The sequence below is a fragment of the Larus michahellis genome, chromosome Z (assembly GCF_964199755.1).
Source record: "Larus michahellis chromosome Z, bLarMic1.1, whole genome shotgun sequence".
NCBI classification, from domain to species: Eukaryota; Metazoa; Chordata; class Aves; order Charadriiformes; family Laridae; genus Larus; species Larus michahellis.
Window position 1 is genome coordinate 35,000,040 of NC_133930.1, and position 136,814 is coordinate 35,136,853.

The 136,814-nt window shown below is 40.4% G+C and overlaps 3 protein-coding genes across 4 annotated transcripts; all 3 read right to left on the reverse strand.

Moving 5' to 3' along the window:
• Positions 1-2,753: 2,753 nt before the first annotated feature.
• Positions 2,754-41,701, reverse strand: ZDHHC21 (zDHHC palmitoyltransferase 21). Of its 2 annotated transcripts, none has more exons than XM_074570277.1 (9): positions 41,549-41,701; positions 38,250-38,346; positions 34,344-34,547; positions 33,433-33,531; positions 30,575-30,686; positions 28,854-28,992; positions 19,279-19,395; positions 5,279-5,322; positions 2,754-4,726 (listed from the first exon to the last, which is right to left on the reverse strand). In XM_074570277.1, exons 3-9 carry the CDS (start codon positions 34,495-34,497, stop codon positions 4,594-4,596), a joined length of 798 nt encoding a protein of 265 aa, XP_074426378.1. In that variant the 5' UTR covers positions 34,498-34,547; positions 38,250-38,346; positions 41,549-41,701; the 3' UTR covers positions 2,754-4,593. The 2 variants fall into 2 exon arrangements, with proteins under 2 accessions (XP_074426378.1, XP_074426377.1); XM_074570276.1 differs by lacking the exon at positions 41,549-41,701 and adding an exon at positions 39,583-39,705 and having other exon boundaries at positions 3,605-4,726.
• A 6,771-nt stretch (positions 41,702-48,472) lies between these two features.
• Positions 48,473-51,325, reverse strand: CER1 (cerberus 1, DAN family BMP antagonist). Its single transcript, XM_074570564.1, has 2 exons — positions 50,798-51,325; positions 48,473-49,386 (listed from the first exon to the last, which is right to left on the reverse strand). The coding sequence occupies exons 1-2, from the start codon at positions 51,323-51,325 to the stop codon at positions 49,093-49,095; spliced, it is 822 nt and encodes a 273-aa protein (XP_074426665.1). The 3' UTR covers positions 48,473-49,092.
• Positions 51,326-56,972: 5,647 nt separating this feature from the next.
• FREM1 (FRAS1 related extracellular matrix 1) lies at positions 56,973-121,396 on the reverse strand. The gene is given in 36 exon segments (XM_074570551.1): positions 56,973-60,734; positions 62,114-62,199; positions 69,139-69,254; positions 69,965-70,090; positions 70,363-70,545; positions 70,823-70,870; positions 71,590-71,828; positions 73,031-73,180; positions 74,937-75,009; positions 76,384-76,513; positions 78,701-78,845; positions 79,321-79,522; positions 80,737-81,199; positions 85,898-86,162; positions 86,918-87,113; positions 88,507-88,648; positions 91,943-92,087; positions 93,663-93,891; positions 94,701-94,897; positions 95,830-96,015; positions 97,235-97,432; positions 99,263-99,515; positions 99,988-100,081; positions 100,923-101,131; positions 101,648-101,815; positions 102,854-102,944; positions 104,146-104,342; positions 104,910-105,052; positions 105,729-106,073; positions 108,956-109,087; positions 111,391-111,499; positions 113,271-113,594; positions 114,236-114,432; positions 114,941-115,242; positions 115,788-115,882; positions 120,671-121,396. Coding segments are annotated over 36 exon segments (6,609 nt in total). The 5' UTR covers positions 120,902-121,396; the 3' UTR covers positions 56,973-60,534.
• Between the last annotated feature and the right edge of the window lie 15,418 nt (positions 121,397-136,814).

The window sequence follows — 136,814 nt, forward strand, 5'->3', positions numbered from 1 at the left end:
TGTCCACAAAGATCAAGACACCACCATACAAAGAAAACACTTTTAAGGAACGCAATGATATTTCCAGTTGGGATATTGAGATGAGCCAGTCAACATTATTTGTCTTAGTGATATGGTCGTTCCAACAAAGCTACATTGGCTTCTTTTTTATGAGCTGCAGCAAAATTGAGTGTGTGGTGAAGACAAAGGGTGGAGATAGCCAAGTTAAATAATACATCTAAGTGACAGCATCCTCAAGTACGTGACAGGAACACTCTGCTATAAGTGAGGTATTGCTGGCAGGAAGGCTGGCCAAATATAGTAAATAATGCACTACAAAAAAAGTGTTTCACATTAACTATTTCAGGTTACCAGAAAACTCATCTTATTATCATGTTTCATCTGAATGCAAAGTTGACTTCAGAAAGATTCTCTTTCACAATACTGTAGAAATGCTGTCTTTGCCACCTACATTCCTGACATTGGCATACAATGGCCAAAAAAACAAAGCATGAATTCATAATTTCTGAAAAGTATCATTTACTGACTAAAACTGGACGACTGTAAAATGAACATTGAAAAACATCATAAAATGATGGCATGTGTATTTAACTGTGTAACTCCTGCTCTTTGCAATCTCACTTCATTTGGTAAACTTTGGTAACGAATCAAAACAATTCTTCTGGCCCCATCTCCATTTTCTCGGTGGTTTTATGAATCTTCCCTTCACATTAGCCCACTATAGATTCAAAACAAGGAGGAAGCTGCCTCGTTCAAAATCCATCCTACCCCTTGGTTCTTAGACAGTTTCTTACTTGTGAATCCTCCTCAAGACTGAAAATGATCTCAGCTACTCTACCAGCTGTTCGATGGAACCTGTCCTTCAAACCAAAAGATCAGAGGATCAGTTGGTAAACATTATTTAACGTAGAATCTTTTATTTTAGACATCAGGATTCTTCAAATGAAATCTCAAATCTCTGATATTACAAGAAGACAGCAAGGTAGCATTCTTTGGCCTGGTAGAGGAGGTACCCCGTAGTGCAAATAAACCAATTATTTTCAAATGTTTTCAGGATGTTTTTCATTAGTGCTTTGACTTCTCTTTGTATCCCTCAGGAAATCAAATATTGTTAACTTCATAGCCAATATCCACCATGCTTAATAAAGCATTTGTAGTTCTGATGTGATATTAAGATGAAATTCGTTAATACTGTCTATGAAATTTTTTAAACTAGTAACAATGACAAGCACAAATTAGTCTTGGGAATGCAGTTTCTTCTAAAACCAAAAATCATGAAGGAGAGCTAGAGGGAAGGAAGTGGGATTTCAAAGTAAAGGTTTGAAGGATTTCAAGGATCACAAGGTTTAAAAGATTTCAAATTAGATCATAAAAGTCTACCTGATCTTTCCCTGCTGGAACAACTCTGAGAATCAGTTTCAGAAACATTACTCTAATAAACTAATATCATTGGCTAAAAGTTTAAAAAATATTTTGATTAGTTTTACACTTTTGGAGGCCTGTTGTTCAAAGAATAAAGCTCAGTGCCTCCTAAACAAATTCTCCCTTCTCTCCTCCACGTTCTCGGAAATGGGACAAAAGATAAAGTAGCTGCCTTAATCAGATTACATATTGATTCCTAATGTTAAGGATGAATGGGAGACTGAGAAAAAATATATCTACAAAAAAAATTCAACAGTAAGAATACATTTGAGAAATTGTGAATCTGCGAAATTACCATGTTCCCTTGAGAGGATCTTCGTGTGCATCATTTACTTAAACGTATACTTGACACTTCAGCCTCAAGGTTTGTCTTCTGGCCATTTAAGTAAGCGCCTTAGAATTTACAGATTTGTAATTTATAATGGGTTGTTTGAGAGCTGAATGGTTCTGAAGATTTTCTAGACAAACCCGTCGCGCTGCGCTTCCACCTGCGGCAGCCCTGGGTCTGGCTCCGCTCACCCAAGACGCTCCCCATCTCCGAGACCCCAACCCCACGGCCAGCCCAAACCCACCCAATTCTTGCTTCCGTCACCCACCGCGTCATCACTGACGTAGGCAGGCGGCCACGCGCGCGCGCGCTACCGCTGCGCACCGTTGGCCGACAGAGGGCGCTGTGAGAGCGGGGGAGCACGCGCTGCAGCCTGCCGTGCGCCCCCACGGGGGGCACAGTCCCCGCACCCCATCCCACCCCGTCCCAGGCGGGGAGGTTTGCGCCCACGGCCCGCGGTGCGTTGAGATGAGCGTTCGATCCCAACTGGCTTCTCTGTGGGGCTGGTACCGCCTTCCGCTGGAGAATAGCGGAACGTAGCGCCGCGGGTTGACATCATCTTGGGCTGCTTGGAGGTTTTTATCCCCACAAAGCAAGTAAAAATTAACGGCCCCATGATTTCACCGGATGTCATGTACAAAAATTAATTACATGGCTTATAACTGAGGTTCCTGCCGTCAAGCAGATTCTGTATTACAGATTTGGTTCTGCATTCACAGTTAAATTAACTGAAACAATGATATCAGAAAACAGAAAGAATAATCATATGCCCCCACAGGGAATGTATCAAGAATAGTTAAGTTCTTGATCCTCTTTCTTAATAAGCTTCAGAAAAGTACGATCTGCTAACTATGATAATTGATTAAAACAGATAGTATGTTTTGCTCATGAAACAGACTTAAATATTGGCACGTAAAACGAAACTGCTGCTATTCTCCTAGGTGTTTCACAGGGATTATAGTAGTGGAATTCCTTAAAAAAAGAATACTGCCATTACTTTATAATGTATATGCACATTTTTTTTAATTTCAAGCACTGCTTCAGCCTTTCCATCCACTTTCCTCAATATTCCTTTTGTTTAAATATTGCTGCCAATACCATCCTAAAGACAGTCTAAACTCATGTCCAAAACTGCTGTGAAAAAAAATGGTTGAATATTAGGCCTGAAATTTAAATGATGAGAATATTGCATCTATTTTTATAAGGACTGGAAAAGTAAAGTCGGTTCAAATGTTAGAGGTTTACAAAAGCTGAAAATTTAAGTGATTTTTAAGATGTATCTTTTGGAAGTTTCAATGAATCACCAAAACCTTCTAATTCAATGCAGGGACACCAACATTGGCAGTGACCATGTTAAGATTTTAAGACAGCTGATTTAAAAATCCACTATGAATACCACTCATGACAACTCTAGCCCTTCTTTTTGAATGAACCGTTCACAAACGAACTATTACTCTCTCCAAACGCAACCTACATAAATTACATCCTGCTTTTGTGCCTTTCATTGTCCTGTTGCATGGCTGTCATTTAAGGTGGATCCTGGTCCTGTTAGACCGGACAACAAACACAGAAAACAGCATAAGTGAAAACGCTGAAGTTGTGAATTTCTCATAAAAATTCACAGAACTTTCAAAAATTATCTCATGCCCGTATTTGCATAGATACAGAGGGCTATAATAAATTACATAGTTTTTCCAGATACAGCAAAGCTGAGCCAGTACTTTGGGAATCGTCATTTTACCAGCTGTAATCTTAAGGATGCTTTCTTTGGTTAACTACTTCCACACATAAAGGGCCCAAAACAAGCTATCGTACATCAGTGTAGTACCCTATTAAAACAGTTCACATTCTTTACATGTTAGTAGCAAATATCTGTATTTAAGTATAAATATTTTTAAATATTCTCACATATATTTCCAACATACTAACAGACCAATTCCAGCTAATCATGAATGCCCAAAAATTTATAACTTTATTGACAATATACTCTTCTTTATGGTACATTATACTAATTAATTGAATCTACTTTTTTTTAAAATTAAATCATTCTAATATTTGCACCATAAAACTTCTTTGTTGAATTATTGCAAAGAAATCCTTGGAATATAGGGAAAACATGCTTTCTACCTGCATATTTTACCCTGGAACATTTCATCGCTTTTGTTGACATAAAGACATGAATACTTTCCACTAAGATCACATCTATGCAGAAAGGTAGCTGTAAGATGTAAGATTTCTCTATATAAACACATACATTTATGTTTATTCATAAAAACCTTTCTGAGGAAGGCTTAGGAAGAAGTCTGCCTCAGTTTTAAATGTTACCTTTTACAGTGCAGTTGCTGCAGGATAAATAAATGGCAGTATCAGTGAATTTTAAATGCATGTAGCTGAAAAAAGACATGAACATTATCTAGACAGACCTACTGATAAAAAACCCTTAAAAAAATTCAAGGCAGAATAAGACACTTAGTGGGAAAGCTAACAATCAATGTAAACTTCAGTGTTTCCTACCAAAAAAAAAAAATCAAAATAGGCAGTATCAAACAAATAGTATAAGAGTGCATTCCAGTCATTTGGTTTTGGTATTAAGCTCAAAGACAAAAGAAATCCCTTTGGAAAGCTAATGTGAAAGCAGATATGCCTAAAGTTAAACATACAACTTGTATTAATCTCAGAACAGAATCAAGACCACTATTAAAATAAAGCCTGGGGCACATTGTGATACCTACGATTGGTGGGAGGATTTTAATTGACTTGAAGACTGTCACAGTCCCCATTATCATAAAACCTGTAACGCGCTTCCAGCATGGAGGACCCATCTGTGCCCACCATCCATCTGTTCAGACGTGATTGGCAAAGTGGTAGGGAACTCGTAGTGGTTGCCTCTGCCTGAAAGGAATAAACCACAGGATCTTCCAGTGGGTGCCAAAAACTTCTGAGAAGGTCTGCTGCCATGGCTTTCGGGGCCTTGATCTACAGAAGACAGCATTATTAGTGAAAGACAGCACGCCCACGGTGCACTTCAGTCAGCTAGAACAATGCAGGTTGGCTGGGGATCCATTACTGGACTCTGATGAATTGTGTCCCAGCATCACAAATACAGCTTTTCTCTCATTACGGCACGCAGCTGAGACTTAACTTTGGAGAACAGAAACTATCTGTGTCATCAATCAACTGAAGGCAACTTTTGAAGCAGAGGAGAACCTCAGAATCAATGAAATGTATGTCAAGACACAGCAGAAAGTGTCTTTTGATCTGTACTTTTGAAAGAAAATACAGTCCCACTGGCTTTGGGTAGGGAAGGAATGGGAATAACATGAGGCTACTTTATGCACAACCAATATTAAAAGATTAGTGAGCTGCTGCTAGGGATAAAAAGTACAGGGCACAGTACCATGCAAAATAATCTTAACAAAGTGCCTTCAGTTCCTTTTCTTTCTCACACAGTTAAAAAAAAAACCAAAAAACAACCAGCTACTCCTTTAGCTTGTCAGCAAATAAATGTAGAAATTTTACAGCACTTACATGTCTTCACAACAGTTTGACATTTTTTCTATACTTGTAGTGTCCTGTTGAAGAAAACAAAACACAATGAAAAAGTATTTACATTCCTAACTGTTAAAACGTCATTATGAAAGCAACTAAATAAAGCAGGGAATCAATTCTTAGCTTACACTGCTTTGGCATTAGTCCAGTGGGTTACATATTACTCATATACTGTATTAGTTGTAAACAGCTGTGAGATTATATGCACAAATTTACTCAGTCTGTTAAATGACTTTTACAAACATGATATGAAACTATACTGTGTAGTTTTACTATGACAGCACATGACACAGAAGGTCAACAAAAACTTACAGCATTATTACAGCTAAAATTAATTCAGATATTACAATTAATTCATGCGACGTTTAGGAGTAATGTAAGGTAGATTCTTGCTATACTTTTCACAAGCACCCATTCCAGACTTGGAGTAGTCCGCTGAGATAACCACAGGAAAGTTTAGTAAAATGCAACTATTAACAGATGTAGTATTTTGAAAAGCAGGAGATACTAAGAAGTTTTAGAATAGTTATTATCGAGTATTATAATGCAAACAGTGCCACTAGGAATATACCATCAGTTTCCATAGTCTCTACAGGTAAATACCAAATATAGAAATTATTCTCTTAAAATGTAACAAAAACTAAATACTATGCAGAGTGAAGGTACCCCTGCAGCTTACGGTAAATTAAATTCGTACTTTTCTGAACATGATTAATCTAATTAATCACAAGGTTTTATAATTAACAAATCAATTTAAGCTTAGCTTGTCCCCAAATAAAACTTTTAAAACTACCAGTAATAGTACTTTTTTCTCACTTTCGCACTATATATTAAAAAAAAAGTTTGCTTTGCAACCATCACTTCAACTCCACAGTTTTTGGCATTTTCAATGCACATTCACAGGTCATTATATCCCAAAATCACTCATGAGGTCCAAAATACAGTAATTGAAATATTTCTCATGGTTCCATCTCCTTTTCATGGCAGCTTGATATTTCCCATTGCTGTTCATCAATTTAGGCATGCACATAATGCACCTGTCAGATTAGACTAGCATTTGAATGAAACCAAGAGCTAGTCTCTATTGTCCCAGCCATACAGAGACACAAGGGCTGTGGTTTAATTAGGCTGTGACTTCATTGTCATCTGGAAGCACTACCTAGCGATAAAACCATACTGTGTTCCCTGATTGTTCCTGCCATCAGTGCATCCAATTCAGTGCAGGCACTGCTGGGATTCTGCCACCATCTTTCAGAAAGTTTTGAAGGGGAAGGGTGAAACGTGAGTGGGAAATAATGCACAGGAAGCTGCTTCCCTGCTTCGCCAGACATGGGTGGCCTCAACTCCCCTCCCAAATTTGGTCCTTCTGTATCCACTTCCTGGCTCTGATGAGTTTTGGAACAGGATCCCTTACCACATGCTAAACAGCAAAAATCTCAATTCTGTCCGCGACCTACCCAGCTGAATTCCAGACGCACTATGGCAAAGGAGAGGCATCCCCTCTTCTCACGACAACCCACCAGGAGGCACAAATTCTTCCCTCTTTGTGCAGAGCAGGCATGCCCACCACAGACCACATAAATCATTCTGGCCCCATCATTAGGTGGATTTGAACAACCCCTCAATAGTGAGAGAGGACAGGACTGGAGGCAGCAGACTGTAAACACTCTCTGTTGCTTCGATTCCCATAGATAAGCTGCTTCTCCTCTGCACCTTATGGGCCTGTCTAGTGCGTTGCCCCTCACCTGCCACAGGTGGCAGGGAAGCAACACAAGGCACAAGCCATTCTCCTTGTTGGGGCAGGACCTGACTCCACAGCCCAGGGACACTCCGCTTCCTTGGGCCCACTTTTTGTCCAACTCCGGTCAGGGAAAACACCACCTTTGCTGACAACAGAAAATCACACACAGCTTTCTGAATAAAAAAGGACTAAGTAAGCACAGATACTACTTCCATGACAGTTCCGTGAGGTTGTGACAGCATTTTCATGAAATGCCATAGCTCCTTCCGTAACCGCAAAAATATCTCAGCTCTCGGAATTATCCTCCGGTCAACTTAAAGCCGTCTACCTGATAGTACAAAACAATATTGGTATGTCTGAAAGCAATGATTGCTAATGATTTTTCGTACATTGGTAGCATGCTAGTCCAGACTATAATTGATTTCTATCTATCAAAGATTTATGCCATCGTTTCACAAAAGCAGCCTTAAAACAACTTTCAGTGCAGAAGTAACATAGCAAAACAGTACCTTAAATATGGCTTTTTGCCTTGTTTCTCCATTGTTGATTCATTAAAACGTTTGTACTCCTCCCTAAAATACTGAATTTGAGATTTTTGGAGGAATTCCCAGGTTGGGAACTGGGGGTTGTATTTCATTTAATTGTTATCATGGCATGTTATCAAGACCTGAAAGATGCTCATCAGGGTCTGCTGCCCTCAGAAATGTAACCCATTACATTAATGAACAAAGCAAAAGCGCCAAAACAGGAACTGCAGAAAATGACTGTAAGAAAAGACTGTGAAGCTTCCACGCCTTTAAAACATACTAAGGATTTTAGTTAGTTAGGAAGTCAAAGGAAATCCTCCCTTCTTTCCTTCTTCCTTCTTCCATTAAAATGCCAACATCTACTCTAGAATACTTCTGCTTTACAGTAAAGGAATTGGGACCAAGCAGTGAATCCTTCACTTCTGGGATACTTTTTCAGAATTAAAAAAACTTTACAGCCACATTTTAAAAGCTGTGAACTAGGGCTGGAGGGAATGGGAGGAAACATCTCTCTGAAGTTGAGCTGCTTAACAAGTCCTGGCGACTGAATTTAAGAAACCAAATTCCCCTCACAGCTTCCCTCCCCCAACACTGCTGCCAAACAGCTGGGCTCATTCAAAATGTACTTTCATTTCAGAGCGAAACAATTTACCTTTTTGCATGAGAGTGAAACTTCACAGCACCTCAGGAAAACTTGGTAGCCCCTCTGGAGACAGGAGAGGAAGAAAAGGGAGAGGGCCACAGCTGAACTTTTGGCCTATTATTTAAGGCGTTCTTCTCAGGAAAATGATTTTTTCTTCTTTTTGAGACAGGAGGACCAGAATAACCACTACTCTTCCGAATGACAAGGTGTTCTGTTGATTAACACATCTCACAAATGGCTTTCAACCAGAATATCATCTCTCTTAATTATGCATTTGATGTATACCAAGGTTTTGCTACAACATCAGTATTACTGTGTTGAGCCTAAGAGGCTTTGGCTGTCTGCATCTACTATCAGCTTGGATTACTATTAATACAAATAGAACTCTGCTAAGATTTTTTTTTCCCCCCAGACTCACAGCTAATGCTGATGTGAAAATCTTTTGGAGAATTGGCAGTCATTCAAAAGTTGAAAATAACTTGGTATGAGCAAACATGGCATATCTATTGAGTCCTAGTAATCTCTATCTCCAAAAATCCCGTATAATTCACAATTGCATAGAAGACAAATTTGACTAACCCACAATTGATTAATTTCACGTGATAGGTCTTCTGGACCCCCAAAGTCATCATCCAGATGGAAAACAACTATTGTTCGTCCACCTGGTTATTCGGAGATACATACCCACTGATAAACATCTTAAAGCAATGAGGGGAAAAAAAATCATACCTTAGTAAGAAAGGCAAAAGAAATTAGAGGAAATAAACACAGCAATCACTAAAAACATATCACCTTAAAACAAGAAGAAAAGGGCAACGGGTTCAGATTCTGCTGAGGGGATGAGGAATGTTCTTTTGCTTTGAGGACTTACTACAAGTCTGTAAGAGCAGCTTGTCCACGTTAAGTAAAGTAAGCTACTGCCACAGCTAAGACTGTTACGAGAGACATGGAGAGACATAGCTAAGAGCACGGACTGAACTCTACGTACCAACTTCAGATTCATTTGCAGATGAATGCACCTGTGTTAGCTACTAAGAGGAATATATCTTTCACATCTATATTTTTACCTAGCATAACCAAGTGCCTGAAAAAACAGGCTTTTTAAAAAGATCGCATGCACTGTTTGACAAAATGTGCTATAGGATGGCATTCATCATGAACTAATTTATCATGGAAGGAGCACATGGAAAGAATATTTTCCTGTTACTGCTTCATGTTTTCCAAAGGAGAAGCTGTAATTTGTAACTCACAGGACTAACTCCAGAGCATGCAGACACAATCTCTGGTTCATTTTTTCTTCTGTATTTGCTTAATGTGACATGTAATCGATACAGCTCTATTTAATACTTGCAACAGAAGAATGTAAGCATTATGCCACGCTTCCTAGCATTTGAAAATACTCAGTATATAAGAATCAGCAGGAAAGTATTATAAAGCAGAAAGAGAAAAATCTAACAAAACTTGCAAGCCTTCCTGGATTTGCAGCCATTGCTTTTATCTGAAACTGCAAGACAACATATCCTCTACCTGCACAATTTGTTTTTTCATTCCTTTCATTGTGTGTATGTAAATGGCAGGTGAGCAGTAACACTGAACATCTCATAGAAAGAATACTACGTATTTCAGAAATTCTCCTTTTTGGCATTAATTACATTTTCAGTTTATATTTGGCCACTTTTAACATTGTTTTCTTAATCTAGACTTCTCACATAAGATCACACGTTTAACTTTATCAATTACAGTTAGGTTCAGCCTGAAAATTACTAGTTCAGTTTTAACTTTAAATGCCTAAATCAGAGAATTGTGTGCAAAATGAAAAATGAAGCTACCCTATGTTACATCTAGGGAATACTCCTACACTCCTCTACGCTCTGATGAACTTAGTTTAAAAGATTTCCAATGTATTTGTCAGATATTAGAAAATGATTCAATGAAAAGAAAACCTCTGATAACAAATGAGGAACACATCTACAAAGAAGATGATATAAACGGATCTTGTTTCTTCAGTCTGTTTCAAATCCGTGGTGTCTTAGGTGCAGATAGCTGCAGGACACCAAGACACGTGACAAAACATATCATTTTTCTTCATACTTACAAATACCTTCTTAAGAAAAAAATATTAAGAAAAAAATGTTCAGGAAGGCTGGCTGTTGACCTCCCTCACACAAGCCATTTTAGTGGTCTGACGTATAAATTTGACGAGAAACATTTAAATAAAGTGTACTCAGTCCCCAGAACACTCAAATGTGATTATTATAGTTACTTATTTCCAATTGGCTAAAGGTACTTCCTTTACTGTTTAGAAAAATAAATGAGCTGTAAAAGGACTTCCTCCTTGAGTGAACAGGGGATATTTTTGGCATGATTATTTTTGACTCTCTGCACAGGATAAAATATCTTTGATTAAGTTTTCTAACTTATGCATTTCCTTAATAATATTGTAAATCATTAATTTCAATAAAAGTACCCCCACTTTACCTGAAACCTTGTAGTGACCTAAATAAAACAGATGAGATCTTTTGCCACTTAGTGTGTCTTACACTTAAATTTATTCTCACATTTTAAATAGCTCATGAAAGAGTTTTTTTAAATAAACCAAAATTTTATTTTGATGGTAAGTAGGTTTTTGAGACTGTCAGGATACATTCATTAAAAATGTTAAATAAACTGCTAGTCTATTCTAAAAAAAACAAGGTAAAGTTACAAAAGACTTTTACACAGTTAACAAAATCCCACTCAAAGACCAGGACATCACTAATTCCTGACAATTTAATTTATAGGACTTTATGCAGTCTTCTAGTAGGAGATTTACCTATAGATAGACTAAAGGTGGAGATGGGAAAAGACAACGGGATAAGAATAACGGGGAAGATACAGATAGACAACGTTAACATGAACTTATTTTCTGTTGCATCTCTAATTTTGAATTACTATTTGGGTTTATAGTTTGTAGACTTTTGCTCTTCCTCACAATTATTTTATATCTTAAACTTTAGTATAGCCAGGTAAAAAATACGTTTGCCTGGGAACTCTAATTTCCCCTTCCAATCCTAATTTCTTCTCTGCTAAACTTAATTATGAGGATTAATAGTTCCTTGATTACATTTCTGCCATGTTTGAAAAAACAGGAAAAGCCCTTAGTATTTCACTAATTAAAACCGTATTTAATAGATTATCTGATTAAAGATATGATTACAAATATTTTTAATTATAAGATACTTATTTTTAAAGACAAAAAGCATTTTAGCACAGCTAGATCACTTGTGCACTCTCTATATTAAAACAGCAATGGATCAACACTACACAATATGCAAAGAATTAAAAAGCCTTTGGTTTTATTAGTAGAATAACTACAGTTACATTTTCATTATTTAGATTTTCAACCTCTGTAAAACTTTGCCTGCCTGATTAAAGAAAGAATTTTAAATATTTCACTGGCATTTTTATTGTTTAAATTCATTTTTGCATTATACTATTAAATGAAATGATACTCCTAAAGAAAATTAACTGCTTGAAAATATTCCTTTGGGACAAATATACTAGAAAATTAATTTGTCCGATTTCCTTAAAAGGAAGTTTTTGTCCTTCTGAGAAGAAGTGAAGCCCTGAGCAAAATGAATGATGTTCCTTACTACGTGCTCACTGTAAGTATCAGATGCACTAAGTAAAATAGTTAAAATATATGGATCAGTAAGTTCACGACGTTCCTGTGGAGATGGATCTGTTTGCCAGAACAACAATAAAAGCTAGTGAAATGAAGGCGAAAAGGAGAAACACTGCGACAATAATAAAACATAGCACTTAACAAAGATCAACATTTTAAAATGCTTCTAAGGGGAAAAATTTCTGTGGTAGGTATCACATTGTGCACTGGACAGACCGCTGAACACCACCTGGTAAACTGTTTTCCCTTCCATCCTCCCCAAAGCAAGTAAAGGGAAGCTTCTCTCTACCACATCCACACAGTACTGATACACCAGGATATTGGCATATCACTGTACACCATTCAAACAGTTAATTAACAGGAAACCCCGGCAGCATTAATTAAATTAATAAAGTCACTGTCCACTTAGTTTATGATAATACATCCACTACCTTGCACAAAGACCACATGGTATCTGTTAAATTTATAAAAGCCCATCCATTACATAGGTCTGCCCCAGAGAAACAAGATAATTGCTAAATGATTTTAATGAAAAGTTTTTCTCTGCAACACTAACGCACAAAAATCACACAAAATCATATCTGATAGACTATAGTGGAAAAATGAAGAAAATGTCTTTAATTCCATGTAAATACTTTGTTTGAACATATGGAAAAATGAAAACACAAACTGTTTAGTGTTTGAAATAAAAAACAATCAAAGGTAATCCTTTAAAATTAGGGTTCAGATTAGTCTCTGCAAAGGATGCTGTTTAACAGAAACATCTGGTAGTGTTACGTTGAGAGACAAGCCTTTTTCAACTTTGGAAATGAGATTAGTAGATCAGTTATTTGTAAGTGTCCAAGTAATTTCTAATTATTTTATCTGGGTCACAGATAATCCGCTTTTACAGGGCTCCCACAATGACATCAGAGGATCACTGCTGAACTGATTATCCTGTTACCTTCCACCATCCATGGGAAGACGGGATTTTCCTTTTGTACAGAGGAAGAGAAAGAAGTGTCTGATTGCTTCAGACAGGTGGCAGCCAACAAAATAAAGAACAACACAGATCTTGAGAGCAAGAAAACCTCACATATGCAAAAAGTACTAACCTTAAAAAAGGTCAGCAAACTGAATACTTCTTAGTAGTGTCTGGTGCAATTTAAAACCTCACTAGATAGGAACAAATCTCAAAATAATCAGACAAGCCATTGTTTAAAAAAACATGCCATATTATTTATTACTTATTCTACAGTAATGCCTTGCAGATCAAACATAACCAATGTCAGAATCTTACTGTATGAATAGAAAAAGTTGGTTTTAAAACATCATAAGTGACGTGAAAGACATACAGAAGTCCTTTCTTAAAGCAAAAATGGAACATGATCGAGAGAAATGCAATTGCCAGGGCTAGTCTTGCACTAATATACACTCAAGCATTCTGACAGTTCTACCTTTTTAAAAGAGCCTGAATTGCAGCTCTTCACCTCCTACAATTATAAATCAGAAGCAATCTGTAGTTGATAAAAGAGATTTTATTTTTCTAGGTGAATTTATGCCTTTTCCTATGAATAAATTAATAGACTAGTCATGCATTTTTTAGGAAAACAAACATCTGTTACATATTAAAATACCAAATGAGACAGGACTTCTTAAAAAACACATGTCAAGAAAATATGTCTTGAGAAAACAAGCAAGTTTCTGGATACCACTTGTTTTAATTCAAATTAAATTTTATTATTTGATATAAGGATAACTACAGAAAAAAAAGTAATTGGAAATAAAATTGAGTAACACGGATATGTCCTCAAGATTTTCTTCTAGGTTAAGTGCAAAATATTATTTTCTAGATAAACTTTGCATTTGCCATTGCAATACAATGTCATTAGTAGGTATAGGCAGTAGTGGCACAAGAGAGTGGATGTTTTGGATTTTTTTTTTGAAAGTTTAAAAACTTTCTGAAATGGAACTGTCCACCCCAAGCAAAATTATAATTTATCTATGAATAGTATTTTTAGTATTTATGACAAACCACCAAATAAAAAACCACCTCTCTATCTTCATGGAGTTTGAAAGTGCCTATATGAGAGCTATCTTGTTATCCTGTAGTCGTTAAGGCAAAAGAGGAATAATTGCTTGCAGGAGTACAAGCAGCTACAAATAGTCTGATGCAAGGGGTACCAATAATATTTAAAAAAAAAAAAAGTGTTACTCTCAGTAGAACATTTAGTTTTTCTAGGGTGCACCTGATAAAAATATTTTTTGTTGTGTTTTTTTTTTCCTTATTGTTTTATGCTAAGCTTGCTTTTACTTCTCAAGCAGTGTCATTAAAAAACATTCTGCTTACTGGGAATATAAGAATAGAGGCTCATTTCCAGTTAAAGAACATAAAATTCAAATTTGCACTACAAGCAATGTCAGGGAATAGAGGACTAGAAAAGCAAGCACCAGGCATAGAAGATAAGCAGGCCTTCAATATAAATATATGATCATTTTGGAAATTACATCAGACAGTGCTTTCTCCATGGGTGAAACTGATTTCCTTCACCCATTCTCTAGAAACATGAAAATTCTAAGTAAGAAGAATAATTGTGATACTGAGATTTTAAGAAGAGTACCTTCTTAGGATCCTAAGCTTCCTAAATTTAGGATTTTAAATTTCAGAGACTTCTGAATTAGAGATAACTTAGATACCTCTATTTCCAACGTTTCCAAATAAAAGTTCCCCAAGAGCGATCTCAGGTACATGCTGCAAGAAGTGTTAAAATTCAGGATGATGATGAGAGTAAAGGCAAACAGAGCTTGGGGAAAGCAACTGGAGAAGGAGGATGAAAGGAACCACGTGCCCCTTCTGCTAGAAGTGTGTTTCACATATGCTAGTTTCTAGGGAGAAAGCACTAATCTCATATACAGAGGCCACCTCAGCTGCTCCCCTCTTCATCAGAACAATTCATGTCAAAAGTTCCTCTAAGGACAGTTTTTGCTAACCAGCTGTTCTCTCATTGTAGGAAGTCACCTCCCTTGCTCTTTGGCTTCCTGGACCTCCAGATGAGATAGGAGTAGCCTTGTGCTACTGATGCCCTAACAGTGATACCACCATAAGAGAGGTGGTAAACATACTCGGAGGAATTACTGCGCATTAGGGAACTTGGTCTATTAATCTATTAATCACCTTCTCAAGCAGTACAGCCTTAAGAACATTCTCTCTGCAAGAGACAAATTTGAGTACAGAAGTTACAAAGTTTTCATTTTTACCAGAGAGCACATTTTTTTCCAGGCATTTTAGTATCTGTTGAACACCCAATGAAACAGGGTAACAGCGGATTACAAGCCTTTTTTTCTTAAAGAACTTTTACATAACTAGTGTACCGTTATAACCAATGAGAGTTATGCAATGATAGGCACAGAAGATCAGTCAACTGTACACCACCACTGAATTCTGGAAAGTGCCAGCCCACATGGCAAAATATTCACCTGCACTGTTCATAATGTGCTGCTTTGCTTGCCTGTTTCAGCTACTACCCTGTTCCAGAAACATGCTGGAGTACATCAGATACATCATTTCCATCACATGTTCAGTTGGATAACATTTTTTGACTTTGGAAAAAATTCATCAAAGAGGAGAAAATGCCAGTATTTCTCCTTTAAGTCCTATTAAAAAACTTCTGCTCAATTCTTATGGCTTGTCGAGCTATCACTTAACTCAACTCTAGTAAAGAGCAACTCTGCTTACAAAAATGCTGTATACGAAGGTCAATTTATATATCTTGCTGCAGTGGCAAAAGGATAAACTTCTGTAAATATGAAGAATCAGCACGAGTGCTCTGAACAAGGGTACGTATCATGCTTCATAATGCACGCTACATTCCAATCATTTACATCTAAGCAGAGCTATCAGACTGTGGAAATCAACCATAAACAACAGCCATTTCAGCGCCTAGTCCCTTATTATTGATAATGCTAAAAAAGACAAACAACTTTGCCGTTTCTTTATCCCATGTTGCTTCTGTGAGGCTGACAGTAAGCAGAGCACATTCTGTGTATGCAGAAGATACTGAAAGATGGAGAACTGGGGATTTTTTTAATATGCACATAAAATATTCCTGGGAAAAATTAGTCTTGGCTTTAGATTACTTAGACAACATGGAAACTATTGGCTTGACTTCTGGAAAATTATATAACGATGGTCAAGCACATTTACATTATGGAAAATCAGGAAGTTTTGCTACAAAAGGGTCAAAGTTTGATAAATCTTGAGTTTATTTTTCTTTACAAAAATACAATTTTGGCAGCATTTGAAATACAGGTAAATAGTAACTTTAAACCCCAAGAAACCTGAACTTGCTGGAATAATTTTGTAACAGTACGCATCAGTAAAAGCTTAGATCTCAGCGCTGCAATGCTGATTGTCTCTATTATTTAAAAATACATTTTATCTAGGAGCTGTGGAACTAATCTCAACTTGACGTTAAACTGTAAACACAGGCATGGAGCATGAACTAGGGAAATGTTTATTATCTGTTTTCCTGTACAAGCACAAGAAAGAACTGCTCTGCTTCACCTTTTTCAGAAGGTCCATGCTCTTGTACACTTCTCTTGGACACATCTCTGGGTGACTTCAGCAATCACTGAAATTAATGGTCTCAAAAATAGCTATGGAGCAATTAATACAAAATTAATGCTTTAACTGTGTGTATCTATGCCTTCAAGTGTTTTTCTTTTAAATTAACCTCAGGTCTGCACTATCACATTTCAATGATTGTGTTCTGCTGTTAAATAAATTTTGATCCATACCTTATACTAAGTTAAGATATGCATAATAGGCTGACTTTGGGGTGCCTGCGGAGAAACTGGTCACTCACCTGCTGCCCTCTGCTCTGCCTTTTCCATTTGCTAGCCAAAGCTGTCAGTAAGTGCCACACTACAATGCTGACAATCAAAACCCATTTGTACAGAAATATTTTCTGATACAATTTGCAAACTAAGCACAAAGCACAACCTCCCTGAACAGATCTGGCTTTGTTCATTTGAAGCCTGACTAGTTGCTCCCAAGCAGATTTCCTCAAAATGACTGTATTGTTCATTCTTGCCAATTCTACACTCATGAAGAAAGGAAGAAGACAATTGTACTGCTGGTATGCAAATACTAGGAGTGGGGGATGGACTAGGTGACATACGTTCTTCCATGAGTCAATGCAACAGCATCCACATGGTGTGAATGAATTAAAGATCCCAGTGATGGGTTTCTATTTCCCCAGAAATCCTAACCCAACAATCCCAAACCTAAAAACTTGTCCATATGAGGCAAGAACAATAGCCCCTTTGCTATAGGTAGCGTCTAGTGAAAGGCCCTAATGCAGATCTGAACTTTCCAGCATCTGCCTCTCATAGTCCATCCATATCCACTATTACTGTGGTGTGTGTGTTTCACAAAGTTTGGCAAAGAGGACAAAAGAGAGTATCCAGGCATACTGCAGCTCAGCCATCCACAGAATTATGATTTGAGCACATAAAAGGAGGTTGGACTTGAAAATGCTATTAGCCCACATCTGTTCCAGGGTAGCGGCCAGCCCAGTAAGTGCAATGGGATGTACTTCACAGTACATTATACAACTGACATAGAATAAACAGTCTTTAGAACACTTTATAAGAGTTTGCAGTGGTGGTGGCAGTCTGACAGTGTTAAGGCTCAGAACAGTGAAGGAACATACTGGGAATTCATGCCTGTCGCAGAGGAAGCACAGTTGGTATCCTATGTCAGAAAAGAGATGTCCCAAGATTCACATGTATCTGACAGAATCAAGTTCACTCTGAGAGTTTTTACTTCATGTATACTCATAGTATCTGAATGGACGCTGACAGCCACTGCCAAAATCTAGTCCAACTTCAGCAGCACAGAGAACAGAATGGTAGACTTAGGTTTTGCCCCTTGTTTTCTTCTGTATCATTTCTGTGTTTTAGTGTAGTACCAATCACAAGGCTTTTTGTTTCTTCTCCATTTAAGAGAGACTAAAAAGACGTCCATATTTCAGCACCTGAACTCTAAGGCTCCCTGAGTTTCTGTCCCTCCCACTACTGGGAGCGAGGGTGAGCAGAATTCAGATGTCTGCACTACTTCAGCTGGACACCCAGCAAGGCACAGTATCAGATTAGAAAAAAAGTCCAAACTCTACAGGACACGGACACAAATGTTGTGTGCCAGCATTTAAACAGAGAGCTGAGAACCTGTCAGCAAGACCCTGGAACAGAAATTAGGCACACAGTAAAGGGGCACAAAGATACATTGGTAGACCTGGGGGCTGACAGCGCAGAATGCAGTCTGGCAGAGCAGCTGGAGGATGACAAAAATAACACACAGCATAGCTACAGTCATACAAAGCGCAGAAGGCAGTAAACTTATGTAAAGGTAATACAGTAAAAATAATAAGCAATATTATTGTTTTATCTAGCATAAGGAAAAAACTATACAATAATTTTTGTCCTTTATTCCATACAAAGGCATTAAGAATACATAGTACAGTTAGGGGGTTTTCCATTATGCACCTACAAAGATTAAAACTGCGTAAACCCTCATAATCCCAAACTGAAATCTCAGGCAGATCTCCATCAGTTGTAGTCACAAAGACGCTGTCATTTTGTACATTATTGTCTTTAAAAAGAAGTTTTGCAGACCAGGTCATACAGCCTTTCAGACATGTACAGATCCAACTAATGTACTCTCTCTGTTCAACGCTGCAGTACTTCAAACACTTCTATGGATTCTTAAGATAACTTTAAAGAATTCACTGGCAGTGATTAACTCCTAATGTCCAGAACAGCATGTTACAGCAACAAAAGCTTGGTTTTTGTAGATACTTATTACATTACCAAATTCATTTAACTGGAGAATTTTTCCACACAGAGGATTTTTTTCCCGTACCTTTAAATACAGAATATGCATTTGGACTGTAAATTGTACATGATCCCATTCCACAGCTTAGTAACTGAAGAGATATAAATGTAAGCATATTTATTAAAATACTTAACAAAAAGTCTGTGTTCTCGGAATGTATGATTTATCAGTGGGCCCCACTGTCACAAAGTATAATTGAGACCAGGGCACATAAGAGTTTAAAATAAAAACAAAAATCAGAAACCACAAATATGTACCTTGTACACTGCACAATTCCAGGACAATGTATGGTTTTATTTTACTAATACAAATCAGGAAATTTCCTTGATAGGTGAATTATTAGACACTTGTTTGTTAGAAGATTTCATAAGACCTCCCTGGGGACGAGAGTCTTAACAAAGCACATACCAAATAGGTGCCTCATACTGCAAGTGTTTCTCTGTTCTTCCCTTAAATACAATGCTCTTTTTTGCTTTTATTAATTTTATTGAAAATAAAACTAATATATACTTCTAAAATTAGATACTTACAGTGAAAATACCCATTAGCTGAGTGTAAAAGAGTCCACTTATTCCACCTAATATTATGAGACCCATGAAGGCAGATATTCTTAGGAGAGCAAGTTCATGTTTAAATATAAAAACATCCTAGAACAAGACAGAAAGAAGAGAGAGACTTTAGCACTTAGAAATTAATTTAAGTCTTTGAATCAAGTGGGAACACTAGATTAAGAGCTGTTCACGAAGACTTACAGCTAAAGGCAAATACTGGATTTTTGAGCTACGTTCCAAATCACTGATACATTTATGTACTAAAATTATAAACCAATAATCTTTTTTTTTTTTTTTTATACATGTTAGCAGTCGTGTTTCTTTGCCAGACTGTTAAAAAAACTCATTCAGATATTTGGGTTTGGGAATAGATAAAGCTCAAATGGGTTATTCCTGAATCTTCCATCTCAAACTGTGCCAAATTGCTACACACCAGCTCCAAAGCGTAAGAAACTCATTCTGTTCAACAGTCTGATTTGTAAGACTCCTGCACCTCAACTCCTAGCCGTAGCAATTTCATTTTAACATCACCTCTTTTGTAATAAACATAACAGCATTCCTAGCTTGACTCTTGAAGACGGTATGTACAAAATCCAAATCTCAGTATTGGATTGGTCTCACTGTAATTCTGTCTATTATCCAACATAAATTTGGGCCTAAAGTAGATTATATGGATATGGGGACAAAACCAAGTTGCCTCAGGGTACAGCAGCATATGAATTTACTGTATCAGCTGCTCTGGAAACCCTGCTTTCACCCAGTAAAAAATATGAAAAGTGTAAGAGAGTTTTATAGATCTTTTTCAAAGGATAAAACACCTTATTTTTATCACAGGAGAACATTTGTACATGGCAGTTACTGTAGATGTACTGCAAGTTCACACCCCATCTTACCCTTTGATAATGAGTTAACACACCCATTCTCTTATTTATAAGTTACGACTATGTTCTCAAGGCTGTCTTTTGAATGTACACATCTGTTTTTCTACTTAGAAAAGCCAGATCACAGCAGGAAACTATTAAAACCTTTCAAGTAAACTTTAAATTACAACCAGAACATAAAAGTGAACCAAATGAAAAAAAACAAAACAAAACAAAACACCAAAAAAAACAAAACACCAAAAAAGCAACCACTGCTTTTGATCTTTCCTTCTTTACATTCAACCAGTAGGACTTAAGGTAGATGAATTCTCAGATTCAGGAATAGTGGGTTTTAATTAAACAAATAATAGTTAAAGCAAATTGTATTTAGTAGAGAAGTCTGATTTTAGATTTAAATTATCTCCATGAAGGTTCAAAATATAAACTCAGGAAAAAAGTTTATACTGGCTACTAAACATGTGAAGAAAGTCAGTATTTAATGAACAAGAAGAAATCACTAGTTAGCCAGCTAAAACAAAAAGCAAGCCCCACCAGTCTTTTCTGAACTGGTAAGAAAGCTCTTGTTTGTATTGGCCTTTCTTGCTGCTGTAGAAAATACATGCTTCATTTTAATTTTTTTTTAAACTCTTCTTACTCAGTTAATGAGTTAATTCAAAGTTAAATCAACTCAAAATAAAGGCATTCATATTAATCTTTATTCCCCTTTCCACCAGCCCATCAAAGCTTTAAAGAAAAGCAAGGTAAGACACAAGTTCTACTAGCTGTAAAATAGTTTCTCTTCATATCTTCATAGGTATGTTGTTTTATTATATCATAAATGTTTTAACATATTCAAACTCCACTTGACAGAAAACAGTGAAATGTAAGAATGCCAACAGTGAAGTCACATTCTGGATCTAGCATCACACTCCTCCGTTAGAAAAAAAGTTTATAATACAGCTCTTAGCATCCCACACACACTCTAATTAGAAGAGTTCCTTCTCTTGAGCATCATCTTCAGCAGGAAAAAGAGACATCGCCCAACACAAAACATCAGAAAATCCTATCGTAAAGAAGGCAGGCTGCATTTTGCATTTGGCCCTTCTAACCAATGTTAAAACTAGAGGTACAGAAAGGGAAGGACCTTTCATACTGAAGTGAAGACCCAGGAATACTATTCTGTCTTTCCTTCCTTCCTTCCTTAAGGATGTAAGCATCTACTGCAAAAGGCTGGGGGTTGCTGAATAACTAGTGAGAAGAGGTGACATTACCAATGTTTTTTCCAGCCATTACGCAGCCCTAGGGGAATCAAAGTCTCTGAGGCAATGATGACCTGGAAATCAATACTGGGCCTTCACCTAGCAAAGGTGTCCAGAAAGAACAGCATTTTTCTACAGAAAACCAAAGTATATGCAGGCATAGTGTGTTTTGGTCATCAGACCTTAATAACAGAGCTACTTTCACAATTCTACATTGAAACAGAAACATGTGACTCCATAAAAATTTAAGAAAAGACCATTTAAAAAAATCCATTTAAATCACAGTAATAATAATAATCATCATAAATAATTTAGGATGTTGCTGCTTTGTGTAAAACCTCAATGCAATTTGTTTTTATTATTCTTTCTCAGAACTGACAAAAACAATTTTTCCCAGCTAAGAAAACCAATCAAAACTGTAACAAATCAACCCCCAAGACTAGTCAATAATTAATCAATCCCTCTTTCAATGTATTTTGAACAGATCCTCTTCTTCAAACACCATTTAGGACTCACCAATCCCAGCGCAGTGTGAGTACTGAGACAGCCTGCTCCCCCACAACCTCCAAAATCACACTATCTGTGCTAAGACAAAGAACCAGACAGCCTGAGCCACAAAGCATAAGCACACGTAAGATAACATCACCAACAGATGAACTCTTTCTCATGGCACAATAGGGATTTGTCCCATAGCAGCTTTTTTCCACTTTGGGACAGGCTGACATACATGGCCTTAGCACAGATGTTAAATGCAGAGTTTTAACAATGCCAGAGCTGCCCTTCAGGTAGCCCCTTTCTCCTCTGTCAACATCACAGCCTAACTGCTCTGTCAAAACTTCAGTTCACATGTGTTGCTGCCATCACCTTTCTACTTAGCATTTCTTACACAGCTCAGATGTGCCCGCCCCCTGGGCTGTTGCCTGTTCTAAAGGTTTTTAAGTTCCCTTCAGCCACTATTTCTACCCACCCAGTCAAAATGCAAGGATTCTTGGCAACTTATAAAAATGCATAGAAATGTATAAAATAGAAATTGTCACAGAATAAGAAAAAAAGTGCAGGCCCGTAGGATTACCTTGAGGAATGGATTACAAACCATGAGCTCTGGCATCTTTACCTAAATAGGCAATACTAAAACATTCCATAGAAAGCCAGTATCCATGACAGATTCACATGACACTTCCCCAAGCCCACTGCAGAACACATGCCATGTTTTTCATTTGTGAGCATCGACTGTTAGGGATGATCCCTATGATGAATGCTACCACTAACTAGGAAAACAGCTATTATAGCTTTATGCTATCACACAGGAGAGAGGTTAAAAATAATGATGGGTCCAGCTCAAAATCATATTCAATGATACGACCACTGCTTCCAAATTCAACTTTCTGAAAAAAAAAATAAAAATATGAAAACATTTAATGGGTCCCTGCCATTTGCAGTATTGGGTTATTATTTTCAAGGGTTTACAGTATTCCTTTAAAAACAGCACACTCTGTACAGAGGACAGAGCTTTCAAGAGGACCAGCACAGGACTATTGTATGTTACAGAAGAGACAAAGTGAAAAACAATCTTCATAAATCTTCATTTACAATGTAAGATTCGTTTATTCAATCTTGATTCTTTATTGAAATATGATATACACAGAAATTAATATACTAAAAAAATATATTAAGATACTTCATCTTTCTCTTGGGGAAGGGACACCTCATGTAACATATGCTAACCTGCTTGTCTATTCTCAGTTGCAAATGCCCAGGATGTCTGTCCCAGTCTGGTGATGAAGTCAGTCTATCAACTTGGCTATCATAAAAACAGTGCAGAATACAGAACAAAGCCAGGCTGTCGGATTCAAAGAAGCAAAACAAAAAATACAGACTGCAGGTTTTGCAGGATGAAAGAGGAAGGAGAAGTACAAGAGAGAAAATTCACTCATGTTAAAAAAAAAAAAAAGGAAATTAATTCACAGAACACAAGCTGCATTCTAATAAGCCCTTTAGTAGAGATATTTATTATTAATAACAACTGATGTTTATGTAAAGAACTTTTTGATTCAGGACTATTTCAGGTCTACTAAATGAGTAATACGGGAGGAGAGCAGGGTTAGGTCAGTTTTGCAGAACACTGAGAAGGAAAATTTTGATGTATTTTCATTTTTCTAAAAACTCTCACATCCTGTAGGTCATTTCATGACCTTAAGAGAAAAGGTTCCCTTTAAATTCTCTTTACAGTATAAATGGACTTTGGATGATATGTATTTCCAGATTTTAATTAATATTAGTTAATACATAATATTGAAATAAGTATCACTGTAAAGAATCTTCTCAAAAAATCTAATGAATATTTCCCAACACCTTTAATTTGGAACTGGGAAGGCTGAGTCCCAGACAGCGCAGACTGATATTCCCACAACACTTCCTCCATGATGTTCCTCCACTTCAACCAATAGAGCTCAGAACACTTCAAAAATTAGATAAGTAACAATATTTTCATAATATACAATAGATAACTGGAGAACAAGGAAAAAAATAAAACTAAACCAGACCAAAGGGGTTTAGCTTTTTATATGTCAGTGTTTTTTGCTATGACAATCATGCTAGCAACATTTTTAGCAAATAGAACGTATCAGCAAAATTTCTTTTGCAGGAAAGATAAAAAGCCGCCTATGAATCAGGTAAAATATACTGCCAAAGCATTTATTTTTGCTTCTATTTGAACAGCTGTGTTTAGAATCTGTGCCAGCACAGCCATACAGAGAGCAACTAGGTAGTTATTAGAAGACTAGTATTCTTCTCATTTCACTATCCACAAGATCGAATACTTCCTAAAAGATACAGCAGTCCTGACCTTGATGTTTTTTAATAAAGATGCAAAATTAAGGACTTAGCCTTTAAAAATTACCAAAGCTAGCAGAGGAACCCATATGCTGTTTTATTTAAAATACCCGTTTTTCTTCTGCTAGGTTCTCACATAGACAATTTAATCACCATTTCCTTCATTTCTAGCAGTAATCGTACTCCTCCTGCTGGACAAACAGTAGCAATAACCAATTTCTGACTGTATCAATTACAAGAGCCAAGAATACTATGAAGCAATATTCTGTTTTAAGACCTGAAGCTGAAAGATTGCATCTCTATTGAAATGGCTTCCTCCATTAGCTTTATGGCTATCACCCTTACCTTAGTATACTTAATTAAAAATGTTTGGGTTTTTCTTACTTAACCCTTTAAAAGATAAGAGCTTTAAAAAAAACAAGTAAATTTTTCAATCAAAAGGAAATACTAACATGCATACAATGATCATATTTTCATAGTGCTTTTAACAGCGTGATAAAATGATTATTTCACAACAGCATGAAAAGAAATTTTAATTCTACAGCTTCTGTGTCATGTACTATTTTATATCCAAAGAATAAAAATTAAGATGAAGGCACACTGCCAAAAAATTCACAAGTATTTTTAATGAGCAAGAAGTAAGCTAATTCCAGATGGCTGTTTAGAAAAAATTATCCAGTTTTCTGAATCTGTGCTAAACACTAGCCCCTGTCAATTCAGAAAACGTAAGCTCTTGGTTACAGACAAAATTTCAACAAAGAATAGCGCTTCTGTGAAAGGTAAAAGGTACTGCAGCCTCTGGAATGCTGTGGTACTTCAGCTTTAATCAATAGACAAAAACGAAAAGAATCTTGCACGATGCTTTCCTAAAAAACTAATAGTAAGCAAATCTTCTCACTGGTCCTGTCAAAATTACATAATTCTGACAAATTATTCTACAGTACAAAGTTATATGGCATCATTTTTAAAAAATCCGCTGAACGGGGCTCTGATGTCATCTTCCAGGCAGATACATTCCAGGTGGATGAAAAGCTGGACACGAGCTGACAATGGGCACTCACACAAAGCCAAACACATCCTGGGCTACATCAAAAGAAGCATGGCCAGCAGGTCAAGGGAGGCAATTCTGCCCCTCTACTGCTGTCTAGAGAAACCCCACCTGAAGTACTGTGTCCAGCTCTGGAGTCCTCAGCACAGGAAAGACATGGACCTGTTGGAGCAGGCCCAGAGGAGGGCCACAAAAATGAGCAGCAGGCTGCAGCACCTCTCCTGTTGAGGGCAGGTTGAGAGAGTTGGCTCCAGGGAGAAGGCTCCAGGGAGGCCTTTTTGCAGCCTTTCAGTACTTAAAACAGGTGTTGTAAGAAGGATGGGGAAAGAGGGTAGATTTAGACTGATATAAGGAAGAAATTTTTTGCAATGAGGATGGTGAAACACTGGCACAGGTTGCCCAGAGAGGTGGTAGATGCACCATCCAAGGAAACATTCAAGATCAGGTTGGACTGGGCTCTGAGCAACCTGATCTAGTGGAAGATGTCCCTGCTCACTGCAGGGCGGTTGGACTAGATGACCTTTTCAAGTCCCTTCCAACCCAAACTGTTCTATGATTCTATGATATACTGACTAGACACCCAAACAAATTATTCTTAATTTTCTGTACTTCATTGTGTGCCCCCCAGTCCTGCAGGTGAAAAACTGAGAAAGCTAAATACTATTCAGTGTAACACAAGACTTAACAAAGGTCTGAGCAGACCAGACCTGCTGTGTCTACTAAGTTTTTCTATATGGTGTAAACGTATTTATCTCTCCGGGGCACAGAATGTTATATACTGTAACACAGATCCACTTTTTCAAAAGGAAGTGTCATTTGAAGTGTCCATATCTGCAAGTCGATAAAGCCAAAAAACCCACAGCTGAAACAAACCAGAACCGAACAGAAAAAAGTATTCCATTTTTTCTATGACTCTCTCTAAATTTTGGCAGCCAAACATGTGAACCTGATCCACTCTTCAGGCAATTACATTAAACTGGGTTAAAATAATTATTGCCTATGTATTTGGCCTCCTAATCTGTCACATCTTCTAAAGGGTTGATATTAAAAGTAGGCCTCTCTCCAGAAGATTTGAAATTAACTCAGTTAAATCATCAAGAACAAAGTTTTATATATATTCATTTTTTGAACTATTATTATTAATAACTATTTATTATCACCTCTTTAGATGTTGTAAACCATCCAAAGTAAACATGATTTCCCTTTTCCTCTCTTGCTCAAACCAACCAAACAATTTCGTTCCCTTTCATCATGTTTTTAAAAAGCAACGCTAACAAACTGAACTTGGGTTCGTTATCTCAACACAGTATAATTACTTAAAGTAAGCTACAGCATTCAGGGGACTCTCACAATAAAAAGGAAATATCCTACCATGAAATTATACTATTAGAGAAGCAGCGCCAGTTCAGACAAAGATTTTATCTTTGAAAAATAACACTCCTCCTAAAAGCACTGCAATACCCAATCCAGTATTCAGATCAGTATCACTGAGAAGCCACTGCGCTTGAAACCTGCAAACCCTGTGCACAGGAAGCCTACAGAATACAGAAAGCATAGAAGACTACTCTGTCCAGAAATGCAGTAGGTTAACTTAGTTTATAAATTAAAAAGAAGTTTACAAAGCCACTGAAACTAGAAGCAAAGGCATTTACAGTTAGTTACCTTTCAAAAACATTAAATTTCAAAAAAATCCAAAATGCAACGTATCCATAAGAAATTTTACTTAGACAACAGATTTCTTGACTAATACAGAAAGACTGCAATTTCATATCCCTTTTAACTTGAATGCAGTTACAAATCAAAGCAACTCCCTTAAATCTCACAATGCCTGTAAAACAGGGTGAATATCAAAAGCCCACCCGCAAAAAACTGGAAAGAAGGTGAAAAATGTACATACTCCATTTTAAGAGACACATTTTACAGGTCTGTCTCAGTTTACAGGACAGTGTCTATGGAAAGATGCTCCAAGCAGACAGCAAAGTTGTCTCTTTTCCATATTCTAGAGTTCCTTAAACCATTTAAATGGAAATATTCATATGGATGAACAAATTAAAAAATGAAACTCCTTTAGAATAGAAGCTATTTTAAGAGAGATTTGCAAAACTCCTCAACTCCGGTACATTCCATATAATAAGAAGCTGCTATCTATCAACTTGAATATAGCACTTTTTTCAGTTCTGGATGATCCAGGTCTTCCTACATTATCAGCTCTCCTTTGACACAACATCTTCACATACACTACAGACTGATATGGGAGCAAATAAGCTTGGAAGGCTACGTCCCATTCTTTTCCAGAGGTAATATTTTTCAGGAAGTTTATTATTTTTGGTTTATACCATTTAGGATAAAAAAATAACATAACAAACTTAAGTTGTTCACCAAAATGGAAAACAGGACTTGCCTTACCCATAACCAAGGCCAGTCTCCAACAGCCTTGACAGATGGGTGTGATGTCACCAGTAGAGAGTGTGCTGGAGTGTCACATCAACATGAAATAAAAAAAATCTGTGGCACTTCAGTACTTGGAAAAAATCTCAACAAAATTTACAGTAAACTACCAATTTCTGGCATGGTCTTATTCTCTTCACTTAGGACATCTGGAATGTTATCTGATTTTGAGTATATTTTAAACTTGTTTTTTAGGTTTTTCTCTTTAATGCGCTTGTATTTGTTATAGTCCAGTACAAATACAATGTCCATTTCAGATTTTGGGCAGAAGTTTTTGTCTTTCTTTATGAGCAAGACTTCATAACTTTTTCTTCCAAAGAAAGAGTATCAGCTTTGCTATTCTAGCACTTTCAAGCATTCAGCAATTTTCAAGCAAACATCTTGAATATTCTGAACATTACAGATAATAGACATAAATGAGCACACAGACTTTACAATTTCGGTTCCATAATGGAAGAAATTCCATATTTTTTTACTCTATTCCAATCCGTAAGTCCATTTTATCTGTTTGTGTATTCAACTGCATTTTGCTCATGACAAGATGTTGAAATATGATAATGGCATAGAGTCCAAGTAAAACAAATCAAACTTAATTCTCCCTTAACCCACATCACCTTTTCAAAGCAACATGAGATATTGCTTCAAAACCAATGTACAATTTTCTCCTTTCAGAATGATTGTATGTTTTTTTCTCATTTTTCTGGCAATATCATCATTTTTAAATAGGGACTTAGGATAGATATATACTTTGCATAGATTTACTTTGGAGAAAGTAAAAAGAAATTTGAATACGCCTAAAGTAGTCGCCTTGCTTCTTCCCAGTATTCACTAGTCACTTCTAAAGGAACCTAACTGGTTCTGTCCTCCTTTCCTAGATTTCTAAGAAAACTAACGTTGTGTTTTTAACATATAGAAATCATATACCCTTTAAGAATGATATTTTGTTACTTACCATAAATCAGTTTGCTCACTTGATAACATACATCTAGATAAACTCTCCACTGTCAATCAACTGAGCCAGCAGAAATGTGTAGTAACTAGGTACCACAATAAATTACATTGCAGTACTAGCTATTTATTCACTTTGTAGAGAAAACAGATTCTTACCCAGTTTTCTTTTTTCAGAGGGAAAAAGTAGTAGTAATGGCAGAAATCAAGTATCAGCGTATAGGAACTAAGGATCTGAGTGTAGAAACACAGCTGTAAAAACAGCCAGTGATTGTCTTCACCAACGCAATTATTAATCCTGCAGAGAAACAAAGTGTACATATAAAGACAGAAACATAATGACCTTAACACTGCAGTTATGATACTGTGAATAAGAGCAGTTACGATTATTTATGGAAAAACATACGAATTACTGATTAATCACTCTATTTTTAATCAAAGTGATGGTCTGTATGTCGGAGATGGCAGTTACTGTAAAGGGTGGTTTCCTTTCACTGCCACTTAAAGTGAAGATTGCATTACTGAGGTTACTGCTTAGAACACGACACTTATTTCTCCATATCTTCATGTGGCAAAGATACATTTATAATGTTAAGTAAAACTCAACAAAATTATTTCTTAAAACTCTCTGAAATTTCATAGTAATATTTATCATGTTCTGCTACTCAACATAATTCACTAGTTGTGAACTGCGTAGAGTCCAAAAACTGGAAACGCAAAAAAATGTTTGAAATAAATGTGATCACAGGGTACCCCGATGACAACTAAGCATGACTTTAGGAAGGAGCCTAAGAAACAGAAGACAGAACAGGCATCTCTATTCAGAAACTCCTTCTGCACACTCCAACATAAAGGAGTAAAAGAATCACATGGGTTCTGGAAACATTGAGTATGAGATTCGAAACCCTTGAAATCTAGGTCTATTCTGCTACACAGAAGTTACACTGATGCAAAAAATGTGGTCAGGTTGCAATTTCATGCAAGCATTGGCACAGACATCAATACAAAGCTAAGCCATAATGACAAATGTACTATACTGGCACTATTTTCTGAAGCAATGATTAACAAAAAGGGTACTTTGAAAAACGGATAAATCAACATAGGAGGATCCTGATGTCAATTCTGTCCTCTGCAGTTCATCATTGCTGTATTCCTGGAAGTGATACCACACAACTACTGACAGAAATTTTTATTTTCCTTTTAAGCTACAAACAATTAGTTTAAATAGAGATTTTTAGCCAGATTAGTTCATTTTGACTGAAACTAGTTAGAGAACACCAAAATAAGTAATTTCACTACAAAACCAGAGAGGCTATGGCAAGTGTGGTATGGTATGATTCAATAACATTTTCTACTCAGCACAGCCATTTGGTAAACTAAAAACCAAAAACTGCCTGAAACCATAATCTAATATTATTATTAAGAGCATCCGCCCCCTTATGCTGAAATTGTAATCTTTTCTTCCAATCCAAGAAACATAAATATTGTTTAATTTCCTACAAAAAATATTTTTGTCCAGCATCAGAAAATAAGTTGCAACAAATGAAATAAATCTGCAATGTACAAATTAATTTTGTTGAGATCAGTTTTAGGAATAAATATTTCAGTCATCTTTAAACAAAATATATGAATTTTCCAAAACTATATGGCATGTAACAATTTGACAATGATAAAATGTTACATTGCAACAGTGCTAACTTGGCAATTTTACTTGCAGACATAAGAATGTCTCAAAGCTGTTCTTTCCCTGCTCTAAATGCCTAAATGATTAAGCACTACTGGGAAAGCAATACGACAAATGAGCAATAGTCAAGCCCATGAGATTTGAGATGATTCACTAAAATAACAGTAGATTGTTAGAACGAATGTCCTGGTCTTACCATGGGCAGTGGTGATCCATTCTCCTCACACAATGTCCACAACGACTGCAATGATGCGAACGCTTTGGTCTCATCATATTGCACTTGTTACATAATTCCCAATATTCTCGTTCTAGGTGAAAATGTAAAGACACCTTAGAGAGATTTAAACTCAGTACAGCACGCTCATGATAAATCTATATGGTAGTGATTCAAAGAGAAAAAAATCTTACTATGATCTGAGAAAGGCAAGCAGCCATATAAAAAACTTTTTTTTCCATTGTCACCTTAACTAAACTGGAAAATATTACTGACACTCTGTGCCAGTTTTCTTCTCCAAGATCCTCTCTCCTCCTATATATTTCTAGGGAGTAATTATTACAGTACAAAAAGTGTCACTCAAACAAGGAAGGCTGTAATTCAATTCTTTTCTTACATGTCTACATGATAAAACATATCTGCTAGACAGAACCATCGTACAATCACCCTGCCATTCCAAAACCTCCCAAGGAAATATTGCTACTTGAATTTGTCACAGATAGCTAACTAAAATAAAACACACAATGAACGCCTCAGTAGCACCTCCCATCTCAAAGAATTCTAAGGCATCCATCTCACAACATTCACTTTCACACATAAGATGACCAAAGAACAGACAGAGGATAGGCTTGTATTTAAAAATATACACTGTTTTTGGATGCCCAACATGAAATTCTTTAAGCTGATCTCCAGAGACACTGAGTAGCTGAAACTATCAGGAGCTACTATTGCTCAGCTTAGCTATTATTTATGTCAAATTGCACCACCCAAACTAGAGGAAAACTTTGAAAATGAGAATTCAAGTTACATATTCAGAAAGTTCACCTTCACATAGGAAACAAACCACACCAATACTGTAACGCTTCCCTTCATAAAACCATTTATTTTCTGTCTCTAAGGAAAATAGGTGCATGACACAGTCTTAAATACTCTGACCAGTTGTTTTAACCTAAATAGAACTCTTTTGATGCAAAGCAATTTCTTTAATCCCATGGGGAAAATAAATAAGCTTAGTTTTTAGAGTAGGACATTCTGAAGTTTTACATGGTAAAGCATTATCCCTGTGTAAACAAAATAAAGTTAAATTTAGCACTTCTGAGGCACCTGCAGGCAACTCTAGCCTTGTCTTTCTTGCTGCAAAATAACATTTGGACACCGGACATAAAGAAACCCAATATCTGAGATCATTAAACTAGTAATAATGACAGATGGGAAGTGATTTACAATCTGTTGCCATAAATCCCATGTCACAAAGGTGTCACTCCGTAACAGGGTAGCTACCAGCAGAGTTCAGAAACACCCCAACTTCATTTTTGAATACAATTTATACCGTGCAAAAACATATCTTCCTGTCAACCTAGAGAATAACAGAGAACTGTAGTGCTACTTAAGAAAGTACAATATCTCTGATATAGCACACACCAAATCATAGTATCGATGTCACAGTGAAGCCTAAGTGTTCCATCTTCAGAAGTATCTATAAAGTATCATTGACGTACGAAATGAATGGAGCATGGAGAGGTTGGACGGGCATTCAAAGGTATCCCTTAAAAGAGAAAGAAACATTTGCGCACAAAGGGAATTTGTACTGGTCCTGGCACTTTGCAGGTAGATGAATGTTCAGTCATAAATGTAATTTTCCGTAACTGTACTGAGCGTCTTCATTCTCCAGCTCAGGTTGCAGAAACCATGTTATTCTTCCTGCAGCAAGAACTCTGCAGGACTCAAGTCTGAGCCACCTTTGTTTTTACTGGATCAAAGGCTCAGTTACCAGGAGCAGAAAGAACACTGACAGGAGATTTTCCGCAATCAGTGTTTCACATCTGAATCCCAGAGAGATACATCCTTTCCTACTATCTGCTGTCTATTTTGTGCACAGCTTAACATCAGTGCTGAGGCTAAACAGATCATGTTTCCAAACACACCACCTTGAATTCTCACTAACATTAGGAAGACAGAGCAAAATGCTACCCCTGGCACCCACCACATTGCAAGAGAAGACTGAAATATTCACCCTTCACTGCATTTGATACATTTTCTACATTCAGAAAGTATTTTCTGTTAATGTGACAAAGCTCATGCTGTTTAATAGCCCTAGTACATTTTAAACCACTATGTAAAAGCTCTATGCATTAGACAAGCACTTTAATAGCATCAAGTAGTTCACAAAAGTACTGGCTTTCTCTGTGCAGAATTATTGAGGTTTCAAATTCCCCCTAATGTTTGCAGCATCAAATACCATACAAGAATTTTGTGACAAATTCACAAGGACAGAAGGGAATTCTCATGTTAAGTTGCTACTCTATAGCAACGCAATGTGATCAACATCACATTTGTTTAGCTAACAGCCCATACAAACATAAGTCACTGAAAAAAACGTGTAAAAAAAGCACAGGTAAATCCAGCGTAAGAGTACCTTCTACAACCACCTTCAATATGTTATAAATTTACTTGGACAAAAGCTGTAGATTTAAAATGACTAATCATCTCTAAACATTTTTTATTAAATATTATCAAGTTAGAAGTATATGCAATATGTTTGAAGCCTACAATGCAAAAAGACTCTTCCCATGGAAAAATTTCCTAGCAGAAGTTCCTACATAACTAAACTTCTGATGGAATACAAGTTTTGAAAAAGAAGTCTGGAGTCTACACAAAGGAAAGTGCTAGAACTTTACAAGTTAAAAACAGTGACATACCGATTTTAATTTCATTAACAATACAGGCTTCAGAAACAGCTCATGGTTTCCATCAAATCTTACAAAATCAAATAAATTCCTAAATATTTTGAGGACATTAAAATAACTTTTATTCAATTATACAGAAACAACTTAATGTACCTGTAATTGGTATCTTTGGGTTTTCAGGTAGCTTTCCTGGATCAGCTACTGAGGCTCTTAGTAATGAAGCTATACAGAACAATGAGCAGAAGTAATAACCTGGAAAAATAAATAACCATTTGTTAGTCTTTTTCAAGTGTACAAAATATCTACTGCACGCTGCATCAAAAATATAGATGCTCCAGCACTGAGCTGGAAATTACTCAGCCTTCTCATTCAGCTCCAGATATATTTTTGGTACTATACAGTCTACAATATTAAGTGCTCCCCAGTCTTAAAAAGGGAAAGGAAAAGGTAGCAGTGAACACTGTTTTGATAGCACCAGCAGGATGCCACTATGGCCTTACTACTGTATTTAAAAAGTTCCTCCACTGTCTTATCAAATAAGCACCAATCATTCTACACTTCAAAGCCTCTATGTGAAAGGACATTCCCAATAGTCCTTCTTCACTTTCAAGTTGGTTCCAGTTATAATTCAAGCCTTTTCCACAGCAAAACCTATTAGCATAACTCATATTAGCTGACCCATCCAGGGATTTATGACAAAACTAACAAAACTCAGTTCATCAACCATCAGTTCTACCGCCCCAAATTCTGACACGCAGTAAGAGTTGTGGGCCTGAAATTCTGTCAACAAGGTCTAGCTACAGGATCTGAAAGCCATATTAATGCTTTTCCCCAGTTTCCACACAAACAAGTTTTACTCTAACACCTCTGAAATTAATTAAGTGCCTCAACTTCTTAGAACAGAAAAATGTAGACTGCATCCCAGTACTCTTATGCTTTATCTTACTGTTTATCTTTATCCTTCACCTTATTCTATATTTTCTGACCTTTCTCATATATGTTAACTACTGCCCAAAGACGCTATTTTTACGAGTAGAAAAAAAGGCTAAGTTAAATTGACTTACACAAAATTGCCACAACTGAAATGTGTCCCTCTTCATAGTGAGGAAAAAGGATGACTTTTGGAATGAATATTGTATTGTATAGCCAGACAAAGATAATAAGGCCCATGCAGCACCAACCCTGGGGGTCAACCACAAAGTGAATTCGTCGTCCCATTGAACACAAACAGTTAACAATCTGTCACGACCCAGGAAGAAAGGATGATCCTAGAGAGACAAATAAATAATAATAATAAAAGAGTAAATTAACTGTCCTACTGGGTTCCACATACATTAAAACACCAAAAAAAAGCAGTCAGCTATTGACTTACGGAATTACATGAAAATTTACAGACATTTCACATACACTGCTCAAGTACCAGGAAGGGAACTATTTTATGATTTCATTAGTAAGTTATATCTCACTAAAAAGTATCATTTATCATCAAGATGCAAGTAAAACTTCTAAGGGAAAACTTTTGAGTAATAGGTAAAGCAAGCACTGCAAGCCAGCTGGTGGCCACAAAGGATATAAACACTGAAGAAAAGTCTTCCATCAAAATAAAACGGTTGCAAAGCAAACAGGAAATACAGAGAATGATTTACTTTATACAAGGATTCATCCCACCTACCTATTGTAGTCTCCCAATTATGTGTCAAGATTTTTTAAAAGCTTGTATGCTAAAATAGTCACAAGCTCCCCTAGGAATCTGTCATTTTTCCCTGCTTAAAAAAATCTCCTTTGTGGCATTTATAGCAAAGCAATAGAGAAAGGAACCACAGTTCCCTAACATCTTTCATGTAGATCATTAAGGGGTATCATACAACAGTAAGCTTTCTCACTATTACTCACACTTAAAACATCAAGGTTTCCATTCTGACAGTTCAGCGTGCTGGGTTCTTCTTTGTTTTAGATTGAAAAGACCCTACCAAGTCCTACAGTATGAACTTCAGAGCTTCACAAACCAATCTTCACAAAAACACATCGCTAAATCATAAGCACTATTCAGCAGAACCTTTAAGGGAAGGATTACTACTGTTACATTTTTTGTCGGGTTGCCTCCATACACATGTCTTAATATTGCAACACACACACAGATCCCAAGCTACTCTCCTATCCATTAGTTTCCTTGATTTCTGGGCTTCAGGGAACTTGTCCATTTCAGATGGATTTCTTTCCGTTCCTTTCAGCTTCTAGTTGTTCCATTGAAATTTCATCTTGTTTATCAGTCAGACTTCGCTGTTTCCAGGGGTTTTGCCTACTTGTTTCAATTTTATCTATCCTCACTTGCATTCACAATTTCTCTGCTTATTATCATTCACAGATTTCATTAACGTATCTTTCTTTTTCTGGATCTCTAATCGGAATCAGACTCAAATGAACTATCTGACATTTTCCACACTTATCCTATTTATCATAACCCTTTGTTTGCTGCCTTCTAGTATAATAGTGTTCCCGTTCAAGTATAGCAGAGTACTGTGCTTACTTTTATCTGAAAAATTCATCAAACTTGCTAATACTTGTTTTATAAGCCCACGTTGCATACTGAATACAGCTACTGCAACCTTAAAACTGTTTTTAAGTTCATAATCATAAAAACTACTTAGGCCAATATTTACTAGTCTTTTTAAATTTTACTGTATGTAGCATGCATGCACTGAAGTCTGTTGTTTACATGGTATTAATATACTACACACATATGTTCAGTCTCTAGACATATAAACGATGTAATATTATACTCCTGAATCTGCCCCTTCTTAATGTGCCTCTGTTGAAAGTTAGCTTTGGCCACCAGCAGGTTTAGAACTGCTGTTATATATATATATACACTAAACAGTATATATCATGCTAAGCGTGCACTGATGGAGGCTCTGCCTCAACAAGCAGAGAAGCTGAGGGAGAAGGTGAGCACACTGTACAACATCAGGGATGCTGAAAAGGAGATGGACCACATCCCCTCCAAGACCCTGCAGCCACAGGAACCTGAAGCCCCACTGCACCAAGGAGAAGGGGGCAGAGCCTTAGCTTGTCAGGCTGGGCATGGAGGTGTGGAATCTAGCGACGCCTGGGAGCTTGTGAGCTCTGGCACCAGGAGGACAGTTCCTGCTCCACTTGCAGTTCCAATCTACAGAGCAGGTTCTGAGCCTTGGCAGCACGCAAAGACAGGGAGCTCTGTCCAGTGAAGCCTCTGAGGTGGCTGTGCCGGAGTCCTGTGGCAGTGCAGGCAGGACAGGGTGGGAAACTCCCTGCTGCTGGGACAGAGACACCTCTGCCAGCCCAACCTGGCATCTGGCAAGGTTTGATGCTTGCCAGGGGCTTGGGTCCTGGATACTATGGACAGGCTATTGCTGAGGCTGGTAGTAGTCTGGCCCTCAGGCTATTACCCTCAAATGCTCTTCCATATGGGCACCACAGACATAGCTAGGGTAGACTGAAAGCATATCAAGCATGACTACATGGAGTGTGAGGGCCAGGGCCTGGGGACCAGGTGGTGTGTCCTTCATCCTACTGCTAAAGGGGAAGGACTTGAGGAGGAGGAGATGCATCCTGCAGACCAACAAGTAGTTGGCCAGCTTGTGTCAAAAGCTGGGACTCAGCTTTTACATCCAAAGGACCTTCTCTGAGGGTCAAGAACTACGGGAAAAGAGGGACAGGGTCCACCTGACACTATGTGGGGTACAAATATCATTGGCAACAGGCTAGTTAATCTGCTAAGGGAAGTCTTAGACTAGGAATGATGAGAGAGGGAGGTGATGACCTACGATCCAGTCAGGAAGCAGTGGTCAGGGTTTCCAAGCAAAGGATGCACAAGATGCGGAAAATAGAGATCTTATAATCAATATAACAGAGATGAAGTGGAGCCACATCCAGTGTGTGCACACACTTGATCCAGAAACACCGCCTGGGTGTACTAGGATGTGGTTAGGAAAGTGGAAGCTCACCTACAGTTGAATCTAGCGAGGGATACAACGGTCAAAAGGAAAAGCTTGTACAGGTACACAAGCAGCGTAAGGAAGACTAGGGGAAATGTGGACCTGCTGCTGAATGGGGTGGTGAAAGGATACAAAAAGGTCAAAGTGCTTTCTTCACCTTGCTCTTTACGGGTAAAAACTGCTTTCTGGAATCCCAGGCCACTGAGACCAGTGGAAAAGTGTGGGGCAAGGAAGACCTCCTTTGAGTGAGGGAGGATCAGATTAAGAAACCTTTAAACAACTGGACATAACACTTCCATGGGACCTGAGGAGATGCCACCATGAGTGCTGAGAGAGCTGGTCCTGTCATTGTGAGGCCACTCTCAATTATGTTTCAAAGTTTTAAGCTTATGGGTGAAGTTACAAAGGACTGAAGAAATCAAGCGTCAACCCTGTTTTTAAGGGCAGGAAGGAGGACCCAGGCAACTAAAGGCCTGTTAGCCTCACCCTGATCCCTAGGAAGGTGGAGCAAATAATCCTGGAAACCTGTTTCCAAACACATGAAGCACAAGAAGATGACTGGAAGTAGTTAGCGTGGGTTTACATAGGGGAAATCATGCAGACTGACAGAAATAGAGAGGCCAAAAAAACTAGAGACAGCTAGAAACAATGCTGACTGCTAAGGAATCCATCTGTTTTCCATCTTACCAAAGCAGCCGAGATTCTATGACTTCACAGCATTTCCTCAGAAGAGGAAATAACAGCTCAACAAACAAAAAAAAGAGAGGTGTAAGTAGTGAAATACTTGTTTCCGAGTGACCTACCAAGTATAACGTGTGAGCAACAAGCAGTGAGAGAGATCTGGAGAAAACAGTAAGAATGCCTATAATGGAAATATATCCCAAATTTTTATAACTCAATGACTAACTTTTGCCTGCATGACATTATTCACTTTCATAATCACAAAACCAAACCAAACCAAAACCAAACACACATACACCTGCCTCAAACCCATACCTTTGATGGCAAGTTTCACAATTAAGTTAGAACTCTGCAAAACAAGGACCCATTCTCAAGAAAGGGAGACTTTTCATCATCATCTTCTGTAACGTTTCTGAAAGAGACAGAAAACAGTGTGATACTCAAACAATCACCATCACTGGTTTGAAAGGCAGCATATAATAGATTACCTTCTATTCTGTTCTTAACACCTCACCTCACTAAGCAGAGTTTCCTTTCAAGCTATTCAGAGAGACGCACAGATCCTTTGCCAACCCAGCCCAAATCACAACACCATGTCTGAAATGACATGCTGATTCTAAATAGTGTTCCTCAAATTTCAGTTCTAGGAACTGGATTTTAATACAGATTTAACAATTTTAAAATTTTTTGTAGATGTTACAATTTTACAGTTTTAATATAGATTTAAAAGGATCGGAGCGGTCAGAGAAAGGTCTAAAAACTGCACTACTGCTACTATACTTTAGTTACTTTAAATTGTGACACATTTGCTTCCTGCATGCCTATTATAATGAGCAATTAAGTTTTATATTTTTCATTATACTTTTGTGAGCAGTACTGCATAAACAATGTCAATACATTGACTTCCTCCAGCAAAGTGAGCTTTCTCCCCTCTCCCTTTTGGTTTGTGTACCATACATAAATATGTAAGGGGTGGGGGGTGAGGAAATAATGAAAACCTAACCTGCACATTGTGATGATTAAGTAGGAAGTACCAGATTCCAATTTAACTCACAGACAACGTGAATTTATAGTCTTCTCTTTTTAAACATGCCTTAAAACCCCTCTATATTTACTCTTTCAAATACAAGGAAGAATGATCTCAAATAATTCTGTTCTTTAGGATACATCATTTCTGACAAGAATAACTACAATACGTAGATGAAAAAAGTCTATGAGCAGGTTTACAACAAATCAGTTGAAAAAAACACTTTAGTGATTTATATCCATATACACTCAGTATTCATACACGCAATGGCTAAAATTTTCCAATGAAATAACTTAGGATAAACTATCCTAATGTTGGAGGTTTAGTGGGTTTCTTCCCTCTTACCCTAACTTATAGCCATTTTTTCTAAATAAACATCTCAAACACAAAGCATTTGAGAGCAAGCAGTAGCTGTGGCTGTGAAAAGCTTCAGATTTACCAAAACACGACTGACTCTTTCCTATATGATCAAGAATTGCTCTTGCCTTTCCAAAAGATACTTTTACTACGGGATGAGTGGACAGCATTTTTTCCTAACCCTTTTCAATTCAATTGATGGTATCCCCAATTGATTGAACCCCCCAATTCAATTAATGGTATCATAAGCTCAGTATTTGTCACCTCCAATATGACTTCTGATGTGACATCCACTGAATAACGAGACCACAGAATGAGTTAGGCAGGAAGAAAGTCAATTCCGAGAAATGAGAAAGCTGTGCAATAACCAGAAATGTTAGCATGAAATAAAGATTGGATTAATAGGCTCATTTGAATGCAAACTTCAAAAAAAGTATACAATTTTGCACCAAGACTGTCCCATCTGTTTCATAAAGAAACCCAATACAAGCACTACTCAGTTTCTCATCCTAAGAAGCATGACAACCAGCTCTGGTGACATCCTGCTCCTTGCACTTTTACAGCTGTTGCATTGATACGTAACTAGAAACCAAGATCCTATACATTCTGCCTCAATTTAGCCCTGGACTTCTACTTTAGTAAAAAAAGTTAAGACTGTGAAATCTGACTTCCAGAACTTTTTTCACAAACACTTAAATGAATCCAGAATGACAGAGATCAATAATTCACAATATTGTTCACTGTGAAACACAGTTTTAAGACCCCACACAAACTGAACAATTCTATGCTCCATAAAATACACTTCTAGAATCAGGAAAACACCACTTTCTAAAAAGGCTGTATTCTAAGCAATTCAAGCAGAAAAAGGAACAGGGAGTAGAAACACGAGAGATACACTTGCTGTAATTTTTGTGCCAGCTAGGGCAAGGCCATAACAATCAACAGCCCCCACCAATTTGTGGATCCAGCTCTGGTTTTAGATCTATGACTTTCTGAAATCTTAAGAATTACTGCCAAAAATTACTGATATAAAACTAAAACAACACTTGGCCTGAAAAAAAAAAAGTGGACTTGAATCAATCAACTACATTTTAAAGAAGTCACTTACGTGATGTTATCAAGTGTCAGAACAGAATCACCATTTTGCCTTTTGCAACTCTTCCATTTAACAAAACTAGTATCTGAATAAACAGTTAATACAAGCAGCAACATATTTTTGCCATGACAAAACCCCATGTACCCAGCATTGCACAAAAGACAGCTGTCAGTAGAGACCTTGGCACTACACAGTTGTTAGGTGGCTGTTGACAGGTTGGTTAAGGTAGGCAAGGCATTCCCACCCATTTCTTTTTTATAGATAGGATGTCGCAAGGCATACCTGTAAACATGTACTGCATTCATGAAAGATGCCATATGGGCTTGGACTGGGAGGTGGCTTTACATTAACGTATACACACAATATCCTCATTGATCACAAATCCATGAAAACTATCTTCACCTCCCGCTGACCAAACAGCCACTTGCAGACAGATAATGTTAACTTAAGCACATCACTGGATCCTCAGAGCGAAGGGCACAAAGAGCTACAATTTCACTTTACTAACTGCTGGAGGTGGAAAATGAAAGCGTGAAGCGAAGAAAGCTCAGGGGACATTGTACTTCCTTGTGCTGCGCTGCTGGAGCACGCAGCCAGCAAAACCCACGCACGCCTTCCACGACCACCTCCCGGCAGCAAGCGCCCTCCTCACCCCGCAGCGAGAAAGGCAGCCTTGCGGGGCTTCGTGAAAATCACAACAGCATTTCTTTATTTTGCAGATAAGGACATACTCACGAAATCAGAATTCTAAGGATTCCACCCCACCCCCCAACTCTCTACACAGCAAGTAGCATTCCTGAAGTTAAAGTTAAGAGGAAAGCGGTACACCCAAGACTGGTAACGCCGTATAACACGGGCACAGCTGACGTCCGAGACGGGCGATGCGGAGGCCCCTAGCGCACCGCCCTGCCCCGGGCCATGCCCGAGCGCGCCCGGCGGGGCAGCCGGCGCTCCCCACCCTGCCGCCGCACCAAGACCGGCAGCGGCCTCCCCTCTCCTATGGACCCCCCCACCCCCCCCCGCCTCAAGAGCGGGTCTGAGCCCTGGGGTCCCGGGGCGGCCTGCCTGACGCTGCTCCCCTCACGCCGGCGGCCTCCATCCCCCCCCCAACCCGGGGCACGAGGCGGAACCAACCGTTGGGCGAGGCCGGGAGGAGAAGGGGAGGGGGGGGAGGAAAGAGGAGGGGGACCACGGTCACGCGCCCCGCGCTCCCCCGTTCTCCATAGCAACCGCGCGGGCCGCCCCGGCCGCACGCGCGCAACCCCTGCCGCTGCCGCCGCCGGAGGCGCGCACGCGCGCTGGCCGCGGGGCGGGGCCGGCGGCTGTGAGGGAGGGCGGTGGCGCACGGTCCCATCGCCGCCGCCCCTCCCGGGAACCGGTGTCGCCTCGCCCTCACCTCGCCTCGCCTCGCCTCGCCTTGCCTTGCCTCGCCTCCTACTGATAGACTCACCCGCCTGTGGGGTGTCTGCGCCTTGCCCTCCCCGCGGAGGCGGGAGGAGCCGCGTGGGAGCGGCGGCCTACCCTCCCCGGCGGTCGGGAAACCTTTTTGCCCAACCCGCCTCTGAGCTTGCAGGCGTTTTTGTTTCGGTGCTGGAGCCCACTGGCGCGGGCCCGTTCCCGTTCTCAAGATGAGTCTTTCTTTGTCCTCCATCTCTGTGGTGTCCCTCTGCTATTCCCGACAAAACATAAGCGCAGCAGGCAAGGCCTCTGCCCTGGTCTCCAGGTTCCCAGTAGGAGAATCCCATTTCCACACTATTGTGCTAGTTGGTCTTCATGGTATGAAATTGTATGAACTTTCATAATGTGAAATCGTATTGGCCTTCTTAAGATATATATATATTCTAGCTTGTTTACTGCATAATCATGGTTAAGTCAGCTTAACTGAAGGGCAGCAGCTCACTGGAAGGAGAACCGATCATGCACACTGGGTAAATGATCCCACTTCTGGGACAATAGTGGGACAGCCCCTACCTTCAAGATAAGGATCTTTTGTTTCTTGGAAGATTAAAGCCACCCACGAGCAAGAAAGGATACCCCTGGACTGCCAAGATAATGCCAGCATCCCAGCCCTTCCAACACCTCTGTGAAACCCTCTCGTTATCTGGCATCTTAGATAAGTAGTTAGCAAGACCAACTCCAGGGATGCGTAGATCAAGAAAGACGCAGATGGAGCCACAGAATTATAGTTGCTTTTCAAAATAGTAGTACGTGTGTGTTAAGTAGTGCGTAGTCAAATCATGTTGTATCTGAATGCTTGAAAGGTGTAAGAACCATGTATAAAACCACGTTCGGTGTGACCCAGTTTGAATGGGGCGCCTCACGTGCATGAATGAATAATTACTCTTGTAATTCTATACTTTTCATCCTAGCCTCTCTTCTCAGTCAGCCCAGGCCAGTTGTGAAATTTTTGTGACGCTTGGGTCCCCTGCTGTGCTGTGCCCCTTGGTCACAGAATGGTACATGGACACGGAAGCCAGTCTTTGTTTTTAAAAAATAATTCTGACCCGCAAGGGATTAGCAGTGGCTAAAAGCCACAGACAGCTTGTAACAGACAGCATTTTCAGTGTTCCAGCCGAGAATCATGCCTTGAGCACCCATTGTTGATGCACATACATGATCTTTCAGCCACCTAAAGGTATCCCCATCTGTCTGAGTGGCATGGTTCCCGCCGTAAATGGATTGGCTCTTGCCCTGGAGCACTTTTCCTACAGAATGATGGATGAAATGGTGATCCTCACCCGTACAGAAAACCGTTCTTTATTACTGATAATATTATTCCCTAAAACTTAAATCATAGTATGATTGTTCTGAAAAGAGAGTACCCAAAAAGTTAAGTTAGTGTTTAGGTGGATTTCAAGCTTTTGTTCAAGACTTTTGGACCTTGTCCTCATTTATTTTTTAGTGTGCAGACTCTTCTGTTATACAGGGCAATTGTTAACATTTCAAGCTAAAGTTGCTCTGACCTGAAAATGCATATTTGTAGCAGGAACTGAAGGTTGTGTGGAAGGAGAATGAAGCATGTTCCAGGTGAACCAGAAGATACCATTTCCTCAGGAACAACCTACATACCTCCTGAGGAACAGGTAACAGTGAAAATAACAGACATCTTAATTGGACAATTAAAAAACATGGACCACTGGAAGGTTGTTGTAATATAAAACAGTCTCTGCCTCTGTTCCATGACGAATTTCACATATCAGTTTATGCTTTTATGTGAAGACATAGTAAGCCGTGAAAACTTTTTACTGATTTGAAGAATATATGTAGATGAAAAATAAAACAAAAAAACCCAACAGCCAAGGAGCGGAAAGGAAACCAAGGATTTGCGAAATAAAATAGAAAGATAAACAAAGAGGGATAGTATGATCAATGAAGGTTTCTTGTAGAATGAAAAGGAATCAGTCAAATGTCATCTTCTAGTCAAATACCAGGTAGTTGTGTTTCTGTAGCGGTAGCACTGATAATGGCCAGTCGTTAGATCTCGAGTCTTGTCAAACAGATTGTATTTTACTCTTTTCTGCTCGTGGGTGTGCAGAGTAAACACAGTTTATGGAACAAGGGCAGCAATCTATTCTGGCTCGGTCATCAGTGCAGCAGCTCCCATTTGCTAATATTTCTTTTTGGGAAGCACAGTGCAGGAGGAAAAGCAGGCACTCATGTGCTGGCCTTCCCAGTTGAATGTGCAAAGGCTCAGACTGTAGAAATTACCTGACACTTTCCAGAATATCAAATCCAGATAGATCATGAGTCTTTGTGGTGACCTCCATTCTGAAGGAAAAAACATACCTGGGGGAAATACTAACTTTGCATAATACTTTACATAAAGTCCAATATGGATGTATTACACAAAGATTATTAAAAGTCTGCAAAATTAGAAAAATACCCACATTCTTCTCTGCTGAATCTTGCACAATAGTGTAGAATTCCTCTTGGAGTTTCTGATGTCTGTGCTGTGTTGTTGTTGCTGTTTATAAATTACCACAGGAGCCACCAGCTGTCATCATATAAATTTTATTGGCACTCTGTAAATATTAAATCAGCATGCTAAAATCAAGCCATGTGCAGTAACAGCTGATGCTCTGTTATGGAGAGCACATGCAAGAGAGAGGTGATGCACTTCAACTCCCATGGTTCTTGCTGCTCACAAGCCCCTTGCTTCATGAGACTTTTCCCGGATTCATTTTGAGCCCAGTTGTGCCCCTTGATCGATGTGCACAGGTGTTTCCTGGGTTGAGAAATCAGCCGGTTCAACAGTACTCATCTTCCTGGGTCCTGCGCAGTTGTGCGTGTTTGTTACTGCTTCTTCTTTTCTGCAGCACTGTTGGCATTGTTCACTTCCTTGTAAACCTTGCTGGTGTGCACAGGACACACTTGTTAACTGTAGAATGGAAGCAAAATTCTTCATGTCTTGAAGACGGAGGTCTGTGTTAATGACATGCTGTGCTGCAACAAAACCTGTCCTGGCCTAGAAGTCTTGTCAGTCACAATGTCACATGCTGAGGATGAGGCAATAGATGTTAAAGTAAAGGAAAATGTCTCTTGGGCTCCATTTTCTCTCAGACCTAATCAACAGAAAAATCGAAGGCAAGATATGTTTTCCGATCTGTCTGCCTCGGTAGCAAGCACCGTGAAATCTACTGGTCCCCAGCCCAGATAGGTTACATGGGGGCTGAGCCAGACAAGGCAGTAGTCTAATTTGGGGAGTTAATTTTCACCCAAGGCACTTCAGTGGTGTGAGGAGCTCTGCTCAGATAATGTCCAGCTCCAGATACCCTAGCATTGGCTCTTCCAACGCCTCTCTCCCTCCAGGCGCTGCTGTCTGATCTCCCTCCAGGCACTGCTGTCTGAAATCCAGGCAAGGCAGCAGACTGCTTGAATGCTTCCCTATCTATTGCAGCGCGAGGTGAGTTTGAACCAGCTTCAGCAGAGGGTTAAGCTGAGATCCTTGCTTAGGAAGGCAGCTGAGGAGCATGCCTGCTCTGTTTGAACACCCTGACTGCAGGCTGCAGCCACCAGCAGAACGTCAGACTAAATGGCTGGTAACAAGCCGCCTGGTGGAGGACCTAAAGAAGCCTCAACCCCAGGCCTTTTCACATGCACCAACCTGCACAGCACATGCTCCCAGATGCGATGTGATTATGCAGCTGTGCAGACTGGCAGGGAGCATCTCTCCGTGTAGGGAATCTTGTCATCTTGCTATTGCAGCGAGGAGCTGGTACGTTTATGAGAAGGTACTGTAAGTACCTGCCAGTAAATCATGCTAAAGCTTGTTAGCTGACAGCTGTGAGGTTAGCTGTGAATATTTCATAAATGGTGTTCAAAGCACCAAGCACAGCATGAAGTACTGAGTGCAAATTCAGAGGCTTTTCCCTGGAATATATGGTTGCATGGAATTTGATAAGAGTCTGATGTAATTCTAGTGTTTGATGTAATTACAGGCATTAAAACTGGTTGCATAAAATCCTTCTTTAGGAGAATAGCCTATACTAAAGATTTATTTTGCTTAAGGGATTCGAATAAACAGCACTTTTCTCCGATTTTTTCAAGGTAAAGCACACCCACTTGGAAAAGATGCAGTAGGTGAAATAAAATAGCCAAAGTGTGCAAACTCCATTTGAGATTGAGCTGAATTTTCAGAGAGCTCTGCAACTATGGCTTAGTCTTGTTCTGTAAGATAGGTTTGCACAAGGAGTGCTCTGAAATAGAAGAGGTCACGTTAACAGCCCTTCCGTTGTAAGCATAGTTACATTGGAAAAGGTTTCATTACAGAAAGCATGCAACCTCTGAATGGACACAACTAAATTAAAGCCATGCAGGTTTGCTGCTGTAATGGCATTACTCCTGGGAGCGTCCGTATATCGATATGGATCACACCCCTCACCTCTCTGACCCACATCATTATACTAGTACAGGCCATCACAGTTGTGCTGAGAGAGCAAAAATCCTGTTAGCCCCTGGGCACAACTTATTCCTAATACGGAATTTTTAAAGGCTGAGAAATCTGATCCAATTAACACATTCTTGATTTTGTAGAATACGGTGCTAATTACATGCAACCAGTCATTGCTGGGTTAATTAAACATTCATCCAGAAAACCTACAGCACTAATCTAATTAGCAATTACTACAGCTGTCATTACCTCTTTTCACCTACTTTTAAGCTGTGCAAATTCACACTAAGAATCTGGTCCCGCAGACTCTTTAAATGAATAGCTTTCTTTGACTGCAATAATGCTTCAGCACACAGAAGGAACTTTAAAAATTAGGCTGAATACTTTACAGACCACAATATAGCTTCAGTTCTGCCATCCTTACGTGCAAAGGTCACAGTTTAGCAGTCAGTCATCTCAAAATTACAAGACTGGAAGATTTTTCTTCTTAATTGACTTGTGAACTTAGTGTATGGAGGTCCTACCTTCAAATGGTTCTCTGCAAGCTTGCATTTCAGAAAAAAAAAAAAAGGAAATGCAAACATTCACACAGCTTTAAAACATTAGTGGTTAGAAGCTCAGAAGATTTAGCTTTTTCAGATTAAAAAATAAAGTTGCAAATAAAGAGAAAAAAGTTGGGAACTTTGATGTTTTGTGTGCCTTTCTTTCTTAGGCCTGATAAAAAAGTAACAATAATATTTACAATAACTCACAAAGGTTTGAACCTCATGGTAAGGCAGGGAGTTGTTTTTTAGCTTTTCCACTTGCATAAAGCCTGCTTTAACAAAGCACTAGTCGTTAGGGCTGACTTTGCAATTGGACATGCTCAGTGAGGAGGAATCCCTACTGAAAAAAGCATGAGTCGTAAAGAATTACTTTGTTGTCTGAAACTGTACGGTTGCTAGCTGGTGCTACTTTGCTTGTTAGAAAAGCTTTTCTTTCTTTGTTCATAGCCTGAGCCCATGCTCAATGCAGCCTAACACATGAAGGTGAATTTCTGAATCTGGGTGCTAGTTCATTGCACTAGCATCCTGAGAATACTGATGAACGTTATAAAACTAGAATAAATATTAAGTTAAAATAAGTATTATCTTTATTGCATTCAATACAGGGATGATAAGACCTTGACAGCTTGTTACTTGGAATGACTTCATATATCATGCCACAACATACAAACAGCTGTACACAAGTTTGCATATCAGTCCTTAGTGTTAAAGGACAGAAAGAAGCCTTTGTTTAGTATACAATTTTTATTATTTAAAATCAGGTTTATATATAACAAAAGATAACTATACATTACTCTTTAGTTGGCTTACTGCAAGTGACCTGCAGGAGCAATGAGCAATAGCAGCAGTGCAGAGCCAATATCAGAATATCATTCAGATGCAATTTTCATTAAACACACCTTGCACTCCAGAATCATATTTTTTGACAGGATATTAGAGACTTCTCATCACAGTGCAGTTCAAGTACAAGGAATCATTTACCCAACCCTTGAATCGACCAGCTATATCAATAGTGATTTCCAATACCCCAAAAAAAGAGCCGTGGCTAGTTCAACAACAGGGCCCCAGATCTGAGGGTTTGGCAATAGCAGTGGAGCAGATTCCCAGAGGACTGAAGGAGCTGGGTTATAAACAGGCTGAGGTCTAGTTGCTGGAAGCTGATCACTGTCTGGTGTGCCAGGTCTGCAAGACAAATCCAGGGAGAAGCAGCTGGAGAGAGCAGAGAAGCCCACAGTTTGTCTGACAGCTGCTGGTGTTGTGTTGGACTCACACCTTTCCTAACAGAGTTTTCTCGTATGTTTCTGTAAAGCTGTGCAGGTATTGCCATGCTAATAAAATCCTTCTGCAGATTTTCTATCACAAGAATGCCTTTTCTGCTGTAGTTTAGGTGTTGAGAACGCTATTTAAACTTTATCTTGGTGTCATTGACAATGTTAAAATTCATCAGACTGGAAAATGTGCATTGTCTTTCTGTAATGAACTTTAATAATAATAACAGCAATCAATTAATTTATGATGTTTTCTGTGAGTGTATCCAATTTTATCTTTTTTTTCTACTTTCAATTAAAAAAAACCTGCAGAGCAAATGCAGGCATGTAGTAGGAGAGTAATTGGTTTCCATGGCAAAATATCCTTTGCAACCACTATGTAAATGTGTAAATTATGAGGTATAGTAGTTTTCACGGGGAACTGAACTCCAGCTGGGAGCAATCAGAATGACCTTAAGTAGTCACAGCTCTCTATCTGCCTAATGTCCATTTATATTTTACACTCTCCAGCCACTATCTTGATGTAAAAGTAGACATGTTTTTCCAAGGAAGAGACTAAAGCCTCATCTGTGTTGCCAGTAGATCTATATTGGCAGTCCCTGCAAGCAAAGGCAACGTAAACCAGCCAATACATTAGGGTTTTGCACAGATAAATCACGCTAGTTCTTCAGCTGTTGTTTACTAGCATTCTATAGACAGTGATAGGAAGGGTGGAAAAAAATTTAAAGGTTTCCCTTGTTAAAGTAGGAAGTCTACACTTAAGTCCAGTAATTTCATCTCCATTTCTTTAACAGCTGCAGAGAAACATCTGTTACATCCTAGGTAAAGTTATCGTTGAAGCAGAGAAGCATTTCAAGTAGAAAGTCTACATCTTTAATATTTTTGTACACCAGTGTGATGAAAGCTTTAGTTCTTTGGGTTTTTTTCCTTGGCAAATTCTTATGATGAAGGAGCTAAGAAGTACTTTGCACTGGATTAGTTGTGCTCATGTACATTTGCATGCAAATCTGACAGTAGAGATCCAGTCGCAGCATCTTTGATCTTCTGAGTCTCACATTTACACTCTTCTACAATCATGACTTCTTTGACCACTGGGACAGAACTGGTGCAGTTGAGATCCAGGCGCTTCATGGAGAACTTGCTGGGCAAGCAATGAGAACAAAAGGTATAAAGACGATCTTCTGGACCAGGAACATGAAAGGAACTACATTTTCCAAAACACAGATTATTCTGTACCACCACCTTCTCACAGCTCTCATGAGTAACAGCCTGAAACAGAAAGCAGTTTGAAGTTCCTGGTAGATGAAAAGCCCATGGACTTTGCTACAAGGCATGAAAGCGAAAAAAAAAAAAAAAAAACCACTCCAAAACCAAAGTACTATATTTTTTCTTATCAGAACATTTATATTGAACATTTTTTATGTCAAGCAAATGGTAAAACATAAGAGCTTGTAAAAACAAACTTTAGCACTCCTATTGGCAATTCTTGGACTGAACAACGAAAGCAAAATCTGCTTCATTCAGAGCCTTTGCAAGCTGATAGGGGAAAATCCGACAGGTGGGTTTGTCATATTTACCTTTTAATTGCTCTTTGAGTCCTACACTTCTGACATGGTTAAGCAGTCTTACCCACTTAGCAGGACTTAAAACGTTATTTTGGCCCAATCTTCTTATATATAAACCACAAGCTAGACTCCACTGTAATCTTTAAGATTAGTCTCCTTTTGGAAGAGGCATAATATTCTTTGGCAGGTTTTTTTAAATGAAAATCTTAAAAGTGCAGTGGAAGTTCTGCAATTTCTTGGTTTGTAAGAATAACAGTTCCTTGTATCAGCAGAGCCTGTGTCAACTCCCAAGCCATAAAAAGCTAGACTGAAGTTAGCACTTTCATATTGGCCTAACTGCAGCCATCCTGGAGAAAGCTTGCCATAGTGCATGGCACAAAATACAAAGTGGTACAAGTTTCTAGGTCCGATGTGTCTGCCAGTGAGATAAATTTAGTGAGGGACGTGAAAAAAATATGGTCCTTGACAGGCTGTGATTACAGAAACGCTGAGCAGAGGTGTTGCTTTATGAAGAATACTGCACCTTTATCTATACTATTTGCTTGTCTTGACGTTACAATATGACAGAATGGCTTCATCTGTGCATGGGACAATTTACCAGTTCTCCAGCATTCTTAGCACAGAATTAGATGTATGCATCAATCCCCCAATTAATACAGCAAAAAGGAATCCTTGCTTAGCTCTAAGAAAACAACCAGCTTCTCCTGCAAATACTTGCCCTGGAACTCTTTTTGTATATATGCATATGTGTATATATATATAGGTAATTCATGTATACAAACTCTTTAGATGTATATTCATTGAATAGATAATTACTCACCACTGCCTTGCTCACTTAGGCTAGGTCAGAACATCTTTGCATTAAAAAAAACAACAAACCAATAACTCTCTGAAATTGCACATGTGGCTTTCCGGTGCTGCAATTTAGCAGCTTGCCTCATCAGACTAAAGCTTTTTCAGCCTTTTTCAGCAGGGGTTTTCAGCCGCTTATCATGTGTGGGCGTTCTGAAGTGGCACTGTGGCTTAGCAAATGAACTAACCCTTATGTCTTTAGGTACTAATTACAAGGGGCAGGGGAAAGGACACATTTATTGATCTTGGACACCTGTTCTTACCTGGGAAAAAGGCAGGGTTCTGCAGTTTTCTTGGTGCATTTCATTGGTCTTGATTGGCAGGACAACTTCTTCAGATGCTGAATTTTTCTTTAACATGAAGTGGTCCCAAAATTTCTTGGCATCTTTTCTATAGGGAGGTTCAGCCTCCCTCTTGGTGGAATAGTGGGATGGAGAGAGGTTTTCCACAGGAGAGAGCTCTCTGGGTGCTGCCCAGGTTCTCAGGTCTTGCTCTGCCTGGAGTTCTGCATTGGGAAGGATGAATCTGGACATTTTTTTCTTCTCTTGCTTCTGACTTTCAGATGCCGTTTGTGGAATTGCTACAAAAAAGCTTGGTTCTCCCAGGGTTTCCTCAACACCTACTGGGTTTTCCCCTACCAGCTCACGAAAACTTTGACTTTCAAGCAGATTTTTGTCCAGATAGAAAAGATGCTGAAACGGCCTTCTGCTTTTCCTTTGCAATGAATCAGCCTGTGGCTCTGTGGCTCCAAGACATGAGAGCACTAACAGCTCAAGGAGAAGTGGTGACATGATCTTATAAAGTGCAACCCTGTAAGACCTGCTGCTATTGCAGTGACCGTAGCGTGCTAGCTTTATACGAGAGCCTGGTGTCAGGTTATGGCTGCTGCCTGTGTGCAGAGGAGGGGAGGGCTCAGGGGAGACCCTGGTGTGGCTAATTGCATTCATTTACTGTAGATTACAATTATGATAGGGGAGTTTGTGCTAATGAAACTCTGCTTTCAATCTGCAATATGTGTATTAGAACTTGCTATCTAAAATCTGTAACCCAGGATGGTGTGGGGGACAGGAGGAGTCAGCAGGAGGAAATGTTTGGATAAGCTGTCTAGTTTAGGCCTAGGAATTAAGGAAGCATTTGAGGTTGTGTATTAGCATGTTCAATGTGGGCTTCATTGTTTATTTTATTTTGATTCTCCATTCCACAAAGCCTGAGACTGTCAAAACAGGGAGTGTTATTTCATCACAACAGGAAAAGGCAAGCTGATTAAAATTTGCTAAAACATGAAGCTGTATCTGTTGACACCAAATCAGCCCATGTTTTCAAAAGATGAGTCTAATTTTGGTCTTTCAGATTTGGGATATGACCCAAGGCCTGCAGCAGCACCGCTGCAAACGGGCAGACTGGTGCTCGCATGCCCAGAGGAATCTGGCAGATTTGCCCAAGACTAGCCCTTGCTTCACCTCCTTCACAGCAGGTTACCAGCTGCTGGAACGCAGACATGTCACTAGCTCAGAATAAAAGGTCCCAGGGTGAAGAAACTCTGCGCCCCAGTTTCTCAAAGTTTAACTAACACTGCTACAACCTCTTCAGACATCAAAGTTGGCAAACTATGGCATCCTATAAAGTCGGTAAACAAAATGAGGATTTAAGCAAAACATGTTAGAACTGACATATTTTAGATTTAAACATCAATATCTAAAGACTACTAGACCCTAAACAAGAGGTCTCTTTTGCAAAATTATCATGCTATGCGACATGTAAGAAAAAATATCTGATAGAACAACATAAGAGGAAAGTTTTGGCAGAAGGAAAATATATTTTCAATAAACATCACAAACATTGATCCTAATCTGAAAATACTAAAAGGAAATTCTGCTTCAGATAATTTTCCATTTAGGTATTCTAACCTCTACATACTTCTGTTTCTACCAGAAAGAGTCTATCAATAGACTTTTAAGTTTGTAGCTAATCTGTTCAACAAACTTAGGTTGTCTGTACTGGATGTATGGAGTTATTTGACTTTCATTTCTAGGGAATTAGTTTATTGCCTGATAAACGAAGTAAACTAATTGACTAGCAACATCCGCATGAGGCACTGACTTATAACTTTAGCACAAAGTTGGTGGAGATCTAGACCTTTTCCTTACTGCATAATTCACTGGAGTTTAAATTTGTTCTAATGCTGAGGTCCATCCTGAGACAGAAGTGTGTGGAGCTCTATCAAGAATGGGGTTCACACACCAACATCAGAGTGTATTTGTGCCATGACCTCAGTGGGATGATCTCGTTAAGGGAAGCACAGCTGTCACGCACAAGCTTTGTTGCTCTGTAATTTCAGCTGAGAGCAGTTTAATTCTGCCACTGGTTTGGTGCCTTCCTGAAGTGTCAAGCGTGCCCGGGGAGGGCAGATTCTCCCACAGTCATCAGGAGTGAAATCACAGAAAATACCAGCATCAGCAACAAGATTGACACTGCGGTGTGCCCGCAAACAGTCCTTGCATCATACTTATACAAGCTTTTGCAGCATTATAGTGGAGCAACACTGAGTCAAGAGGATTAATTTGATTAAGTGATTAATTAGGTAGCCTAAAAGTGCAATTTGAATCCTCTTTATTGGCCAAAAAGTTAAACTCAAGCAGTTGACCTTTGGAACTAAAGTTCCTTGTATCAGGTTCATGTTGGTAGTAGTCATTCAAAATTATTCAGCAAAGTTAAGGACATTACATTTTGAGTTTTCCTTCTTTTTTTCCTCTTTATTGTAGTTGCTCAGAGAGCTACAAGGCTGGGCTGATACTCAGACTTATGTATTGTATTGTATTATAATGACACAGAATAATGTCTGACGCATTTGGCAATGTCTTTCAAACACAAGATTTGACTGTTTGAAGCAACATATACTTTTGCAGCTCTTTGCTTCAGAATTTAAAAATACAATGCTAATTTAAACAATTTAAAAATTATTCCTTTTGGATTATAGCAACACAATGAGGTGTTCTTTCTGTGTTTTTATCTGTTTCAGCTATTTTTCACTTCCTTTGCCAGCAAGTGCCTCTTCTCAAAGTCTAGACCAGTGTTCTACCACCTCTTTCTGTTTAAAAGTTCCAGCTGTGGTCTTGGTCCTGTCATGTCTGTATTTAACTTTATCCATATGAGCAAAATTGCATTAAATTACTCACATGTATGTTTACAGAATTGAAAATTAAGTGCCTGAAAGGCCCAATTTACCTCCCTTCAAAGCCTCCTTTAAAAAAGCCTCCTTTCTTTTACCACCTTCAAGGTAAAAGAAAAAAGGCTTTTAAGTCTCAGTTAAAATTTACCCGAGTCTGCCCTGAAAGAAAGAAACGTGCGTATGTATGAAGGGGTGTTCTGCCCTTCTCATCTGATGTGGCTGAAGCATGCTTTGGTGCCCAGATAGCATCTTAGTTTCTGCCAAAGGGTTCTCTTCTTTGTAGCAAGAATATAAGCAAAATAATTTTATTACTGCTGTTTACAGAGGGTCCTTTCTGCAGCTCTCCACGAAGAATAAATGGTGTTGCAAGCAGCGAATATGGGGCAAATTATTTAAGGATGTCTGTGTCAATGCACAGATAAAAATTAGGTAAATTATGGTACTGGAATGACTGGTCTGTGCAGAAACTTCTATCTGACCTAAACTGGTCTGGGTTATTGGTGTCATGCAAATATTAGCACGGAACATATAAAAACCGTTGTTTTGGCATATATGTATATGTGCTCAGATACTTGCAGTGCAATGGAACTGAAAAAAACCTGTTCAAGTTCAGCATCCATTCATGGTATGTACAGTTTTATCCTCTAACGTACAGCAAGAAAAAAGGCCTGCCCTACAGGGCTTGAGATGTAAAAGCATGTAATATAATTTACAGAAGGAGGAAAGGAGGCTAAAGCAAAGCGGTGTCAGCAACTCACTCCACAAGTCACTCTGCCACCCAAAGGCGGAAACCAGAGCTCTCTTCTCTTCCAAGAGACAAAGTTGGTAAGAAACGGGACCTGTTACATCTGGGCACAGTTTGTTCTGTATTTACACGCAGTCTAAATCTTTTTTGGAGCCTGCTGCCTGTATCACCGTGCACAGGTAGCAGATCTATCCTCAGCCTCTCAGCTCAGCCAGGAGCCTGCCTGCATCACAGGAAGGCATCCCAGCTCAGAGAGCGAGTTTGGAGAATCATTCGGATGTTAAAAATAGTAAGTATTCGTGAGTCTCTTTGTGGTGACATCAACTGCATAGACTAATAATTGACAACAGAGATTGGACTGGGCACATCATCATTATGTCCCAAATACAGCTAATCTCAGATTTCTACAAAAAGCAATGCTTTATCTTTTATAAAAACTTGTTTTCCTGCCTGATTACCCTTTCATATAAGCATAGCACATGTTTTCACTGTATTTTGGTTGTTAAATCTTGTGGCTAAATGCAGCGGTGTCTTTCATGCAGGCTTTGATTTGCCTTCATAGTAGCAATTTATTTGGGACATTCTGTTTTCACTAGAAATAGTCACCGTGAATGTTTGCCCATCCTTTTAAAACTGTCAGGTCTACAGATGACAAGTGCTATGCAAATGCAAAGTGGTATTATTCATTTGTTTCAGAGCCATAGTTTATTCAGTCATTATGGACATAAACTGAGTAATTAGTTACACTGCCAGTTGATGCCTAAAAATAATTCTTAGGCAGTGCTTGAATTACTTGCCTTCTGTTGAGCTAAATAGTCTCATCATAGCATGATTGATGATTAAATCATTAAAATGGATTTTATATATTACAGCCCAATTCAATATCCTATCATTTTCAACACACATCCTATGTAGACAAACTTGTATCCAGATATATCTTTTACAGAACCCATGTGAAGACCTCAGAACTAATGAATTAGCACTATGCAGTTTATTCTCCAATTATTGTACTTATCAAAGAAAGCCATCTGTGGTCTTTGTTTTACTGAGTTTTGGGGAAACAGATCACATACAGGCCTCGTGGGAAAGTTATAATTATGAACCAAAAGGCTTTTTACAAGGTATGATATGAAAGAACAGACAATAAATCTGTTTAGTTTTGTACTTTCAACATTAGATACTGTACATCATTAATCCCCCCCTTCACTATTCACTTTCAAGACTTCTCTTGCATTGTTTCTTTCTTCACTCATTTATACCTTCCTGTTCACATTTCTCTGTTTCTTTTCTCTGTGCTGTAGCAGCAGAACTGGAGTCTTAAGTTTCAAATTGCTGCCAAAATGTAGATGCTCACACTCGAAAATATTTGGGAGTGCGTGTCCAGCAGGGTAGAGTTAAGTGTCCCTTCATGTGTATTGGCCCATGTTCTCGTGGATGTAGGTATGAACACACGACGCAGTGGATGGTTTTCTCTCTATTATAATTCTCAGGCTGGTAGATTTTGGACGGGTGTCCACCTCCTGATACATCTCCTGAATGGTACTGGCACATATGTACTGCCTAATTGAGAGTGTACCCAATTCCAAACCCAGCCTGAGGAGCTGTGTTGGTTATGTGCTTGACTGCTTCAGCTTGTTAAACTGTGGGACAGTGAGCCAGGGGAGACAGTCTGGGCAAAGAGGCATTTCAATCTTCATAAAGACACCTGTTTCTTAGATTGCCCTGAATAATTTGAGAGAGCAGTGGTGATTCACTGAAGAGTTTGACAACACTAAGGAAATGTTGTAGTGTAATCCAAGAAAGAAGATGCAGATAAAGCTTCTTTTATTAAAGTAAAAAATACATTTAGACTTACCTGAAAATTTCATCTATGTGAATAAAATTATATATTTTTGCTTCCTGTGCCTATATCCAGTACTTCAGATTCCTATTCATTAGGACTACTTCTGACCAAAAAAAAAATACATTATCTCAACACTATAAAAATAAACTAATCCTACTGAGTTCTTGTTTTTTAACTTTATACTGCTAATGTAGAGGATGGTAGTTAAGCAATGGAATTAGAGTAGCAGAGGTCTCCATATTACAATCAGCACAGCTTCTTAAAGGTAATAAGAAAGGAGAACTGACCTGCATCTCTTCCACGACTATGACTGAGGTTACTGAGGGACAATGACTGTTTTCTCACATTCTGCTTTAAATCAAGAGTCATATTAAAATTCGGTTTTATGGACTGACAGTCTTTCTTGAATTCATTCTTCTTCTTGTATATCTGTTTTGCAGATCTGTAACTTTTCTTAAATTTACTTCTCAAAATAAAATGTTTTCTCTTTTAAAAATGGTTTGCTAACAATGCAAATGTCCTTATAGTATTAATTCAGGAACAGGCTCATGCAGAAGAAGAAACAGAATTCAGAAACTGCATACAGTAAACAGCAGGTATATTATGCTTCACTATAAGTACATTTCTACTATACCCAACATTATGGTTTTTATCACTAGAAAAAAAGCTTTTGTGAGATTATGAAACTGAAGAAATATGTATTTACCAAAATACATTTCAGTTTTGTATTAACACATATTACAAAGCTAGGAATAACAATATACATAGTGTTCTGAATACAAGCATTACAATAGCACCAGTCTTGTGATGTAAATAATGTAGAATCACAGTATTCACTGAATTATATATATAATTCTCTCAAAGCTATTATTATAATTTTAGAATGAGTGAATAAAGACTTCAAGGCATTCAGTGAGTTTCAGTGAGTACAAAAGAGATGTGGAAAACTTTTCTGATTTTTTTCAGATTAAACACTTGACGTCCATGAAGTTAATAACAACACAAATGTTCTTGAGTATCTTGGTTTGGAAGAAGTGCTCCTGTGGCCAGTTGCCTATCATTTTTTTCATAACTTTTGCCTTTCAGGCAATTATTTCTCTGTCAAATTTGTTTCAAATAGGTCAAAAGGTACTTTGCAGGGAAAGACGGTGGTTAAAAGTGACAGGCACACAAAGAAGTTATGTTGCCCACGCTTTTATAGAAATCTAGGCTAACCACTGGGTTCTTTTTACTGAGTTATTGCATCTTGGTTCTGTTGCTTTTAAAAGGCATATGGATAGTTCAGGTGGAATAAATTGTCTGTTTATCCAGAAAGTGTAACATCCATAGGTGAACACCAGAATTTACATGCTCCTTGTTCTTACTTTCAGCCTCTTCAAATTCCCCTGCTGATGCTGATCCTCTGAATACTGATTTTCCCCTGGCTTTACTCAGAGTCTAATTCAAAAGTATTGAAGACTGGAGAAATTCCCTATGACTTCTCAGGATTTTAGGCCTCTTCTTTACTAAACCTCTTAAAGACAACAACTTCCTATGACAACAGAAATAGTGATTTATATGTGCTTTCCCTGATTGGAGTATGTCGCATTCTTTGAACTCCAGTATTCTAATAAAAGCTGTAAAAATCTGTAAAAAAATACTTCATTTTTAATGACAGACACATTAAAAATTATGAATATATGTTTGGAACAGTTCATTGTATTAAAAAAAAATTCAGCAGCCTTTCAGGGCAGAAATATCCTCGCACTGCAATGTAAGAATTTTAGCTTCATTAACGTATAGTATTAGATTCAATGAAAAGAGTAAACACACACAGTTCGCACAACTAACAGTCTATTGTGTGCTGAAATCTCCATACTCTTCAATCACTTTAAAGTAGTTCAAGTGAGATACAGAAAAGGGAATTTCTCCCCTCTTCTCACGAAAGCAAGCTTCTGAGATCACTGTTGTCTCAGACGAGGCATGAATCATTTATTAGTTACTGGTCAAGTAACAAGCACCTTGGTCAAAATTCCCTCTCTGTTGATGTCATTCATTTATTAAATAATTAAGAGAGGTATTTAAATAATCTCAACAGGTTTTATCAAGATAGCACCAATAAATTCTGCATTTTTTATAAAAAGAAGGCCCTAAAGAAATAAAAGTTTATGTTTATGTCTAAACAAGCTCTCTTAGTCAATTTTCCCTGGAATTCCAGAAGACAACAGCAAGAGATCCCAAGAGAGCTTTTATAGATCCATTTTCTTTCTTTTTTTTTTTTCCAGTGAAAACCATCAGAAGTAAGAACAGGGCTAGATGAGTACTCAGAGGTACTTAGTTTGGGGAATTCTTGAAACAATTAGCCTATCTAGCTAGATGTTGATCTAGAAAACTTCTTAAGCAAAGGAAGTGTTAGTGTCTAGCAAAAATGTCTAGAAGCTTGGCATAAAGAGTACCATGACAAAAAAAAAAAAAAAGAAATCCTGGAGATATTTTTGTCTCTATCTGTTAATACCAATAATAAGGGTGATGAAGTACTGTCCACAGTATTTTTCCTCTAATTTTGCAGTGCACTCGTTCTTATCTGCAACAGTCCTTTCCTATACATAAAGACTGTCCAGCTACTCACATGCATATTCATTTAACATGTCACAGGCAAGGAGGAAGGATAAATAACCCACGCATGCCAAAGGCAGGGAGGAGAGATGAATAATCCCTGGAACAGCATCTCTCAGCCCGGAGAGGAGAGGTGATTCTGCTGCATCTGTCCCTCACAGGACTGAGGAATTGCTGCGAGGAACCCCAGAAGGAGGGTTTTTTTCCATCCAGAAGGGTGGAATAGTGTACAGATGCAATTGATCCAGAGGACAGGGGACAAGGGGAGAATCAGCCGCTGACAGCAGGCAGGCAGATGGGGTGGGGGTGAGGGCTCGTAAGGTACAGGGCACATTCACCCTACGCAGTGCCACACCAACTGTCACACACTCATCATGGGCAGAGGGAGGATTTGAGAGGAGCTTTAATTTTATTTTTTTTTGGTGGGGGAAGCTTATGGCTTGTTTCTTTTTTTAGTTTTAAGGCCATCAGTAAGAAGGTCCTAAAGAAAGATTTTTGACAGGTCAAATATAAATTTACTGTAATATTACAAAATGGTAACACCACAACTGCATATGTTTAAAGCAAGTCCAAATTAAGTTATGGGCAGCTGGTTTTTCCTACTAAATGCTGATTTTTAAGCTTTTCTCAGAACTAAATCTGGATTTTTTATTATTATTTTTAAAAACCGCAAATCCCTAATAAGGACTTAGATTAATACTTTTCAAAAGCCATAGCTGCTTTAGTACAAAATATGTCTCACGATTACATTGGTTTATACACACATATAAATCCTATTGATGTTCATGTATCACTGAATATCCCAAGATAATATTCTAGGATTAACTTTCAGTATTAATTTTTTTTTGTGGAAATCATCCTTTGATATAGCATTAGATTTACAGAGGTCCCGTTATTTAATTACACTAAAAAATTACAGCACCATCCTGCAACTCCAAAAAAACATTGAACAATTTTGGGTAGGAATGCGAAACAACATGCAGCTCTGTGTGAGCAGACCCACTAGGATCTGGAGCTGGCCTTGGGAGGTAGAAAAAGAAATACAAGGCTTTGCTCCTCTTGGTACTCTGTCACTAAATCCTGCCGTTCTTATTTTTGTACTAGGGCATCCCCCAGAGAAGCCCCAGTCTCCTGATGTAATGTCCCTCCCCTCCTCACCCAAGAGGACCTGTTTTCAGTCAGCAGAGTTTGCCCTCATTTCCACCCCAAGCAGTCTTCCTCTTTTTGTGACTGCAGGGTAAAACTGCAGTTTTTATTGCAAACGAATTAAAGCAACAGCCAACTCACAACCCCTCTGAAGAGCAAAGAGAATCAACTGATATGCTACCTAATTATTATTTTTTTAAAAGGTACTTTTACACAGAAATGTGATGAAAGCCTTTAGGCCTCGCTCTTTGGTGTAAAAATACATAGGAGCATGTGACAGATCTAAGTCTTTGGGAAGAGTTCACAACCTTAACCTGGACTTAATCTTTGCAACTGACCTCTGTTCCTTGGTTGGAGTCCAGTGCTTTTGCACCTCTGGCATCATATAGAATAAACCTTCCTGATAATTAGGAGCGTTTTCTAACTGTGTACCCTCACACGTCTGCAGATAAATAAAACTGAAACATGAATGTCCACTGCTTTCACAGAGATCCTCCATTCTTTACAGCTTTCTTGAACATATATAGCTGTTCCGTTTGACCTTCCTGCAGTCAGTTGCTTGCCATTTTCCTCGCTTCTGCACCAATACGCAATTTCTGCCTCTCTTTGGGAAGTGGTAGGAGCCTCTTCTCCAGTTTATGTAGGTTACAGGTTCTCCTCCATTCCACTCCCAATGTCCCGGATTGACTTGGTCATTCAAGCCTGTGTGAAATCGGTAAGACCAAATCAGTAATGTTTATCGTCTCTGGAGCCTGATGCCAAAAGAAGCATGTTACATATCCCTGTGTTAAAAAATGCATACAATATTGTGCTGAGAGAAAAAACCCATCTGTAAGAATACAAGTGAAATACAAATTAATATTTCATAAGGCAATTAATGCCATCTGAATAAGGGAAAATATACTTTTCCTCATTATTGCTGATCTAAAATGTTTTCTCTCTTTCCATCTAATGCATGTCTATCACCTCCCAGGTTTCCCTTTTGATACCTAAGATGCCAAGCAGAATGTTGTATTCAAGTCTGGGCAGCCTCAGATGCCTTCAGATTTCTTCAAAAATAAATTCCTGCAGATCTTTGTATACCTTGTTTACACTGTTGGAATTAACAGTTGTAAGATTAGGTTGTGTTAACTAATACAAACTAAATCATGTCTTTTCACTTAGCCTCTGAGTTACTAAGACCAACATGGGTGGCGTATTTCCAGACATGACCTGTCTTTTTAGTTAGAAGAGACCAAGATCAGAAAATAGGCACAATGGTCTTGTAGTCTTTATTCTTATCAGAGGAGTTTATTTCTCTCAGGTTAACACAATCGTGATACCATTAAATATGATCTCAAACTAACTGTAGTTTTTAAAGTTAATTTAGTATAGCTAGTAAATCCATCACAGAAAATTACTAAGAGTTGAAAATGGCAGCTCACAATTGGGAAGAAGAACCTAAAACGTGGACAGGATATCAGAAACAAGATGAGTTAGAAGAAAGCAATAGCACTGGTCCATGAGCTAAGGCAGTCATTCCCAGAAAGGGATCAGGAGGCACAGAGAAGGCCTGTCTGAGTTCTTTCCATTTCTTATGAAGTAAAAAGTGCATAATAAGAAATAGCTGAATCTAAAATAATGTGATGAAATCTTCTTTACCTAATCATCTAGTTAATACACAAGATTTCTGATACAACACCATTAAATTAGCAGTAAACATAAATAATTATTTTAAGTTAAAAAAAAGGGTAAATTAGAGATAAATAAAGTAACAGTCAAAAGAAAGATGAGGTAAACAAAAGAGTAGGAGCTCCACCAGAAATTATTCTCCCAGCTAGTATTAAAATGGGAAAGGTTGCAAGGCAGAAACAACCCACCAATAAACATGATAAACTCCTCTTTTTGATAAAAACTTATAAAATTAGCCATCTAAATTACAGCTTTCAGCTTTGTGCCTTGCTCTGAAATAATAAAAGCAGCAGAAACTTGAGGACAATGCAACATTTGAAAACTGGGCTGGAACTGCTGCAGCAGTTTCTGCTTTCCAGGGTCCACAGGAACTCTAATCCTCGGAGGGCACAGGCAGCTGATGTACTTACCTATCCAAAAGGGCTTCCTCCCACTGAAGTCCCACAGCCACTGCATGTGTTGTTCATTAGCCACACTTGCTAGACTCCCCAGGTATCTAGGCTCAAGGAGAGAGAACACAGTAATTAGCATTTCACAGAGTGACAGACATCTCCCATCAACTTATCAACAAGGGGCACTGATTCTAGTATAAAGCATGTAACTACCGTTCTACTGGAAAACCACTACTTACTGGCATGCAAGAATAACTACAGGAAGATAAAGTCTTAAAATTCTGGATTACTTGGAGAAGAACCAAAGTCCTAGTCTGATTCTTCTAACAGAAAAATTAAATCAGCTGGGCAAAGAAGAGTATACAGGAAACGTGTATCTCATACTCGCAAACTGTGTTGTAAACCATTGACACAATCATTGATACATTCCTTTCCTTGAAATAATAATCTGCCCACACTAAAATCCGGGCTACGGAAAGATACAGCTTCGCTCATTTGGTAGTAGAGCAGACTGTATCTTTTTAAAATCATGTTTTCACAAAACTAAAGCTTTGAATAATACAGTTAAAATCTTGGCCATGTTTCAAAACAGTACTAAGTGCATGTAATTTAGGTGGTCTGGCTTAGAGTGGTAATGTAGTTCTGAGAGGTAAGGTCTGCAATGACTACGCTTTAGTTCTGATCAGAGAGCAGCTGTGGTCTGTATTAACCAGAGTATTTCAGGATGAAGCCAGTGTATAAGCTCTGCTCTGTGTCTGTACTCCACAGTACAAACTGTGGAGTCTTCCAACTAGTACCACGCATGCAAGCACCACCAGCCTGCTCTTAAGGCATTTAGAGATCAGGCTAAATCCTGAAGCATTGAGAGACAAACGGAGTCCTTCACATTTGCCAGGAAGTATCAGACATCAGTGGCTTCACTTTCTTATTTATCCATCTTTTTGCCTGCCTTGATACCATGTCACACACCTGCTGTTGCCTTCCCTGCGATGCTGAGCCTCTGTCATTTCTGTTGTCCCATATTTCTGCCACTCAGTCTAACAGTGATCCCAACCCCTACAGCCTGCCCCAACATCCTGGGCGATGGCGCCCAAGCAAACAACACTGCTCATCAAAATGTGTTTTAAGGGAGCAAAAACTTTTCTAGCAGCAAAATAATCATAGAATCATAGAATGTGTTGGGTTGGAAGGGACCTTTAAAGGTCATCTAGTCCAACCCCCCTGCAGTAAGCAGGGACATCTTCAACTAGATCAGGTTGCTCAGAGCCTCATCAAGCCTGGCCTTGAATGTCTCCAGGGATGGGGCCTCCACCACCTCTCTGGGCAACCTGTGCCAGTGTCTCACCACCCTCAGTGTAAAGAACTTCTTCCTAATGTCTAATCTAAACCTACCCTGCTCTAGTTTAAAACCATTGCCCCTCGTCCTATCGCTACATGCCCTTGCAAACAGCGCTTCTCCAGGCTGAACAACCCCAACTCTCTCAGCCCTTCTTCATAGCATAGGTGCTCCAGCCCTCTGATCATCTTCGTGGCCCTCCCCTGGACCTGCTCCAACAGGTCCATATCCTTCTTGTGCTGAGGGCTCCACAGCTGGAGACAGCACTCCAGATGGGGTGTCACGAGAGCAGAGTAGAGGGGGAGAATCACCTCTCTGGATCTGCTGGCCACGGTTCTTTTGATGCAGGCCAGTATGCGATTGGCCTTCTGGGCTGCTAGTGCACAATCAATGGCATTATGATGATTTTGCTGATTTCATGACTGTTGCCAGATAACAGAGACAGAAGACTGGTATTGCTCCAAAGGAGATAAAGACTGTCTTCTTTAAGAGCTGGGACAACAACCAGATATCAAGGGTGGCATGGCAGACTTGAATCCACTACAGAGACCATGACCAGATCTTGGGGTGCAAGCCCACCACCAGCCCTACTGCCCAGTTAGAGACCCATGCCTGGAGCTCCTTGCCTGTTTCCTGCCTTGTATCTCTTCTAACAGTACTGATCCCATGGAATCCATATCATAACACCACACAAGATAGGGAAGCAGGCAAATTTTACATCAGGAGGAATTCAGAGTAGTAGCCCACAATAGCCCACAGTCCCTACTGCACAAAATCTGGACAATTCCTTAATCCAGGCAAACAGGGGCATGGCATGGAACAGATTCACTGTAATGCTGATGGGAGGCTCCTGATGGAAAGGCCTCCTCCATTACCCCTGAAGTCAACAAAAGCAGCAGTGGCTTCACCCTCTGCTCCGCTTTGCACGCCAGGCCCGCAGGACAGCTGGGTGCTAGCCCTCACAGTCGGTGTGATCATGGCTGCCCTAGACCAACCACTGCACAGCAACGTAGGTCCCACCAAGGACCCCCGAAGTTCAGGGGCTGCCAAAGTGTAGAGGGTGCCATTGACATCTGTGTACACTCCCCTCAGGCAGAGGTGTGTCAGGATGCCCTCAGAAACACCAATCATGGCTCTACAAATGGCAGAGTGTCCCAGCGCAAAGTGGTTAGCAGGTGTCTGGTCAGGGTCAGGATTGTGTGCCTGCTTATGGTACAGGCTCCCAAAACTTCACCAGGGAAGCTCCCAGCAGAGGCTCTGACTGTGCTTCTCATCAGGGTGAAGTTTCATGCATGGTGTTGGTGCCTGTATGTCCCCAGGGTGACATGCTTCCACACCTCTGGGCCCACCTACCGAATCTGCAGTGAACAAGGAACAAAGCTGTTACACTGACAAAAGCTCTCAGAAAGTTTTGTACTCCATCTTCTTCGTCAGACAAAAGGCCCAGGAAAGCAGGCTCAGTTAATTCAGAGTGTCCTCCCAGGGCAACTGATTCCGCGGCAGGATGCCACTCCCCCTCACTGGCCACTGTGGTTGGCCAGTGACCAAACCTGGAGCTCAGAAGAGATTTGGGCAGCAGTCTCTGTGGTATCACTACTAGATGAGCAACAACAAAAATACGGCATTTTTTCTGGCTTCTGCTTAAGGACAATCAAAGCCCTGGAACTAAGTCGTTTACTTTAAGTAAGCACAGCTTACTCCTGTTGTTTCAATTGTTTTAGAAAATGTGAAAACAAAAAACATCAATGTGTATCAGTAACTGCTATATCATTTATGACAATCAGTAACTGCTATATCATTTATGACATAGAGGGGTGGTCTGAGCAATAACAGTTCCAGGCTTTTGCTTCAATCCAAGTACCAGGGAGAGACCTCAGCGCTGTGAAAGGAAAGCACTGCAATAATTATAACATTATCTAATCTTTTCTCCGTAGGAGTGCTTTCTAAATACAGTCTGAGAAACACACATGACTGAAGAGAGAGCAACCGTTCTAATTGTTACACCTAGTCAGGGATTTTAATGTATTGTAAGGAAATGAGAACAGTCCTGAAGGAACATACCACTTACAATAATATTGCTAACTGTACCTCTAGGCAGAACACCAGACACAGGAAATGACGAGATAATGTTATTTACCGAGTTATGTAAATCCAACACTTCCTAATTTAAATAAGTCTAGAGAAGGAGTCATAATGCCTTATTGAAAAAGAAAAAAAAAAAAACCAAAACCAAAACCAAACAAATCAAACCACACATCACGGACTTCTGTGCTAAATAAGTCCATTCAAAATTATTCCTGTGTGCTTTAAAATTTTTGCTATCACGTCAAGACCATCTATCATCTTAGAGCAGTTGCCCAGCTAAGGAAACATTTTGGGTAGCCATTGACCTTGAAGTATTATATGCCACACACTTAGCACAAAGACTTTCCTGATTTCACATGAAATTATCAAATACATTTAAAGGAGCTTTGTACCATTCTGATAGATTTAACTTCAGCAAAAGCACACTTGACTAGCTATTAAGGTCTCTGCAGCACAGGAGGACATTTGATTTGAACCACTGTAGGAAATCCATGTCCCATACTGACAGTGAAGGGGGAGGTCAGTGAGAGGCTCTGCTTATCCCAGGCTTTTGTTTGATCACCTAGGGAGTAATCCTGGTGCCTTGAAATAGGTGTCTGGTGTTGCTTACAACGCCTCGTGGTATTCACAACATTCAGATGAGGCTGGCAGACATGATGCAGAGCTTACAGGAGCCCTGCGCTTCCAGAGTGGCCGTTGAAAGTCAGACAAGATACTCTGGGCCTTTGAAGTGACTCTAGGTACCTGAATCTCTATGCTGGAGTCATTAGCAGTAATATAAGTTAATGCAGTCACTTACAAAACTAGCGCAGCATTAGGAGAGGAGGGCAGCAGGGTCCATCCTGCTTTGTGCTAGGCAACACTGAGCCATCACGCAGGATCTAACCTATTATTTTGGATGTGGTTCTGCCTGCGACTCCCAAGGACTGAAGCCACATGCTGCTAATACACAAAAACTGAACAAAATAAGAGCCCCTGCCTTACAAAGCTGGAAGCTGGCAGTAAAGGATCTGAAATCTGACCATGTTCAGGCTCTAATTAAATATTCAGCTTCAAGAAGATGAAGGTATAATCTGACAAACAGAGCAAAAGATTGAACTGTGGGTTCTGTCCATCCAGTGGAGAGTCACTTCAGTGGCAGCAGTGAAACCATCTCATACGCAAGTAAGCCTGGCTGCACTTACCCTTGGGGGAGACGTGTTCCTATGGGATAAACAGGAACCGTAACATAAATCACCAAAATTGCTGCTAAATCAGGCTGCTGTGGGATCACTCAGCCGTAATATCCCCCAGATGCTTCTCTTCATGTTGCCAAGGGCCTCTTCATGCGTACAAAACAAAGCTAGAGAAATGAGTTCTTAAACCACCTTTCTCTCCAGTGTATTGCAGAAGGGTTAGAAATGGTGCAAGATTTTCACACCAATTAGCTGAGATGTTTTCCACGCACGTTATCACCGTGGCATACAGCAACTTGTGTCAAGACAAGCACATTTTTGTGTCTGCTTTTATCCCTGCACATGGAAACTGAAGAAAAGGTCGATATGCCAGCTGCAACAAATGGGTGCGATGTATGTTGAAACTCATTAGAAGCCCAAACAGGTTTGCATAAGCCCATGTACATATAGTTATGTCCAGATAGCAGTTGCTTCCGCAATAAACTGATAGCACTGTTTTGATGGAATAGCTTGGTCTCAAGTCCATCATCTCAGGATAACAGTGTTTTTCTCTAAGAGGTTAGGAGGTTGGTTAGTTAGAGACTGTTAATGAATCAACTTTAACAATGCTTGTGCTTTTTTCCTGTTCTATAAAAAAGTGTAGCAAGAAAATTGAATAAAAGTTTAAAATAATGACACTTTTTTAGTAATAAAATGGATTCTTATTTTTCAGTGAAATTGTCTGATTTACTGAAAGTCAATTCTCATATTTTCATTTAATATCTAAGGTTTATTTGATCTATTAAAAAAATGAGGATGGACCCCTGTGCTGGTTTTATTTGCTTGTTGGAAATATAGGCTATTTAAATGTCAACAGTGACAATACTAATAACAGAAATACCACAATTGGCGGTGATGGTGATTGCCGGTGGGGAACTGGGCAAAAGCACAAAATAAAAATTATTAAGTTATCTTCTTGTACCACTTTTAAGTGTGTGCCTGGGGTCGTGCTTTTGTAAATCAGTTCCAGATGGAGGCCAGGAGTACTCCAGTTGCCAGGATAAAGCTTCCTTACTCTATGGTAGTCTGACATTAATTGAATCATCATTGCCCTAGCATTCATTTACTTGTGGATTCAGTGATATGCCGTGACTTTTTGTGTAGGCGTTTAACACTGTCATTAATTTACTGCTATTCAGTTTAACTACTACATTGCACAGCGTAGCCTTCTGCAAGAAGTTACTGCCTACAAATAATATGGGTCACCAGGAGCACACCGTTTTATGAAACGGGGAACACCTCCCAGCAGTGACAAACCTTCCCAAGGGATCAATTGAATGTTGAAGCCTTCAGAAAAAAAATATTAGAATATTCACAACTTAACATCTTTGTTTGGATAAGTAACAAAATAAAAGCCGGTGTAGGAAACCATTTCAGGACCTGAAATTTTAAGTCAACCTAGTAACAATGTGAAATTTGTGGTGAGCTCACAAGAGCAGGTAACATTTATGTTTTAGGAAAGAGTAACTTCCATCACCTGGGAGGTACTAAGACTTCCCTTTTGTGTGTTACCAAGACAACATAATCTGGCATATATGAGTGGAATGAATCAAGGTTTGTTATGCATGCTCGTCCATGTTTCATGTTTCCTGCATGTCCTTCAACCACTTCTTGAATATATTCTGTTTATTTAATCTCTTCCGTGTTTCAATTTGCATTTCATGGAGTAATGGAGGTGTCTGTTAAACCCCCTCCTATTGTTTAACTTAGTCTTCAACCTGGTGGTCAGAATTCAACACCAGGTACAGAACATACACAATTCCAGGGCAAACTCCATGTTACCATGGCTAGCTTTTCCTCCAGTCCTAAGCTACCACTACCTAAAACCAAAATCACAAACAAGGCCCCCAAAGAGCAAGACTGGTGGATTTCCTATTTGTCTCCTACTTTGGGACACCTATTATTATTTAGCTTTTATCTATCCTTAAGAGTCAGATATTTACTGTTAAACTGAACGTTAAAGTTTTTGAGTCGTTACAGATTCTGCAGGGCTGCATCTTCAGAAGAATATGGTGAGACACACAGGAGCTGGCAATATTGTACAGTCACTATATCAAGTGAAGGTAAAGCCAGGGAGTGGTGGGTCAGAGAGGATGAAAGGCTGCGTCTTTGCTCTATTTCCCTTCTCCCAAACTAGCTCTCCCATTAGGAAAGCATCCTCACTGCAGATGGACAATTTCAGGAATTCACATTGTGAATAAGGTAGTATCAGCACCTGAAACATTATGAGACTAATAATATTTCTGTCCTCCACAGGGTCTGAATCCCAGGGCTTGTTCTATGTTTTGGGGAGCTGTGCAGGACAACCAAAGTGGGTCTTATCTGAATGAACATGGCCTCGAGAGCAGCATGCAGTTCGGGGCAGGAGCAGTGCACAACAAAGACATTCACTTGGAGAAGTCTCTTACTGTTCTCTGCAAGCCCGAGCAGCGGTGTTCCAGGTGACCTTGTGATTCACTACCAGGAAGTAGCAGCTGCCCTCATGATGACTCCATCCAGAGGGACATTTCTTTGTGCTTGCCTCCTAAAATAAAAGAGCAAAAGGCAAAACAGACTCCTGCTCATAGTGATCCAAGTCTGTGCACCAATAATCAGACTGGAGGCTGGAGGTGCTGCTTATGGCCTACCCAGAATTAAATGGAACATGAACTTTGGTGTGTACCAATAAAGCTACAGCATTGTTTAAAAGATGTAAAGAAATAAATGCCTGCCAGAGAAGCCTGCCATTTATAATGAGTAGCTTTAAAGGTGGCATGAGGTTCCAGTTCCAAATACCATCTTAAGAGACCATATTAGTTTGGACACCATTTTCTGTCTCCTGCAGCCTGTGTAGGGAATGCAGGGCAACAAAATTCAGCATGAGATCTTACATGATGGAGGGGATGTATGTTTACAGAATACCTAAGTGAGCTAATTTTACTCCCACTCGCTCTCTCAGACTTCATTCACTGACTGTCTCGTGCCCACATCGCCACAAGCACCAAGACATCAGTGCTTGTGTCCTTTGTCCAGGAGCGCCTGTGGGTGACAGAAAGCAAAGGCAACCCCAGCAATCAAGCCCTTATCACGTCTCTGGGAATCTTTTTTTCTGGTGGCAGCAAACTTGACTCTGGACAACTCTTTTATTTCTTGTATGAGTCAATAGTTGTTACAGGAAGGTCCTTTGCTTGAGAGTTTCATTCATCGTAGACTCCAAGCTCGGATTTAGGTGCATACTCAAGGTGACATTTTTACCTTGCTTTGGGAATTCCAGAATTTCCATATTATCCCATCACACTGAAATAACTTTTGAATGCTTTCTTCATAATGCAAGAGCCCCTTTAAATCCGGTGTACAGGCCTTTGGAAAAGAGTAAAAGTCCTGGAAAGAGAAATGTCATTTGAACATTTGAAGGAAAATAATTGCACAAAACAATCAAGCTACATGAAATAGATTAAATGGCTCTTATATTAAAATTTTATGACATGAAAACTCTTCAAGGGCTGAGTTGTTAATTTGTCTGTGTATTGGTTAAACTCAGCTTTGGAGTGGGAAGGGTTAGGTGACAGATCTCAGAGGTGTTAAACCATTTTGGAAAACAGCATGACTGAAAACAGATGGTGAAAATGCCTATGAAACAAAAGGTCTCCTACCTGATGTCTTGAGCTTGCTTCAGATGCCAGTTCTGCCTTATCAGCTTGTGGGATTTCTGTCTTCCTGGAGGAGACGACATTTATCTGTGGTTCTGCTTGGCTAATTACTGACACTTGAGCCTTCTTGTTTGCTTTAGCTGATGAGGTGTCATCCTCTATTTTGAGTGATACCATCCCATGATACTTCATTTTACAGTATCGCATGCACACAGGCAGAACAGGAGAGGGAAAAGAGAGGGTTAGCCCATACAAGCAACTCTTAAATAAACTCCACAAAAAAAAAAAAGGCATTGTAATACAAATTGTTGCAAATCAAGGGGAAGTGACACCAAAGAAAAAGAAAGATACATAGGAAAATAAAGTATTGGTCATAATGAATTATTAACAGTGATAAGCCTGGAAAGAACAGAATCGGAAAGAAATCATAGAAATGCCTGAACAATACTCGTAACACCCTTACTTTGAAAACCACATCAGTTCCATTTCTAAATACAGATGAAGGATGAACCTGAAAAAGGTAGAATAGCAGAATGAGGTGGGCATATTTATGCATTATAGAAAAAAAAAAGAATTGATGCAAGATTTACCACACGACCTAGGTTACAAATCATGCAGAACATATCTTGGGTTTAGTTCTTTCTCTTTCAGAATGGAAACTGATCACCTCTGAAAACAGCCGTTAAAAATCACACATTACAAGTGTGTTTATAAACAGCTTCCATTAACTTGTAAGATCACAATAGCAGAATGTTACTAAACCACCTAGTTAAACCGATGTAGCTTAAGCAGGGAAAGCAATGGGCAAGTTTTAATTAACTCTTCCCTATTTAAGCGAACAGTATTTTCAGCTTCACAACTTCAGGACCAGATGCACAGCTTCTATACATTGGCCTGGCTCTAGTGACTTCTTTCTTCTAGCTGACCCGTAATTTAGACAAGATTAGAAACTGCATAATTGCTGAAGTTGCTCGATGCATGTTTCCTCCCACAACTCTGTTTTATTTCCTTTCTTGCATATACAGATATTCAAAATCAGGAATTTTAATTTTTTTTTTCCTCCCTAGTATTCTTAAATAGTTCTCAGGTCTGATTCAAAGCAAACTCAGGTAGATTATGGTTATTGTATGGTCAGGAAGGATCACTACAAAAATATGACAACTGAATGAAGACATCAAATCCCAGTGATTTCACAAATTGGTCCATCACCGCATTACAGAAATGTCTTACTATTCTGCCATTTCCAGTCACTTTCAGCCTGGTCCTTGACTGATTCGCCAAGCTGTGTTCCTGCCGTGGGTCCTCTCCGTGCTCTCTCATCCCTTTGGAAGGAGGCGGTGGGATCCCTTCCAAGGGAGCATTGCCAGGCCTGGGAGGTGATGGGGAGCCCGAGGAAACTGGAAACAGCGTGCCTCTCCCCGAGAAGTCCTGCTTGCTTTGGCCAGAAGAATGGGAATAGCTGCACTGACCTGAAAGCATAAAAAATGGCAGATGGTCAGTTCTAACTGTGTGAGCAGATAACTGGTCACGTTGACATGGGCACATAAATAGCTTGTCATTAGAAGCTGGATGATTCTTTCCCCTGATGGCGTTGATTTGTTGTTCATTCAGTCGTCCTCATTTGCAGGGTTTGCTGTGACTATGACTGCAACTACTACCTGTGTACGTATGTTTTTATATGAAATGCATCTGCCTACCCACAGATCAGAATTTCAGTCAAGGATCTGCTGAAAATACCTGTTTTCATGCATAGATTGGGTTTGAAGTGCTGGTTTTTTGGTCATGGATAGACAGGTATCTTTAAATAATATTGGTGATACTTCCATTACGCCCAGACAATTTTCTCTTCAGAAATCCAGAACAATCTTTTTCCTACAAACTAGTTGCATCCATTAATTCCTAGTTTACATTATGAATGTTACAGTGAAAACAGATCTGAAATTTTAAAAGGAATTTTTGTAAAATGAAGCCTAATTCATTGCAACACAGGTATTTAAAATACTGTTTCACTAAGGACCAGAGGAAAAAAACACTCTTCAGGTTTCAGAGGACCCAGCTGCTTTGCTAGTTATTTGTATTTTTGTACAGTTGCTTCCTTTTTGGTGTGATTTTAGGCACACCACATTTGATCCCTGAAAAACACAATAATAATACAGACATAAAAGCCTAATCTCTGTAGTGATCACTGCTGTGTGCTGTAATGTTACGAACTGCGTTTGTTAAGCATTAGAAAATGTATTTCTTAAGAGCTGGGTTTAGTTGTTAGGTTCCTTTTTTTTTCTTTTTTTTTGAGAGGAAAATAAATCTCTTCCAGAGATGTATAACAACTGTTCTACAATAACTGGGAAAAAAATTCTAATGGACGTAAAAAACATTTTTTTCCCACTTAAATAAATGAGAACTGAACTCGTGTTGTTATGAAAAGTGGTTTCTTTCCTTGAACCCTCCTCATTTTGTACTTGTTGCTTTCTCCATGCTGTGTTTCCTAAGAGGATGAATATGGCTGTGTGAGAGTATAAAGGGTCTGCAACTGTCAAGCCTGTTTTCTCTAAAAAGAAATTAAGCATTTTGATCTGAAGGTGAGTGTTAGGAACTACTTGTGGTTGAAAATAAGCAGCTACTCAGCCAAGATTGTCCCACCTTCTTAATGATGAAGATCAAAAGAGAATACCTCCTTTTGAGTCCAAAATTTTCACTACAGCTTTTGTCCGGGTGCCAAGAACGGCATTCACAGGGGAGTTCAGAACTACTTCAAAGACTTCATCATCTTCCTCTAATCCATCATAGGTAATTGCTATATTCCACGTCTTGGTTGACATTCCTAACAGAAATAAACATTTTAATTACTCTTTAAGTGCTATTTCAATCAATCAGGGTGCCAAAGAAATATATTAATTAACCTGTCTGCAGCTAGAATGGAGTAGCTGGCGTATGCTATTGTGCTCCTACCAACCAGCTGGACTCCTGCTGTTCTCCCAAATAACACGAAGTTCGAATTTGTTCTTGGGCAATGATGATTCAGTTCAAGTGCATACATTGTAACAAAAACCTGCTGTAGATGTGGGAAATGACACTACAATACATAGATTTCAGACTTCCATTGCAATTTTTTAAAGAAAATGTATCATGTACTATTTATCTTGAAATCTTAATTTTAGAGACAGAACAGTTATTTAAAATACCTGCAAATGGATCAAAGACTATGTTAGATTCAAGTACACCCTTTTAGGCAGATTTTATACTTGGTTAGAAAATTTTTACTAGGTTTCTTGCCTTTACTGGGTAACTTCAGTCTTGCATTGTGGGGAATGAGAAAAGATCATTCCAAGATAAAGGACTAGGCTGGTTATTACCTGAAAGGCTACAAAATTCGTTGAGGAAAGTCAGAGGCAGCAGGACAGAAACAGATCTCAACGTGCACGTTGCTGTCAACAGAACATCTTGGGAACGGTTTCTGCATCACAAAGTGCTAACATCCAAAATGATTATCAAAGCTACATGCGCAACATTGTCAAAAAAATACCTATGTCCTTATGGCACTTCATATAACCTCTATTTCCTTGCTCCTTTCTGGTATGAATCCTCTAGCCAAGAGAAGCTGTCAGTACAGAGCCATAAACTTGGACAGGATCTTCCTCTGCTCCTTTCCACTACAGTTTATCGATTGCAGTCTAATGTGCCAATCTGCCCAGTCAATTAGCATAGTTGAGGTTTGTTTTTAAAACAAACCTATCAGCCTTACTAAATAATTAATAAATACGACTAATGAATACGTATCACACATCTTGAATTCTGAGCTAAGAAACCGATGCCTTGAATGTATATAGTTTGGAGGGTCCTTCCCTAAGGGTAAGCCTAAGCAAAGGACTTCTGAAGAGTCAAAAAAGACCATGTGAGGGAGCTCAACTGGCTTAACTGAGAAGCTGGCCAGAAAGGGGGAACAGTGTGCATCTCCCCTGTCCACCTTCACAGTTACTTTTCACGTGGCTTACCACCATAATCAGAAAGACAATAGCAGTTACTCCAAATTGTCCATGCTTGGAGAATCTGCATGGACCAGCAGAAAAGGAAAATTCTAGTAAAGGGTCTTGCACTAAAAACCTCTTTGCAATGATCTCTAGCCACTTCCGTTCAGAGGATGGTAAGCTTGACTGCATAGAGGAAAGAGAGCTGGAATCCTGGGCAGCGCAGTATGAAGGACTTGTTACACTTGTTACACTGAAGGACGTGTTACACTTGTTACACTGTTACTTGTTACACTTGTTACATTTAAGATGTACTCAGTTTTGTCTAAATTTGACCAGCGTCCTGGTCAAATCTTTAAAGCACCTCACAGCTCAGCTCAGGGTGAGTCCTCCCCAGCCAAGCTGTGAGGAGATTAGGAGACATCATTTCAGCACTTTTGATATTTTAAATGATGTAAAGGGACTATATGCCATCTCATCCTAAGTAATAAGGATACTAATTCAAAAAGGAAGCACACTGCCCTTCCAGAAAATAAGCCCAAGTGTATTTAATCCTGTTCAGCTCTTCTAGCTACAGAAACATTTAAAATTATTCAGTGCACTGGTTCATACCTGGATCAAACTGAACAAGCTTGGAGGGAGTCACTGTAAAGTCTTTTCCCAGCATAGCAGATATTTCATTGACCTGAGAAGAAATCAAACAATAAATGCCACGCTGTGACATATTTCACCAAACCGCTACATTCTGCAGTGTGCTGAAGCTACTGTGTGCCTCTCCATGGAGTCTCAAAAAGGCATGCCAACCCATACATGTGCTTAGGCTGAAAAGAGAAGATAAAGGCCTAAAGAGTGAACCTTGTGATGTGCAACTGCCATTCTGTCCTTGCTCATTGTTTAATTCTCATAATCAAAAAAATTTGGTCATCTTAAAATTTTGCCTCATCCCCTCTCAGATTGCCACTTGACATCACCATATAACACTGCTGTTCACTGTGCCTGGGGACCCAGCCATACCTGGGGACATCATGGCATCCCGAAAGAGCAGCAGCAGCCTGGCCACATTTGCCCATTTAGCCCTTTTTTGAGGTCTTGGAAGAAGCATTTGTGCACAGAGCTGTCTGTCGTCCCCAAAGACTCGTTGGGATAGGCATGAACATAAGAAAGTATGGGGACTCCAGCGACTCCCTGAATTTTCACAGGAGACCGGCAGAGGACAGCAGCTTCCACACTGCGTTCTTGATGCTGGGATCAATTTCACTGGTCTTTTTTATCCAAGTGACAACCAGAGTAGAGCCACTGGAGTCCATGAAGGACAGGGCAGGATGGCCTCTGATGAAGTCAATAGCAAAATTTCCAATGACTTCAGTGGAAGAAAAATCGAAACTATGTTTCCAGTAAGGGCTATAATCCTGAGAAACTGTGAGGGAAACTTTTAGTATTTTTCTAACAAGGGGGGCTGGTAAAATCCTGGAATTTCCATTTTACAAGGAAAGATAAAATTTATAAAGGCAAGTTGCAAGCAATTATGATCTGCAGCTTTCAGTCTAATTTTTCTGATGTAAGACTGAAAATACAGGGTGCTCCTTGGGCTATTTCCTAGCTGATGGCAGCTGATGCAGAAATGGGGGAGGCTGCCGTGACTGGGGAGTTGAAGCTCCCATAGCTCCTGGGCTCCTCCAGCCTAAGCAGGGAAATGAGAAGTCCCGTGGCCCCAGGTTGCCCAAGGCCTGGATTTTAAAGTGGCAAACCCTGGAAACCCAGCTTCTGAGCACAGCGACAGAGGAAACTGCCTGCTCTGTCACAGGAGGTCATCAAAACTGAAATACTGCTCCAGAACATTCCAGTTTTGGTTAATCAGCATTTACATTTAAAAATCAGAAAGTTTTGTCAGAAATTTTTCAACCATCTGTGCTAGCGAGGAGAATGTCCCGCTAAATCTGTTTTGAATTGCATGGCTTCTTTGCTGATTGCTGAAATACCTTTTAAGTCTGAGGAAGAAGTTAACGGGCTTTGCTACTTATTGTTAAGTTTCCAGTTAGGAGCTTGGCTTTAACTTTACCTTGATGGCAATAAAGGCGGACTCCGCGGAGTGTCCTGCCCTGGTGATTTTCAGAGACACTACTCCCACGCTCTCACATACTTCATATTCAGTCTGTTGCATTTCAATCCGAGACCACCGTAGCTCCAGCCTGTGGGAGGGAAGGGAAAGCCCCTGTGAAGCAACTCGATCTCCCCTGCTGCCCCCCATCCCCTGCTGTGCAGGTTCAGTGAGGAGACATTTCTCTCCTGAACGCTGATTTAGCCAATACACATACTGAGTCTTTGTTTCCGAATCAACATATCTGTGTTTTGATTTGGCTGATTAGAAAGAGCTACAGGTGGTTAATAAATCTTCTGGTTGAGCCCTGGTCTACCCCAAACCAAACCTCAACCTTGTTTCAGAACCAGAGGGGTTCTGCAGCAACTTTGAGAGGAGCAGAGTTTGCCCCTAACACCAAATAGGCCAAGACAAGCTATCACTGTTTATTCCTGGTTTCCTTTATCCTTGTAGTTTTATTTTAAACTCATTCCCCTGTATCTTCCCACCTTCCTTCATCTATCCTCTGACGCTCCTCCTCTAGTGTACAGGGCATGCTCCAGGACTTCACCGCCTCTGCACAAGTGCCCTCCCCACTCCCTTTACTCTAATACTCTGCGTACTTTGCTCTTCAGCCATAGAAGTGGCTGAGTCATTGTCTCATATGCTGAATTTTAGAACTGTTGATACGGGATGTGACCAAACCTTGGAGGATTGCATGCTGCACAGGATAGATGATCACCTTTTTAAAAGCTGTGATAAAAATTAGTGAGAGACAGAGAGGAATGGAAGAGAGCAAAAAGAAGGAAAATCAGCTGTGGTACTTACAAAACAATTCAAACTTTTCTAAAACAAACTTTTAGACCTTTCAGGGTTGACTAGCTCTAACACTAGTGGAAGTTTCCTCCTGTCCTCCAACGTCTTCTGATACTCATGGTGTGGGCAACCCATTTAGCAGCTGATTTGCTCTCTTTTTCGTACAGAGGATGCGTGTGCCAGATATAGTCCAGCAGCATTCAGATAAAAGCTGGGATTCAATTTTAATAATATCAACATGCAAATCAAACTTGCGTTTTGAACCAATGAGCATTAAGTGATAAATTTTTTAAAAGAAAAATCTCAAAAGCTTTTAAATCCAATATTAAAAATACTATTTTTTCTTAAAAGCCAAATTATCCTTTGTTCCGAGGTCCAGCACATCTAACAGCTGAATTCGACTTCTCTGAAACTCCTGCTTTCCATACAAAAAGTGGCATCTCTTCGTAAAGCTCCGACGTTACGCGTTGCACTTTATGCACAAGAACCCACGCTTTCCCACCAGGAGCGAAAGCGGCAGCGTTTTGACGGTGTTTTTACTGCCAGTGCCCCTGCGAGGCGGCACGGGGCGGCCGGGGCTGGCTGCCTGCAGATGTGCTTGTCTGTGGGGACATCTTTTGGCACAGCTCATAACTGCCGAATCGCTGTCGCTGCCCTGTCCCCGTCCTCGGATGGAAGCCCTCTGCTCCTTTTCCCTCCCCACGAGTCCTGGTTTGCGAGTAGCCAGTTTAGCCCAGGAAAACAGCGTTGGTTATTATTCTCAGTTACTGCAGATTATAAAGTGGTTGAACATTCAGCCCTTATTTTCAGAAATAAATAGAAATGTTGCCCCTGCTGTAGAGCTGCTCCCACTTCTGGCTTTTATCATCAAAGCACAGTTCGGATAATACCCCAGTCTCTAAATTTTGTACATTAGGCGTACCATGTGTCACAAGGAAATCCTGGTAATACACCTAGTATAAATTTTGGTAGTGGATGACAAAGAACATGCTGTGTGCCCTCCACCTTCTTTCAGTTCAGTGCGTTTTTGCAGAAGGATGGCCCTCATGTAGCTTTTACTGCTTGAGAGCATCCCCTCCATTGTGATCTCAAGCTTGTGAAAAAAGCATTGCCATCAGCACAGGGCAAGAGTGACCTCCAGCTGCAGGACCATGTACATGAAGCAACAGTCCTGTCCCTCAGCACCCAGTATCTCAGGTCTCCAAATGCCCAGCTCCCACTTAGAGTAAACTCCATTATGTTTTCCTGTGAGGCCCTGCAGGCCCTCAAGAACTGTTCCGCAGCCTGACCTGGAGCTAGCCCTTTGTACTTCACCTCCCTGAGGGGAAGAAACCTTCTCTACGCTTCAACAAAAGAAATGTCACAGTTTGAGTCATAGCTATGTTCACATCGGCACGGCTTCAAGCCCAGCATGTTCATTCACCCCAGGGGAGAGCATGCACTACAACACACTACACCACGCACTGCCGAGGGTCCCGGTCACCTTTGGGGCACTGCAGAGTTTCCACTGGCATCTGTGACTTGAAACTCCAAATCGTCTGAATTCACCTCCTGCGATGGATTGATGACATACAGTATGATTTTGTTGTTTAAATCCTTTTGGGTAAACCCTTCTTGAATAAATCCACCTGGGAAAGAAGAGAAACGTTCAGGTGAATCAAAAGCCTCTTAATAAGAATCACATAGCTCATATGGAATGTTTTCAACTTTTCTTTTTATTGGACACTTAGAAAATTTGAACTTACAGAAATTTGGTTTTAGCTATAAAACAGCAACATCCCAGCTCGTTATAAGCCCCAGCCAATTTCTTCCCATGTGACCTGTTTATCAAATGGCCAAGTTCAATATTCATCTTTTTTTTTTCTTGACACAAATAAAAAATAGTTTCTCAACAGCAGCTATTAACAATCATCTTGAACTCTTTGAGGATTCACGATGAACATGAGTTTCAGGCTTTAGTGTAAAAACTTTCTTACTACATTCAAAGCTTGCCCAAATTTTGCTAAGAAATTTTGGTTTCCTCTATCAAGCAAACATTAACAAGATAGGTTGTGGAATCTGGCCTGGTACATCCCGAAATACAGAGATTATACAAGACAGCACCTGTTGTTATATTTTCCAGGTAGCCATAATGAGGACCTCGTAAGATCTTAAAAAATATTTTGTCATCTTCTGTATTGGGGTCAGATGCCTTCAGGGACCTGGCGGTAATATAGATCCCATAATTGCCATTCTTCAGCAGTTCCACATCAGAAAAACAACGGAGATGAATAATTTTTGGTGCCACTTTGTCCAAATGATCCACCTAAATCAAAGTTAGACAAAGGTATATTCATTTTACAGCATCAGGATATTCTCTGTCTTACTTTTGCTAAAAGCACAGTAGCCTGCTCATGACGGCAATAGCCACTTTGACTCGCAGTCTGCTCCGGAAGAAGTCTGATCTCCAGTTAAGTACTACTTCCCATGGTTTCAGGCCCAGATTGCCCAGTTGCTTGCTGCATTCAGCGGGATGCAGCAAACACTGGGGAGGGCAGCATAAACTCTGTGCATCTCTGCCCTGTTGACTCACATTCCCCTTCTTCTTTTTGATGTAATTTTCTTCATAGCAAATGAAGACTCCAGCAAAGGTTTCTCTCACCTCTGCTTTACAATAACAAGCATGGAAACCTAAGGTTTATGATAATCACAGTCATAGACCTGGTCTCCTCGAATCCGTGCCACCTTTCACAACTTTTGATGAATCTTCTGGCACTCAGCAACAGCTGTTGCTATTTCTCTATCTCTCATCTTCTGTTGAAATGGCACTCCTTGCTCATCATATAGCTTCAAACTTTGTCATCAGGAAAAGTTAGGAGTCTCTCTGTTAGTATCAGTGTTTTGAAACATACAGAATTTTGACATACAATGCAACCAGGTGTACTTTGCATACTGAAACATGCCAGATAGATACATACAAGAAGTCACAGCAGAGGTGTCTGAGCCTATAACACGGTGGAAAGAATGTGGAAATGAGGGAAATGGGATGTAAACAGAAAGATACTAGTAAAGGAAGGAAGAATCAGAGCAGGCATCTTACAAAGACTCCCAGAAGGAAGAATCTGTCCTGTTGTGGGAGCGAAGTGGCTGTAATTTGAGATTGCTGTGACATGAAGATCAACAGTCATCCCAGCATCCCTCACGTGCAAATCAGCGGGTCAGGTACCAAGTGGGAAAGCTGAGCAGCAGGAAGCTCATTCCTCCACATAGCTGGGCTCAACTTTAGCAAGCGTAAGTACAGCAGCACTATATACTGGCTTATATTTATATAAGCAGGATGTCTGTCTTCTCTTAAATGCAGCCTCTCTCTTTGCACTCTGTAAAATCCTTTGCCTAAGTAACGCATTGTGACAAGTAGTTAATTCTCCAGGTTAATTATTCATGGAACACAGAAAGGAAACATTTTAGCTGATAAATATCTCAGTTAAATTATAAACTGCAGCAGGCACCAGTTCTCATCAAAATTACTACATTTTCCACCTTATCATGCTATATATCTCTTTTAAGTAGGCCTGTGGTCACACTTGCCTGAATGGTGAATGCCACTGGCTCGTTCTGCACCCTGCCATTCACGATGAAGCCTTGATTAGTCCTATCTGTTGCAACAAATGTAAATCTGTCAATCTGGGAATCCCCACCTCGGTGCTTGTACGCAACATCCCTGTTGTCCACATCTTGCTGGGTGAAATTGTACTGCAGTAGCACAGCCCCTCGATAATAGAGATGACCGTACTGGGGGAGCTGAGCCAAGAGGAAGGTAAGGTTTTCTTTGGCAGTGTCTGGGTCTGAAAGCTGCAGGACATCAGGAGAAAGGAGTGCCATAGCGCCTTCCACTAGTCTTAACCCTGCGTTCCTAGACAGTGTGGGCAAAGCTTGGTCGACTGCCTCCAAGGAGATCATGAATGTCCCATGCTTAGTCCTCAGTCCATTGCTGATGACGAATCTGGCAAAGAGAGGCAAGGTAGTCTTCAGCATGTGTTCTTGATTCACCATGTACTGAAATGAAATGATAATACACACCTTTACTACAGGACTTGCCTGTGTTGATACTGCAAAAGTAGTAGAGATGGTTTGAACTCAAACCCAGACTGTGGGTGAGGTGGATACATAACTTAAAAACCTCAAAACAGAGGGGCAGGTATATGGCAAGAGTTACAGTGCATCTTCAGGAATCTGAGCAGATGCCAGAGGGATGGCTTTAAGGATGTACCCATCAGTCTCAGCAGTGATTAACAGAGCCAGACTAACCTTCTTGCTCACATACAGATGGAGCAGATCTACAATGACGGGCTGGCTGGGGGGCTTATTGCACCCTCCGGCATACATACACCAGTTTGTATGCATCCTTAAGTATATCTTCGCTTGGTTACCTGGCAGTGGCAACTGCCAGTGAAAGTGCTGGCTTTGGCTACAGCTTACGGAAAGAGGTGTGTAAAATGCCTACACAATGTTTTTTTCTGTTCACTTGTACAAGCCTTTTGTACCCAATAGCCTCAAAACTATCTAAAAAAGCAAGCTGGAAAAAGACCCATCCTCATCTCACTTTATGGGTTTGTTTAGGTACTAACAGTGTCTGTAAATTTCTGTATATTCAGAGGAACTGATTTATGTTTCTTCACAAAACTCAAGCAAGATTTCACTGAAATACTAAGATTCTGCGGGAGATATCGAACAGAACTATCCAAGTTGCTAGGGTAATTTTAAAAATTTAGGTGTCCATACCATGTATTTATCAAAGGGTCAGATCTGTGAAGTTCTTATTCCATGCTGGGCATTTCTAGCAGCATCGTTTCTTAGAGTTCTCTCTCAGCCAGTAATATTTCTTTAGATATATTAAAGAGTACTAAATTATGCTCTATTTCTTTAGATATACTAAAGAATACTAAATTATGCTCTACAGTTAATTTTCCTTTCCTAAACAAGAGAAGGATAAAGGTGCCCAAGGCTGGAGAGAAAATCTATTGGAAACCTACCAACTTGGTATGGGCTTCTGTCATACAAATGACAGCATATTCTGCAGAAATTTATTATCAAATTTAGTTATGGGTAAAAATAAAGAGAAAAACAGTCTTTTAGCCTCCAAAATTCATCCTAGCTTTCTTTGCCAAGATTATTACTTAAGTAATTTTTGTGAAAGCAATTACATTGCATATTGTCATGCCTGTAACAAAAACTTTGAGATTATATGAAACTAAAAACTGCTTTGAAATGTCTCATGATCTTTCATGTCATATCACCATATCGTACGTAAGAGTCACCTTTCTTTCTACAGAAGTTTCTTTGGTTATGCTGCATAGTACATGCAGAAGCATCATGGAGAGTAGTTTTCACCCAGGTTAGTTCTGCCTGCGCCAGAACAGAGTCTGCTTTGCAAAGAAATTTGGCTGTGGTGGACTATTCACATTCCCTGACCTTTCTTTTTCTCCCACCCTCCAATGCCCAGTGCTTTGAATTGCACATACAGCTGCACTTACGCAGTTGATCTTGTATGGGACAGTATCATGGCATGGTTGTTTCAGATAATATGAGGGCCAGCCTAGCTGGCTTCTTTCCACCTAGCAGGCTTCTACCATACATAAGTGAAATGGGGACTGGTTGACATTTAGATTATCTGCCTCCTCTTGCTCTCTTGACTGCAGACCTCAGCGAAGTATTTAAATAATTACAAGGTCAGAACCTGGCCTGTTGTTGCGTGCCTTGAATGTGAGTGACTTTCAGTAGGTCATGGAGTAGCGTACTGTGTCACACAGACTGTCCATCTAAAACTCCTCACTGCCTTCACCAATGCTAGATGATTAGGGCTTGATCAACTTGTAAACTGGCAGTATGCCATGAAACAGATGGGAATGAGCATAGGCAGACCAGGGACTATATAGCAGTTAGAAATATGTTTACTGAGGATGGTATTCCCAGCTGGGAACCTAGAGACATCTGTCTGCACTGACCTAATGCTATTGTGCCAATGGTAAAAGGGTTGTGCTATTAGTATCTAACTGAAATCAAATAAAAAACTGGAATAATGATGATTAATACTATGCTAAGGAAAAAAAAAAAGGCAAAATGTTCAGCCAAGACCTTATCCGTCTCTCAAAAAGTCTGGAAGATTGCAGCGTAAGTGAGTTTCCTCTGGTTCTTGTGATGGCTGTAAAATCATTTGGATGATGTGTCAAACAATACTTAAGTGAAAGACTTAAATAATTCAGTTCATGAAACTGATGATTCTTCCAGTCTTCTGCAGAATACCAGATAGGAGCAAACCTCCTGGTTATATACATCATACTGACGTTTATGATGCAAATGTCATACACCACTTGATTTCACAGGTGATGAAGCTGCCTGTGTCCAAGACGTCCTTTTTTCTTGCACTTTGGGAGATTTTGGTTGTTGTTTATTTCTGGTTTATGGCTGTTTCATCTTTCCCTTAGGAATGGAGAGCAGCCAATATTCTCCTCACTCTGATGAAATTTAGGGGACAACTCTCAGGCACAGTTAGGAGGACATGTTGCATGGTTTGATTTCACCATTACCAACATTTCATGCTTTCTGCAGTTTGATGGCAACAGAGTTGGCTGTAGGACCTACCATCTGTCATGGCATTTAAAAGATAAAAATGGAATCATAAATAGTGCCAGCTCATTACAAAATCGAGCCAGCGTGTCAAAATGGAGGACATTAGCATGTTCTTCTAGTATCCTGCTGCCAGCATCTGATGTCAGGTTGCTAATCACTTGAAGTCATCTGTCCAAACAAGCACTGCCAAATCTTTCTTCCGGGCCAGCAGCACCAAACAATACAGGCAAATTTATGTCTGAAGAAAGTACTTCAGTGGAAAGTAAAAATCTGATCAATTAATCCCCCCCCCAATAATTACCCATATAATTAATGTAACCATTCCTTGTTTAAATATAACAATATTCTGCCACAATATTTATACATCTACACAAAACCAAATTCTTCTCCAAATTATAACATCAAGAAAGATCAATTATTGTGATTAAAATAGTTAGTGAATATCAATATTTATTAAAGCATCATAACCTTACTTTTATAAGGCTGACTTTCTAGATTTGTTCTAAGCCATTGGCCTAAACAGGAGACATTGGGTTTATCCACACACAGTTTCCCTAGAATTGTTTGGTCTGCTTTCATTAGCGTGGTATAGAAACCATACTGATGCGAGTAACTCCTACACTGCCTAACCTAGGGTTGGCATGACTGCAGCTTTAGTTGTCTAAGCTAATCTAGTTTTGGTCATAGAGTTTCACGACGGAGAAACATAAAGCCAGAGTATATTTGTTCACTTTTTGTGTTATGACCGCAAATGCATCAGACAAGCCTCCTAACTAGAATTTTCACCACATTGAATTTAGTGGAAGAGATAGTTTAAAATGTTTCAGCCGAGGAAAGGCCCAAAATTAATTTTGCTTTATCACTAGATAATGTCACCTGGGCTGTCCCGGTGTCATAGGGCAGTTCATTTGATGCCTTCATGCCCTGCTTGCTTGACTTCCCCACAAAAAAGCTCTCAAACTGCATGACTCAACATGTCCTTGAATCTTCATCATGTATAATGGAAAATGTTGTTCAGATCAGGAGTCTATTTATAATAGACTGTAAAAAGGGGTCTTTTCTGAATTTCAGCTCTTGAGAGCTATATTCTTCATTTTTGTTAGTCACAAATGAAAAAACAATAAGCTTTTATTTTTGTGTGGAACATTTGAATTTTACAGAAAGTCTGTTTTCTGTCAAAAGCTATTTTCAGAGGAAATTGCCAATGCTAGCAAGAAGTTAGCGTTCTTCCTTTAAAATATGAATTTCCTGAATTTGCTCTCTTTTACAAAACTGTTCCCGAGACTTTGATGAAGAACACATCTGTTCTGTCTTTACCTGATGATAGCTTATTACACCTTTCTACTCTATAGCCAAGGGAGGTTCATTTAAGAACAAAATAAGGAAATATTCACTTTAGGAGTGCACTTAGTCTAAGCTGGTCTGAGACGAAGGTTCAGAGCCAGGTGAAAGTAAATTTAAATGTCACTAGGCTAGTGAACTGGGCCTATAGGTAATCTGGTTTTCCCCAAAAAATCCAATCATCTACACGAATTTCTGAGCTATTGTGGTGTCAGAATAGGTAAGTGGACTGGTTTTCAGTATGTTCAAGAAGTACTTACGGATTCAAAAAAGCCTGGAACCAAACGAAAATGATAAATAGGAATAGGCAAGAAAGCAGTTATTTAATACCTGGATGGACCAGTTTTACCACATCCAGCTGTAGCAAGACACCAAAGGAAAATTCCACAAAGTATGTCATTAGTCCTTCTCCCCTATTAAATCTTAACAGCTGTGCATGTTTGGGTGCTATAACAATATTGAAGCTAGTATCATTAAGTGAATGTGGCTCTGGCTACAGTTTCAGCATCAATTAGAAAATGCGTTTATTACCAAAGCAGTCACAACCGTGTGTATTATAGCAGAAATATCCTTGCTATATAAATATTGAGAATTCCCACGGAGCTTCCACCTCTTTTTAATAATTTGTTTGGGGGAGGGGGGGGGGTTGTTTTGTATTGTATTATGGGGGCTTTTTAATACCCAAGAAATCCAAGGGGAAAATTTTTGTGGGTGAAGTGTTACGCCTTACCTGAATGCATCTTCAGGAACAACTGCTTTAGTGTTGTGAACATAGCAGACTATCTGTCTTGCTACATCCATTTGACTGAAGCTCGTAATGGGGATGCCAGGATAGCTGACATATTCTATTTGCCCGTACTGGGGTGGGGAGGTTATCACATAGAGGAGTTCCTCTGGCTTGTCAGTACCATCCAGTGCAAGGAGGACATTGGTTGTAATGTAGCCCCGATCCCCTTTTGGCACTCTAAGAGGCTTTCTGAAAACAGCAATGTCTCCTGCAGGGTAGACAAAACAATGCTGAAATAGTTATATTGAATTGTAAGTTGATGTCTTATGCATTACTTAGCCACATGCAAGTCATCACCACTAGAAAAAACATAGGACTGTAGGGAAATTCAGGCTGGAAGGGACTTTGGGATGTCTCTAGTCCAACCTTCTGCTCAAAGCAGTGTCCACCATGAGATCAGGCATAACCAGGTTGCTCAGGGCTTTATCCCATCAGGGCTTGAAAACTCCCAAGGATGGAGACAGCACAACCTGTCTGGACCCTTGTTCCAATCTTAGCAGTGTCAGGTTAACTTGGTCTAATTTGGTTTCTAATAGGGATGCAATAAAGGAAGAGAGACTGTAAGACTAGAGCATAAACCTGGAAGACAGAGCTGTTCTTGAACAGTATTTTGCCTACCTTCTTACATTCTTGCCATTTTTCCGTGCTTTGATTTACTCAGACATAAAGCTAGTTTCAGAAGGATATCTTCAACTCTATTTTAAAACTAGCTGTGAGTCCTGGGAGGCAAGGTGCAACGCATTGCCTTAGGCAGAGCCTTTCCAAATCCCAGGACCACTTCTTCACCAGTGGGAACATCAGGGCTCTGGCCAGCAGTGAAGTCCAAGCAGACAGACTTTTGCGGTCTGCAGGGAGACTTGCCAAGGGCCTACATAGTGCTCAGGGAAGGATCAGGACATGTACTCAGATCATCTTTGTTTCAGAAACAGGCAGTGTAAAATGTCAAGTCTGGCAGGTCTTTACCCTTTTCCATGTCCTTGATATTTATGTAGAAGTCCACAGCTGGTGATCTGTTGTACCCATCCCACAGATAAAATGTGAAGCTGTCTTGGTTCTTGGATCCTATAGCTCCTGTATGGACGTATCTCACAAGGTTCATATCCAGTTCTTCCTGAGTGCACTTCATTCCAGTTTGGATAGTCGTCCAGCCTTGGCCTACCTAGAAAGAATAAACATCCTTCACTAAACAGTCTCCCATGCATCCTCCCCAGTTAATTGCTTTTATTTGCAGTTACGCAGACTGTTAGTGGCAGCTACCTGCCTTCCCTTCTAAGCTATAGACTTTTTCCTCATAGTATGTTTTGAAGGGCAGTAAATAGCTGGAGTTGTTCCCAGGCAGCTATAAAGCTGGAGAAGATATAGTGATCGTGAATAAAATGGAGTAAATGGAGTTTAGCCACTTTTACTCCAGGAAATACATTTCTGCACGCTTCTCAATGAGACAACAACAAGATGAAAATGAAATGGTTCCTCACCCAGCTTATGTTTTCTATTTCTCAATTTCACAAAGCTGCTCTTGGTTCTATCCAAAACCATACCTAAAGGGATATCAGAAATGATAACCTGTGAGGAAGTTCAGAGAAGCACAGAAATTCAGAGCCTCAGAGGTCCTCTGGTGGAAAAATGTTAATTGCCCAATAAAATTTCCTGCTTTTCAGAAGATAGCATAGTAGTCTATATTGGACTGATCTGTGTGTTTGACATTTAGCCTGCAGTAACAGTGCCGGTGCAAACTGGCTTTGGAGACAGGTTATCAAAGACAGAGCAGGTTATCAAATACATGTGGATACCCTACATGCTCAAACTGTCAGACTCCAGCCAGTAGCTGTCTCTCGTCCCAGTGCATGGGACCCGCTTAATTCACAAGTCTCACGTGATCCACAAATTCTTGCAGGGATGCAGTACTGAAATACTTTCCAGCCTCACAGGTCTTAGAAACTGATTTATTTTTTTTTTCTATTATATATGTGTGCAAGTAAAAAGAGACCTTTTTTCTATCTTTGTTCCTGTAGCTTATCTTTGGTCAATAGATGGTCATATTTCCTTCCATTTGTAGTATTATCTTCTGTCTTTCCTCTTGCTATATCCTTTTCCATCTTCTTCCTTTTTTCCCTTCCTTCCCCCCATATTGGTCTTCTAACTCATGATTTCTTACTCACCCTTTCATAGACATCTCTCTCCATTCTTTCCGAACCCTGAAGTAACTGAAGTAATGGCTTACATGTCACTTTTTTTTGATCAAGGACTTCCTCCCCTCCCCCTCCCAGCTTTGACAGTTGATTTTCCCCCTCCATGGGCTGATTCTCCCAGCATCTCTCTCCATTGTCACCTCAGATGATCTGCCATGTTTTTCACCCTCCTTCTCCTCCTGTTGATGATCTTTTGCCTTTAGTGTCAAAGCCTCTGGGACAGCATCATTGTTTGGTTCAAACACTTCCACAATTAAACTGGCCACAGCCGTCTGCTTCAAAACATGACAGATGAACTTCATTCTAACCTAAACAGACAGAGTTCTTTGCATGCCTGTTTTTTGTTGAAGTACAAAGACTAACCTTGAGCTGAAGCTGACCATTTTCTGGAAGTCTTTCAAATAAGTAGTAAATTCTCTCCCTGGGGGTATCTTTATCTTTCGCTGACAGAACAGCACTAGAAATTATTCGAGCTTCACCCATGTTCACCTCTAAATCATCCTTCCTGCAAAAAATTAGAAGTCATGTATTGATGCAATAAAAGAAAAGTAACCTTTCCAACATATAATTTCTCTGCCAGGAATATGGATTACCCAGATGCTGACAGAAATGATAACTGCAGAAAGAATGGAAGGAGGGTGCCTATTTCTGTTGAAAACAGAAAAAAAAAAGCAAACAGAGTAGACCCCCTTCTCCTTACAATGGTGAAAAACAACAAAGCAGATACCTACAACAACCTGGGATTTACCACGTCTGTCTTCTTTCCCTGGGCCCTATTCCAATTACCTTCATACAATTTATAAGAAGAGGACAGTGTAAACCAATAGGCTGTATTATATGTTCCTGCTACTATAGACCATAGTAATACTGGTTCTAATGAACTGATCATTGAATAGAGAAAGGACTGCCTTTCAAATGACTAGGTTGTCACTGCTAACCTTAATCTTTAATAAGAGACACTACCAATACCTAACTGGCTTCTTCTCTATGCTCCCCATTGCAGAATATTCCTGGGCTCTTGATTCATATGAGTACATTAAGGCCACCTTTTCCTTGTCAGAAATGGCCATCACTAGCCACAAATAAGATTTGAGGCAGCTCTGTGGGAAAAAATTCCACATAGTTTGAAATTCATGAGGAATCTTGATGATGATTCTCCAGGATGATTCTCATGTTATGTCTCCTCTGTTTCCATTCTCAGCTAGTAACTATCCTCCGGTGTGCCTCTGCACACCCTACTTCATGATTTTGCTGTTAGCAGTCCTACGTTTTCACAGTGTAGCACCCAAACAGTATTATTAGACTATACGAAAGTTTCAAGGAGATTGGGGAGGATTCAGCATATTCAGTCACCCCAGGGATGGGACCTGCTCAAGCTAATCTGCCCAGGGGCCACAGAGCAGGCTGGGAAACGACAGACTCCTTAGGCATTTGGGCAGCTACGCTCTGGCAGGATGCAACTGGGCATGTGCAAGCCATGCCATTTTAAAGGCCAAATACAGATAGATTTTTACAAGAATTGCTAAAGGCACATTCTTCATATAACAGGCCTTTCCTCTGCCAAGCTTAAGAGCCTGCTCCAAAGCAGAGCAACAACTGAGATTTCCAAAGAAGTAGTTGTCACAATTGCTTAGGGATTTTGCAAAATACGTTTATTATTCTCAGAAAGAGTGGATATTTTTTCCCGAAGTTTCATATTCAAACTGATATGGATATGAAGCATAGAAATTTCGTGTTTTGGCAAAATGAGAAGCAAAGAAAATGGAGTCATATGACAAAGTATATCAAGTCATATTAATGACAGATCGAGCAACCTTAATGATTTGCTCATACCAGCAATAATCGTTCAGGGACTATGCAAACAGAAAGAGCAGGTGTGTGACCCAAGTACTGTATGAGCTAGGAAGAGAAGATTCAAACAACAAAAAAAATGAAGATAAACACATTTAGCTACACCTTGGATGCTGTCTAATCCCAACTTGTTTTTCTGTGTAGTAGTTATCTGGTTAAGTCCGTCTAGCACCCACACATCTCATCTTAAGAAGAAGCTTTCAAGGGGAATGTGTGAGGGCCTTACATTCCCCAAGGGCATTCCTTGCTACAGGACGCAATCCAAGAGGTGACAGATTGAGTTTTTGGCAATCACTGTGAATGAGAGCCAGCCAAAAACATCCCATCCCAGATTCTTCAGTCTGTTGACCATAGCTAATGGAGATGAGAACTGGAACTCCCTGGGATGGAAAGGTGCCCCCAGATTAAAACGTGAGAACAAGCTTACAGGTATTGTCAAATGTCCACCTGTAAAACCCTACAGTGGCATAAGGGAGCTCCTACCCCACAGCAAAGATGTGGTGACTGAATGTGGCAGCTAAATCACTTCAGTTCCAAACTAGACATGCTTCCTGGTTAACCGCTGGCAGTATACTGCATCTCAGTGGAAGAGTAACAGGCAGAAAGCACTAGTTTCTTATAACGAAATAGCTATTTTGCAAGTAGATGGCTCACGATGTGCTGCAGTTCACCACAGGAATGGTGAATGGTGGGATCTAACATCGCCAGACAAGGCAGCAACAGTTTCTGGATCCAGTTGGCCAAAGGTAAAAAGTTCTTGCACTCCATCATCTTCCTTCAGAGAGAATGGGTGGGAAATGACATAGCAATCTTACCATGTGGGGAACAAATAGGCAATTATCAGCAATTATCAGTACCTGGTATGAATACATAAACTATACCCTTTATTCTAACTAAAAATGGAATTTCTCTCTTGTTAAGCATTATGTGGTCCTTGATAATCTTTCAACTGTAAAGCTAACATTTGTTAATGCAGGAAGCTCTACATGATAAACAAAACATTCAGAATTCTCTGCAATGGGAAATGTAGGTCTGATCTGAAGGCAGGCCAAATACCCTGAGGGATCAGAAATTCCCACTTCAGTGGCAGCCTGTTTAACAGGCTGTGAGTTGTTTCTGAAATGCAAACTTTAGAGGTTCGGAGCTATACCCCCAAAGCCTTCAGGCCCCCAGCTCCCCATCTGCCTGCCTGGGAGCAGCCAGCACGACAGAGACCCTGATGCTCTGTGGCAGGTCATCTGCTAAAAAATGGAGATCCCCAGGGACAAGCTCCTCATTAAAATGTCCAGGGGATTTGGCTCTCTCGCAGCCAGCTGCCTGTCTGCAAATGGCCATTTATGACCATGTCTAATTCACTTAAGACGCCTAGTTTTGGACTGTAAGGAAAGTTAGTGTGTGCCTTTTCAGAAGTTGAATTATGGGTGAGCAATAGAGTTTTTTTAGCAGAAAAGAAGACAATCTTTAATCTGAAAGGCTGTGCCTTGGGAGGCAAGGAGGCATCAACCTTGTGGATTCTCTCATGCCGAAATTCAGAGCTGCTCTCAGAGAGGTGTTTTAGACAGGCGGTTGCCCCAGGGAAGGGGAAAGCAAAGTGACTGCACTCAATACCATGGTACACAGTGGCCAGCAGAGGTGTGCAAAAGTCACAGTGCTCTGGCAAACATCTTGAAGTAAGTTGTGAAAGACAAAATATGCACGTTCCCCACTCCCCCTTTCTTTTTCCCTATTCTTTTAATACTGAGCAGCATTAACGCATGGCCTACTTTCACTATAAATGGTTTTATTAAACAGGCTGACAGAGACCCACATGGAAACATCTGTATTGACATTGATCTGTGACTAGTTATGGCATCCTCTCCCCATCAGTCACGGATTTGCTGTTTTGATCACTTTTGGATCATTTTGTCTGAACTCATCCCTCTGTCAGAAACAGGAACATGTGGCTTACTTGCTCAGCACTGGTTTCTCGTCATTAACTGGAATGACCTTTACTGAAATGGTTCTGAGGACTTTGTGTTTCCCATCTGATAGCTGGATTTTAAAGCTGTCAGTGAGGTTTTCCGAATTGTCATGCATGTACATCAGCTTCATTCCTATGCAGGGGATGGGGGGGAAGAAAAATAAGAGAGAGAAAGCGAAATTGAAAGAAAAATAAATCTGACTCCTGCAAAAATCTCTGGTATCATTTCACTCTGCTTCCATCACCCCTCTTCCATCTCCCCTCCCCATATGCCCTGGTCACAGCAAGCTTGTTTCAGCTACCAGAAGACGAGCTTGGTGAGCCACTGCTGTTCATTAATCTAACAACATAGTATTGATTCAAAGACACCAGCCTAACCTGAGTAAGGAGTGACTCCCTTCACAAAAGGGTCTCTGTCAGTCTGAAAAAGGCACATTTCTTCTCCTCTCCTCATCCCAATTCATTTTAACAGTGATCATATAAAGGGTGAGACTATCAGGCAACACTTTTCTGTGTCAGGAGGACACAGGACAGCTGGCCTTGTGGCTATGACCATGGACAATCAGAAGATCTGGGCTGGAGGTGGCTCGGTCACCGTGGTGGACAGGAAAAGAGAAAAGCCAAGCAATTGGAAGACAGTCAGAATCAGGACTTGGAAAAGCTGACGAATTTGAGGTGGGGACATGATATTTCTGAAGGTTCATGTTAGAGAGAAAAATCTTTCCTCAGGTTTTGAGGGTTGAACTGCACCTGAGTGGCAGGATTGAATTCATGTCCCTCTTTATATTGATAGATCACATCCTTCACTAAATGGGCACAGTCTGAAAGAATCCACCATGCTCTTGGCAGTGTTAAATACACTTTTTGATTACAGGTACTTGAAAGAGCTTTGCTGCTTCAAAGCAGGTTAACCGATCATGCTAAGCTATAGACCCCAGTTCATACCTTTATCATTAAGTGTATATACATATATATATATATATCAGCCTTCTGATATATAAAGGGGGCTTATAGGAAAGGTGGACAGAGACTTTTTACTAATGCCTTTAGTGACAGGACAAAGGGCAAGGGTTTTAAACTGAAAGAGGGTAAGTTAGATTGGACATAAGGAAAAAATGTTTTACAATAAGGGTGGTGAGGCACTGGCACAGGTTGCCCAGAGAAGCTGTGTATGCCCTATGCCTGGAAGTGTTACAGGCCAGGGTGGATGGGGCTTTGAGCAGCCTGGTCTAGTGGGAGGTGTCCAGCTCATGGCAGGGGGGTTGGACTAGATGACCCTTAAAGGCCCCTTCCAACCCAAACTGTTCTATGATTCTATGATTTTATGATCATTTAGAGCAATATTTAACCCCATGATCAGTTAATGTGTTTTAAAATCAGTCTCTCTGTCTCTGTTCTAGGTGCTGTCAAATATTCTGAAATCTGTTTGCTGATGCGTTAAAATATTCCCTTTGTTTTTTCAGGGCAGATGTCCTCCCTAGTCATATTACTACCCTTTCTGACATCTAGGCCTCTCAGGGTGATTTTATTGACGGTTGCTAAAAACAATATATAACATTAGCATTAAATAGGTTCACTTCTATGCCTAAACATTGTCTGGGAAATACACATACAACAAGTGAATAAATAAGTGGTGAAGGTTTCTTACTGTGCCCCCTTGCCTCATTAAAGAAATGAAAGACTGAGGTAAGAAGAATGCTGCACCTACCGTTCTTCAGTAGCTCCATGGAAAAGTCACGAACAAGCAACCCATGGCTGTGGTGGTTGTGGTTAATTAACTGTTTATAGTGTAGAATATCTTTGCCATGAATTCCATTAATAAGGAATCCGTGCGAGGGCCTCTGCACAACCCCAAATACCAAACGGTCTTGAGGCACATCCAGATCAACTGCATTGATAACAGAGAGATCCAGCTCTTTCATCTGCCCCTCTTGAACCTGAACATGAAAGAAAAAAATGTCCCATTCTTTTATATACAAAGAAATTATAGAATTTTAGCATGGTTTCCTAAGCAGGGTATTTTTGTGTATATCTCTTTGTTTCCTCTACCCCTTCCCCAATAGCTTTGGAACCAGCTACTGATTTCAAGCAGTTTGAGAGACAAACAGTAGTAAATAGTTACAATGATGAAAAGAAGGTGAGATAAGGAGTTCAGATCTGACCCAAATAATAGAAAAGCTGTTAGATGAGTAAACTTCAGATTAAGTGCTAGGGAATGCACAGGGGAGAAAGCTTTTAGATACACAAATATATATAAAAATATGGATGCATATATATTTATACACATACATGCGCTTTTTACTTTATGGTAAGATAAGCTTATACTGCCCTAGCATGGTGGTCACAGAATTATTATTTATATTAAAAGTTGTCTTCAGAAAGGGGAGAGGCTATGCCAGGAACACAAAAAAACTCTACAAAAAATTATGAAAGGCTCTTGAGAAACCAGAAGAGGCATAAAGATCCTTCTGCTTTCTAGATGACTCATTTGTTTAAAAATTTGAGCCTTTTTTTTTACTTAACTGCAAGTTACCAAGCAGAGCTGTGTACTGCACCAGTCCCACTGAAGCTCCATCTTACAGGTTTACATGGGATTTAACTGGGCTGTTTCCTGAACTAGGCTGAACTACACAAAGTAAGGGAAAGATGCAGAGGAACATGGGTCAGAACAATGTTCTTGTTTATATTAAAGAGTGTTTTCTGGTATAAAATAATTCTATGACAGGCATTTTGATTCTTTCCTTACAGTAATATTCCTTGCTATGAATTCTGGGACTTCGTCATTGATTGGGTTGATCAGCACGAAAAATGGAGTCTCTGCTGAGCGATGCAGCCCATCGGTGACATAAAGTACGAAGCAGTCTGCTGTTGGCTCCATTCGCACATGCCTGGCTTGTACGTAGTTTATGTTCAGAGCTTTCAGGTGCTTCAGCTGAAACGAAGCTAGAGATTTTAAAGAGATAATGAGTTAGCACAATTTTTTCCTTCCTTCTGGTCTGACGTATCATAAAAAACCTTGAAACTATGTCTTTCTTCAAAGAACAAATAACTTGGACTTTTTAAGTTCTCTGTCCTTTTTTGGCTGAAAGAGTTACACTGCATGTGTTACCACAGGACACATTGCCTTCCCCCAAAACAAAAACGCAGCCTCCTGTTTCTTGTGGGACTGTGCAACTTCACACTTCTCAGTTCAGTCTGCGGAACTGAGCCCAAACAGAAAGACCCAAATAACAGGTGGGAAAAGATCCGAGATCTAAGTAATTACATTGATTGTTATTTGACTGACAGAGCAGGAAAATGTCGACCAAAACGCTCAGTGATTCTCGGTGCCCAACTGGAGACAGGAGTAAAAGCTGGTGGCATTACAGAGCGTGCCAGAGTCTGTTCTGCTGAGGATGAAACTGCCTTACAACGTTTGAAAGTGGACAAGGGAAGAGACCTGGGTCAGCCACCATCTCCATCACTTCTGTAGCTTTGCCTTGGACACTAACAAGGGACCCGGGCTTTTCAAATCGTCAGCTAAAGCATTTAATTGTCAGAAGTGGTGGTGAAGGGGAGCCTTGCCTGGGAGAGCAAAGGGGGAGGCAGAGAGAGCACGCTGATGTCTCATATCGCTACTTCTAATAGATTGCAGCTGGAATGCATAAAACAAGGATTGGCTTGTTTGCTTCAAGTGCCAATTCTTCACATTTGCAGAGCTGTGGTCTCCCTTTGAACTCCTCCCACGCAGTCCCACTGCTCTTCATTTGCTCATCAGCACCTGCCTTCCTCAATAAGCCCGTATTAATGCACACACCTGCAGCTACTTCACCAGAGCCCACCCCACAGCCCTCCGCATTTGATCGGCTTGATTACCATACCTCGTTTAGGCTTACCTACGCTTATACCAACGTTGCTCTTCTCAAACCCAGGAGAAGGCAGTATATTCTCAATGTAACCAAACTGGGGAGGAGAAACCAAGACAAACTCTAAGTCATCTGCAGTGGTGTCAGGGTCAGTGGCAAGCAAATGGTTGGTAGTAAGGGCTGCTGAGGAGCCCTCCTCCACCACAAACCTTGCACCTGCACACAAACAACACGATAAGCGTTATTGCTTATGTAGCTCATTTTACTGTTGTTTTTGTTAACAAGAATGGAAATAATAACTAAGGGGGGGAAGGACAACAAATACTGTGTTACTGGAGGGGTTCTGGTTTAGTTATTTTTTTCTCTGCTCACACCATCACCCCTATTTTTTGCCATCATGTAAGTAGAGAGGAACAGGAACCTTAAATTATTTTACTGGTAAGTTATTAGGTACGGTTTATGTGCTGCGCAAAATCAGTTGTTACCTCTGTTTGTCAGAGCATTAATTACACAAGAGCTGTTACGAATTGCTCATAATGAACAATTTTTCATGCATCGCTGCCTAATTTCCCTGCTGGGACAATGCTTCGTTTCCAGAACATTACTTGGGTGAGAGCCTGCAAATTACAAAACTACTCATACATATGCTTAAATATTCCCTGAGATACATAGCATATATGTGATACTTACAAACAAATGACATTGAAAAAGACAAGCATACAGAAAGCATACCTTTGATATGTATATTACAGACCTCATCCAAAGCCCAGGAAGTCAATGGAAATTTCACACAATGGGCTGTTGTTTGACTAAATGTAGATTACAAACAATTTCCATTTTAGCTGAGTATTTTTGATCCTGCAGAGTACTAGTGAAAATGTGGCTTCACATCTGTTTATTTGATCTGTTACACAGATAGCCTAGATTTGTCTTTATTCGCCAACAGAATTGAAGAGAGGTAATAAAAGATTCTCTCCCATCATATAAGGGCTGGAGTCTAAATTTCTGTTGTATACTTTGCATGCAAAGGTAGACAGACATTTATGTTTATGTTTTTACACTGTATAAACCTGACAATTGTCTGGTTCAGGGACAAGATACGTATCCCTTTCACTCAGACATAGGTTACGTATACTGCAACAGACATCTATAGAGGGAGAGGAGCAGATTTGAGCACTCTCATCTCAAACCACATGATGTAAACATGCAGCTGAAGAGCCACTAACAGTTACTCATACTTGCACCTGCAGCTGAATTTGATGGTTGCACCAGCAGAAAAAAAATTGATGGAAATTCTGGTCTAAAACTGTTGTATGCTGATCTCAGCTGATTCTTTCTGATGCTAAAAAAACAAATAAACAAAACCCCTGAGCCTTTAGCCATTACAGTACTGCATAGCCCACATTATAATGCTGTAGTGAGAGGAAGCTTTCACCAGTTGCAATTGATGGAGGCTGGTTGTCCACTGGAAATACAGTGATGTTAAGATCGTATACTGGAAATGGATCATGAAGCGGAACTGGAGGAGGAAGAGGTCCATCATAACAGCAGTCCTTCACATCAAGGCCAGCCTCACCGTCAGAGACAACGAAGGTTAAGATCTCAATGGAAGGTGTCAGGCCAATCTCCCCACCTGGAAAAAATGTTGCAGTGCAGAAAAAACATTTTTCCAAAACTTCATGCAGAATAATTTTGTACCCTGCAAGGACAGTCTGTTGTATTCAAGGTCAGAAGATGAAGACAGACCAAAACAACAGCAAAATGACTAGAATCCTTAATTGTGGCTAGTGGGGGTGCTGTTTGGTTAGGGATTTTCTTTGTTGTTTGCAGTTCATTTTGACCAGCTTACTTTAATTCTAGAAGAAAAGGTTTTAGAAAAGTATATAACTAAGTTAATATTACTTATAATATTATTATTGCAATGTTATACTGTTATATTGTAATAAAATTGCTGATAGTTCTTATGATTCTGTTCTTTGTGCGCTAAGGCATGTGCAAAATGTATGTTTGTGCAGAAAGGGAGGATTTTTCTGCATTCCTTTTTGAAGAATGTAGGAAACTATCTTTGTTTTACATATATAGTCTCTCTATGACATGATAGTCTCTCTATCCATGTGCTTCCAGAAGAAGACATTTTTGCGCACCGAGAAATGCATGTATTCCTATATGCCTCTTATCCCTAAAAAATGGACAGTAACAAGGGCTGTGCTTTGTTACTATACTGTATATTATGCCTATACGTAATCAAGTTCAAAACATAGGCTGATACAGCACAGGACTGGGAACTGCCACCCCTTGCAAGAAGCATCTGTGGCTGAATGTATTCCAGTTCTCAGCACTTATGTGTCTTGCATTTCTGCAAGATATTACTAATAAGCTGCCTGCAAAGGAAAGGCAGTGACTCCCACCCTCTCTTGCAGTATCTCCCGGCAGCACATTTAGCGGGTAGAAATTTGGGAATGGAAAACACAGGCACTGCACTCTTCTGCCCTTCACTGCTGCTGCAAAACACTGCCATTGAAATAATGCTCCCAGTATCTTTAGGATGCTGAAGAAAAGTTTGTTATGGATGGCCATAATCAAGGACTTCCTTCTCTTCTCAAATACCAGCTGTTCATTTTAGGCAGTGCCAAGCCTGAAAATATCCCATATATTCTCTATGCTCACACAAAATTACAGACTAATTACACAGAAACCCAGAGCCTTTGAGAAAAAAAGACTAAAGCTGCCATCAGAGATGTAGAAAACAGAACCTCTTTAATGCTAATGAAAAGACCAAATTAAGTAGAAAAGGGGGTTAACCAGCCCTTGATTTCTGTGAGTAATTAAAAAAAAAAAAAGGGATTTTTGATTTTAAAGATAAAACCACAAAATAACATCTTTTAGCACCGTGGTTCTCTTGAAGAAAATCTGAACATCATTTATCTTGTAGAGAAAGACTATAAGCCATCCAAAAGTGGATATCCGTCTAGCTTGGAGAGGCAAGCAAGAAGTACGTTAGGTTGTTAGCAATTTTCTATTAAAACTAGGCATCCTCATTAACAGTGTTATGTGATTTTATCCAAACATGACTATGGAAAAAGGTCTAAGGTTTTTTTTAATGTCATGAATCAAATAAAAGACTATTTTGTACCTAATTTAATTGTAATTTTGCCAAAAAAGTCCAAGTTATTTTGTCAGCAACAGTGAAAGAGATCCTCCACAATTATCATACTTTCATCTACTTGTTCTATTATAATTTTGAGTTCAAACAGGGATTTGGAGAACACATAAAAACATTTGGTAGTCGTGTATCATCATCCCTATTTTGAAGGCAGCTTACTTTTTTCCCCAGTCACACCACTTGTGGGTTTTGAGCAGTTCCCACTGAGTTTCTGCGAAGATTTTATGGATTCAGGTTAAGATTTTCTGCCAGAAACTCTCTGACCACCTCCCAGTCTAATTCTGTCCTTAACTCACTTACCAGTGTGCTTATACGTAACTAAGCCAGAGATGACATCGGCTTGGGAGAAACGATCCACAGGAATGCCAGCTTTCCTCACGATGCCGTGGTAGGGCTGGCGAGCCAGCATAAACATCAGTTTCATGTCATCACTGTCTGCATCCGTTGCATAAATGTACTCTGAGGAGAGGACCACTTCTTCACCCTCCAGGCAGTGGAGCACAGGAACAAGGCCTGTTCGCATAACAGGTGGCTCATCATTCACAGGCAATACCTAATCAGAAAAAAAATAATTAAGATCCTTTATTTTTCATTTTGGTGTAAACCTGTTGTTTTTAATATATTGCTTTCCAGCCCAAACCAGAAGCGTGGTGTCAGTGCCTGAGTACATTGAGCTCTCTCTGTGAACAAAATGAAACCAGCTGAATTAGGGTCACTCTTAAAATTCAAAGACAAAAGTAAACCAAAGTAGATAATTACAGCTTGAGAAAGAAAATTCACTCCCCATATTTAAGTACAGAAAGAATAATTCCACAGAAGAACCCAAGCTAAAGAAAGCACAAATGCCTTTCAGCTAGTACAAGCTCCTCTCAACTTTGCCACATAAACCCAAAAGCTAGGGTAGAAATAGAAGTCTGGCAAGTCCATTATCTTGCAATTTACAAAGAAATGCAAAGACTTTCAGAAGTCAAGCTTTGCGCTCTTCTACGTATGCTGTTTTTCTCAGAAACATGCAACACACTGACCTTGACCTGCAGGATGAACTCTACAAAGTGGATGCCATCTGTGGCTGCGAAGAGGACATCATCAGTGAGAGTCTCAGATCCATCATGCCGATATCTGGGGGGGCGGGGAGGGAGAAAAAAAAAAGCGAGCTACACAGATTTCATGCAGACAAAGAAGTTGTGCTTTCTGGTCACGCCAGAGACAAGGAGGATCCCTCCCAATATAAAAAGGCGATCCCTGTCTATCTAAGACTGTGGGTTGTGCATCAGAGTGTCTTCAGAGGGCTTGTGGGGTCTCCTACAAGAAGAAAACCCGCAAGATAAACCAGACATCAGCTGGAAAAAAGGTTTCACTGAAGCTTTGTCATCTGTGTTCTGGCTGGTTGTCAGGTATCTACCAAACATGTATGTCCTTGCTGTGACAGGTGCCCTCTTTGACAAACAGATTTAAACAGAGTCAGGGAGCTCTAATTCTGCATGCATGCAGAAAGTCAAGTCTTGTTCTTGCCACAAATATAGCAGCAAAATTTTCATCTCCAGGTTAAACAGTGTCAATAAAAGTTTTGTTGTAAACTAAGCAGGTTTAATAAACAACTTCCTTAACAGAAAAAAGCTGGCAACCATTGCCTTCTTCACAGGAACCGCATGGCTGAATACAGAATATGCCTCCTCGTGTGCATGGGGCAGTGCTTTAATAGAGACACCTATCTACATCAGACATGGTCACTAGCTCCCGCCTCCTGGCCACACAACAGCTTGGTTTCCACAGTGATCATTGTGGTCCCAAGGCTCAGCTGGCCACCATGGCCTGGAGGAGCTCTGCCAGAGCCACACAGTGGTGAGCGTGGCTGGCTGTAGCCTCTGAGCCTCACACCACTTCATCGCAGGGCTTTCACTCATGCAACTGAGAGACTCAGCCAGCCAGCACAAGAGGAGAAGGCAGCCACTCTTCTAACCTGACGGCCAGGGTACGCAGGTCCCCACAGGAAAGCCTCTCGCCTTCATTCATGGGAATGCCATCCAGCTCCACCGCCCCGTGCTGAGGCTGTCTCTGCAGGAGGAGGAGGAGATGCTCCCGTTTCGTGTCCATATCAGAGATGAGAATGTGTCCCTCTGTGACAGGGCTCAGGCCACCCTCTTCCACTCTCAAATGGCTTGTAAAAACCTGCACAGAGGAGAAATGCTGAACTCTCTTTTCTACTGCACCTCCAAACATACACTGAACAGGGCAATTTCAATTTGCTCTGGTATGAGGACGTGTGACACCTTAAAAATCAAAATGCCAAAGGCATTTTTCTTTTCTCCTGTGTTAGGAAAACCTCAGAAAATAGTAGGCCCTAATACATGTAGTCTAGTCCTGATCCCGTTCACGGAGGCAACAGGCAACACAAAGAGGAGGGATGCAGTTTTGTTAACCAGGATGTGACATACGTTATCTTTGTACAGCCACTCAGACGCTGAAGGTAGCCCTCAGCTTATTTAGCACAAAAAAATCACCTTGCACGCACACCAGACTTCGCCTTCCACTTCAGTTCCAATGCAGGCTGCGTGCAAGACGCTGAAACCCTCATCCCATGAAAGATTTATTTTTTATTTCAGTCAGATCAAGACATCTCTGCATTTGTGTTTTTACCCAAAGCCACTTCCAAGTCCTTCCCTCTCGCCCTCACCACCACCTTACCTCTGGGGCTTGATTGTCCACAGGAAGAACTGTAATATTGAAGCAGATCCCATACAAAGTGCCACCATGCTGATTGCTGACGGAAAAAATAAACTGGACTTGCTGAGGTTCAGACCCGATGTCCTGCAGTGGCGGCATGTAGGCAACTTTCATGTAGTTCACAGCATGCTGCAAAAAGAGAAGAGGGGTGCATGTACGAAGAGATAATGGGAGTAGCCATGATTCAGGGCATTAGGGACCTTTCTCATCCCCTGATTAGACATTATTCAAACAATCAAAATTAATTCTAGAAACTTTGCATGTACTCGTTAGCTACTGGCATTAACCTTGATTAAGTGCATCTTTAGCTCCAAATCAGGTGAGTACAGGTTCAAATACTCAAACCTGTAGCAAAAAATACAGACTTGGTTTATAAGTGATAACACAGGCAATGGCCTTACCTTCTTGAAGGAGTCCTTTAAGAATTCTGGTTCCAGGGCCTTTTCTAACAGTGACTTTAAAATAAACGATTCACCAAAGCATAGCTTTTGATGTAACATCTCCCATAGCAGCTGAATTTGCCCTCAACAGAATGAATAAACTGAATACCCTGTCCCCCCAGGTGAGGGCAGGCCAGTGGAAGAGACTAAAATAACCACCAAAATCTTGAACCCAGACACCCACATTAGGCACATGATTAAAGATTTGTAGGCTCAGAGGTCTCATTATGGTACTGCAATGAAACCTTAACCATACAGCAGGATATAAAACGGGGCACTTTACTAATATTCGTAAGATATCCATCAAACTATAGAAGCATGAAAACTGAAAAACAAAATCCTGAAAAAGGCCTGTTCCAGCCTGTACCAAGTCAATCGGTGGAGACACCAAAAAAAAGCAAGAAAACTGTCACGGCCTCATTTCCACATTTTTGTATTTTTTCCTTCCTCTTAACATCATACTGGAGATAAATTGAGCCTACCCTAAGCAACTGCAGCCCCTGCTGGTTTCAGAAGGAGAGCTGTGTTTACACATTACAGAACAGAAGCATGATGCAAATTTGCTTCAAAAGCTAGAATTGAATTAGCAAGGTTTTGAGCTTCTTAAGCAGAGCTCATGGTAGAACTGCTCCTCATTTTTCACCTCTTTTCCTGTCAAAAGGAAGCTGTTCCCTTGTAACTTTTAAAAATTGTGCAGAACTGGTTATGATATCAGGTAACAACAAACCTGAGTAAATGACCGCAGTGCAAGAGCAGCGGGATCCTTGACCAGCTTGGGGATGGTGTCGACCATAAATAACTTCCCAGCATCTGAATGGCTGTACAAAAATATGTATGTCACATCCTGGTTAGCAATACTGAAGAACAGGAAAAACAACAGTCAAATAGCTCAGTCATGCATTTCAAATTAACTTCCCGCTCCCAACTGCATTGAAAGAAAAAACATTTTTCTTTCTTCTGTCCTTGCTGTTCATCTAAAAATTTGATCACAATAAATGTTTTTCAGGATGGCCACGAAAAATCATTACGTACCTTGTAAGACAGCTCTGGGTTTCCTACAATTGTGTCTCTGCACACCCCAGATACCATTTACGCCACCTGCAAGTCTAGTCCATCACATTCTTATTACTTACACACCTGCGTACTTACACATCTTTACGTAGAAAAAGAATTATTTCTGGGTTTTGTGCATCTTCTAAACTTCTGAAATGAACCAGTCTCCATCAAGAAGCCAGCTTTCCCACAGCAGTAACCGGCAAACTGGATAACCATGTGGCTATTTGACTGAATAAGGGAACAGCCTAAACATCCTTCTCCCCCTGCTGCATACTGATCCTCGGTTGCTTGAGGTTAGAATTGAAAGTGTTGATCTTCATCTTAAACCATACAATGGCTGGATTTTAAACTTTTATATTTAGCAAACTGTTGCTGATGCTGCCATGAATTTACCAAACGGTGAAACAGCATCATTGACATGTAAACTCCTACTACACCCCTTCATCCCATACTCCTATTGCCCCCAAAACCTGTTCTGCCTGCATTCTGCTCCACAGGTTTCTGGTCCAGGACCAGGAGCCATTTCACAGTGCCATGGTAATAATACATAGCCTAGAAAAAGCTGTAGCACCTCATCTTCTGAGCCTGGGGCGGGCTCAGGTCAGCCCAACTCCATCAGTGAGGAGAGGCGCTGTGACTTGTGCTCAAGGCTGCACGGGATCCCACAGGCCAGTGTAAAATGCAAGTCCAAGAAACGGAAAGAAAAGATTACAGGTGCTTTCCTCCTTCTTACTTCTTGCTGAACTATGCATTATTTTTTTATCACTCTGTGTATCATTCTGCTGCTTTCAGCTCTAGCTCACCCTTATCATAAATGGGAGAGCTGCACCCAGCTAGTGTCACCTGCACTTTGAGCAACAGATGATGAATCTGAGACATGAGCATGCTGCCGCCGCCAAGGCTGCTCCTTGTACACGGGTCATTGCCCCATCCCACGTGGACGGTACGACAGGTCACACCTACCCATGCATGCAAGAGAAAAATGGGGAAGTGGTTATGGTGTACGTGAGTTCCCTGTCTTCCTCTTCCACATCGATGAAGTGGAGATGTTTCTTAGTTAGGTGAGCAATCTCAGTCTCCTTAACAACCAGATGACGGGTCACTCCTGGGGCTTCCCTGGGTAGCTGATCATCCACAGGGATAATGTGCACCATCATCACCTGAAATTAGGAAGACAGTAAAATCAGCAGCCATTCCTCTCAACAAGAGAAACACGCACACACAGAAGTGCCCGGATCACTGAAATATGAGGTATAGGATGTGGCTGTCATGACATATCATGAATACAAGAGTAATGGAGATATAAAACAGTTAAATGCAACGCCTGTGAATCTTAGTGGTTTCCCTTTAAATTTAAAGCAGCATTAAATTCAGTATGTTGGACTCCTGGGTGAAATAAAAGGTCTCTTCTCAGCTGACTTTAGTAGGGCTGTTTAGTTTGTTTGTACCGTCTCCAAATCTAATCTGCTTTCAACATTTAATTTTACAGTGCAGGAAATAGTATTCGCAGTGGACTTGCCTCTCTGCAGCCAGGCAGAGAGAATTACCACATGGAAAGCAAGAACAAGAGCTAGCTCTGAAGAACATTATTTGTGGTGATGACCGTGGTAATGGCAAGCAGAAAAGATCTATCCCAATTTGATTTGAAAGTCTGTCAGAAGTTGTAAAATCATCATCCATTCGAAGGAAAACCACAGGACTCTGACAAAGCTGCTTCAGTTTCATACCTGTGGCTCTGAGAGATTGGGGGGGTCATGGCTATCGCACAGCACAAACTCAAGGGAATCTTCAAATACTTCTCCTCCCAAATGATGGTAATAAATTATTCCATTAAATAGATCCCTCTGAAGAAAACTGCTGACAGTATATCCTGTTGAATTGAAGAAAATATCTTCTATTTAAGAGTGCACAATTTTAGTAATTCATAAAAACTATCCATTAGCGGTGCAAGTAAGTGGTGAACAATAATGTCCTGTTCCTCACCCTAACGAGGGCAAGCCCTTTGAAACTTTATCTCATTGTCTTCCATGTTCCCTGAAGATCACTGACGACTTCTCAATGTCACTTAAAGGTCATTCCAAAAAATGAAGCAACACGGCAAACGGGCCTAAAGCCCTGTTCAGAGGACAAAAGAGAATTTGCTGGACTAGCAGCCTCTGCAGTCTAGCATGGGGATTTCTGAATTCAGTAAAATGAAGAGAGAACTTTTTTTCTCTTTTAGCATCATTATTGTCATCTACTAGTTTGAACTCTTTAGAGATCCTTGCAGATAAAATAACTCCTGACTAGCCCAACTTTTCTGGAGGAGAAAAGTACAGTAGGGAAACAGACTCAGAATTTTAAATAAATAAAGTGGGATAAATTGTGTTCACAAGTATAGTTATCCTGATGCAGAGCCCAACATTAATTAATTATACTATCATGAAAGAAGTCCAAATTTGCCGTGATTTGTCCTGAGCCAAAATAAATTGTCTAATTGTAACTTCTAATGTTGTTAAAAAAGGGAGGACAAAGAACAGAGGGCTATTGTGGATGTATTTCATTACCTATCAGGTTTGGTCCTGGTTTCTTCATGATTTCTCCAGCCTGTGGTGGCTTGGTAATATTGAATAGTATGTAGTCATCACTGGAATCCATGTCAGAAGCATGAAGCATGGAGCCCTCAATCAGGATCGTCTGTCCCTCATGAACTTCAATGACCACATTGCTGATAAGAAATGGAGGGCTGTCATCTTTAGGGAGGATATTGATTGGAAACTTATGGCGAATACTGTGGTGGCCATCAAAAATCCTAAATACCACAAAGTCCTTAGTAGAATCACTGTCATCATGATGGTAGCGAACAACTCCAGCCTGAATGTCAGAGACTGCGAACATGAATCCCTTCCCTCCTGTCAAAACAGTGGAAGAAAGTGCATCAAAAACGTGCTGTTCAGCCCAGAAGAGAATCCTTCCACCAATATGAATGTTATTAAGGGAGAGAGAATGAGAATGCATTTCTAACTAGAAAAATCAAACATAACTTCATCTACTGGGAACAAGTTTGTAGAAATTGGAATAGTAAATAAGAATGCAGAATTTGCAGCTGTGGTAGCAGAGAAAATCCTCCAAATGTCCACTGCGCTAAAGATAATTGGAGATATTAAAGATTTTTAATTGCGACTCTTTCCACTTTAATTTCAAACTCTGCTTTCTTATCAGAACATTTTAATGTATTTTAAGCATCAAAGTGAATACGCTTTATTATTACAGCTCAGCGTTTTGTTGCAGTAACATTTGTGGGTCATATTTTTCCTGCATATGGAGGTTACTGTCTGTAATCAGACCATTTCACACCTTTGCTTCACTAGCCATGTTATGCACACACAAATATTCAGGCAGGTTGAAGGTTTCGAGAACTGCAGGCTGGTACTGGAAGAGATGATCTCCCCGGGGCTTCCAAGGAAAATATTTTCCCCTCCATGCTGTGGAACATCAGCAGAGACACCCACAGCTGCAGGTGTACTCCCGCTCCCTTTGCTCCTTACTCGAAGAGAAACATAGGCAAAATTTAGGATCGAGAAATAACTGCCTCACCACCAAACACCAACCTGCTAAACGTGACAGAAGGCAGGGAACACCACCATACATACTTCTTTCTTTCAAGGCTTTCCTTTAGCTCTAGGACTGGCATTACCAAACCCGACAAAAGAACATTCAAAACATTGGGTTGATTCATCGTTCCCTGCAGTTAACGGGAAACCCTCCACTGGTTCAGTGGGCAGTGGCTTGGACCGTTTGCCAGCAGCACTAGGGTTATGGTGCAGCTGGAGGGCTAAACCCAAGCTTTCCTTTAAAGTTTGAACATCAGTTGGTGCTTGCTAGACAAAAAAGGCAATTGCAAAAAAATTGTGGTTATGGTTTCCTTTGCGTGTGCCTATGCAGACACATAAAAGAGAATCAGGCATGGTCACTGGAGAAAAAATAACCACCCATGGGAAGCTGAGAAACCCCAGTGGGCTGCGTGCGGGGATGGGACTGCCACCAGGAGATGGGGGTCTGGGCTCTGCAGGCACAGGCGCGCTGCTGCTCTACCTATGGCCAGCAGCCCGCTCCCTGCCTGGCTGCACAGGGAGCCGCCCCGTAACACCATCTCTGGGTCTGAGCCCGTCTTAACACCACTCACACCGATGAGTTTCTGTTCCTAGCATTACAGGAGGATGATCGTGCAGGCACTGAACTCCTTGGCAGCGGTTTCCTGAGATGAAACATACTTCTGAATAGTTTCTCTTTCCACAAAGTTTCAAATACCACCTTCCCCTTTTCTTTAAATACTTGCTTTTTGTCTCCAGGCTATGCGTTTTACATAAATATATTTAACTGTCAAAAAATCCAGCATTGATAGTGACAGCATCTTTCCACCCTGCCAACAGCAGAGAGTCTTTTTCACCTAATAATTTTCCCAAAGAGAGCAGCACCTGTGCTGACTCATGAGATTGCAAAGCAAAATTAGTAACATTTACAGCACAGAAGGCTAATGAATCAGAAGTCTAACTTAATTGCCACTTTTTGAAATAAACCTTAAAGCTGCCAGTAAATATCCAAACATTGCCTGTATTTGCCAACAAATCAAAATCACTCAGCATTCCTTAACATCATCAAACAAAAATTTAAGAAGTGAAAATATAGTGACTGCATTTTGCCTAGGTCGTGCCTGCTCAATGAAAGCATATCCGATATCTTTAAAATTTCAGCTCTGGGATGTAAATGTACGTTAAGAAGGTAAAAGTTTAGATACCGAATTTTTCAATACTCTTGCTTTAGTCACCGGTTGTAGCAGGGGAAGCCGGTCAGCAGAGGGAGCAGAGCTCGCCTCTGTGCCAGTTTCCATCGCTGCGGTGGGGAAACTTCCAGGAGATGCATTCTCATGCCCCGGGTTGTCTTTTTTCCTTTGAGCAACACAGAGCAAGTGGTGTGCAGGCAAAATGTCAAGTACCTCCCATTTAAGGATCTGGACAGCATAAATACACTATTTCTAAAAGTGTCTAAGCTGCGCAATCGACTTTATGAGCCTGTGATTTTTTAAATCTCTCACTGTGCATCCAGGTATTTCGTTCTGCGCTTTCATTCAGTTTTGAGCCCCTCGCTACAGGAAAGACATTGAGATACAGGAGACTGTTCAGAGAAGGGCAACGAAGCTGGTGAAGGGTCCAGAGCACAAGTCTTATGAGGAGCAGGTGAGGGAACTGGGGTTGTTCAGCCTGGACAAAAGGAGGCTGAGGGGAGACCTTATCCCTCCCTACAACTACCTGAAAGGGAGGTTGTAGAGAGGTGGAGGGTCTGTTCTTCTCCCAAGTAACAGGCGATAGGACAAAAGGACATGGCCTCAAGTTGCACCAGGGGAGGTTTAGATTGGATATTTGGAAAAATTTCTTCACCAAAGGAGTTATCAAGCATTGGAACACGGTGCCCGGGGAAGCTGCTGAGTCACCATCCCTGGAGGTATATAAAAGACATGTAGATGTAGTGCTGAGGGACACAGTTTACTGGTAATTTGGCAGTGCTAGGTTAACTGTTGGACCTGATGACCTTAAAGGTCTCTTCCAACCAAAACGATTCTGTGATTCTATGCTTCCCTCGTAAATCTGTCTCTTATGCTGTCAGCCCTCAGCAAGGAGTGACATATGACAGACTCTATCAGCGTCTTACTGTCTGTCTATAATGACTGTCACGTTATCATAACTAGTTATCACTGGAGAATACGTTTCCAGGCCCTCAGGTTGAAATGATTTACCTCTTACTGTGAGCCGCCCATGCTGTAAGCCGTCTACTGTGACCAAGCGAACATTTTGGATGTCATCGTTGTCTACAATTTGGAAGTGTTGCCATGTGATTGGTCGGGATTGCCCTTCCAGGAGGTTGAGGCCTGCAAAGAGCAGAGCATTATTTCACCAAAGCATCTGCGACATTAAAGGCTGTCAGCATCTAACCCTTCTAAAGGTTTTTGCAGTGAGGAAAAAAAAGCACGTTGAATTCCATCTACATACCTACCTGTGACAGAGCTTTCAAGGCCAGCTTAAATGCTTGATATCAGCTTTTATGCTGACATACTTGCCTTACTCAACTGTCTTTAAGGAATTTTTTTCAGAGAAATAATGTACTCTGGTTCCCAGTGATCTGATAGACTAGACAAGCACATTTCTGGAAGTTTGTACAATCTAGAGTGGTGAACTTGCAATCTCACAATCATAGACTCATAGAATCTTCAAGGTTGGAAAGGACCTTTGAGATCACTGAGTCCAACCATACATACACAGCACCCCCCCCCTACAATCTCTGCCAGTAGAGCATGCCCTGAAGTGCCACATCTACATGTTTCTTAAATACCTCCAGGGATGATGACTCAACCACCTCCCTGGGCAGGCTGTTCCAGTGCCTGACCACTCTTTCAGTAAAGTAATTCTTCCTAATATCTTATCTAAACCTCCCCTGCCGCAACTTCAGACCATTTCCTCTGGCCCTGTCATTATTCACCTGGGAGAAGAGGCCAACACCCACCTCTCTCCAACCTCCTTTCAGGTAGTTGTAGAGGGCAATGAGGTCTCCCCTCAGCCTCCTCTTCTCCAAGCTAAACATGCCCAGCTCCCTCAGCCTCTCCTCATATGACCTGGTCTCCAGACCCCTCCCCAGCCTGGTAGCTCTCCTCTGGACACGCTCCAGCACTTCAATGTCCCTCTTGCACAGAGGGGCCCAGAACTGAACACAGTACTCGAGGTGAGGCCTCACCAGTGCCGAGTACAGAGGCACCATCACTTCCCTGCTCCTGCTGGCCACGCTGTTCCTGAGACAAGCCAGAATGCTGTTGGCCTTCTTGGCCACCTGGGCACACTGCTGGCTCATGTTAAGCTGGCCGTCCACCAGCACCCCCAGGTCCTTTTCTGCCGGGCAGCTTTCCAGCCACTCTTCCCCAAGCCTGTAGCGTTGCTTGGGGTTGTTGTGACCGAAATGCAGGACCCGGCACTTGGCCTTACTAAACCTGATACAGTTGGCCTTGGCCCATCGATCCAGCCTGTCCAGGTCCCTGTGTAGAGCCTTCCTACCCTCAAGCAGATCAACACTCCCACCTAGTTTGGTGTCGTCTACAAACTTACTGAGGGTGCACTCAATCCCCTCATCCAGATCATTGATAAAGATATTAAACAAAACTGGCCCCAAAACTGAGCCCCGAGGGACACCACTGGTGACCGGCCACCAAGAGGATTTCACCCCATTAATCACAACTCAGACATTAACCCAGTGTCTGAAGTGACTCAGCTTCCTTAGTGAGTCTGCATTTAAAAATATATACTGATCTTCATGACAGAGGATGGTATTTCTTCTATTTACTCAGACAGTCAATTCAGGTGGGACTTCTTATGTGGATGCCCCATCCCTGGAAGTGTTCAAGGCCAGGCTTGACAGGGCTTTGAGCAGCCTGGTCTAGTGGGAGGTGTCCCTGCCCATGGCAGAGGGGTGGAACTAGACAGTCTTTCAGGTCCTTTCCAACTCTAATTGTTCTATGATTCTCTGGGAGACATGAGGCCTAAGCTTCTCAGTTCCTTCCCTTTTCTCCTGTGAGGAAACTGCTCTTTCTCTGGCTTTACCTTCAAGAGTTGTTTGACCTTATACCTTTGCGTTTTGATGATTAAATATCAAAGTATGTTGCACTCTACAGGGGGGAACCTGTCCCCTCTTCAGTGCAGGCATTACAAATCTTTCTGAACTAGCCGTAACCCTGTAAGGTTTCCAGACTTCCAATGGCTAGTGGTGTGTAATGCTCCCGTTTTCTAGTTGTTCATTTCTGCAGACTTCCACTTTAAACAACACCAACAAGCCTCGGTCTTTTCCTCACACTACCCTAACACTCATTCCATTACGTATTTGCCTTTACTATTTATGTTCTTTTATGTGCCATTCATTCTTGAAGAAAATGCTATACACAGAAATCCCGATTTTCCTGTAACCCCTTTTTTTCTTTATTTTTCATTACAGTTAAAACTTAAGATTTTTTCAAGTTGTTGTAACATGTTCCCCCCAAAATGGATAAAGGGAAAAAATAGATTTACCATCCCTCGGTTTAATGATCACTAAACGCTGGGTGTAAATCTGAATTTTAGAGCTTTGTCAAATGTCTGTGTCAAAGCATTATAAATTCTTTGGCAAAAAAAAACTGAGGAAAAGAGGTCTCACCCGTGTTCCATGAAACTCGAGGAGCATTTGTATCTGTTGTTCTGATAGAAAGATGCACAGTAATCGGTAAACTCCTTTCAAAGTAGAAGTCATGAACCTCAAACTCCACCTGTTGTGAAAACAGACAAAGTGTTTACTGAAAAAAAAGAGCCTGAAAACCAGCTGTACCTCAAAACACATATAGCATTTTCTTACCTGAGAGATCTAATATGTTGACAAATGAAAACATGATTTAGCTTCTAAAAAGAGCCTTTGAGGTTCTGCACTAAATTAAGCATCTGCCTTCTATGCTTGTCACAGTCAATGCTGGGAAAGTTAGTTTGTGATGTGTGGAAATTAAGGAAAGATAAGCATTTTCACTGTTGCTTGGGGTACAATTAACTCAGCAATTAACTTAGGGCTTTTTTTATAGTAATAATAAGAGGGGGAAGGGGCACTTCCCTCTCTTATAACCTATGTAGAACAAAAATAATTATGAAAGAAAAGATATAGATTTGCACAGAAAAAAAAAAGAAAATTTCAAACTCTTGAATTGTGAAACTCTTGAATTGTGAAACTCTTGAACTGTCAGATTCTTGAACCTATGATCAAACAGTGCTGAAAACAAACCAGAGAAGAGGCATTTAAGGAGCAGGCGGTTTGGTAGGGTGACTGATTCTCATACTCAGGAAACAAAAAGAAAGGAGGTTCCTGTGACAGCCAACGTTAAGAAAAGACAAGCCTTGTCTGTGTCATGTTCCTCTGCTTTCCAGTCCACCCTTTCCTCAGCTTACCTTGCTCTCATTTTCTGTCTCTTCGGTTTCATTACTTTACTACCTACCATTTTGTTTTGTTTGGGTTATTGCTAACTATCTTATCAGATATTTAATATCAGTTATCGTTATTTTATAACTATCAGCAGCATATTATATAGTGCTTTACCTCACTTCTCTTCCTCTTGTATTTTCTTTTTTAAGGCTATTGCTTATTTCTCAGCGTGCTGGCAGACTACTGAATTACATAAAATACCTAGCAGTACTGGTTACTGAAAAAATAAAGTAACACTGTACCTAAAATAGGAGACATTCACCACCAGCAGTCTGTGGCAGATCTGAAGGGAGAAACGTTGCAAACAACCAAGACGGAAAAGATAGAAGTGGTGTTCTATTTGCTCTCATGAAACATACTCCCATATTCCTGCAGCCTTGGCCTTATAGATTGACACTGTTTTATTTGCTCACTTACTCCAGAGCCTGCAGATACCAGCCTGCTCTCATCATCTGCATCACGTTCTCTGTGTTAGTGACATGCTTTTACTTCTCCCAGAAGGAACTGTTGGGAGTCCCTTTTTGTTATTCCTACACCACCATTGCCTCAGTAGGCAGGCTGCAAGATCTGATGGCAATCCTGACATTTAGCTGCTCTGTCATTCATGGCTTTAGGTATGTCACCTGTCCACAGGTCACCGGGATCAGTACTGTCACAGGGGGGTAAAACCTATGTGGAAAAGGCACTACTGATCCCTCCAAAGGCTCTTGTGTGGGTCTACGAGTAGTGTTATTCCTCTGTTCCCCTCATAAAAATAAAAATAATTTTAAAAAAAATAAAAGAACCAAAAAATCCTGTTTAGATATTCTCAGTCAGAGGGGGAAAAAAAATCTTTCAGTGCGAAGAAATTCTTATGTAGTGAGCAACAAATATCTGATTTGTGCTAGACAATTAAGCTGATGAGTCATAGGAGAAAGTGGCAAAAGTTTTTACCTCTGCCCCTGCATTGCATATAGTTACAGAAACTTTTTTTCCCCCTGAAAAATATCCATTAAAAATGAATGCATTTATATATAGCTTACTGAATCTTAAGGAGATGAAACCCAGCAAATGGTCATAGATAACACTGTTACCTCATAATTCCTCCTCTCTGTGTAGCTGTTATTTGGAGGCTGATAAGCAATGAGCATATCACTGAGATCCTTCCACGTGAAGGAGCCAACAGGTTTTGTGTGGTCAGACAGATGAGTGATGAAGCCTCGTGGAGGTGGCTTGGTAATGTTGAATACAAGCAGGGACTTCGGAGTTTCATCGTCTTCAGCATCAACAGTTGTGGTTGTAATGGGGGTTAAAATGAACTGATCTACTTCCAGGGTGAACTTAGCCACCGGGGCAGCTTTGGGTATTTGGTTGGGAATAGCGCCTTTAATCTGAACAGGGAGCCACGCGTACTCAGTCTACAACAGGAAGAAATGAGACAACTGAAAGGACAAAGTGAAGCAAACAAAATAAATTCAATTTCCATTAGCTTCGTGCATCTAATTGGGGTACATGTTAAAGCAATGGTTATTTTGAAAAGCAAAATGGAAACATTTTAATGGAAAATGACTAAAGTAAATATTCAGACCTCATGAAAAGGTCTTCCAGGTTCACTAGTCTTATTTGTGTTCTTAATTTTGGGCTGAAACAACTTTCTTAATTTGATGCGAGTTTAATGAATAACTTCACCTGACAGAAACATGCACAAGCCATTATTAACTGAATATGTTCACACAGCTCTTATTAATTACTATATACATTGAAGTCAGTGCAACTCATGCTCTATAAAAAATGTGGAATCATGACAGAATTTATTTTGCTCTCAGTCTAAACTACTTATGTCTGCCAGTAAGCAACCAGAGGTGCTTCTCTATAGCCATAATGGTCTAAGCATAGAGGCATGCAGACCGTGTGCTTCATTTGCCCAGCCAGCAATGCTCTAACAACTGAACAAACTTCCAGGATCACTACCTCTCTTCAAATGTGACAAGGATCAATTTAAGTTTTTTTTGAAAATCAGGAAGACAATCAGACATTGTACAGTTGTGTAAAATTCTACCTTGTGCAGAGTTTTGCTTCTGCTGTCTGTGAGATCCAACCTCAGAGGAATGTAGTCGGTGTCAGGCGAGGGAGGGTCAAGGTGCTGATACCGAATCCCCATCCTCAGAAATTCTTCACAGCTCATTTTTGTGTTGGGAATGACTCCCAGCCTCAGCACACAGCTCCCGTTTCTGCACTGCTGGCCCAGGCTGTGCTCTGCAACCCAAAAGAAGTGATCACGAGTCAGTTACCGGAGCAGAAACCGACATGGGAAGCCTGTCTATACAGCTAAACTAACTGTGATAAAAAGCCAGTGTGACGAGAATTAGGACTCCTTTCCTGACTTAACTTTTCCTACAGGATTTTGTTTTCAGCTGACATCTTCCAACTCCAGCATCCTGTGGTCTCTTGCGTAGGTACTGCTGCCAGCAACTCCCTGTGCTGTTTCTACCAAGTCTTGGCACTCCCAAAGCCATCACATTGGCCTGCATGTTTAGGAGCCAAAAACAGGCTCAAACTGGGGGATTACTGACCCAGACCTGTGATCTGCGTTGTGCCCCACACAAACTTCACGTCTCTTTCAGTTTCCATGATAACTCAGGCAGTTCATTAAACTTCACATGACCCACTCTTACCCAGCACATCTGAAACAACCCACTGCTGCAGACTTAATCTGCTGGGTATCTTTGAACCAGTGCATACAAATAACTGAAGCACATCATACTAGGGCCAGGGAAGAAGCTCTGTGGCTGATCTCCACGAAGCTGCTCTCGCTGCACTTCCCCGGTGATAAGCTGGCCATAAGCAGGCAGGTGGGTTTCCGAAGAGGCAATGGAAATGGTGCAATCCAGATTTATCTTCCTGTCATAGTCAAAAGCGAGGACATTCTTGTCAATCGCCCTGGACAGCCCATAGTGCTCAGGGACCTCCAGGGCACGGGAGCGCATTTTGATGATGTTACAGTCTGGCTCAAGTAACTGCACACGGAGGGTGAACGTTTCTACAAACGTTTCAGTTTCTGTAAACCTGCAGGTGATAGAAGGAAATTAATCATGCTTCATCCCATCTTCTGTCGCTCTGTGAGGTTAGTGTTGGCCTCACCTTCTAAACTGAATTACTCAAACCCCTTTCTCTCATGTGCCCTCAAACCCCAGATCGCCAGAGACCACGAGGTGCCAGACACTGCTGCCCACCTCCTCATACTTGTAGGAAGGGTGTTTGTGCAAAGGAAGGGATTACTCGCTGAGTGTGTGCAAGGGAACAGGACAGCAGGACAGCACAGAAAATACTGTGCTCTGAAAGCATCATATTGAGTAATAAAAAGAAAAATCTGTAACAAACAAGCAATAGATAATATTTACTAGTACTATTGAGCGTATCTGAAATACATTGTGACAAATGTTTCTGTACACAGATAGTCACTTGTTGACTAATGATGCTGCCACTGGATCTAAGTAGTTACAACATGTACAGGAGAACATGCTTTTACCGTGAAAAATGGACTGCTTGCTCTTCCGGAGGGCAGCTGTGCTCCTGGTAACAATGAAGTGCCATGTCCTGCTGCTGCTTACCTGTACAGCCTAAGCATGACCACGTCTTCATCTAAAATGGGACAGCCGTTGTGGGTATATTTGACTTCATTCGGAAGGAAGCAACAGTCAAAAACCTAGGAAGGAGAAAGAAAAGGCTAGTACAACGCTCTCAAGGATGTTAACTTCAGGCTTCTGTTCCACTTCTCTCCAGCTGTCAGGAATGCATCAGACTCGGGAAATTTTTAATCTGTAGTTTATTTCTATGAATAGGTATTCATCCATTCTGTGGTCTCCCAGTGAGAGCCACAGCAGCCACTTTAATGTCAGGCTGCTGGCACTCTACAATTTGAAAGGGAACAGGCATATAAATGTGATTGTTTTCGGCTGCCAAGTCCCTCCTCCCGCACCACAAACAGTTTGAGCACGCACTTCTCTACCGCCGCAACCTGCGGACTTATGGATGCCATTGCATTCAGTGGGACCACTGCAGTGGATCTGACAAGCCAGCGGTTCCTGCAGTATAATGTTAGATTTATTCGCTTTTAAAGTTGCTCATGGCAGTAGCTTGATTATATAGTAAATCCAGCTTTATGGCCACTACCATTGGACTACAAAAGTATGATCCTGTGAAACCTCTCTGCTGGAAACTTTGCTAGCTCAGGTTTGTTACATGTTCTTTGAACTTTGTACCAGTACCCTTTTACCAGATCAGATGTCACCTCTGTGCCATACCAACACCCAGCCCCAATGTCAGTGTAATCCTGCAACATAAAAGTAAAAGCAAGATTTCTATATCATGTCCACCAGCTAATTCAAAAGAAACGAATTCTTATGACATACCTGATGCAGGGCAAATTTGCAAAGCTGGCTGGCCACAGTTTAACCTTCTAAGCCAGACACTTGTTTCTGGCTGTTTTGTTTAATGGTTTGTTCTCTTGTGAAAGTAAGGCAATGAGGAAAAATGCCTGACCCAAATGGAAAAAAGATTGCTTTGGAGAGTTCTGACATACCCCTTCTTTGGTGCAGGGATTTGGCTTCTGGGGCATATGATTTTCCTGTCCCTACATATGCCAATTTGCAAGTCTGGAAAACTACAATTCCCATGTAGCTATATTTCTTTACAGAGTTTAAGAGTTGAAAGCTCCTACCATTGATAAGACCATGTCTGTGCTATCCTTCTGATAACAGGGAACCCCTACACAGCCAATACGTAGATGGAGGAAACTCATGTTTCACATCTACAGAAAGTCAGGGCATATTCCTGTCAGCAAGAAGGCAAAAGCTAATCATTGCGTTTCCTAAGTGTCTTACTGTGAAACTAAGTGTGGGTTTGATTTAGTTTTTATGGGCAGCATTCACACGATTAGTTTTTCTATGGACTAAAATAAAATCTGTTCAGCATTCATTAATAGACCTGACAAGGCCATAACTAAGGATTAATGTATATATGAGGCTGACTGACAAACGATATATTTTTGCAGAAAGAAGAGGTTATTTCTCACTACCAGTCATTTCTGGTATAAAATATACCAAAAGAATCATAAAAATTAAGTGGCTTGCCTGAATTACCTACATCTCCCCAACAACTTTGGAGGATGGTGAAATGGAAGGGGGCTTTTAGTGAGGTTCTGAAATGGTGACAGGAAATGCAGTGTATAGAGAAAGTCTTTGGATGTTCTGACTTTCAATATAAAAATAAAGTGGGGCTTTAATTCCTAAATTAGTTGTTAATGCTGAAGAGCATCATGACCACTTTGTGGATTTACACTAAAGGATAGAAGAACTAGTGACCTTTGTTTCCTTCTAGCCATTACACAGAATTAGAACTTTCATCTTTATATAATGGAAAAACAATTAGAGTTTATCAGCTTTCATTATTATTGGCAGTGTCCATTTCCACTCAAGTCATTCTCAGACACTCAAGCTGTGTGGCAGTTCTATATTCCTAGTGATTTTTAAATGTATTGCCTGCTTTTAACTTTCATCAAGAAGCACATTGTACGAAATCTTTCTTTTTTTTTTAAGTAAGCAGCTAGTTGATTATCAAATACATCTACATGGATTTACCATTCTGTTCCTATTGGATAAAATAATCTTGGAATATTCCATAATATATCCTGTTATGGAAAGTATGATTGATTTCATTCATCGGGACTGCTTAAAAAGGAAGGACAAGAGCAGTTTGTGAAAAACAAAACTGCTTCTCACGTGATGAAAGTTTTGACTATGTTGTGGCTGTTCTGTTGTGTATTGTTTTCAAAGGTCACAGAAATATGTGTTTCATTATTTTTCAGAATTTAAAAAACAACAAATATGTCTTTTTCTTACTTAATGTCTTTTCTTTCTCAGTACAAGCTAACATAAAGGAAAGTGACAGGTAATTAATTAGAGAGCCCTAAGTGCAAAAAAGAAAAAAAAATCAGAGAAGTAGTTAGGTGGTGTGTTATGTTAAAGAAAAAAGCCCTTCATTCGATACAAAAGCCACTCATATTATAGCTTCAGGTAGTTTAATGTAGTACACCAGTTTTTCACTGATGTAAAGCAGTGTAGAGACTTCAAAATCAGTGGGGTTTTTGGTGACACGCAGATTGGGTTGCACCTGACTATCAGATACTGCTCAGATGACGCATCCCTGTTCATATCAGAAGGGACTGCCTACAGCAGAGGAGATGGTTTATCATATCAAATAATTCATTTTGTTCTTTCTAAGACATCATTAGTTCCATCTCTTAATTGATAACAAGGGGATGGAAAATGAAGGACCTTTCCGCAAAGGTCTGTTACCACTGTCAGTCATTTCATACATGTATAAGGCACAATCTGCTTTGCAAAAAGAAACATCTGTTTTATGTTTCCTAATATGTTTTCCTTTTATATGAACAGGCAACTCTAATTGTCTATAAATTTGCTGGGTAAGACAAAGGAGATCTAAATCTTTTCCTAATTACTGTCGAGCTTTGTTTTTTTCCACTTCAACTGCTTTTCAATTACAATTTATAATTAAATTGTCATACATTCCTAGGACATTACTCACTTTAATGGCAGTAAAACAGATCAGACCAGAGACATTTTCTCACTGCAGATTTTCCTGGTAGAAAGAGCAGGAGTGGCACCGGCAGGGCTGGGCTCTGGCCCCTCTTTTCAGGAACTGTGAAAGCTCAGGTAGCACTTTTCAGTGTCTGGCTCAGGATTTTGTCATGTAAAACAGAAGCCCTCAACTTACAAATGCTGTTCTTGTTCTTTCCCAGCAAGAAAATATGACTTGAGATAACCAGACTGCCTGTCTCGCTGGCAGTCTCCTGAGGGGACCCTGCGTGGTGGTGTGTCTCTGGCAATCCCAACCTCCCCATGGCTGTGGAGGGGAGGAGAAAGAACCTTTCCAAGCAGGATGGCACCCAGGCCAGGAGCCCTCCAGGGGAGGTGTCATCCCGGGCACCACGAGCATCCACGGCCCCTCTTCAGTCTCGTATCCCAGGGACACCTGCCCAGCAGAGCTCACCCCTCCAGCTCGGCTGCCTGGGCTCACATGGGGGCCATGAAAGGACAGGCACTTAATGGTGGTGTGGTTGGGACTGGGGAAAGGCAAGGACCCTACGTATTTTGGAAGATAAGTTATGGTGAATACACATCTCCTGGGGTCTTTGGAAAACTGCCCCTGACCTTGGCTTTTTCTAAATACCTGGGTCCTGTTGCATGTAGAGGTTGAGGCAGAAACTGAAAGCAAAGTCACGCCCTCAGCCAGCCAGCTTGCCTACAGAAGAGGTTTGCCAGCAATGAGACATGTAAGTCTCTCTTTTTCTCCTCATGGGCCAAACTCGACTGGGGAAGTGGAGAGGGGGGACTACAGTCAGAGCCCCTGTGCCGACGGAGAGCAAGCCCTGGGGAAGTCTCAGCAGAGGCACTCCACATCTTGGGGCTGGTCTCCAGGGAAGATCGCACACGGCTCTGCTCATCACCTCTTGTTTTCCCTGGCGTGCCTCTGCTCCTTCCAAGTGCTGGTTCAGCGGAAGTACTCCTCAGTGGTCTACAAAAATAACGATGATGATGACCAAGCCAGAAGCTTTGAAAAATCTACGGGAGACTGTGCTCCTGCATCCGCCTTCACAGAGACCACGAGAAACCTCCAAGACATTGTTCAAAACAATATACAAACACATAGAATTGCGTGCTGCATAGTGCAATTAACAAAACTTTTCTAAAAGAGACAAAAACTGTTTGGTTATGGTTCATTACAACTATTCATCTTCTATCTCTACCATTACATCTTCATGTCAATTACTTCCAACTCCTTCCTGCTGTGACTCAGGTGGGAAGATTTGTAAGGCAAATGAGTATGAGAACGGTGATATGTGGAATACATTTCATTATTCCTACAAGCTTGAAATTTTAACAGAAAACATTTTTTTTTCCAATGTACTTGCCATCTGCTAGCAATTTAGCTGTTGCAGAGCAGAGCAAATAACAGTGTACACAATGTGCTTATTGTATGTGATGATTTTTTTTCTTAATTGCTCCCTGAGTAGCGGCTGCGTGACTAAAATGCAAAATGCTCTAGCGGTCTATGCATTACCCGAGGGGCACTGGTTACCCTCATGGTACAAAAACAAGCAGCTGAGACACCGGGGGAGACCTCCTAACTGAAAGTTTTGAAATACCCATTGTCTGCCTGTGAAAGGAGACCCTGACGGAGCTCACTTTTACATACTCGTGTTACTGAGCTCAGCTTTTGGATTTCAGGGGTGCCATTCTCTGTCAGCTGGCTACTTTCAGCAAAAGGCTGAATCTCAGGACCATTCAGTTTCATGCTTTTTAGTCAACACCCAAAAAAAAATATATATATATTCAATAAAGCAGCTCTTCCTAGTTGCCCCCACGCCTGCACGCATGTGGACACTAAGAGCAGCACAACAGAGCCCAAATACCTCTGGAGTTAGTTTCCCAACCCGCTGAGTTATTGGCTCATTAATCACAACTTCTACTTTGCAGACATCCTTCTCCCTGGGGATGGAAAACTTGAGGTCATCTTCTGACAGGAAGACAGACTGTCCCTTTATCACCTTCAGCCCAAGGTTGACACTAATAAAGGAGGAGCAGACAACTCTTAGCAGAAGAGGCAGCAGTAGAAACAACCAGCTTTTCTCAAAGGGCTTCATATTATGAGGGGACGCCAGCTCTTTTCCTCCCGTGAATATGTTCTTAACAGAAGAAGTCTTCCCTTTCTCCACCAGCAGATTTTCACCACATAATGAAAGACCAAAATGTTAGTCGCAGGTAACGATGTACCACATGTTTTCTATTAAGACGCATTCCTTGACTGAAATTCAGACAGGGGCCTTTCAAAATATCCTTGGGTTTTTATAGAATTCATTGGTCAAGCCTGACAAAATGATGAATGTGTTCTCAGAGTACTTTTAAGGTTTGATAATCCTAAAAAAAAAAAAAGAAAGAAAGACAATTGACATAAGGCATTGAGCAACTATTGGTAAAAAAAAAAGAAACCACACACAAAAACCTTCCGCCATTTCTTACAATTGCAGTTCATTTCAAGCAGCAGATTAACTTCACCTTTGAATACTATTAAATGCATACATGCTCATAAAATTAGCTAGGTACCAGTGAGACTTCTCCCTCAATGGATCAGCACTCAATATGAATTCCAGGCACCTTTGATGCATATGCACATGCAAGCACTTGCTATGTAGAATCCTTTGTTAATCACCTTTTTTACTGCTGGAGTGAGTAGATATTAATAAAAGGGTATAAGCATCCAAGTAATTTGAAAGTGCAGCAGAAGGCATTCATCCAGATTCAATATATCTGAAAGTGGGATAGAGAGAGAGTGGCCTTTTGTTAAATCTATTTTTGCTTTGCCGTTGAATGTAGGGGAAAAAATTCAACGTTTAGTTGAAAACACCTTGCCAGTCCCTCCCTATTCTTCCTGCTCTAGAGAGTAACCATGCCAGGATGTCAACACTGAAACATATGACATGGCATGACAAAGCTGAATTTTTTTCTTTTTCACAAAAAAAAGGATAATAATTCTGAGGCAAATTTGGTGAAAACAAGGAAGAAAAGACAATATAGAAAATAAAATTACACAAACCCCTCATGCCCTCCGTTACAGTTAATTTTCAACTTCCATGTTTATAAATTCGTAAGAAAAGCATAGTTCTTCTGATATTGAAGAAGCACTGTTGAAATCCTTATGACACCCTAATTTCTACAACCCTCCAAAGTAACTGAATCTGTGGCCCAAAGAATAAGCATTGATTCAATGAAATCTGATAAGATCGTAAGTAATTTCAAGCTAGTAAAGCCTCAACGTGACGACTTATTTGCACTGTCTAATTTAACCACAACCCTACCACCAACAGTGAGCTTTCCTGAAAGTGCATAAAAAAATAAATCCATGTATCTCTTTATTTCCTTCATTATTGTTAACAGGTTAAGTGTTCACTCTACTGTTTCTGGCAAGATGACCTTCTGAGCAGCTTACAGCTGTATGCACGTATCTGCCCGGTTTTATATTTAACTGACCAACGAACAGCAGCTAAGAATTTCTTTTAAATTATTCACTTCCTAAAGTAACACAAAACAGATCAACTCACTTCAGCCCAGACTCAAGATTGAAGATGTTGGGACTAATGTAAGTTTAAAGTTAGATGTATGTTGACTATGTAGTCCGGACTGCAAATCTTAACTCTGGATTTTTAGCTTTTTATCTGAAAATTTTTCCATTTTGGTCTAAAATTACGCAGCCAGATCAGTCTGAACAAAATCTGAGAGAAAATGTAGATTTCTAGCCAGAGGAAAGGGAATTAAATTCATGGCTGGAAGTCTTTTAACGTGTTCCAGAAACAAATCAAAACCTCAATTGATTTTTTAAAACAAAAAGTTCACTTACACAGACAGCTTTTACTTAAATCTAGATATCTAAATGTATTTGCTAATTTTTGTTTCTTTCTACTGGGATGGGTATGCATGGCACTTCACTGAAATAAGCACATCTGGGACAGCACTCCACTTCCTGAAATTCACAGTTTTGAAACACAGTCTGCAATCCTATAAAGCACAACTTGGAAAGAGGGGGAGGAAAACAGATTACACTTCAGCCTCCAAGTGAGAAAGTATGGTTTGCAGCAAGCACACCCTTTTAACCTGAATATCTGTCTGGCATTTATCACATAGTGCACAGATTGCTAGCATTTATCAAATATAATCTGTGTTTCCTTAAAATACCAGCTGCAAAGCATGGGGAGATGTTCTGAGTGAAAATCTTCTCTGTGGCTGTGCCCTCTTCCCACTTCCTGGCTCTAACAAAGTGAAGACTGGACGGGAGGGAAGTGAAACAACTTCCTTGGCATATGTCTCAAGAAGATGCTCTGCCTACCGTCTCCTCTGACTTCAGGCATGTCGGGATCCTTGGCCAGCAAGAAGCTCCTGGCATAGGGACTTCAATGGATTTTAAATCCGTTAACTCCAGCCCCTGATGAAGCAGCCACACACAAGTAAGTCACAGCTAGTTTCAGAGAAGATCCAGTTTCTCAAGCCATAGAGGAGCTGAGATAAGAAGAAAATAATTAGGAATTTTAGACTCTGACTGAGACCCGGCAAAGTGCTAAGGGGCAGTCATTGACTCTGAAGCACAGAACCAGTGATTTACTGCTCATGACAATGCCAGTAACTTCGTGCTCCATAATATCGGTCTGGGGCATGGATTTACAGTTCAAAATGCCTTTTTTCACAGAGCACTGGGTACCTTATAAGAAATGATAAAATTGAAGCTTGGACAGTTTTTTCTTCTTCCACCTGGATATCTACCACAAAAAGTCGCTGTAGTTCAGAGACAGCCTAATCACCAGTTCAGAAATGGCACTGGTCAGGAAGGGTATTGTTCTCTTTACACCTTAATATGCTCTTACAAGAAGGGAAAGCCAGCTGTCTCTCTCCAGCAGGCCCTGCCAGGGTCCTTCACGCAGAGACATCTGCACCTCAACTCTGATGAAGCCCAGGTCTATCTGTGGTCTGGTGCCTGCCCCATAAACCCCTGCACCAGGTGCAGGTATACACCTGAGGCACAGGCGGTGGTTTCTTTGCTGCCTTTTCTTACTCTGCATCAAACGCTAAGGGCAGAAAGGTTCCAAGAGGAGCCATTTTGGCCAATTTCACGTTGTTTGTGTGAGCCCTTCTCTGCTACAAAGTTGGTCCCACTGTGTATTGCAGCCTTGCTTTGACTGCTTTTGCTAGTAGGTACTGCTCCTGTGTCACTAAACATGTTTGCCCCATATGTTCCAGCAGTTGGCCTCTACTTGTCAGAGCAGGGCTGTCTTCTTACGTGGCCAAGTGAAGATCTTGGGAAGGACAACCTCGCTTTCTCAAACACTTATCCAATGATAGCAAAAAGAAATGTCAACATCCTTTTCAGCACACAATGGCAATAAAATTAGAAGGTTTGGGAGTGAATGCCACCAGATCAGCATTTTCCCCTGTGCGTGAAGAAGGCTGTTGCTTCAGCAAATTCGCGTATGTGTACCACATGGGATTTATGCTGATCCACAGTGACAGTGCATTGCTCTCCAGCGGCTCTACAACTGCTGGTGGTGCCGCTGACATATTTTGTAGCTGCTTCGGACTTCCTTAGAGTCTCTGGACTTCTCTGCCCTGAATATCACAGCTGAGCCTGATCCATCCTTGGCATGGCATCTGTGTAGCCATGAATGACTAAGCAAATGAACAATGACTGAGTCACTATTTAATTCCAAATGCACGACAATATTTCAGATATACTTAGAGGTTTAAAAAAATAATGGTGCTCATGAACAGTATGTTAGGAGAATCAGTGTTTTTAAACTAAGCTGTTTCCACATTGACTTTCTAAGGGTTTGTCTACATGGCAAAACACCTGAACCAACTCCAGGTGCACTGTGCGCCTACAAGCTCACAGAAAGGTATCAGATTTGGTCCCGGAAGCAAAACAGCCATGTCAGTTCGGTGATATATCATATATTAGCTGTTATCCCTCAGTGGGGATGGAGCACAGGATTTATGAGGAGAGGCTGAGACAGCTGGGTTTGTTCAGACTGAAGAAGAACGGGCTTATTGCTATTTTTAGACATCCAACAGAAGGGTGCCAGGGAGCCTGGAGGTGCACAGTGAAGGGACAAGATGCAACTCACAAAATTCACTACAAGGGAAATCCACATTAGATATTAGAAAAAAAAAAAAAAAAGCCACAGTAAGCATGGTCAGTGGAAAAGGTTTCCCAGGGACGCAGTGGAGTCTCCATCCTCAGAGATATTTAAAATACAACTAATAGGGCCTGAGCAACCTGATGTAACTTTGGAGTTGCCATAAAAGCTGGCTGTGCTGAGACCAAGGGGTGGGAGAAGTTACCTGCAGCGGTTGTTTACAGCCTAATTGACGTGATGACTCTAAGCTGAAATGACTGAGCTGTCTGGCTCCCAGAACCCAAGTTAATTACCTGGTCTATTTTTGCAAAACACTGCATTGTGCCCCACAAACCATCCAGTAATTCCCATGAGATCCAACATAAAACCATACTAGTATAAAAAACGTGTCAACAAAGAAAGAGACCTCCTTTCACATAATTAGAGGTAGGCTGGCCAAGCTGACCCTGAGATTTGGTAGCATAGAAGAGTCTACCTCTGGTTATTTGGAGAATGGATATTCTCCATGGCCCCTGACATCACCCCAAAGACATGTCCAGGGCACTGCAAAAGGGACACCCAGCAAGGAGCTCCTCATCTGCTGGCAGACCCCTGCCCCGCTCTGTAGACGAGCCCAGGGGAGAAGGCAGAAGGTGAAGTGGCCTCTGAAGAGGCTGTGGATGTGACTCTGAAGAGTTAACAGAGGGACAAACCAGACTGGGGACAATTTAGGGGAGGGTTACTAAGAACTTCAGATGTGGTTTGTTAAAAATTTTCTCCAAATACCAGAAGAAGTAGATTTCCCCCAGGGCTGCCCACACACATGTGAGAAACAATGCAATGGCTAATTACAAACACTAGCATTCTCACCAAAGGCAACTGGTTTTCAAGATTTAAAACAAAAAAAAAAGCAGAGGAAAGAAATACCTGACAAAACTTCCCAATTTGTCAAGTGTTCATTGCACCATTCAGGAATCTGGAAACTGTCTTAAGTCCCTAAAAGCATCCATGAGTTATTGAAAGTAAGATGTCCTTCAAACAGCAGATTCTGGAGAAAATATATACCTGTGCAGGACTCATCCAGAGGTATATGTAGAAACTCTCAGTTGTGTGTCTCGAGATCCATGTCACAGAATCACAGAATGATGTCAAGTAGATCTGCTTTTTTAGATAAGTTTTGTAATTTTTTTTGTCATTACAACTCCTGCATGAATGAAATTGACTTAAAAGAAAATTAATGTGCAAATATTAATACACTGGTGGGAAGGCTTCCAGCAGTTCTTTATTTAGAAGTTATAAAGGTACAGATCCCTGAGTCTGATTCTGAGGGCTAATGTGATGCAAACAAAAACTAATCCCAATGATTTAGATAGCTATCTACCAGTGAAGAACAACTGAAAATAAGATCAGAAACAGCACAAGGAACTCTCAGTTGTAATAAGTAAAACCTGACTAAAAATCTGTAATCACTAGTGACCTTGAGCCAAGTCTCAATGACATCCAAAGTCTTCCATGGGATTTGGATGAGACCTTAATCGTTTCTCTATGTGTCACAAAATTTCTGGTTACCTGGGAGATTTCACTGCACAATTGGATTCAAAATTGCCCTCTTCTTTTGCAAAGTTTGAAGGGGATTATGGAGGATGATTGTTGTGGGCTGGGAGTTGGACTGATTTATTTCAATGAACACCAGAAAAAGTTTACAAGAAACTGAAAGAACATAGGATTTGTTTTTTAGAGGATGGGATTAAAGAAAACAAATAGCAGCCTTCCACAATTTCTAGGAGACAAGATGAATATTATTACAGCAATTAAAACTTAGCCCAGGGCAATGAGAGGATCGTAGGCTATTAAATTAGGGGGCTGTCACTTCAGAATGTGCAATTAACACATGCCCCTTGGACCATTTGCTATTTGCTGTTTTTGTTCCGTGTACTACAAACAAGGATTGTAGGTCACATAAAAACTAAGTATTCAGCAAGGTATTTGCTGAGTTAAGGAATGGTAGATAACAGTTCCCTTCGTTTTTTCCTTTCTCAGTTTTGGTCTGTGAACAGAAGTCCTGTGCACTTTTTGACAAAAGTAAGGAAACAGTAAGTGTTCCCTTGCATGGTCACTGAATAGACCTTTCTTCAGAGAAAACAGTGAAGGATGTGAAGAACATCAGATATATCCAGGTTGTTAACATTTCTTTGTCGTCCTTTGTTTCTTTCAGAATACTATAAGGTAGAAAAATCCTTGTTTTTCTTCATTCTACGCCCTTTCGCATTACAGCTATTTTAACAGTGATTATGAGATTCACACTTAATACAGTTTCAATTTAGAGAGATTATTTCTGACTTCAATGTTCATTCTCAGCATGATATTGTCACTGTTGTACACTAAGTTACGATTCACCCAAGCTCAGGGATATTAGGTAGTGGAAACTAAGTGCAGAAGTATCCCCATATGCTGACCGGCCAATATAAGACTGAAAGCATATCTGACATTACACAAAGGCAGACAGGTAGTAGAGGAGAAAAAGCTGAATATAACACCATAAATATTATTGCACTTTAATGCCAAGTGTTGCAGCTTAGTGGGAGCCTGACAACTGAAATATTCTTTTCCATGGGATTCCTCGGTAGCCCTTGCTGAACCCTTTTAGTTTCTGCTCCTTCTGAGACCCCCTTCCACATCAACCAGAATTTGTAAGGCCAGAGGGAATTCTGTCTAAGGAGTAGATAACAGTTCCCTTCTTTTTGCTCCACTCTTTCATAGAATCATAGAATGGTTTGTCTTGGAAGATCATCTAGTTCCAACCCCCCTGCCATGGGCACGGACACCTCAAACCAGACCAGGTTGCCCAAAGCCCCATCCAGCCTGGTCCTGAACACTTCCAGGGATGGGGCAGCCACAACTTCCCTGGGCAACCTGTTCCAGTGTCTCACCACCCTCACAGTAAAGAATTTCCTCCTAATATCTAATCTAAATCTCCCCCATTAAACAGAGCTAAACTGTAGGGGGGACGCAGGTGGGGGGGCTCAGGCAGTGATGGACAAGAAAATAAAGGGACAGAGGAGCATTGAGAGGAAGACTTTCAATCAATCAAGACCAGGGATACTTAACAGCTTGGCCTTCAACCGTTACACAACATACTTTTAAAAAGGCAGTGCACTTCAGAGTCCCAGACTGAGACTAAAAAAAAGGAGCTATTGACTGTGTTTGCCTCTTAAAGACCATCTTGAAGACAATGCATTGTTCCCTTTTAAGTGTTAAACAGATCTGCTTATATTGTTAGAAGTACTTTTCAGAGAAATTCAAAGAATTTTCAGGTAGAGATCGAGATCTAACTGTTAGCAGATGCCTATTATACAGAAGATAATTGCAAAAGCAAATAAAATCAAGTCTTGGCTTGATAAGAGGTACGATACTAAGAGATAAAAGGTAAGAGACTAACAGCTAAACTGCATTTTCTGAACAGGTAAGTATTTTCTCCTCAAAAGACCAATGAAAACATCTTTGCCCTCTACTCTTCTAAGCCCAGAAAGCTGTCTCACAGAACATAACTTGACGAGATAAAGACGAAGTGACTTTTTTTCTCTCAGTTGGCCTTTATGTGTTTTTAAGATCATTAGACAAATAGGAACTGCTACCCCCTGACTATCCATTCTCCATCAGACATGAATGCTGAATTGGAACAGAGTGCAGTGCAGAAATCACTCTGAAAAAGAAATAATTATTTTATTTCTTTTTTACACCTATCTGAGGAAGTCCATAAAACACTCCAGCTTCCAGTAAGGTTCTTCCACTGATGCTATCCATAGGTTGCTATCCTGCACGTGACCCTCATCCTCCTGGGTCTCAGTACTCACTGATTTCCCATCTTCCCTTTGGGAGTATAAAGCTATAGGGGACATCAGTTTGCAAGAAAAGTCAAGCCAGCCTAGGAGAATCACAGACTGAACCAACTTCTTTGCCATTTGCAGGACTAATTAACTTTTCAGAAGGTTTGAATATTTCCACTTAGAATTTTCTTTCGACTATTCAAATAGAGCAAAAGGTTGGGTTTTGGCAGTCAAAGGAAGCAGGGTACTTCTCAGTGTAAATGTTAATACCAACCACTATATATTTTACTGACATGGTTTTCTAGTTCAATGTCATACTGGTACCCTCCTAAGACCATGACACAATTGTAAAGGTTAGAAGCATACTTAATCTCTCTTCTTTTCTCCTTTTCCTGTATGAGAAGGGAGAGAGGGTTCCTGGAGATTCTCAGTTAAGGGGGGAGGGGAGGAGAGATATAAACTAGGGGAAAACTGTTGAAAACAGTAAAGTAAAAGGACTAGATTGGCCATCCTTTTTATTTCATGTGTAATTATATGCACTGCAGAGAGGTAGTAAGACCTATTCTTCTTAAGAGAAGAGCAGTCTGTAACAACATGTGGGTACAAAGTGGCTTCCCCAACCACACCCAGAGAATGACTCAAAAATAAAAATGAAAACTACCCCAATAATGGAAACTGTGGATGGGTGCAGGGAATGTAGTGGATAGAGAATGTTCTCAAGACAATTGACTTTGAAAAGACATTCCATTTTAGCAAGTAACTAGTAATGGACAGAAAAGAAACTCGTGAAACTCAGCAAGGAGCCTAGGATTAGTCAAGTCACAATCATGCTGTGTTACAAGGACAAAATTGTTAGCTTCACCTTGATCAATAACTTTGGTGAGTGAAGACAGAAACGACAGCATTGCATTCAGTACCTAACATGACAACACCCGGCTTCCAGCTCTGGAGCCCCATGTTTTTCCATGCCCTTTGCTGGCTATGGTCAGATCTCATGCATGAGGTGCCAGACGAGCTTGACTTACGCCAGGGCAGCTCTGCCAGAGACTGAATACATGTCTGACCCACAAGTGTGAGGACGTCAAAACCCATAGAAAAGAAGCAGGAAAACCCTCATGCACAAGGTAGGGCAAGGAGAGGAGGCAGGGACAAGGAACCTGTGGCCAGCTGCCCAGCAGTGACATTATTTCATTACAACATGAACAGCAAGGTCTGGTATTTCTGCGAAACAGTAGTCGGGCCATGGTGGTGAAACACAGTACCACTGACACACTGCACCTCCCGAGTGTTACGCATCTGCTCGTGTACTCAGTAAGTTGCATGTGATAACACCCAACCCTGTTCTACATGGAACCACAGGGCGACGAAATGGCAGTGGACTTCCATCTCTAGCAGACTCCCTCTTACAGGTAGAAAGCTACCTGAAGAATTATTTTTAGAATAATTTCTTCAGGCACTGCTGTTGGTTGGCAGGTTAACTGTGCGTCAGGGAGAAGGCTGAGCTTTGAACTGATGAGCCTTGAGGGTAATGGAAAAGGTTCTGACTTTTTGAGAAGGAAGACTTTGCAGACTCTTCTTCACAAAAACAAGCTCTCTCAAGGGTGTGCTGCATTTCACAGTGCTAAACAAAAGAAGACTTGAGATCTGCTGCACATGCTACACAGAGGATTTTTTTGAACGCTTAAAATATAACAGGTGGTAGATGGTACGGATTACACTTCCCCACAAACACACTGGCTTTGTTCGTCTTTTTGCACCTTAGATATGTGAAACTGAGATGCTCATTTGAGCTTTTTGCCAGGATATTCCGCGAGCAAAAGACATGCCTCCAAAGAGCAATTCCTTCCTGTTTATCTAGCTATCTAAGGGAAAGAGGACAGATTTAGCCTAGACACAAATGTAGGTTTCCAAAGGTATGTGAGTGGACTCCACTGGGAGTTTGATGTTCCCTACATGCAAATGAAAAGAGATTTGAGGTTCTTCTGTGAAATATGTAAGTTACTTAGATGTGGTATGATTGCCTTCTTTGAACTCTGTTGCAGGCTTCACAACTTCAGAATAGGAACTAGAGACAGAAACAACACATTAGGGATTGTTCAACAACTTCCAAAATGTATTCTGTTCAGTTTTTTTTACCCAACTGCACAAAAGGCAGCTGAATCATCCTGAGGATCTCATGTTGCAAGTTGTGAAAGCATGAAGTTGTGTACAGACACCCGAGCTACAGTAACTGTAGCCCACAGAGCCCTTAGCATGAGAGAAAAAAGTTAATCTGGGTTGACAGTCTAACTGCCACAGAATCTTAAAAAGTGAGAGAAGCAAAATTAAAGTATTGATGACGATGATCTGCTCAGTCTCTCTTTACTGAACATGTAGAGTCAAGTGGGTTGCACTTCTATTGTATGGTTATTTGACTAGCATGTGCTATTTTACCATCATGATTTTACTACACATCTAAATTCACTCTTAGATTGATGAAGTCTGTGATAATTTCTTTTCCCCATGAATGCATTAATTCCTGTTGTACTGTAATTAATATTATCATAGACATGTATTATCAAGACTGTGTGCACTGTAACCAATATTACCATAGACTAATATTATCAAGACCACTTCAAGGACTGCAGAAAATGAATGTAATGAATGAACAGGCATGAGGTGCTTCCATTTAAAAATCAAGGCATTGTCCAGCAACTTGTCCTATGCTGGAAAAAATGTTCAAAATCTAAAGGTGCCCAGATCCAAACCAATCCATTCCCTAGGTCAAAACGATCTGCATGGAGTCGTGTTGCATGCAAAACAAAGCCTATAGAAGAATCATGAAGAAAATGCTGGCAGGCCCACAGCAGTAACACTGGAGTAAGAGAAGAGATGGGACAGCATCAATGAGTACGTGCTCATTTACTGTGAAAGCAACTGGTGATTTACAGCGCCAATGCCTCCCACAGACACCTTGGACACATGTCAACGGCGGAGATGCATTCTGCCTAGGGTAATACGCAGTCCTGAGTTAGCTGGGATGATGAACTAGTAGAATTCTCTAACTAGCAAAAACGTAACTTGCAGAATCCCCTTTTTAATAAGTGTTTCAAAAAACTGTGTATAATTATCTAAAGGATTTGTCGAAGTGCCTCAGCACAACACAGCGACAGCAACTGATCTCTCAGAGGTGATGTTTTAGAGTTTGGTTCTAGGTAAATGTACAGAAAGCGGTTAGAAATGTAAAAGCTGTGCAAGCATGTATGTGTGTGTTCAGTAACACACATAAACATTTACGCATACATTAGACCAAAAAACTTCTGTCTCATTCAGACGAATGAAGCCAGCTGCCTGAATGTACATGAAAATGTGAAACCCCTCAAAGATCCCTGCTGCAAAACAAAAGTCTGCAATTTTAAAACATGCATTTAAATACCAAATTCTCCCAGCTAAACAAAATATATCCTTTAGGAAGACTTAATAATATTTGAAGTTTTCATGATGTTTTCCGGAGTTTTTAATCACATTTCTATCTCCCACTGTCTTACTAAAAAGACAATTTTAAAAAAAGAAATCTTGCTTATTGCTTCCGAGATTTTTATAAAAGATAAACCCACAAAGTTTTGCTAGAGCTGATGGAAGAAAGCCAGCATAGCTGAGAAATCTTTGTAACCTTGAACATTAAGATAAACTAAGTTGCTTGGAATCCTTAACTTGCAAGTTAAGTTTTACTAAACTACTGGCAAGAAGCAGCGCCTCTTTTCCTCCAAAGTTAGAACTGAGCTTTCATCCATGCCGAGTACAAAAATCACTGTCTGACTGCTTTGCTGCAACACTCATTAAGCTGTTAAACACTCTTACAACCCCAAACACAACAGCATTCAGTGCATGGAAAGAATGTGAAGCAGATACTTACAGGTAGCAGTGTTTCTCCAGGAGGCTGAACGCGAGATCATAAAAGGAATAATGAATGTCACTGACCCAGTAATCTCTGGTTTAAAAGGCTGGCAGAGAAAGAAATCCAATGAGTGGGCGACAGGGAGAAAGACAGAGGGGGCGGGGGTGGGGGTGTGGAGAGAGAGAGAGAAATGAAATTCCAGTCTTTCTGGTCAGCTTGGCTGTGGTTTTCTCCGTACTAAAAATCCACAGTTAACAGCCTTTGCTTGCAAGACTGCTCCTTGCTGCAGAGTCCCCGAGTACAAACACTTTCAGGCTCCCTATGATAAGGGCATTCTGAGATGCCTTGGCGTGTTTACGCTCAGCAATGCTTCTCTGGCAGCCAGCCACAGATCTTCACTCCCCCTTCTGCTACTTAAGTCTGTTGGGACTAAAAACTGAGCTCCTGTTAATAAGGCTTGCTCATTTTGTTTTCTCCCCACTTCTGCTAGTTTATTTCCTTCAACACACACACACGCTCATTTATGTATTAAAGATTCACAGACAAAGAGGTGGCCTAAAATCTTTTCAGATCAATCAGTTTGCCCCCACAAGAAGGGAAAAAGAGTCTTTCTTGAAATACAGACGTGACTGATTTTCTCCATAAGATAATAGTGAAGCAGGCTTGATCCTATTATAAGGTGGCTGATGAAATTAAAATCAAGCGAATTATCAATTTAATAGTAATGCATATTGCCTGCTCATAAATGTAATACTTTCTACAAGCTGAAATGTACAGTTGACTGCTGTTCAAAAACTTGTTGCATGTTAGAGTATTAAGTATTCAAAGTAACATATATTCATTTTACTGACTAATTGCAGTTACAACAAAGGAAAATCTGGGAGTATTAAATTTATTTATTTATTTATTTATTTATTTCCATTCAGGACAGCAGGAAAAAGGAAGGGCATAGGCCAAATTACACCAATTATTTAGCACCTCGTAGAATTCAAGCTATCTCTCCACCCTGCTGTCACAAAATTCACATGAGATTTGCAGATTTGCCTGCCTGGTGCGAGTCCAGGTAAAATTTGCCACCACACAGTGGCTCGTTGGTGCATCCTGAAGAGTAAAATTGACAGCCCTCATTTTCAGAGCACAGAGGCTATATTGCAGAGCCCCAGTGCAGGGACAGAATTACCAGGGACAGCCCACCCTACGCCCGTCTCAGCACAGGGACCACCAAAACCACTTCGAAGCGTAGAGGACAAACGTATTTTCAGCCCAGCCCATTTGCTGCAAGTGGAAGAGGGACAGCACGGGAAGAGCTACTGACTCTCAGGTTCCTGGTGTAAGCAGGGGCCAAATCCAGCACGGCTGTAACTCTGTGGCATGTTACCTCGCCTTGCCCCTTTTTGAGCAAGCAAGCTGACTTTGACCCTCATATGGAAACAAACCACACCACAAAAATGCAAAAACAAAGTCAATAGTATGAAAGAAAAGAACCAGCAGATGTTCCTGTGGCATGACTGAAAGGCAGATGAAGAAAACAGATGACTGTTAAAAATTAAAATTAACTCAAAGCCACACCACGTGTAATATGATACAATCTGGGTTATATTTGCTTATGAAAAAAACACTAGGCAAAAAAATTTAATTCCTTGGGTACAAAACTAGTATCAGAGTGGCATACTTTCCTGAGTTTCAGACCTGCAGTTGTCCTCAGATTTTACCAAGTTTCAGAAAAACTTGGAATGGGTATTTATATCCTCTGGGTCATGTAGATGGCTCTGGGTCAGCTTGTGTGTTAGTGTTTGTGCTTGCTTCTGATTTACCATGATGAATGACCTGTTAGTACCATACAGTGGTCTGGTTAGGATCATCAGCATAACTGTACTAACAGGCTGATTAAAAAAGTGGCAGCTAATTTTAAAGCATAATGTCTCTGAACCATTAATCCATAACAGAATTGCAGAAGCTCCTTTCAAACCAGTTTGATTATTCCAGCAATGAACTTGGTATCTCATTTCTTATTGTACTCCTTAACTACAATTAATTTTTGCAATCCATCTATCAAGGTTACGTTATCTAAAGGACAGACTAAAATTACCAAAGCTTTTCTTCAGGAATTCCAGAGCACCGAAGAGAAGACATGCCTTTTGTACACATATTCACTCTTTATTTCAACCTTTGTCCACACAGGAAAGAAAATAGTTCAGTTTCCTGTGAATGAAACTTTAGCATGGTATATATTCCTTCTTAATTATTAGCTAAAATCGTGAAGCCCAGACAGTTGATATGAAGGTTTTATGAAAGCTTTCTTTAATAAGGTATACTCATAATCAGTCCCTTCTCCCCATCTCACACACGCAACCCTCCCCCCATCTCTTCTCTTTCATTTCGACTCACATTGATAAGCAATGGCCTAAAACACACATTGTCTGTCATCCACACGTTCAATCAACACTTCTGTAAGGCGGATGCGGTTCTCAGAGTAACAAAAGACTCATGCTCATTCTGAACCTGAAGGCAGTACACAGGACGATCTGCTGAGCTGTGGGGGGAAAAAAGATACATTTCCCAGGTATTTTCTACATGGCAGAAATTTTATTCTGAGAGCAAGAGTAACAGGCTGCAGCAGTCTACTCTTCAGTCTCTAATGCAGGCTGAGGAGACGGGGTGAAAGATCATGTTTGAAAGGAGAAGTATTAAATCTACAACCTTCTCCTTCCCCAGCCAGTATATGCTCTGTCTATAAAGATTCACTGTCCTCCTGGCTACCATGAATGTGGGAAAGCCCTTGAGGGCACTAAGTTATGTTCTTTCTAAAGATAAAAATGCAAGATCAGCAACGCAAGGTCAGATGTTCAACAGCAGAATATGGGTAGATGTGTTTACAGAGAGCTTCTCCCGCAAGGGGCTGTCAGTCTGCAAGGCTTGCATGGAGACTCACCTAGTGGTTCCCACGATCAAGTTCATAAGAACATGATAATCATGTTCATGCCATCAAAAAAACAGCAGACTTCCTATGGAAGAAAGAGAACCTGGGACTACTGCATGCTTGTGGCTGGAGTCACTGTCTGGGGCTTCTTTGCCGTCCTGTGCACCGCCACCACAACTAGGAGGGTAATGCTGCTTCTCCAGCCTGTCTTCGTCCACAATAACCCAGAGTTTACAAGCAAGAAGTCGATATTGAAATTCACAACAAAACGGTGTGTTGGTTATTTCCCCTCCTCATCCAAAAGTGTTTTGTGGAGCAAGTACTACGCAAGATATTCCGGTGAATTCTGTCACAGGAGACTGGGTGTCTGTTGGTTTTCAGGTACAGCCAAGCAAGGAGCATGCTCCGTCTTCACAATACAAAACAATTACTGTATATAACAGAACAGAGGAGGTGGTCCTTGCTGCAGGGAGTACATTCTTTTACTCTTCCAATTCTGAAGCACTGAAAAGCCTCATCCAAAGACAAGACACAAGACACTGAGCAGCAGTGATGCTCTGGAAAGGTTGCTGCAGTAGCAAAATGAATGGAGAGAGATGCCTACACAGAGACGGTAGAGTCTGCAGACTCCTTGTAACACAAGTGCTACATATAGTCATAGTTTGGAACAAAGTCCTGGGGAGTTTTGGTGACTTTCACAAAGAACCCAATGGTTTGTGGCCTGGCAGGCAGGAGATCTGGGTGCTGATGACACCTACCCCCTTGGACATGTGATGAATCCGCCCTTCAGATTTGGTAGTACAGCTGCACGAGTGAACAGCATTGGTTTTGGCTGTATTCCACAAAACCGTTCCTGTCCTTGGGAAAGAAGACGAGTGGAAATTACATTTTGTAAGTGCTACTGAGTTTTATGTGGCATAGGTTTAACTCTCCTGCAATCAACAATAGGAATGTCAAGTGACACTCCAAACAGTGTGGCAAAGGTCTCTATGCTAATGAGCCCAAAATGATAAGGCATCATGCTGTTGACGTTTCTTCCCTGATAAGTATCAGAAAACATTATTTTCAAAGGACCATTGTCATAGAAACTTGCCAGCATATTAAAGAGTCTCTCAGAGGCCTAACCTTTAGGGAGGTATTTTCAGCTCCAGTGACAAACTGTTGACTTCTTAATTTATGAACCATGACATTGCTGTGTTGCCTGAAAAAAAGAAGCTGTGACCTAAAGGGAGTTTTAACCAGCACACACTTCCACTAAAGGCAAGCTGTTAATCT

Bases quoted from the DNA above. Each gene is read 5' to 3' on its own strand.
- CER1 (XM_074570564.1), bottom strand. From the start codon at position 51,325: ATGTCACCACTTCTCCTTGAGCTGTTAGTGCTCTCATGTCTTGGAGCC. The intron at 49,387-50,797 runs GTAAGAACAGGT...TTTCTGTTTCAG, and splicing joins GAACCCTGCCTTTTTCCCAG to GCTGTTACTCATGAGAGCTG.
- ZDHHC21 (XM_074570277.1), bottom strand. From the start codon at position 34,497: ATGGGACGACGAATTCACTTTGTGGTTGACCCCCAGGGTTGGTGCTGC. The intron at 5,323-19,278 runs GTAAGTATCTAA...TTTCTTCAACAG, and splicing joins AGCTAATGGGTATTTTCACT to GACACTACAAGTATAGAAAA. The intron at 4,727-5,278 runs GTAAGTGCTGTA...TGTCTTCTGTAG, and splicing joins TCAAACTGTTGTGAAGACAT to ATCAAGGCCCCGAAAGCCAT.